Source organism: Prunus mume, linkage group LG3 (genome assembly GCF_029339155.1).
Source record: "Prunus mume cultivar Tortuosa linkage group LG3, ASM2933915v1, whole genome shotgun sequence".
Taxonomy (NCBI): Eukaryota; Viridiplantae; Streptophyta; class Magnoliopsida; order Rosales; family Rosaceae; genus Prunus; species Prunus mume.
In genome coordinates, this window is record NC_142700.1 from 13,733,807 (window position 1) to 13,840,234 (window position 106,428).

A 106,428-nucleotide genomic window follows, 5' to 3' on the forward strand; every position below is an offset into this window, starting at 1 on the left:
GCACCAATGCTATCAACAAATAAGACAACATAGTTTAGTACATTTTATTATAAGAAGATCAAATAAAACAACATAGATTGGCTATACTTTGCGGTTTGCGGTAACCGCAAGTTTTGAAAATCAAATACCGCAACCACAACCGCAAATGCAAATGCGGTTTGGTTTACCGCAATCGCGGTTTCATTGAGGTAAATAGTCGGTTGGTTTTTGTGATTTTTCAGATTTTCGGTTTAAAATGCCACCCCTAAAATTTGTAGGCATATTTTGAGTTCGAGTGAGCAAAGCTCCGTGTATTGAGGCAAGTACCCCCATATAAGCAAGGCTCTGCAATATGCGTGTGAATGCGTGTTGCTCAAACCACAAACTAAAGGCTTGGTTTGATTGCTAGTTTTATTTCTGCATCACATTCACACTTAGGCAAAGACAGCCCAACCCAAAAATTGGTTGCGATCCAATCCCTTATTACCCAATTTAGCATCTAGATGAGCCCATTATCCATGTGCAAATATATGCTTAATGAACCTTCACCTGTCCATTCTGTCCAAAAAAAAAAAAAACTCCTTTACATGTCCATAGAGGTCCATAGAGGAGAGAGGAGAGCAGACATGGGTTAGGTCATTTAGTCAAAATAATTTTTTTCTCTAAAAACAACAAAATGCAATTTATGTGGCAAAATAAATAAATAAATGTAAGTTATTAATTTGTGAAAAATTCTGGCGAGTTTCATCTATTATTATTGATTTTGAAGAAATTTAAAACTTGTAAGTTTCTAACATCAAACAAAAGACAGTTTGTGTAAACTTCTTTTTTCGACATGAAGTTTGTATGGAACTTGCGTGAATACATTGATCAAAATAGAGATGTCCTCTTGGCTCTTGTTACACTTGTTCCTCGGGGGTTTTCCACACAATTCTTAATCTTTGTATTTCTGTTTTGTTAATGTGGCATTTGGGTCCACTTGGATAGAGTGATTTCAAATCCAGAAATTTAGATGACATTATAAGATTAAATTGTTTGTTTAGACGATTACAGTTCATGGATACCAAAATTTGAATAAAAAAGAAAAGAAAAAAACGAATGAATTTCACATGGCTCATTTCACACCATCATTTCAAATATATCATATTTAGTTATTCCAAATAAAATCTAATATTTTTAGTTTTTTTTAAATAATCAAATTTAACTCATTCAAAACATTTATTTGGAATACCTCCATTCAAACTGTCAGAAAAAAATACAAGAACACAAAAACTTGGTGTGTAAAGTGTGTATTGGGTTCTCTGCGTCTCAGACAATTGTAATCGTTGCAACTAATTCTTCATGTGAAGATTGCCACTTGCTTGCCAACTACAATATCTTTGTCATTGTTATTTCAAAAAAAATTTCATTTTTATTATTTTATTTTATTTTGTTGATTAGACCATTTTCACCCAATTTATTATGACAAAATGCAAAAGGAGACAATGGCTGTTACTATTTACAATAATAGTTAATCAATGCACTATTCATTTAAATAGTAAAAAAGCAATAATTAGATGAGATCTCTTAATTATTGGATCAAATTGATTAACTATTGAATCTAATTAGTTAACTTAATCTAACAATTAAGAGATAAAATCTCATCTAAGAGCATTAGATATGACCCCCACTATAAAATGACTTATCCTGATATCATAAAAGGTAGCTCCAATCCAATGGGTTAAAAGCCAAACTTAAAATTTTTGGCTAGAAACTTATCTCCAACCCAATGTATTCCATGGGACTAAAAAGTTGCCCGAGCAATATGTGAGCCCATGTGCACCGCATGTCACCTGGTGGTGAAGTAGCTGATTTCGTTTTTTTTTCCCTCACTAGCCGTGATGTTGTGTTTTGTTTTCAAATGTGGCAGATGAATCATCAGTGAACATAAAATTTCTGATTTTTTTTTCTTTGAAACGTTGTTCACGTTTGCATTTGCAAAGTTTTTTTTTTTTAAATCTGAGTACAAAAATAATGTAAACAAGTCATAAATAAACAACAAAAAATCATGCAAACAAGTCATGAATAAAATTATATTTATGAGATTTATTTTTTTAGGTTAAATTGTTTAAAAAAACAATTTAATAATATTACGAACTCAAATTTTAAGTTAGTCATTTAATGGTTGGAGATAGCTTAACACGAGTCAAATCACATTCATGAAGCCAATCCAAAGTCCAGCACAAAATTTGTAGAAATTACAGTGTAAGCATTACCCTCTTAATATTGTGTTATAAATATTGTGTATCAATATTTGGCTATTAGTTAATTTCTTTATTTTTGCTTTTAAATGACTCTCAAGAACGACTCATTTTGAGGAACTCTATCTGTTGCCCACAAGAGTTGCTTGCCCCTGTATACCTACCTACCTCAGCCCCTTATGTGAGGTATTTTATCAAACATGTTGACCCCACACTCAAACAAATCAACATAAATTACTAGGCAAGTTCATGGTGGGTAAAAGGCAGTGAGGGCAATGGCTTTCATTGGCAGATCCGCCAGTGTTTAAGACCTGTAAATTTTACAGATATTTAGTCATATATTCATTCTTAGCACTAATGATATAGATAAACTCTACACCATTTAATTTCTATAAATAAAACATTCAAAAAATGACAAATGACCCTATTGAATTGAATTTTAATTATTAAATTACTTTGATACCCTATTGAGTGTTTTGAGTTTTTTATGAGGTTTTGGGATTGGACTTGTTTTAAGAAATCGATGGTAGTTTTGTAATTTATAAGAAGTTAAAAGCCTATTTGTTATGTTGTAAATGACTTTGAGTATGTTTCTAAAGTCCATTTCATATATGTTTTTATTTATTTATAATTTGGGCCCCTATATTTGGTATAATAGTGAATCTCCCTAAATTTTATCTATCTTCCACGAGATAAAAGAAGAACAATACAAAGGGAACACCAAAGAATCAAATAAACATATAAAAAGATAAAAGTCCCAGTTTTTTTAATGGTACCTTCTCATTATAAGAAGAAGATGGCAATGTTATAAGAAAACTACAAGAAAAAATTATACGAAAAGCAGAGAAGAAGAAGAAGAAGATGGCAATGTTAGCAAACACAGATTTAGAGAGGATAAATGCAAAGGGTCATGGAGATGAAGAAGGAGCAAACAAACCAAGGTGGTGGAAGAAAGTGTTGGATGTGGAGGAGGCCAAGAAACAGGTCATGTTTTCATTGCCAACGATTTTTACCAATCTTTTCTACAATTTGATCACTTTGGTGTCAGTCATGTTTGCTGGCCATCTCGGGAAGCTTGAGCTTGCTGGTGCAACCCTTGCCAATTCATGGGCCATTGTTACTGGCTTTGCTTTCATGGTAACTCTCTCTCTCTCTCTACGCTCTGATCCTTATATACTCAGTATGATTGCAGACCTTTGCGTTTAATTCTTTTCTTGTCTGTTCTTGTTTTAGGTTGGGTTAAGTGGAGCTATTGAGACGCTTTGTGGACAAGGGTTTGGTGCAAAGTTGTATAAAATGTTGGGGATCTATCTACAAGCCTCTTGCCTCATATCTTTCCTATTCTGTTTCATCATATCTATAATCTGGTTCTACACAGAACCTATACTTATTTTACTCCACCAAGATCCTCAAATTTCCAAGTCTGCTGCTGTTTTTATGAAATTTCTGATTCCGGGGTTATTTGCATATGGATTCCTGCAAAACGTCTTGAGATTTCTTCAGGCACAATTTGTTGTCCTGCCATTTGTCTTCTCGTTCGTCCCCCTTGTTATTCATTTCGGCATTGCTTATGGTTTGGTACATTGGACAGCTCTTGGTTACAAGGGAGCTCCACTTGCGGCTTCAATTTCGTTATGGTTATGTGCCCTTTTGTTGGCCATGTATGTCATCTGCTCAAAGAAGTTTGAGCATACATGGGAAGGCTTTTCGTTAGAATCGTTTCATTATGTCCTTACTGATTTGAAACTTGCCCTCCCCTCAGCACTAATGGTATGGTAAGTGTCAATGCTTTCATTACTTTTATAAAGTTCACAAAGCTTAATTAAGCTTGGTGGAAAACCTTTTCAGCGTCAGGTTAAAAACCATAACATAGTAAGATATAGTACTTACAGTGAAAGGACATTTAAACCCAATTATTTTCCAAATTAGCACTCTGAACTGATTGAATTCAAGGACCGGACTGTGGACGTATAACATCAATTGAGGGTTTGAACTCTTGAAGTATTAAGTCAGATACTGGCATGCTGCCCTGCAACTATAGCATAGCAGCATTATTATCTATAGGAGTATGAGATAGAACTTGCATGGTTAAACTTCACAAACTTTTTTAACCTTTCCAGTTTGGAGGAATGGGCTTTTGAGATTCTGGTATTGATGGGAGGATTGATGCCAAACTCGGAAGAAACAACTTCACTAATGGCAATGTGGTAAGCTTCAATATACTTTTTTCTTTCTTTCTCCTTTTTTATAGCTGTTATTATATTGCAGGCCGACTCAAATTGGTCTTTCTTTGAATATTATCTCCTCAGTGTGAATACGGAAGCAATTGCATACATGATTATATATGGCCTCAGTGCTGCTGCAAGGTTGGTGGTAGAACAACAATCCAGCTTTTTATATTGCTCCAAGTTTTTCGATATCTATATTCTGTTTCGCACATTGAAACAAAAGTTACTTGTTGTGGTGTAGCACAAGGGTGTCAAATGAATTGGGAGCTGGCAATCCTGACAAAGCTAAGAGGGCAATGGCTGTGACTCTTAAGCTCTCTATGCTCCTTGCTTTAGTTCTTGTTCTCGCTCTAGCGGTCGGTCACAATATCTGGGCCGGCTTCTTCAGTGACAGCCACATAATAGCAGAGCAATTTGCTTCCATGGTGCCTTTGCTTGTAATTTCAATAATTGTAGATTCTGTGCAAGGTGTTTTATCAGGTTAAGATCATCTACTTTTCTAGTAGGGGCAGTAGTTCAACTTTGCTTTTTCCCATTTGAAATTTGTTATATTTCCTAACTTCTCCATGAAAGTGATTGCTTGTCTTTCAGGTGTGGCCAGAGGATGTGGATGGCAACACTTGACTGTGTATGTAAACATTGTCACATTCTATTTGATTGGCATGACAATTTCCAGTCTTCTTGGGTTTAAGTTCAAACTACATGCCAAGGTAAGACAACACCAGTAAGTTGATTTGGTGTGTTTGTTCTGTTGTTTTTTCTTTTGTCCTTTTCAATTCACATTCGGTACATTTTTGGTGCTTGATTTTGTTACAGGGCTTGTGGATTGGTTTAATCTGTGGTCTCTCCTGTCAAGCTGCCACAGTTTTGTATATTACACAGAGTAAAAAGTGGACTGTGTTGGATTCATCTGATATTGCGGAGAGAGAAAAGCCAGTGTTGGTGTAAACAAGTAATACCACTTGGGCCAACTGTGAGACTAGTTTGTGCATTGCCTTTGTGGTGTGTTGAAGTAAAGCCGAAAGCATGTACTTTGTTAACAAATTTTTGTGCCCTTAAATTTGACTCGACTTTGAAAGCACAAATGCCCTTAAATGAAAGAACCTACCATACATGATGAATTATTTTTAACTACTTGAGTTGCATCTTGCCACAAATCACACATCTTAACATAGAAAATCACGATACTTTTTAATGGGCAGATTCTACTTGACCACACTAAATTGTTATTAGTGAATCAAAGGGTGAAGAGCCATTTTCTTGGCCAAAGGTAATAAAAAGACAAATTTTTGTTTAAAGTGACTTGAGACAGTACAATGAGGATGAAATAATCTCTTCGAGTCACTCATTTAAATAATCTTACTCCTTTCAACCATTCTCAATACAAATCTTCAATTATATCCAAGAACTATAAAATTTATCTTAAGCATCTCCAGCATAGTTGTTATACTCTGATCCTTACCCATTTTGGTGAGAATAAGCGCAAAACGCAGCTTCAATAGACTTGGTATCTGACTTTCCATATTGGAGAACTCCCTATTTGAGTTTGGTGGCTCTCTATATTTATGGCATGTTTACTAATCCGTAATTGAATTGAGAAGGAGTTGGATTGAGGAGAATTAGATTCTAAATTCCAATTGAAGTTGTTTACTCAATTATGGATTTAGGAGAGTTAGATTCCGGATTCCTATTGAAGTTGTTTACTAAACCATATGGAATTGGGGTAAGAGTGATACTAATTACTAAAATGTCCTCGTTGTTGGGTTAAAGTAGATGAAAATTTTGAAAATTTTAAAATTGTGTGAGGATATAATGGATGAAAAAGATGAATTCCTAATAGTTTAGTTCTCCAAATATTAGAATACCACCTCTCACCCAATAATTGAATTCCTCCAAAATCCAGAATTCAATTCCTAATTTTGTGTGGCTCCACTTACTTTTTAATTCCTTGATGTGAAGTAAACGCATGAATCCTCCATAGATGGAATTCAATTCCTAATTAGTAAACACACCATTAGAGAGGAGGAGAGAGAAATTGATGGTTCTTCATTCCTTCTTCTTCTCTCTCCCTAGGCCCACAACCCTCTCTCGCCTCTTACTTTTTGATATTTTAATGAATTTTTAATTTTAGTTACTCAAATATTTAAACTTTAGGAAATAATAAAATATTGTAAATTAGCCAAAATAGAGAACATTGCTGGAGGAAATAATTTTAAGTAGTTTGCTATAATAGTTTTTTTACCTATTTTAGCTAACATTTGGCTAAAATTTAGAGACTGTCCTAGAGATGGTCCTATCTTAATCCTTAAAAAAGCGGAACACTCAAGAAACCTGGATGATTGCATACACAAGGTTAAGCCTTTAAATTGTTATGTTTATAGTAAGTTATACTACGAGTTGGAACCAAAGACACTCATCTACAAGTTAATACCTTTTTCTACTGGGCTAGACCACATTGACTAAAAAAAATTTCTTAGAGCCATAAGGAAAAACATTATAATAAATAAAAAACCCAACACTTCTCTTTTAGGGAGATTTACTATTATACCTAATATAGGGGTCCAAATTAATATATATATATATATATATATATGAAATGGACTTTAGAAACACACTCAATACTCATTTACAACATAACAAATAAGCTTTTAATTTCTTATATATTACAAAATTGCCATCAATTTCTTAAAACAAGCCCAATCTCAAAACCTCATAACACTCAATAGGGCATCAAAGTAATTTAATAATCAAAATTAAATTCAAGATTAATCTTTAGCATGTGTTCAAGTTTAGTCAACTTGTTAGATTCTGAATGATGCCTGTGATTTTTATTTGAAGGTTGATACCCTGTTCATGGTTCATGTTTGAGCACACTTTTTTAGCCCACACTAAACAAAATGGGGGAATTTTTACTTCATAGAAATTGATCACTTTCTCACACCTGTTCATGGGCATGTTGTGTGCTATGTTCATGATAGTGAGACAATAACTGAACAGGGTACGGCCAGGGAAGTGTCCTTTTCATCCAAGTTCGAGTCCCCTTGGTATAAATTTGATTTATTTAGAGTAATTTAGACTAAAGAAAAAAAAAACTGATCATGTGCGATTGTTTGGATTTTAAAAAAGCTATTAAATTTTGTAGCGTATACCACCTAAGTTTGTCAAGAACTTCAACGTACGGCCACTTCACAAATGTGCTCTCAGTGGCCCTAGTGGAATTCGGTGGACTGTGGAATTGGAAGAGAGAGAGAATGGCTTGTGCTTCCGAGATGGTTGGCAAGGGTTTGTGAAGGATCATCATTTAAGATTATGCTACTCAATGAAGATGAAATGTGATCAAATGTAATAGAGTTGCAGTACGGAAGTTATGGAAAAACATTTTCAAGAAGTCGTTCTGAAAGTTCTACCATTTCTTAGGGGTGCACTAACTTCTAAGTGTTAGGCTTGAGTACAAAATTTATGAACCGTTCAAGTGAAAATGCTTCTAGCATGAAAGTGTTATAATATTTTTCTCCTTGATATCGATGATGTTCCAAATTGCAGTCAATTCCCAAGGAAGTAGCTGTAACTGAAGGTCTTCTTAGCAAGAAGAGTATGATGATTCAGGATCCAACTGGGAGATCATGGCCTGTTAAACTTAAAGAGTCCGGGGCAAATTATCTACTTGTCGTGTGGACATGTCTACAGGTTTGTTAGAATGTTGTAACGTGAACCAGATTATACCCGGGGACACCACCATTTTTGAATTTGTCAAGCCAAGTCTGGTACAAATTCATATTTTCAGAGTGGGTGGCAATTCTGTGGTACTAGCTGCACCTGATGTAAAAGACTAAAGCTAGCCGACTCCAAAGCCTCAACTTGTAATACTTTCGGGAAATGTTTTGACTGCCATATCCACATATCTATTTTAGTGCGTGTGAAATATTTTCTGATTGTTGTGCTTTAGATTTCTCTCTTGTAAATGTGATGCAGATGCACTTGGATAGTTGAGTTTATATAACTCGGTGGTTGTGTACATGTAAAGTAGAGTATTTTGTCTTTCGGTAACCATGTTCCATGTCCTTGTTCAGAGTTTTCTTCTTCTTCTATAGTTAGATTGGTAACCATGTTTCATAATCCAAAAATGGAAAAATCAAAACCATCCTTATGTTATTTGGTTCTAAACAGAGCCCGTATCATGTCACTCCATCCAGCCTCCTGCTAATTTACCACCATTGGCTCATCTTTGTTTGTCTCATTTAACACATGCACTAAAAATTATGGTTTTATTTAGAGGGTTTTGAAATACAATAAAGTAAAAGTTTGACCTGCATGGCAATCCTCATAGGGACCACCCTTCCTATGTAGTGCAAGGGGTAAAAGTTTAGGAAGGAAAGTGATCTGGAGGATCCATTTCCTTCTGGTGAAAAGTGACTGAAGGCATTTATTTATGTTTCCCAAATTTACTAAGAAAATTTATGTTTCCAACCACCTTGGTTATACGTTATAATAAGTCCATTCGACACACATGGCAGAAGCAAGCAAACAAGTAAAAGTCAGAAGAACAGCAAAACAAGACCAAAGTCTTGAAGTATCTCAACTTATGGCAGCAGAAGAGTGAAAATAAGGTAAATAGCAGCCGGTATGTTGTCTCTTCACTAAAATAAATAACCAGTAAAAATTGTTCTGATGAACTCTTTGGCAGACCCAGTTGGTACTCTTGACAAAGATTCAAATGGCTCGGCCTAGGAAGCGTTCACCAGAGAAACCATCATTTTTCAAGATCCTAATTGGTGACTTCTCTCAGCGTCTGGTAACATCCATCGATCCCCCCTTCATTTTCACTTTTCAAGATCAATACTAACAGTCATGATTGAATGCATGATTGCCTTTTGTCTTCTTTTTTTTTTTTTTTAATTTTCCTTTTTGGTTAATTTTTGCAAGATCTTGATTTTCTTTTTGGGGGAAAGTTCGAACAAATAGACATTTGCTACATGACAGTGGTTTAATTTCTGTTTTGATAACATGCTGTTGATGAATGACTTAAATTTTTGTTTTAGTTTACTTCCTTGTTTTTGTGCTCTACTGTCTGCCCATAAATTTGTAAACAAGAAAAAGGAAATGTTAATTATGAACTTTTTATTTAACCATTTTATCTGTAAGGTTTACAATGATTTGTTCCCAAGTTATACAATTTGAATTCTGTTTACCATAAATTTTTGACCTCTCATGCATAGCCTAACTATGACATTACTTGCTTGGTTTTTAACCTGAAGCTTTAAGTATATATGGTCTTTTAAGAAGCTGTTAAATTTTGTAGCGTATACCACCTAAGTTTATTAAGAACTTCAATGGGCAATCACTTCGCAAATGTGCTCTTAGAGGCCCTAGTAGACAATGGTGGGATGTGAAATTGGAAGAGAGAGAGAATAGCTTGTTCTTCCGTGATGGTTGGCAGGGTTTTGTGAAAGATCATGTTTTAGAATTTGGGGATCTTTTGGTTTTTAGTTACAATGGCAAATCAAAGTTTAAGGTCAAAATCTATGATAGAAGTGCATGCGAGAAGAATGTAGAAGTAGCCGAGAGAAGAAGTGGTAGTCCAGTTTCTTTGGTGAACAAAGGAAATCAAGCTCAAGTGAAGGATGAAATTGTTGAGCTTGACACTGAAGACTGCGAAAACAAAACGATCGATTCCAACAGAAGAAGTTGTAAGTTACTTTTCTGCATCTAAGATCTAGGGAAGATTTGTATATGCTAATTACTGTAACGTTTTGTTTACTCCTTTACTTTTTAAATTGTTTCTCATTTTTGCACTGTATAGGCAAATATCCCATTTCTGAAAAGAGGCCTATAAGTTTTTGTGTATAAGAAACATCAGCTGGATCCATCTTGTTCAAATCAGAGAATCCATGTTTCCTAGTTTGTTCGAGGAAGCAGCATTTACTATATCGTGTGGTGAGTTCTTTGCCACCCTATTTCCTACGTCAATTGTGCTTATGAAAAACTTTTCCTATTGGGATCAGAAAACAGTCAAATAGATCTTTAGAAACACCTTTTCATAACACTTAAAATTATGAATTTTAGGCTTGAATACGAACACTATGAATCGTTTTATGTATAAGTGCTTCTAGCATGTAACATGTTTTGTACTTAAATTTCTTGGTCAAGTTTCAAGCAAACTTGTCTCAATTATTACCAATCAGCTCTATGAACTTTTCTTTAACCCTCCTTGATATCCATGATGCTCTAAATGGCAGACGATTCCGAATGAACTAGCCGTAGCTGAAGGCCTTAGGAGGAGAGATGCTGTCATGCTTCAAGATCCAACTGGGAGATCATGGCTTGTTGAACTTAGAGTGGAATTCCGTAATCGTTTGGACATGGCAATAGGTTGGACAGAATGTCGTAAAGCGAACCAAATTTCACCTGGGGACTCCATCATTTTTGAGCTTGTCAAGCAAGGTGTAATGCAATTTCATATTTTCAGAGGAGCAGTGGGAGGCAATAGGTTATCTGTGATAACTGCTGCCCCTAATGTTAAAAATTAAAGCTCGTTGATGCTTTTTTCAAATGTTGAGACTGCAGAATTTGGGTAAAGGATGATCTTATTTGATTCCCCAACCACTCTTCTATTACTTTCTTTGGGTAGGTCTTTGAGACCCTGTGCCACCACAAGAAGTAATCCTTGTTAATGTGCAAAATAGAACTAGACTTTGAAAGAATCGCAGCAGCACCAAAACACAGTTTGAGATCCAATGCTACGATCAAAAGCCACTGATGGTCTATGACTCATTAACACATGCACTGAAATTAGATTTGAATGAAATCTAATTTCAGTGCATTTATTTAAGTTCAAGGTCAAAATTTTGGGAAGGAAACTGATCTGGAGGATCCATCTCCTTCTGGGAAAAGTGAGGACAACATTGGAAGAAGATAAAATGTCTTCCAAACTGACCAAAAAAATTAATGTTTCTCCAAACCAGCTTGGTTTTATGTTATAACCTCTAAGTGCGTGCCATACACATGGCAGAAGCAGAACAAGCAGCAAACAAAGGACAGAAGAAAAGCAAAACATGAGCTACACAGAGCAGCCACTCCTGAAAAGCGTGTCTGAATTTAGGTTCTCAAAACAACAGCTCACTATTTTTAAGTGCATGTTATACACATGGCAGCAGAAGGTGTTGTATGACTGAAGACCAGCATTTAAGAGGCTAAATAGCTGCAGGATTGTCTCATCGCTTAAATTAAGAACCATATTTTTTTATTTTTTTTATTTTTTTAATTTAAAATTTTCAATAAAGCTCATTGCCACAGAGGACCATCTGCCCCAGTTTGGATACTCTTGGTCTTGGTAGAGGCTCAAATGGCTAGGAAGCTAAGTAAGCCTTCACTAAAGAAACAATCATTTTTCAAGGTCCTGCTTGGCGACTTCTATCAGCATCTGGTAACATGCATCCTACCTTCTTTTCCACTTTTTCAAGATCAATTCTTACATTCATGATCAATGCATGGTTGCCCTTTTTTCTTTTTTGGTTCATTTGAATAAGATCTTAACTTTCTGTATGTGTTCAAGTTTAATCAGTAAATTACATTCAGAGTGATGCACACAAATTTCAGCTGAAAGGTTAACTACCCTGTTCATGGTTTAAGTCCACTCCCTTTCAGTTACCAAATACTTAGCATATGCAACTTGAGTTATGTGAGATTTTCTTGGTTTTAAGAAGCATATGTTCTATGATTTACAAGAAGCTGTTAAATTTTGTAGCGTTTACCACCTGTGTTTATCGAGAAGTTAGATGGGCAATCACTTCCCAAATGTGCTCTTAGAGGCCCTAATGGGAAACTGTGGACTGTGGAATTGGAAGAGAGGGAGAATGGCTTTTTCTTCCATGATGGTTGGCAGGGTTTTGTGAGGGATCATTGTTTAGAAATCGGAAATTTTTTGGTTTTCGACTATGATGGTGACTCAAAGTTTGATGTCACAATTTATGAACCAACTGGCTGTGAAAAGGATGTAGAAGCAGCCAAGAGGAGAAATGGTAATCCTGTTTCCTCTGTCAAAGATGAAATTGTTGACATTGAGACTGAAAACTACAACAAAGAAAGTAAAAGCAAAACCATCAATGCTGAAAGAACAAGTCGTAAGTTCTACTCCATCATAAATCTACTTTTGAACAGCTAGGGACCTTTGTATGTGCTGTTTAGTATTTACTCTAACGGCTCGTTTACGTGCTTTTTCTTCTTAAATCATGTCTCAATTTGGCATGTGTAGGCAAGTATGTCATGTCTGGAAAGAGACCTGCAAATGACTGTGTAGAAGAAACATCAACTGGATCCATCTTGTTCAAATCGGAGAATTCATGTTTCATAAAAATTCTGACGAAAATACTATATCCAGTGGTGAGTACTTTGTCATCCAATACTTAATCATGTTTTCGAAAGCCTTTCAATGTGGTGGTTGGTAAATGGTAAAAGAGAACACAACCTTGAGTCAAAATTATGTGACTTAAGATGAAATGTATGCAATAAGAGTGTGCAGTAGGTGAGTTGTTGAAAAACTATCATAAAGACATCATTCTTGACAGTTCCACCATTTGTTATACAAAATTATAAGTTTTAGTATAGAGTACAAAGTTTATGAACAAGTTTTTACTTTGATGTTCCAATTGCAGACAGTTCCAAAGGAACTAGCCATAGCTGAAGGTCTTGTGAGGCAGAAGAGTGTAAAGCTTCAAGATCCAGCTGGGAGATCATGGATTGTAAAACTTAGAGTCCACAGGTCACCGTATCTTCGTTTCGACATGACGAAAGGTTGGGCAAAATGTTGTAGAGCAAACCAGATTTCACAGGGGACACCATCGTTTTTGAGTTTGTGAAACCAAGTGTAATGCAAATTCATATCTTCAGAGGAGGAAGAGTGGGAGGCAGTGGGTGTTCAGTTGTACTCGTTAACCCCGGCCTGAAAACCTAAGCTATTTTTACTCTAGAGTTTCGCATTGCAATACTTTTAAAAAATGTTTGACTGCAATCCATTTTGGCTAAGTGATGATCTTCTTGTATTTTATTAGGTTAGTTTTCATTTTCCAGTCATTCTTCTACTACTCTTTAGTGCCGCCTGTGAAATATTTAACGATTGTTTTACTTGATTCAATTGAGATAGTTTTATTTATTAATTTTGGGGTTGGGGGAAATCAAACATACGACCTTGGGTGTGACAAATGTTACCAATTAACCGGGAAAGGTTTTTCGCTTAGATTTTAGGTTTTAGCTTCCAATTTTAGTAGCTCAAAACTTGAGAGTTAAACTCTGCTAGGAATGAGATTAGAAAATCGGTTAAAGAAACTTACAAAAATAGTGGTTTGAAACACCTTGCTCCTAGGAGTCTAAAATAAGGGAAACACTTGTCTTCTTACTTCCTACCAATCACATTTTGATGAAAAAAAAATTCTTTATTCATCACCAATGTAACATTTTGATTAAAAAAAATTCCTTATTCGTCACCAATGTAACAATGTAATTCTAAATCTACACTTGTCTTCCTACTTCCTCCTAATCACACTTGTTTTCCTACTTTTTCCGACTAACAAAAATTCCAAATCTAAACATATACCAATGTAATTCTCGAAATTCTCAAAATCCTCACACATCCATACTTCAATAAATCTAATTAACTCCTAAATACACTTAAAAATAATTTTTTTAGGAAACCTCAATTCAACGAGGACAAATATTAATAAAGAATTACAAATAAAAAGACGCTAAAAATAAAGATAAAAAATTGTGAGTGATATTTCCCCCCCACACCAAAAAAAAAAAAAATCATGATTGAAGGCATTTATTATGCATATATATGGAATAAAGGGAATTTATGTTTTTGAAACCTACCTAAACACGGAAAAAGTTAATGTTATCCTTTTTCAGAATACCTTGGGTTATAAGTTTATATGAGATGGCTGAACCACGACGAGAAAAACAGAGAGGCCCTAGCAAGCAAGCATCGCCTGTTCTGCTTTTTCCCTGCCGATAAAACTTGCCCACAAAAGCTAGCTACACAGAAAACCCACTCCTAAAAAGCTTTGATCTTTGAAGGTTTCGTTGAAGACTGACGACTTGGTTCAAATGGCAAGGAAACTTATGAAGCGTTCAGTAAAGAAAGAATCGTTTTTCAAGATCCTGCTTGGTGACTTCTCTAAGCATCTGGTAACATCTTTGCCTTCCTTTTTTCACTTTTCAGGATCAATTTTTTTACAGTCTTGAACGGATGCACGATTGCATGTCTTCTTTCTGTGTTTCTTTGGGTTCATACTTCAAGATTAATTGCGAATTTGAGTGAATGGTTAATATAGTTAATACCCTGTTCATGGTTTATATTTGGGTCGACTTCTTTTTAATTATATTGGTCAATCATGAATAAAATCACAATTATGTGTTTGGTTGCCAAGAAAGTGAGAGAAGTCGGAGAGAAAATTTATGGCAACTATACTAGCATACAACTCACTAGGCTGACTTATTTGACTCAAGCCTTGACCTTGAGATGATTGAGTTGCTTTTCTGTGGATTGTTTGACAAATTACAACAAAGAAATGCTTAAATGATTTGGAAGGTTTTCAAAGAATTGCTTGAATGATTTCCAAGTGTTTGATTATTTTCCTGTATTAGTATTGCGATGCTATTAAGTTTGGATTATGTTTATTAAATGATTCTTGCTTTGTTTTAAGCACATGTACCTTGGTTTTTCAAAAGGCTATTGAATTTTGCAGCGTATACCACCTGCGTTTATCAAGAACTTCAACGGAGGATCACTTCGCAAATGTTCTCTTAGGGCCCAAGTGGGAAAGTGAGGGCTGTGGAATTGGAAGAGAGAGAGAATGGCTTGTTCTTCTCTAAGGGTTGGCAGGGTTTTGTGAAGGTCATCATTTAGAAGTTGGGAATTTCCTGGTTTTCCGTTATGATGGTGAATCAAAGTTCAAAGTCACAATCTATGATAGAAGTGCCTGTGAGAAGGATGTAGAGGTAGCCGAGAGGGGGATTGGCAGTTCAGATTCCATCGAAAGTAAAGGAAATCAAGTTAGAGTAAAAGAGGAAATTATAGACCTTGAAACTGAAAACTACAACGAAGACTATGAAAACAAAACAAGTATTGCTAACAGAAGAAATTGTAAGTTATACTCTATTTTACTTCCCTACATCTAGGGAAGATTTGTATGTCTATTTTCTGTACTGTTAATTATGTTTCAATTTGGTGATGAATAGGCAATGCCATGCCTGGAAAGAAACCTACAACTGATTATGTAGAGGAAACATCAAGTGAATGCATCTCATTCAAATCGGATCATCGATGTTTTATGGAAACTATGAAGAGGCATTACCGATATTGCTTGGTGAGTACTTTGTCACCAATTCTTGAGCCATTGTGTTTTTTGAGAACCTTTCCATATTTGGTTGGATTAGAGTAAAAGATATATATATTTTTTTGGAGAAAGCATAGTAAAAGAGTTGCAGTGTGGAAGTTAATGGAAAAACATCTTCAATAAATTTTTCTTGAAGTTCTACCCCTTGTCAGGCTCTTGATTGTTTTCCCAGCTAATTTATCTTCGTAGGCTTGAACTTTTTTTGTCCTTAATTAGATATCAATTATGTTCCAAATTGCAGATGATTCCGAAGAAACTAGCCATAGCTGAAGGTCTTAATAGTGCAAGGAATGTAACGCTTAGAGATCCAAATGGGAGATTATGGCTTGTTAAACTTGTAATCCGTCCCAAGACATCTTGCAAACGTGTGGAATTCACGACAGGTTGGGGAGAATGCTGTCAAGCGAACCAGATTTCAGTTGGGGACACTATGGTTTTTGAGTTTGTCAAGCAAAGTGCAATTCAACTTCATATTTTCGCAGCAGTGAAGGGCAAGAGGTGTCCTGTGGTACTTGATGCCCCCAATGGTGAAAATTAAAGCTAGCTGACTCTCGAGTTTCACATCGCAATGTTTTTATTAAAAAAATGCTTTGACTGCAACATTTACTTTAGCATTTTGAGTAAACGATGGTTGTCTTGCATTGTATTATACGTTATGTTTCATTCCTCCACTATTTGATTTCTCTGAATTTCCTGTCTAGTTGAATTTGTACAACGGGTAAAGCTATCAGGGGCATATCTCTTTTTTTTTTTTCCTCCAATTGGCCTGGCCCATCTTTTCCAGTTTTCCAGCCCAGCCCAGCTCATAATTAAAATTTGGGCGCTTGTTCTAGCTCACCTAGAGCTGTCAAACCAACCAAGTTGGCCCCAAGATGCCATGGGCACGGCATGATTAAAATGTGCAAGGAATGGCATGGTCACGACATCGGTCAGGCTCGAGACGAGCATGACATAATACATGAGCTAGGCTGTTCGACCAGAATTTTAAATGCATTAGGCACGATACGAGCTCAGCACGAAATAGATCCAAACTAGGCACGACTCAAGCGAAAATAATCTTAGTGTTCGAGTACATGAAGGAAAAATAATAGGAGTTTCACTAAAACACCCAAAATGGGGGTTGAAATTATAAAAAATCCAAGCACTATTTAAACATATAAACACACCCAAAACCCATTATTACACACATTCAAAACCCATTTATAAACACACCCAAAAAGTTGACTTTGGGGTTGATTTTGGGTGTGTTTCTATGTTTAAATAGTTTTTATAAATACATGTCCAGGATTGGGTTTATTTATAAATTTGTAAAAATAATAATAGGATAAATTTGACCCTGAAAAAATAAAAATAAAGTTCAGCTTATAGGCCCAGCTCACTTAATGCATGATACAAAGATGGCATGAGCTCAAGTAGATTGTGGGTCATGCCGAGTCTAGGTCTTAACTAATTAGACCATTACGAGCATGATTAACGTAAATGGGCCAACACACATACATAATGAAACATGAATTGACCCAACTTAAAGGAATTGGGCCATTCATTTGACACCTTCCTTCAAATCCAACCTAGCTAGTATTTTCTTGACAGCAACTAAAAAACCTAGCTGGTATTCAAAAGTTGGTTCTCTCCAGTGTGTATTTGAAATTTTTTTCTCAAAATGGGTGCATGTCGTTTGACAATTATAGCCACAGTAACAACAACAGAGAATAGATCATTTTAAAAAAAACGAAAGCATTAAATAGTATTTGTATTATAGTTGATGGGTAAACCGGGGAAGGTGAGATGAGAAGCTAAGGATCCTATGCTGGTGATTGCATTATTGATGCTGTTTGGGGTAAGGTTACCTCAATTTGTTCTTCATTTTGGGAAAATCAATTGTGTAAAGCAATCCAAAACTAGGAAACTGCCTAGCTGCCATTTTCAATGACTTTGTAAGTTCGTATAGAGTAAGCACCAAATATACACTTAAAGCAATATTATAGGAAAACGTCTCTGGTATAAGTAAACCAATTTGAGTCATGAAGGTCAATTCCGATTGCAAACCATGTGGTGAATATTAAAACGCAATTATGAGAGGTTGCATATATCACATGTAAACTGGACAAAATTAAACAACGTGTCGTCATTACAAGTGAACTGTTCACACTCTCCTTAATTCTCAGCTCCCTTATTTCCCCAAACTGAATTCAGCCAACCTTCTAGCTTCTTCTCAGTTCTCTCTCTCTCTCTCTCTCATACTAGAAGGAAGCCTTTTCCGGTCACATGGCGAGGAAGCCAACTAAGCGTTCACCAAAACTACCATCATTTTTCAAGGTCCTACTGGGTGATGACTTCCCTTGGCAGCTGGTAACATCCTATATATGCTAGCCCTCTCTTTGACTTTAATTATTTTTTTCTTTCTTTCATGTATTAGTATTTAGTACTTTGACGTCATACAATTTGCACTCTGTGTATTGAAAATATATGGTCAGTAAAGAAGCTTATGAACTTTGCAGTTTCTACCACCTGCCTTTACGGTGCACTACAATGGACCATCTCACTGCAAATGTGCCCTTAGAGGCCCTACCGGAAAATGGTGGACAGTGGGTTTGGAAGAGAGGGAGGATGGGTTTTACTTCCATGAGGGTTGGCCGCATTTCATGACAGATCATTCCTTAAAAGTTGGATACTTTTTGGTGTTTGATCATCAAGGTGGCTCAAAGTTTGATGTTACAATCTATCATCCAATGGGCTGTGACATGAGAAGTATGGGCAACTCTGTTAGGCCTGGAAAGAGACCTGCAACTGCTGCTGCTGTGGAAGAAACATCAACTGGATCCATCGTGTTCAGATCAGAGCATCCATGCTTCATAGGAATTCTAGGCAAGAACCAGTACCGCATGGTGAGTAGTACTTTTGTCAGCCGAATTTCTATGCCAATTATGTTTTATCAACGTTATCCCCTATTTGTGATTGGAAGTTAGTAAAAGAGATCTTTGAAGGGTTCAATCGAATGAGCATTTTCTTTCCCTCTAATGATGTTCCATATTGCAGAACATCCCAAAGGAGCTAGCTGTAGCTGAAGGCCTCATTGGAAAGGAGAGAGTGATGCTTAAAGATCCAAATGGGAGATCATGGAACGTTAAGCTTAGGCTCGACGCAAAGGAGCATCATGGTGGTCGTTTGCTCATGGCACAAGGGTTGGTAGCATGTTGGCAAGCGAACAACATTTCGCTCGGGGATACAATCGTTTTCGAGCTTGTCAAGAGGGTGAAATGGAGGTTCATATTTTCAGAACTGGAGCAGGAGGAAATATGCGTTCTGTTGTGCTTGATGCCTCCAGTAGTGTCAAACATTAAACCTCTAGTTTACTTCATTGTCTAATGTTCTGTCGTGCTGGATAGCATGTATTTGGCTCCCATGATTAAAGTTGTATGCGCCTTTGTTTGGTTATGAAAGGGAAAGTCTATCAAAATTAGAATTGATTGAAAGGTTAAGATGGACACCAATCTCAGATAAATCAGCTTTCAAAGTTGAATATCAATCCCACGGACTAATGATGGTTCAAATTCAACTTGATCTCTCCATCTTGTTTGTATCATTGCTAATTTTTAATACTGGTTTTCACATTTGTTTTGGGTCTGAAAAGCTTCATTCATGAAAAGCAAGAGAGGTCTGACACAGGAAAAATTAAAACAGAAGGAAAAAAAGATTAAAGGAAAGCAAGAGAGGCCTAATGCAACCAGTGCACAAGATTTGCTGAGGCAAAATGCCCAAAAGACGTCCAAATTATATAAAACAAACAAGTACCCAAGAGTCAGTGTCTCGGAAGAATTTAGTAAGAGAGAGAGAGAGAGAGAGAGGCAGCTATGTATTTTAAAATTTCTTTCTCCAAAAGTTAGACCATAGATGAGATAATTTAACATGATGAAAGCATTCATCAGGAGATGAGTAGTCAAAGAATCCCATGCTGGTTGTGGTTGATGTTGATCTCAATTTCCTTCTCCATTTTTGAGCAAATCACTTTTACCAAGCAATGTCCGAAAAGAGAAAACGAAACTTGGCTGACACCAACACACAGCTAGCAAGCTGGCCTTCTCAATTAGTTGGTTTCCATCAAATATACGTTTAAGGCAAGAATATGGGGAAGCTTCATGGAATTTGGATATGTGAACCCTATATTGAGTATATGATGTGTTTTCATTCAAAGAGTGCACATGCATGTCAATTTAGAATCTCTGATTTCAAATGTATGGATTTGGAAGAAAGTGAAAAGTTATGAAAGGATATTGAAATTATTTGTTGGTACCAAATATATTCAATTCACCTAAATTCATAGGTGAAGTCAATAAATTGGATCGATTAATAGGTCTCTCTAGTTGATGAATTTCATTATGATTCAAATATGAGTTGATAAGTGTTGAGGCCCAAAAAGTCACGAGAAATTCAAAGATATTTAAAGTCCAATATAACATATATATAATGTTGGTCATGAGTTAATCGAAGCTGTATTTTGGGAATTAATTCATTAAATAAATATAGAAATAGTGTGCATGCCATGCCAAGCCAATAATACATTTTTTATATGTCAATCACCTACCAATTTCACATGAATCCAAGTAATGTGATTTATGGGGTTTGCACGAGAGATTGTGGTATTTAAGGTTACGGAGGTTCACAAGGTCCACAGAAGCTATTGGATAATGGAGACTTTGAGCTAGCTACTTGAGAGCGCCAAAGTCCAAACCCATTACTTGGAGTTCTCCAATGTGGGTGAGCAAATAAGATATTTTTCAAGCACTTTCTTTTACCTATAAGAAATAGTCATTTTCCAAATGCCTAACTTTGCCTGTTAGAAACAAGCATTTTCCAGCATTCCCTATTACCCGCTGGAAAGAAGCTGTTTCCAGCGCTTCCTTTTATCCATAGGAAATAATCAGTTTATAACACCTAGCTTCACTTGCTGGAAAATAGCATGCCCTAGTGCTCTTTTTTAACTATTGGAAATAGGCTGATTCCAGCACCTCCTATTACCTATTGGAAATAAAGGAAAACTCTCACCCTCTATAAATTGGCATTCATGGCTCAGGCAAATAGCACCAATTTTTCTTGAACCATCAAGCCCCCTCATTCGGTTGCTGCAAGCAACACAACAGCCATCAACCCCCTTCTTCAACCATCGGGCCTTCCTTTAGCTGCTGAAGCAAACAACAACTTCTTGCTTTGGCTCTGTAAGCATCCCAGCAACCATCAACCCCCTTCTTCAATCATCACACCTCCTTCCTAGCTGTTGTAAGCACCCAGCCATAACCTCTTCTCCTTGAAATCCACCATCTTCTCTATAAAGCCTCACCAAGCATAACTCCAAGCTTTTCTTTCCTTCCAAGCTATAAACATCAAAGCCTTCAAACCTTAAGCTTTTCCTCTCATCCTCATTCTCTTGAAACTCTTAAATCCCTATAGTCATAGCCACAAACAATAAATTCTCAACACCCAAACTCAAGCATATCAAACACCAAGCCAAGCACAAGCATTTTCATTTGCTAAACTTGTGGGTCTTTAGCTCTCACACTCCAAGCTCTCATGCCAATCTCATATAATCTCATATCAACATCAGTGAGTCATCTTCAACTCATCCAGAGCAAGCAACATCCTTACTCATTGCTAGAAGCTTCAATTTCAAGCTGTGTTCTTCCATCTTCTTCCTCTCTTTCCCATAAATCCAGAGAGAGCAAGCATCACCACTCACCTCTGGAATCTTCCATTTCTTCCCCTTTTTCTCTCTTAGCATGCCACCCAAGAGCTTGACGAAGCTTTCGTCAAGCTGCTAGAAATCTGCTAAAGCCACTCATCCTTTATCTATCTATCTATCTATCTATCTATCTATCTATCTCTCTCTCTCTCTCTCTCTCTCTCTCTCTCTCTCTCTCAAAAAGCTCCATCCCAAGTCTGAAACACCCATCCTCTCAAGCTAAGTTGAAACCATAGTCATTACCTTTTTGGTAAGAAAACGCAGACATCGCAAGCTCTTCGTCTAGCTGCCGAAAACACCCAAAATCTCAAGCCTTAATCCTTTCTTCATGCTCATTTTCTCTTAGCTCCCAAGCCACAAGCCTTTCATGTCAAGCCTAGTATTATCTTGATTCACTAAAGCAAACTCTCGTACCAAGCTTGTGCAACATCAAGGTACCATATCCAATTCTTCGTCTAGCAACCAAAAACATCAGTACAAAACACACAACCGCTGGAAGAAGAATAGAGTACTCCCCTGGGACTGGCTTCTCCCTCGAGATGCTTTGGGCATAGTTCTTGCTAACTCAGAAAAAGGGGCAACGAAGGCTTGATTCACTACTCTATAGGGGTACAAGAATCAATAAGCCTAGACGAGCCTTCTGACGGAAAAAGACCCCAACAATAAGAAACTAAAAAAGGTAAACAAACAACTAGCATAGTTAGTAGATTCGCGTATCATATTGTACGTGCGGCGTACTTATATATTTTCAAAAATATTTTTTTTTGCATACGCTTCTTAAATATACAGTAAAATACACGTTCTTTATAATTATTATATATGTCCTTATGTATTATTTCTTCATGTTTTCTTTACAAAAAGTTAAATAATACAAGTAAAATTCACTTATTTTTCGCATGTTAGTTAATACAAATACTATACATTAAAAACCTTTATTCGTATACAGTATCCTACTTTATGATCACCGGAAATTATTTGCTCTTTTTTGTTTCTTTTTCTTTTTCTGGGTATGAAGTTCACTTTCCCATGCATGTGCCCAATGAACATACTTTCCAAATCCAGCCAGAAATAAAAAAACGAATTAAAGACAAAGAAAAAGTCCAAACAGAGCTTAAGTGGGCAAAATCTAATACAGAACATTATGTTGGAAAGATGAGTGCTAAATTGCTATAAAATAAATAAATAATTACTGCAAACAAAACAGATTTTTACAGAAGGAGAATGGAATTAGAAGAACCTTAATTTAGTCGAGGCAAGTGTTGGACACTCTAACCTTAAGACAAATTACGCCCCACATTAGTGCTTATGGTTCACTAGCGTTCGCCTCCCAGGATACGACTCCCTTCCTTACGAAAGAAGCACTGCAATTCACAAGGAACTTTGAACCAAAATTATACATGAACATCTCTTTATGAAAACTCTAATCCTCTCTATATATGGAAGTATATATTTAGAGAATTAATTGAATGAATAAAACTGCAGGAAGATTGCTCTATTTATAGATGATGAAATATCCTTTCCAAAAAGGTATTCCAATTTGAAAAGTCAAACAATGTATTCATTGGTCTGAAGAGTTGTCACTCCTCAATTAAAGATGTCTTTAACCCAATAAATTTTAGGGAGTTTCACTAAAACACCCAAAATGGAAGCTGAAATTATAAAAAAATCCAACACCCAAAACACTTTATAAACATACCCAAAACCCATCATTACACACACTCAAAACCCATTTATAAACACACCCAAAAAATATACAATTGTTGATTTTGAGTTGATTTTAGGTGTATTTCTATGTTTAAATAGTGTTTGAATTTTTTTATAAATACATGTCTAGGATTGAGTTTATTTATAAATTTGTATAAATTTTATTAATTTATATTCAAATAGAAAATTAATATTAAATAATATAATATTAAATTTCTGACACATTAAACCCTCTTCCCCTTAAATCTCCCAAACCAAAGAGCTGTAGTCACCACATTTGAAAAAGCTGTTCCTGAGAGCTCCCTCAGTTGGAAACTGAAACTGAAACTGAAACTGAAACTAATCTTCATCTTCATCTTCGTAAAATTCCAGCTGATCATCCAGATGGGTAGAAATGCAAGTTCTAAGCCTTCACCAAAGATACCATCATTTTTCAAGGTTCTGGTTGGCGACTTCTCTCACTGTTTGGTAACATATTTGTTCCTGATGATGAGATATATCAAGTAGATTTTTGTGAAAATTATGTTGATCATCAGTCCAGTTTCTCTGTGTTTTTGTTGGTTTGCCAAAAAGAGTTTTGTTCTGTAAAAACAGAGTTTTCTCTGGATTTAGAGATGAAACCCTCTAGTTAAATGAAAGTAACTGACTAATTCGACTGAAAGTTACTCATCTTTTGGTTCATAACAGGATTTGTGTGTGTGTTTTTTTTTTGTAATTTCTTTCTTTCATTTCTGTTTTTCTCTCCCTGTTCTTTTTGGTTTTTAAATGGACTGCCATATCATCATGGCTTGCCTTTTCTTTTCTTTTTTTTCGCTTTCTTCCATTTCTGTTTCTTTTGTCTCTGTTCTTTTCGCTTTTTGAAAGACTGCAATATCACGGCTTGCCTTAATTTTTTCTTTCTTTCTTCCATATCTGTTTCTTTTTTCTCTCTTCTTTTTGGTTTCTTAAAACGACTGAAATATCATGGATTGGCTTTTTTGTTTCTTTGTTTCTTACATTTCCTGTTTCTTTTATCTCTGTTCCTTTTGCTTTAAAATGACTACGATATTATGGATTGTTTAACTGATTGTGGTATGGGTGAACTATTAGAAAGTTAGAACACAAAGAAACATTTGCTACTTCACCTTACCTCTGTGGCTCAATGACCAGTAGCCACAATTTACAGACTCGTCAAACTCACACATTTTATGGCTTCTGTTTTACATACAATTAGGCATCAATTTCCTACCTATCTCAATTGTGTATATCTTGTGAATGTTATGTTATTGAATTTTGTAGAGTATACCACCCGAATTTATGAACTATGTCAATGGACGATTGCCTCCAACATGTACTCGTCCTAGTGGAGAATGTTGGATAGTGGGTTTGGAACTGAGAGGGGATTGATTTGTCTTCCATAAGGGTTGGCAGGGTTTTGTGAAGGACCATTCTTTGGAAATTGCAAATTTTTTGGTTTTTTATTATGATGGCAAGTCCAAGTTTGATGTCACAATGTATGATCCAATTGGCACTGAGAAGGAATTAGAACCAGCCGAGAAGAGAAGGGGAAATTGAGCTCGAGTAGAGGAGGAGATCATTGAGCTTGAAACTGAAGAACCCGACGAAGAGAGTGAAGAAGATGCTCGTATATCGAACATAATGAAGTGTAAGTTGTTTACTATTTTACTTCTTTAAAGTTTGGGGAGTTTTGTATGACCTATATAGGTTCTTTTTTATATCATATCTTTGGAATTGTATAGGCAAGTCTGGAAAGAGGATTGCAACTGATGGTGGGAAAGAAAAATCAAATGCACATGTTGTGTTCAGATCGAAGCATCCATGCTTCATTTGAGCTATGACGAAGAACCACTATCGCCTAGTGAGTACTTTCTTCACCCAAATTTATAATCCAATTCAGTTATTGATTGGAAAAATAGTAAAAGAAATATTAGAAAACCTTTTCATGGACTAAAAAATGTCTACTTCAAGTATCTGAGCATTTTCTTTCTTTTTCATATTTTCAGAATATCCCAAAGGCGCTGGCTGTAGCTAAAGGTCTCATTAAGAAGAGTGTAAAGGTTGAAGATCCAAATGGGATATCAAGGGATGTTAAACTAAGGCTCGATGGAAAGGAACATCGCTGTGATCGTTTGTTCATGACAAAAGGGTTGTCAAATGTTTTCATGCAATCAACATTTCACTTGGGGACACACTGGTTTTTGAGCTTTTCAACGCGAAGAGCGGTGGAATGAAAATATATATTTTCAGAGGAAACACAGTAATGTTTTACTGGATGCCTCCAATGTCGAATATTAAGGCTGTAGTTGGCAATTGCAATGATCAGTAAATTTCAGGACTTATTGTGGGAAGCCACTTAGGAATTGTTCAGATTTATGTATGGTAGTTGTTGGAGAGAAACAATATCTGACTGATATGGGTGGCTTTAGATGTAAGATTTAGATGTGTGAAATGTGATTGATTAGCAGATTTCAATCGTTGCATTCCTTCCTTTGGGAAGATTAATACTAATCCATGTTTTATTATAAAATTACCTGGATGTAATGCATAAACTAAGTTTTCCCAAATGGTCTATGTTGTACAGTTTAACAATTACTTTTGCTTAACATTTATCTAGACCAAAACTGGGTTTTCCTCCTCTGGATTTTTAGATAAATCTGATTTGAGTCCATTTCTTGAGCAGTGTAATCAACAAAAAAGTGCTTGCTTGACAGGAAAGACCACAGATATACCAATCAACAAGCCTGGACCAAAACAAATCAAATGAAGTTACTAGCTAGCTGCTTTTTATGTAAATCAGGAACAAGGAGGTTGCCTTACCTTAGCATAAAGTTTCAACTTAAATCCAAGAAGACCAGAAATTGTCATACCAATCAAATAACAAGTTGCCAAATTTACATACGCAGCCAAGTGTTGCCACCCACATCCTCTAGCCACACCTGAAAAAACCCATAATCAAATTATTGGGCACCAAGAAAAAACAGAAGAAAAAAAACGAATTTGATGAAATGTGAGTGATCTCAACCTGAAAAGACACCTTGAACAGAATCAACAATTATAGAAATTGCAAGCAATGGTGTCATTGAAACAAAGTCCTCTCTCAATACTGCATAACTTGCATTGCTGTCAATGAAGAAGGCAGCCTAAATATTGTAACCAAACACAAGAGCCAGAATAATCGTGAAAGAAAGAAACACGGAGAGCTAAGAGTCACAACCATTGAATTCTTAGCTCTATCTGGATTGCCTGCTCCCAATTCATTTGACACCCTTGTGCTGCCACAATAAGTATAATTGATTTCAATGTATGAAATTAATAGAAAACTTGGAGTAGAAGAAACAGCTAGGAGCTTTTAGTCTACAAACCTGGCAGCAGCAATGAGGCCATATGTAATTTTGTAACCAATTTCTTGTGTATTTACACTGCAGATATAATTGAGCAAAAGCTGTTTTTAGTAACCAGAAAAACTAAGGAGAAATATATTAAAGCAGCTTACCACATTGCAAGTAGTGAACTTGTTTTTTGCAGAGTTTGGCATCAATCCACCTAAGAGCACTAGAATAATATACCTTCTTTTTTTTAATAGTATCGCCGCGGGCTATACCTATTTTGACATCTGGAGCCTGCCTAATCGCAACGCGGGTCCTCTATTATTTCTTTCAAAAATAGTATAGCCGCTCGGCTATATTCCATCGTCTTAATTTTTATACCATGTTAGGCCTTCAGATTTCACCGGCATAGACCTGTGCCGATGAACTTTCATCCGGAGAGGTTTTTAAGTTTTGTTTTAATTTTGAAAACATAAAATTAGTTTCTTTATTTTTGTTTTTTTGCCAACTTCTTTAATTTAATTTATGTAATTAAGTAATATCTTAGTCTTTTTGAATTACTTTAATTAGTAATTATGTTTTAATTATTATTTCTTTAGTTAATATTTAAATATGTTATTGATTTCGAAAATGACTTAATAAATAGTAAGTTACCCGTATAAAGATTTTAGCACTTTCCCGTTTAATAATGTATTATATACGTACGTACATATTTTTTAATAATACATCCGTATTTTGCAAACGTCTTAAAGACTCGGTAAAGTTCACGTTGTGTTTCACTAAAACACCCAAAATAGGGGTTAAAATTATAAAAAAAACCCAAGTACTATTTAAACATATAAACACACCCAAAACTCATCATTACACACACTCAAAACCCATTTATAAACACACCCAAAAAGTTGACTTTGAGGTTTATTTTGGGTGTGTTTCTATGTTTAAATAGTGCTTGTGTTTTTATATAAATACATGTCTAGGATTGAGTTTATTTATAAATTTGTATTTTTAAAATCAAACGTACAATACTCGTATTATATAGGCACATACGTAGTTTTCATGTTTAATACAAGTATTTTTTTTACAAAAAATTCAATAAGGCACACAAAATTCACATATTATACACATAATTCTCACATATTATTGAATAAAAATAATATATATTTAAAAAATTGTAAATAATTTATATTAAAATATAATATAGTACAACTCACTATTGTTAACCATACTTACCAAATCATCATAGTGCCTTGTTTATAAACACCTTTATAAGATTGTGGATTTTCGATGTGGGATTTTCTTACCCTAATCAGTAAATAATAGCTTTGAATTTTTATGGTTGTTTCAATTTTTTCCCTTTGATGAGAGAGCAAGAAAATATACCGGAGCAGAAGACTTTCAACTTGAAGAACTTTTTATTAAATGATCAAAAGTCCGTCACCAATAGTTTACATATCAGTGATGATAATATATATGGTCACTAATACGTTTAAATAATTATTAGATAATTAGGTTTCAAAATGCTGCACTGCATATAAACTTTTTGTGGTAATGCTAGAGGCACCAACTGATGTGGCATATGACATGGCATTCCATGTCATTTTCCACATCATCTATTTAATTACCTAAGGGTTAAATTCTTAACTTTTAAAAAATAAAATAAAAAATAAATGTTTCAACTTTGGGACCATTGTTGTCCTTGTTGCAGTCACCCAACCCACCGCCAGTACCAAGCGGCATATATTGTGGATGTAGAAACGAGGAAGATGTGTGTGTTGGATCCAAAGCCGACTATCTTTCTTGCTCGAGTTTTCATAGTTGATGAGACTCAGATCTGCTTTTTCGTACTAGTTTCATTATGTCTTTATTTTGAAGTTTATTTGGGTTGGTGAATCTGTATTATTGCTCTTTCTTCTTTGCACTCCAAAAGATATAGAGAAGATATGTCATGGCTCGAGACATCGTTAAAAAAAAATTAAGGAAAAAACTAATGTTATGGATTACATAGATGAGTATATCCATTGCATCAGATCTTCTTTCTTTTTCTTTTTTTTTTTTTTTTCATGTAAGGTTAAATCTAATGGTGTTCAAAAAACTGGAGTTTGTTTTAGCTAAATTTTTCCGCAAAAGTTGTGCGATGATGGTGACAGTACTACAAAGGAGTTATGGAGGAGCTGTAGAGCGACAATTGAGAGTGTTCTTAGGTCGTGACTCGTGGCTACGTTCAATGGATGATATATGAACATACAAAAGTTATATAAAGAGAGAGTTTTATTAGTGAAATCCTCTTAATCCAATCTTATATGATCCGAGTGTGCACCATAGAAGGTGATTTGTATTTTGTAGGTTGTAACGTGTGGCCTCCATTCTTGTACTTTCTTGTGCATATACATCAAATCTTGGTAAGATGGTCCTTTTGTTGGTTGTCAGTCCCGTTGTCCTTTCTTCTGGACCCCTATGGTCCAATGAGTTTGTGGTTACCCACCTTTGGATCTAATTTAAGGGCGAAGAAAAGACTGATTTTAAATCCGTATAAGGTTATTTCATTCAATTTTTATGACTTGTTCTTCTTCTTCACCACCTTTGATTCAATTTTTATGATTTGAAATCCTAGATTTGAATGATGGAACCCAGATTTGAAATCAAGGTGGGTGTGGGTGACCAAACTCCTTGGACCACAGGGGGGTCCAGGAGAACGAGACTGGTTTTATTGTACCTGTTGCTTGATATAGTCGAAGAATTTAATACTGCTATCTCATGAACGTAGACATATCGCCAAACCATGTTACTTCATGGATACTCTTATTTTGTTTTATTTTTCGATGAATGCATAAACTAAGTTTTCCCCAAATGGTAATTTGTTGTTTAACAATTACTTTTGCCTTACATTTATCTAGACCAAAACTGGGTTTCCTTCCTCTGGATTTTTAGATAAATCTGATCGGGGCCATTTCTTGAGCAGTGTAATCAGCAAGAGTGTGCTTGCTTGAAAGGAGAGACCGCAGGTTATACCAATCCACAAGCCCTGTACCAAAACAAAGCAAAACAAAAATCTGAATTCAGTGAACTATTTAACAAAACAAATCAAATGAAGTTAGTAGCTGCTTGGTAATGTAACACCAGGTTGCCTCACCTTGGCATATAGTTTGAACTTGAATCCAAGAAGACCAGCAATTGTCATACCAATCAAATAGAATGTTGCCAAATTTACATACACAGCCAAGTGTTGCCACCCACATCCTCTAGCCACACCTGAAAAACCCTAATCAAATTAATTTACACCAATTTATATATATATATATATATATATATATAGAGAGAGAGAGAGAGAGAGAGAGAGAGAGAGAGAGAGAGAACAAAGTTGAAATGTAAGTGATCTCTACCTGAAAAGACACCTTGAACAGAATCAACAATTATTGAAATTGCAAGCAATGGTGTCATGGAAGCAAACTCCTCTCTCAATACTGCATAACTTGCATTGTTGTCAATGAAGAAGGCAACCCAAATATTGTGACCAAACACAAGAGCCAGAATAATCGTGAAAGAAAGAAGCACGGAGAGCTTAAGAGTCGCAACCATTGCATTCTTAGCCCTATCTGGATTGCCTGCTCCCAATTCATTTGACACCCTTGTGCTGCCACAATAAGTATAATTTATTTTCAATGTATGAAATTAATAGAAAACTTGGAGTTGAAGAAACAGCTAGGAGCTTTTAGTCTACTAACCTGGCAGCAGCAATGAGGCCATATGTAATTTTGTAACCAATTTCTTGTGTATTTACACTGCAGATATATAATTGAGCAAAAGCTCTTTTTAGTAACCAGAAATAACATGTTACAGCAGAAAAACTAAGGAGAAATATATTAATTAAGGCAGCTTACCACATTGCAAGTAGTGAACTTGTTTTTGCAGAGTTTGGCATCAATCCACCTAAGAGCACTAGAATCTCAAAACCCCATTCCTCCAAACTAGAAAGCCAAAAAATAGAGAAAAAAATTGCTGGACTTAAACATTGACAATAAAGATCTGTAAAAGATAAAGTGTTCTTGTGTCACAGGGTCAGGCTGTTATGCTGTCAGACTATTCATCTCATGTATGTATGACAAGAGAACATTATTCGGGATATAAGTAATAAGAGCTTGAAGGATGTCCACTTACCATTCCATTGTTGCAGAGGGGAGGGCCAGGTTTAAGCCAGTGAGGATATAATCGAAACATTCAAACGAAAATCCTTCCCACGTACGCTCAAAAGTCTTTGTACAACTGACATTGAAGGCCAACATAAGAACAGATAACCATAGAGAAATTGAGGCTGCAAGTGGAGCTCCCAAGAACCCAAGAGCTGTCCAATGTACCAAACCATATGTGATGCCAATATGAAAAATAATCGCAATCACTGAGAAGACCATTGGCATGACATATACAGATTGTGTCTGAATAAATCTCAAGATGTTTTGCAGGAATCCATATGCAAATAATCCAGGGATCAGATGTTTCAAAAAGAGAGCTGCAGTTTTTGAAATTTGAGGATCTTGACGGAGTAAAATCAGTAAGGGCTCTGTATAGAACCAGATTATGGATATGATGGAACATAACAGGAAGGATATGATGCAAGTGGCTTGTAGATAAATCCCCAACATTCTGTACGACTTTGCACCAAAGCCTTGTCCGCAAAGTGTCTCAAGAGCTCCACTCAAACCAACCTAAACCAAAAAATAACAGACAAGAAAACAATTAAAATAAAAGGCCATCTATGATCTTATTTCACTTTATTAAAGATATCATGTTACAAACTGTCTGACAACCAAACATTTTCTTATGTGACTGGGAAATTACCACGAGCGCGAAACCAGTAACATTGGCCCATGAGTTGGCCAGGGTTGCACCAGCCAACTGAAGCTCACCAAGGTGGCCAGCAAACATGACTGAGACCAATGGGATCAAGGAAAAGAACACATTGGTGGGAATTATTGGCAATGAAAATAAGACCTGTTTTTTGGCCTCCTCAATGTCTAACAGGTTGTTCCACCACCTTCTTTCGCATCCTTCTTCTCCATGCCCACCTGCCTAACTAATGACTTAAAATTGGAATATTCGTGCAATTTTTGGATATCAAATTTCCAGAACTAAAAAGAAGAAAAAAGCAGATAGTACATCTGATCAGAAAACTTATGTTACTAAATAGAGAAGCTCAATAGGTAATCTGGTTATAGGGAAATGCATGCATCCAAGAAACCGATCAGCACACCCAGCACTCAAACCATTGTCCAAAAAATTTCAGTTTTGCCCCTCTGAGTGTATTCATGAAAATAAAACAAAAGCAGCTGATGACCAGTTTTTTACAGTATCCATACCAGAAAGAGTTATAACTGGAATTTTCTGAACTTAATTTTTAGCTAGATGTACTTAACTAGTGCCAAGTAGAATTGATTTTTGAGAAAATGCTAGCTAGAAAAGTAATACAAAAGAAAGGTTGAATTTCCCACCTTCAGCAATCATCTTCCCCGCAACCTAGAATAGATTATATAAATTGAACTTGTAAATTAAGCAGCTGAATTGTGAGGAAAAAAAAAATCAACAATAAAGAAGGTAAAAACTGTAGCCACAAGCTGGGAAGGAGAGGTCAATGGTGGTCACTGACTCAATGACAAAGATTTCGGAGAAATTATTACGTCAAATATATAGTCATGAACCACTGTATAACTAGAGTACAACAATAAAACTTTCGTTTTCTGATCTTCAAGACTCCAATCATAGACATTTTTATGGTATATTTGTTCTTTTCTTGGTCAAATTGTTTGGTACGTACTTCAATCATACGTTATATATATTTGTAATTTTATGCACTGCCTTATTCCATCCATGTGACTGTGTGTACACCAATATTCTGCTAAATTAGAATCTGGACTTTCCAGTTTCATCAACCAAAGAAAAAATAAATTGATAACTATAACATGACCAGAAAAGTGATCGAATGTGATAGGAACCAGAACATTAATGTAAAAACAATACCTGTTTTTCGGCCTCCACCAGGTCCAAGTACACTTTCTTCCATGACCTCCTCTTTCTTTTTGTTCCTTCTTCTCCATGACTACCTGCCTCCAATAAGGGTGTAGTAATATTTCTATCCTGAGTGACCTGTGTTTGCTAACATCTCCATCTCCTTTTTTTTTTTTCTTTTTTTTTTTTTCGTGTGGAATGCGATCCCTCACCTTCTTTTTCTATGGGATGCGATGTTTTTGAGCTTTGTTTTTCCTCCTCCTATACCTCCTGCTTCAGACACTATGCATATATATATATATATATATATATATTTCTTTTTGGTGTTGATAGTTTGTTTGTTAAAAACTATACGTGGTTTTAGATTTTTCTAAGACCGAAACAAAGTCCTTTTCATGGCTGATAATAAAGTGCAACATCCCCAACCTAAAGAGCAACTCTAGTCGACAATATTATTTATTTATGTGTGAACATTTGTTAGTTGTTGTCTTAAATGAGACCTATCGTGAGATTCATATCAATCACCGATTATCTATTACCTTAAATGAAACTGATCGTGAGACTCATATCAATCACCGATTAAAAACTATCCACATATACAATGATCATCATGTGATTCACAATTATCTATCATGGTTCTAGCATTTTCGTGTTTTAGATGACTACCACAATAATCTTAGATGTGCTTTGCTGCATAGGCGTATGCTTTTTCTCTTTCTCGTACAAAATCATATGAGGCTCGGTACCACTATGGTGGGGACCAGTGGCGGACGCAGCATCTTGTCTAAGTGTGGGCATAAATATTATATAATAATATAATAATATTTATTTATGTAACAATATTATATATTTATATAACTATTTATTTTATAAACACAAAATGCACGTGCCAGAGAGGACAAACTAAGTCATTTCTTGAACTGGGCCTTGATATTTTGTCAATTTTGAGGCCATGATATTTTGAATATGAGAAATTTGGGTTAAAATCTTGAAGGTTTTATTTATTTGTTGACCAAATATCTTATTTATGGTAGCCTACATGATTGAAGAAGAAATTAAGTGTAGGCAGCTGCCCACACTAGGCTCTATGTAGGTCTGTCAGTGGGGGGGACCTCACATAATTACATGAGCCAACAAATGCACACCTCATATAACCTATCTTCGAACTCTAATAAGTAAAAGATCCAATTAGAAAATGACAAGTGACTAGCTTTGAGTTTTTCTCTAAATAGGCTCTACATAGGTTTTTGTATAATATGTCGTGCTAAAATGGGTTTATTTGTAAAAACCTTTTTTTTTTTTTTTCAATACAAGTGATTGGGAGAGGGAGGTTTACATAAATATTCATTAAGTGTGAGAACTTTAAACCTTTGCCCACGTAGATGGAGGTGGCTTACTAGTAATGCATTGATGATAATATATGTTCGATAATACTTTTCAAGATGATTTCATAATTAGGTTTAAAAGCTCCATTAACTTTTTGTTTTAAGAAAAAGTGGGGTACATTTGAAACCTTGACCATACCTTATTCAGATATGGATGGCCTAGCATTTATTGAATTTTTGTAATTTATTCAGGAATTTGGTTATTCTCTGCTTCGATCGATATTATTGGCTTAATTAGCAAAAAAAAATTGTTGAGACACGTTAGATTTTTGACTTGCAATAGCATTTGTGAGTATGGTCAGGCTGAGGTTAAGGGCTGTCATGGCCGATTCGCACTTCATGTTTGGATCCCAACGGTTCTTTGCATACTCCTCGACTTCCTACCAATTCTGAAGTCAATTCCAACAATTAAGTTTTTGGAAAGATTTGTTGAACACATTTAATATGTAGGCACGTGTTTTAGCTGCTAACTGGAATGAATGAATGTGTTTGGAAGTATGCATGAGAGAATGAATCAAATGATACATGTATGTAGGAGCTCTGCGTAGCCCCACAGATTTCTGAAGTTACTTTATTTTTTTTAGGGTTTTTATCACAAGACGTCCTAAGGTTCATGAAACTACTAGTAACAATTCCTCATCTTTCTTTTTTGTTATTGTCTGGAATCATCCTTCATGTTAACCCCACACATTATTTGTGTACTTACTGCTGGATTCTATCAAAAAATATGTTAGTTTGCTTACGAAGCTCTCCGGTGAGCAGATTGACCCAAAAAAAGACATACACACAACTCAACCATGCTGAAATTTTCATTCACAAGGTCATCTACTCATTTTAGTTCAGGGTGCACTAGATTGGTAAAGCTTGAGCTTTGTGGATGTGAAGGAAGCTTTGACAAAATTAAGGCATTGTGCAGTGTTGGCAAATGTTGGAGGAATTGACTCTCTCATAAAGAATAAAATTGACAAAACTGACGAAGAAAGACCGAGATTGAATCTTCGCCCTTTTTCTCTGTTGGAACAATGGCGGGCCAGAGGCCCAAAGAAAAGATTGTTAAAAGAACATACTAAGACTTGGAGGCTGGTTCAGGCGGTACCAGATCGAGGAGCCCAATTCTTGAGCAGTACAGTGACCAAAATTATGCTCGTTTGACAAGAAATGCCAAACATTAGTCCAATCCACAAGCCCTGAAAAATCATAAGAGATTGAATTAAGCACAAACTTCAATATTGAAAAATACCAAGCTCAGCTTATAAACAACACAAATGTCTCTCTCTCACCTTGGCATGTAACTCGGTCGTGAGCCCAAGAAGGCCCGAAATAGCCATGCCAATCAAATATGTGGCCAGATTAACATAGCAGACCAACTTTTGCCACCCGCATCCTGTGGCCACACCTGAGAGAAAAAACCCCAACCCCAATCATTTCTCATGCAAATTGCAAGCACCCCATGAAAAAGAAAACAGGAAAAATGGAACCAAAGTTTTTTTATACCTAAAACAACACCTTGTAGAGGTTCAAGGATCACAGAGACCGCAACCAAAGGCGTCATGGATGCAAAGGCTTTTGCTCTTTCCGGTGTGCCGCCGAATAAGCCAGCCCAGAAGTTGTGGCCAATTGCCAGTGCTAGACCAAGAAGGAAAGCAAGAAAGCCAGACAACTTAAGAGCCACAGTCATGGCACTCTTAGCTTTCTCTGGATTGCCTGCTCCCAGTTCGTTTGAAACTCTCGTGCTGCCACAATATTATTATTTTATGTAAACAATTAATCAAAATTATATAAAAGCACTTGATCAATTGACAAAATTACTTGAAAAATAAATAGAGTGTTACTATTATTTCACCAACCTGACAGCAGCACTGAGGCCGTATGACACCATATAACCAATTAACTCCACATTGACACTATGATTAATATACATCAAAATAAATAAATAAATAAAACAAAAGAGTGTCCAAACGGGAAATAACAATTTAATTATTTGTATATAAAAATAAATAAAACTTACCATATCCCAAGTAGGGACGTGGTCTGTGTTGGATGTGGAAATGCTCCTGCCATGAAGACTAAAACCTCGAAGGTCCAGTCTTCCAAGCTGGATTGATTTATATAAATAACAAAAGATATACCAAAAGCAACCTACTTTAAATAATGAACATTTTGGAGGACACTTACCATTCCACTGCGGCACCAGGGAGGCCAAGCCTCAAAACCGCAGGGACGTGACTGAATGATGCCAGGGAGAAACCTTCCCATGTAGACTCGAATTTCTTTGAACGAAGAATGTAGACGGCGAACATAAGAAGAGATAAGCAGAGGGAAATGGAAGCTGCAAGTGGAACACCTCTGAAGCCCAGAGGAGTGAAGTGGACAAGATAATAGGTGAGGCCTATGTGGTGGCCGAGGCTGATGAAGGAGAATATAAAAGGGACGACAACAGCAGACTGGGTTTGAAGAAATCTTAAAACGTTCTGGAGGATGCCAAATGCAACCAATCCAGGAATGAACAGCTTCATAAAGACCGCTGAGAGTTTTGAGGCCTCTGCGTCTTGGTGTAACAACGAAATCAAAACTGGCTCCGAAAAGAACCAAAGTAGGGAAATAAGCAAGGAAGCTAGCAAGGATATCAGGCATGAGGCTTGCAGGTACTTCCCTAACATGCCATACTCCCTGGCACCAAAGGCTTGCCCACAAAGGGTCTCAAGCGCTCCACTTAAGCCAATCTAAACCGAGAGAGAGAGAGAAGAGAGAGAGAGAGTCAATTCTTCAATACATAATCCAATAAATTAAATTATGGTCAAATGTAAAATTACCCTTAACTAATTGGCAATGGAAAATTGCTAATATATTTATCTGGAGAAATTAATGAGTAATACTATTACCACAACAGCAAGGCCGGTGGCACTAGCCCATGACATGGCTAGGTTTGCAGCAGCTAGTTGAAGCTGACCAAGGTGGCCAGCAAACATCACGGACACCAAAGTGATGAAGTAAAACATTACATTAGTGAGAGTTGTTGGCAGTGAAAACAAGACCTGCTTCTTGGCCTCCTCCACATCCAACAACTTCATTTTCACCAGAGAAAATATAAGGTCTTTAGGAGAGAAGAAATTTTATAAAGAAGATTACAGGAAGAAGAAGAAGAAGTCTTACCCTCCAGTTGTGGCATGCGTAGGAAACTTAATTACCTTAAACATATATGGGAACTTGGGACCATTTTTTTCCCAATTTGATTTGGTAACCTGAATTTTGAAGTGCACCTTAACCAAATCTTCTATCTCCAAATACATATAAGTCTTTACCTCGCTGGTGTGGTATTTGGATTCTTAGAAAAAGACAAATATAGATGTTACAAGTATGTCTCAGCCATCAATACAAGTTCATACTAACTCTGAACCTGCACACAGAAAATCACATGTAGATCAAGAAGGCTCAGATGATGACACCTGTGTGTTTAGCTTAAATCTGTTGTTAGATGTTAGTTACTGGTTATTATTCATAGCTGGGTTTCTATCTTGTATAAAAGAAAACTACTGCAATTATTATTATTAAAGTGAATGAATTTACTTTTCTTTCTAATTTTCTGAGCTAACTTTCTCAGCATCCAAACACACAATTCCAGATTTCTCATCAATAGAGACTAATATATCATGTGTTAATTTAGTAGCCATTATATTAGAAGACGGAAGTGGCATCAATACATAATGTTCAATCCAAAGAACTCTCTCGAACACATGGAGAAATAAATTCTGAAACCCCTACATTTTAATTCATAGAGGGACAAATGAAATGTTAGAACATAAGAGGAAAATCATTTTCTGATATGTTATTCTTCTCCTTCTTGGAGGAATTTAAGCAAGACTGAATGTGTAAAACTTGGAAATAAACTCAAATGATAGCCTAGTTATTACGAGCAATTAGCCTAATCAACCGATCAGCTAAATTGCAGGTGAGTAGAATTGATACTGATCACTTTGAGGGGTTAGCCCACAGTGACTTGGATTGCTATATGGAAGTAGTCTTTTCGCAAATGTCTGTCTCTGTTGCAAGCAGAGCAGTCCTAGATTTGGCTTACTTTTTTGAGGACACTCCTATGATGGAAGTTCGTTGCATCTGGGCTTTCTTTTCACCACTGCATCCCTTCCACCTGCTAATGTGGCTGTTGCTTTACTAATCTCTTGTGGTCCTTCCACAATATTTTCATAACTTTCTCTTGGAAGTTTGTGTTTCCTTGTTCTAATAAAACCATCTTCTTATATTTCTTTTCCGTCATCTTTTCTCTCTTCGCTTCCATGAGTTGGTTTTCTTTCTGACGCTCCTTTAACTGGAATTAACTCTGCATCACCTTGAATTAATGAACAATCAACTTCTGCATGGAATTTTGCTTCTGAATTCTCCTGTAAAGTGAAATCCTTGCTATGAGTCATGTATTTTGGAGACTTCTCATCATTCAAACATGAACTTCTTTCGATGTTAGACATCTTGTGCTGTAGCCATAACATGGTTTTGCAATGGTTTAGGCATATGTTTGCGATACAAACCATTCTGACTAGGTAGGTTTTCATTTACTCCACGCGGTGACCCTGTAATTTACGGACATTATTAGGGCAATGATGATTTGAGCAAGAATGATTATGTCAGTTCATCGATTCATAAATATAAAAAATGTGGAAATACACAACTCCATGACCAAAGAAAATAAAACAGAAGAAAGAAAGGTTTTACAAAGAAAAGTAAGGATAGGAAAGGGAGACATATAGAAAGAGCTGACACATTTTGCAAGCCCTTCAGACTGTAAATCAACAACTTCTTCACCATCAGTTCTCCTTCGACTGAAATCCTCCAAATCCTCTTCTTTCCTCTGTTGCTGTTTTCAACCAGAAACCGATCCTTCCCACTTCTATTTTCTTTGCAAACAAATCTCCAAAACCATCATTTGTATCGAACACAGGAGATTCATACACATAGCTTGAGAGCCAGTTTCTGACGTCAATAGGCTCTAACAGATCAGGAACCAAGCACAAACAGATCAATAATTTCATTTCTTATTTTTTTGACATAAAATACCAAGAAAATAAATGGAAGCAGAGAATACGATTCAAAGATTCAATGCTGGCATACATTTTCTTAGTAGCCAAACAATTCAACGAAGGGGAAAATAATAACTTCAGAAATAAGTGAGACAAACCTGAAAGGAGGGAAGGTGACTCCGAAGGATCTTGAGTCTACAAGAATAAAATTGTGTCAGATTATTGTATATTTGGATTCTCAATAGAGACCGAGGGGAGAAAGAGACAGATTATTTGTGAGTGTGAGGAAAAACTATTTGCTTTTCGATTTAATGCACTTCTACTTCTTTGTTTAAGTAGATACAGGTTGTCAAACAAAGGATGTAAATCCTTCTTTTCTATAACTGGGGATTGATCTTTATTTTTTCTTTCTCATTAGTTATATCCTGCAATCACTTCTAGATCTTCAGAATAAGGGTTTACTGACTAGGTTGTTGAAATCTCTAACAAAAGGAAGATGAAAAAAATTTCTTCAGAAAAAGGAAATTAACTATAGAGAAAAGGGGAGATACAGAAATAGTACCTCGCTTAAAGGCTTCTTTTCCTGCTCATTATCTCTCAGAGAGATGTTGCAATTTGTACCTCGCTTAATATCTTTCACAGACTTGGGAAATTGAAGAATCAGTGACTGAGAAGTCGTGGCTTTGAAGGTTCTGCTTCGAATACCTCTCCATCAGCTTTTGCAGTTTGTTGAGTTTGTGTTAGTACTTGATTTTAGAAGATGGGGCACAAGTTTGTCCCGCGTTTTATTTTCATTTGAATCTCCAGCGTTCCATTCAAAGCAAAGTGAGAGTGGGAGACAGATACACACAGGAGTGAGATCGAGAGAGTTAAGTGTGGAGAAGATTATCTTGATGATTTGTAGCTTGTAGAGGTGTCTAAGGGCCGGACCAAGCTCGTGCCATGCGCAGGCTGATCCAGTCTGTTTGACCCCTCTAGACTCTAGTAACTTGTAACGTGTGTCTACGTTCTTGTTATGTTTTGTATACATCAAGTTTTGGGAATTGGTTTGGTAACATTGTTCTCTTCTTGTAAGCCTTGCACATGATTTGGTGTATTTGACGTTGCGTTCTGTGAAAAATCTTTTAGTTTGTTGACACAGTATGAGTGTGAGGCCCACAAGTACAATGATATAGTACCACATAGATTAAATAAAATATACCTTTTTTTCAAATGACGTAACACGTTACCAAACTAGTAGAGATGGAGTCCACCAATACAATGAGACTCACCTCTATTAGAGAAGTATACACAATGTGGTATATAAATGTGGTAAAAGCTAACATTTTTCTTTCTTTATTTCTTGCTTATATTGGTTGAGTTCGTAATTTCATATTCTATTATTAATCTATATCTTAACAATTTCATCAACGGCAACCCCACCCCCTCACACCATCCCATTTCAGGTTTGACATGAGATGGGAGAAGTTCCAGAACTGCAACTCATGGGTATTCAACTATGTCAACTGTACTAATCCATATTTTATTATGAAATTAACTGAATAAATGCATAAGCTAAGTTTTCCCAAATGGTCTATATGTTGCTACAGTTTAACAATTACATTTATCTAGACCAAAACTGGGCTTCCTTCCTCTGTATGTTCAGATGAATCTGATTGAGTCCATTTCTTGAGCAGTGTAATCAGCAAGAGTGTGCTTGCTTGAAAGGAGAGACCGCAGATTATACCAATCCACAAGCCCTGTACCAAAATAAAGCGCAACAAAAATCTGAATTCATTGAACTATTTAACAAAACAAATCAAACGAAGTTATAGGGCTGCCTTACCTTGGCATATAGTTTGAACGTAAATCCAAGAAGACCAGCAATTGTCATACCAATCAAATAAAAAGTTGCCAAATTTACATACACAGCCAAGTGTTGCCACCCACATCCTCTAGCCACACCTGAAAAAACCCATAATCAAATTATTCACCAAGAAAAAAAAAAGAACAAAGTTGATGAAATGTGAGTGATCTCAACCTGAAAAGACTCCTTGAACAGAATCAACAATTATAGAAATTGCAAGCAATGGTGTCATTGAAGCAAAGTCCTCTCTCAATACTGCATAACTTGCATTGCTGTCAATGAAGAAGCCAGCCCAAACATTGTGACCAAACGCAAGGGCCAGAATAATCACGAAAGAAAGAAGCACAGAGAGCTTAAGAGTCACAACCATTGCATTCTTAGCTCTGCCTGGATTGCCTGCTCCTAATTCATTTGACACTCTTGTGCTGCCACAATATGCATGTTTTGTTTCAATGTATGAAACTAATATAGAAAGCATATAATGAAGAACTTGAAGGAATTCGAACTTGCTGGGAGTTTTCGATCTACTAACCTGGCTGCAGCACTGAGGCCATATGTAACCATGTAACCAATTTCTTGTGTATTCACACTGCAGGTATAGTTGAACAAATGCTGCTTGAGTAAGGCAGAATGAACATGTTTTAGAAGATGACTAATTCTAAGGAGAAATATATCGAAGCTTACCAGATTGCAAGTAGTGAAGTGGTTTTTGCTGAGTTTGGCATCAGTCCTCCCATGAACACAAGAATCTCAAAAGCCCATTCCTCCAAACTAGAAACACAAATAAATAACTAAAATGATGGCGTCATGAACATTAAATATAAAAATAGAGGATAGATGTTCAGATGTCACAAAGTGTGCTTTATGTTGCCATACTATTAATCCGATATATATATATATCGATCATGTAGAAGTTTGTCTCAATGTACATGTGTATTTAGCTACAGATAGATAATATGTTAGATATTTGGCAAGAGAACGTTACTTGAGATGAAAATAAATTTATTTTAAGGATTGTACGCTTACCATTCCATTGTTGCAGAGGGGAGGGCAAGTTTTAAGCCAGTGAGGATATGATTGAACGATTCTATCGAAAATCCTTCCCATGTACGCTCAAAACTCTTTGTATAATTAACATTGAAGGCCATCATAAGAACAGATATCCATAGAGAAATTGAGGCTGCAAGTGGAGCTCCCTTGAAACCAAGAGCCGTCCAATGTACCAAAACATAAGTAATGCCAATATGAATAACAAAGGCAATCCCTGAGAAGACCATTGGCATGACATATACAGATTGTGTCTGATGAAATCTCAAGATGTTTTGGAGGAATCCATATGCAAATAGTCCGGGGAACAGAAATTTCAAAAAAACAGCAGCACATCTTGAAATTTGAGGATCTTGATGGAGTAAAATTAGTATGGGCTCTGTATAGAACCAGATTATAGATATAATGAAACAGAAGAGGAAAGATACGATGCAAGAAGCTTGTAGATAAATCCCCAACATTCTGTACGACTTTGCACCAAAGCCTTGCCCACAAAGTGTCTCAAGAGCTCCACTTAACCCAACCTAAACAGATAAAAGATAGACAAGAGATACAATAGTGTTATTTGATTTTATGTCACGTCATCAAAAGATACAATATTACAAACTGTTTGACAAGAGAACATTTTCCAATATGACTAAGAAATTACCACGAACGCAAAACCGGTAACGTTGGCCCATGAATTGGCCAGAGTTGCACCAGCCAACTGAAGCTCACCAAGGTGGCCAGCAAACATGACTGAGACCAATGGGATCAAGGAGAAGAACACATTGGTGAGAATTGTTGGCAGTGAAAAGTAGACCTGTACTTTGGCCTCCTCAACGTCTAACAGTTTGTTCCACCACCTTCTTTTTGATCCTTCTTCTCCAAGCCCATCTGCCTAGCTACAATGTGGGTGCATTAGTAATGTCTTAAAAATTCATTTTTTGTGCAAATTTTGTTCTTAATATTCAATCAAAAGATAGGCCTAATAGAATTGATTTGCAAGAAAATGGTAGAAAAGAAAAATTAACAATAAACAAAGTAACACCAAAGAAAGGTCGAATCTCTCACCTTCACCGATCATTTTCTCCGCAACCTAGAAGACGAATAATAGAGATTGTAAAAAATGAACTTATAAATTTTGACCCAAAAAAAAAAAACTTATAAATAAAGACAAATCAACAATAAACTAAGAAGATAAAAATAGTACCAATTTGTTTTTAAATAAAAACTCAATGACAAAGTGGTCCGAGGAATTCATATGGCGGATGATAAACATATATAGTGTGAGCCATTGCACTATCATAATTAAATTAAGTAGAGTACAACCAACAAGAAGAGACTTTTGTTTTCTGATCAAGAATTCAATCATGGACACTTTTTGGGTATCTATTTCTTCTATTGGTGAAATATTTAGGTATGTACTTCAATCATAAACTTTCGAGTTCGAATCCCCTCTCTACATATGAATTTAGTCCACTACTTTATCCATACTGTTTGGTAAAGTTCCTAACTCAAAAATAAAATAAAAATACATGAAATGTTTTTAGGATTATGAATAGATTAGATCCTACCCTAATTTACCCAAAAGAAAAAAAAAACAACTCAAAACCATACATGATATGTTTGTGTGCAATTTATACACTGCATTATTCCATGCATGTGATTGTGTGTGCGCACTAATATGCTAAAACAAATAATTTTGGATTTCCCAGTTTCATCAACCAGAAAAAGAAAAAGAAAAATTACTGGGAAACGATCGAAAATATATACAATACCTGTTTTTTTTCCTCGTCCACGTCCAGGTACAGTTTCTTCCATGACCGCCTGTTTCTTTGTTTTCCTTCTTCTCCATGACTATCTGCCTCTAATAAGGCTGTAGTAATATATCTATCTGAACTTTCGGAATCTGCTAACATCTCCATCTTCCTTCTCTTCTTTCTTTTCAGGTTTTTAGAGCGGAATCTTGAATAATACGAATGAAAAGTTAAAACAATGTCGTGTACATAGACACAATATCAACAATAAGATCAGCAAGATCCTTGTTGGAAATAGAAGATCAGCAAGATCCTGCTTCTATATAAAAACACAAATGTTTTCTATGCATTTTATTTTAGAAAAATTAGGTATTAGACATAATTATCCTTACTAATTAGTTTTGAGACAAACAGTATTTCTGTTTTGGTTTTAATACCTAGGAATTGAATTTTGTTTTGGATTTGGCCAAAGAGGAGGCCCAGATTCATTGGCCCACCTTACATTAATTACTAAAAACACAATTATACCTTTTTTTGTTTAAAAGCCTGACCCAAATTCGTTGGTTTCCCTTTTTGTTGATCAGATCTCTCCCTCTCTCTCTCTATGCAGCAAAGATGACCACGTCGCCATGATCTATGATCATCAATCCAAGATCAAGAGACCGATCTGCGATGAAATTCTAAAGCTGCTTGACTCACGGCTCATTCCTTCCGCCTTCACCGGCCGAAGTCAACCAACCTAGTTTGCAATAATTTCTCAGTTTGACTGAGTTTACTAATCAATTTACTTGTGAATTAGTTGGTTTTGAGGATTCTGAGGATGATCAGTCGTCTTTGTGATTGATATGGATCCTTAAAACGTTTCGTTGGCATTGTTTGAATTGGATCTCTTGGCGGACACATGATTTACAGGAAACACAGAAACGATTTTGGTTTGAATGCACGTGAAGGAGGGGAGCTCTTAGATAGGATACTTGCAATGTATTTCTTCTGGTGCCTATTTAATTTGAATGCACGTGTCTTGAACTTGTTATGTTTTGGTTGTTCTTGATGGACTGGGATATAGGAGAGTCATGGGAAAAATGGTTGGTAATTCAACAGCAACTGGTGCCCTATCATATTTTAAGGATATTCTTATTCCTTTCTTCAGGGGTGGGAAATACACGGAGGATGATGCAAGGACTGTCATGATACAAATATTAAATGTTGTTGCGTTTTGCCACCTTCAAGGCGTTTTGCCATCTTAAACCTGAGGTAGGATATATGTCCTCTGGAGTTGTAACTTGCATTGATCATTTCATAACTGCATTTTTTTTTCAAGCATTTAGTTGTTGTTTGTAACTTGCATTCATTTCACATTCATGTATACTCATCTAAGTGTATCTTGTTCAGAATTTTCTGTTTTCGTCAAAGGATGAGGATTCACAGTTGAAGGCTATATAGACTTTGGCTTGTCAGATTTTGTCAAACCAGGTTGGTCGTCAAAGGTATGTTGTCATTCATCACTTTAACACTTTTGATCCCTATAATTTGCATGCATTTGATGTCTACTTGATTTTTTGTCTGTAATTTTACCAATAATTTCATTTGAATTTTGTTCATTTTGTAAATACGAGTCTTTGAATATTAGGATTCAGATCAATTTGTCATGGGCGAGTGCTTGGAAATTGAATGTCAAATTGTGTTTTTTGTTCAATTTTATGAACGAATCCAAAATATGGAGCTGGTACACACAGTATGTTTCAAAGGGTCTCTAATATTGAAATTCTTATCAAGTTTTGGTTTAGCTTTTTGGTGCATGGGTTTGAAGTTTTTGATTTGGAAATGGTATTGCAAAACTATATTGTACAGGTCCTGCATTATAGTTTTGCACAAACTACATTGCAGTTTTCATTTAATTACACTTGGATTTTGCTCTTTCCTTGGCCTTCAACCTCACCAATTTAAAGAGTAGATGCTACCCATATGAGGAATTGGGTGGGCAAGAGAGCAAGGAAACTCAAAATTGGACTTTTGGAAACTGCATTGCAGTTCCAGAAACAAAGTATTTTACCAACATGTCTTGAATAAAAATGTAACACCCTGACTCCAAATTTATTTCTAATTTTAATTAAATTAAGAGAATTATGAATTTACCCTTGGGTTAAGGGTAATTTTGGTCATTTTCTTATCCGAAAGAATTTCGGGACCACGAGTGGTTTGATTGCGTAGGTAGTACTGAGATGAAACCGTAGACATGCGGTACGCTTGAATCGGAGTTGTAATGAAGATTTGGCGATCAAAATAAGTTCAGTGGCGCTACTGTAATTATTTCAAAGTAAGTTTGAGTAAAAATCAGATTTTCAGTTTTTACCCTTCACTTTCTCTCTCTTCCTCCTGCGTTTCTTCCCTCTACGTGCTCTGATTTCCCGTACAAACCGAACAGAAACCACCGTGCCGCCGCCGCCACAGTCCACCTCACTCGAGACGGTCCCATTCGAACCACCACCTTCTCCTCTCTCTTCCCCCGGCCAAAGACTCCTGGAACCCTCGATATTCGCAGAAAATGCGAAACGTCGCCGGATTTGACAGAACTTCCAGCCGCTCGAATTCTCTCCTCCGACCACCATTCCGACGGGTGAGGTGAGGTTTCTCATCCATTTTTCGAGTTCTAGCTGTCTGTTGCATACGTTTTGATCAATTTGTAGTCTAGGAACCGATTTGAAAAGCTAGGTTTTGGCCAATTTTCAATTTGAAATTCCGGCCAGTTCCCGTATGAATTGGACCTTGTGGTAGTTGAAGAAGATGCTTCATTTGTCGAGTAGTATCTAGGATTGGAAGGGTGACTTGTGATTTGGAGATTTTCCATTGCCGTAAATTTCTCTACACACCCATGCGCTGCCGGCGCGTGTGGCGGCGCTTGGGCAAGGGTAGTGGAGCTGCATTTTATCCTGATGAGATCCTTAGGTTGTCACGAGTGCGTAGGATTTTACGGATCTTAATTTGGATGTCGTTTGAATATCGAACGGATTTCGCATATTGTGCGTTATCCAGGTTCGATAGGTTCTAACGTTGGATCGTTTCCAAATTGAAGTATGTTGATCTAGGTACTCTTAGAAACCTATAGCAATTCGCGGATCGTGAATCGGAGCCCCGGATGTTCCAATTCAATAATTCGAAGTTTGGGGATTAGCGATAACCGTACGATTGGAAGCGATTCCCAAACCTGTCGGACCTTAGGATATTCCATTGGACGTACACGACCGGGAACTTGGGGATTTAAGTATTCTCTTTTGTGAATTTCCGTTTTGAAGTGCGTTATATTAATCAAGAGTTCATATCTCGAAATAGGTACTTCGGTCGATCATTCACAGCAGGCAGGACCTCTCGGGGCCGGGCAGCTCGGGATTATTTGTGAGTGGACTTTGTTTTCTATCATTCGCATGATTTTATTGATAAAAGATTTGTGCATATATTTTTAAATGGTAAATGTGATTTAATAAGTATTTGGTTGATGGATTTGGATATTCTTATACGTATTGGCAATATATTTTGAGTATGGATATATGTGAGTATGATGAATATGTTTATATGGATTTTGGGATGTCTATCTATATTGTCTATGTATAGAGTATGAGGAGTTATTGTGGTGAGATTGTGGAAAGATATGAGTTTGAGGGATGGTTATGAGATGTATGAGTATGTTAGGTGAGTACCATTCCCTAGTTACTAAGTTTCCCACACACGTCGTTGGCAGTGCCGGTGGGGTGGGAAGGCCATGAGATTGTGGGTCTCACACATGTCGTTGGCGATGCGTGTGTGAGACACTTCCTATACGTGTCGTTGGCAATGTGCGGCGTATGGGAAGAGTATGTATATTGCTTAGTATTATCACACACGTCGTTGGCGTGCGGTGGGGTGATGATGTCTGCGCGTACGACTTGTTATGAGATTTGTGAGCTACACGTGTCGTTGGCAGTGCCGGCATGTGAGCTATGGAGTTCCATCCCCCGGTTAGACTACTCATCCCTAGACGCGAGTTAGTGCTCGAAAATCCTGCGTACCAGCCAAACAATCCCCCGATTGGATTGTTTCCCCGGTACATTAGTATGGAGAGAAGTATATGTTATATTATAGTTATAGTTATGTATATATATATATATATATGTATATGGGTTGATGAGAGTTGCATATCTTTGGGAGTGGAGTTGTGGTTTTGAGATTTGGAGATTTATTGGACTTTGGGATTATGTGTTTTGAGTATTTGAGTTATGAATTGTGAAACTGTATGCTAGAGCATTATTTTTACACAGTAGGGTTATTATGTTGTTTTAAATGCAAACTTTATTTTTGTCCACTCACATATTTCTGTTTTGCGCCCCCCAGGCAGTAGTTGCTCTTGGAAGCGTTCGAGCAGGTTGCGAGCTCAAAACATTTCATCCGTAGATAGGACTTGTGTAAATTCCTTCTACTCAACTGTTTGTTGTAAACAAATTCTGTTAGATGCTCTGTTATCGCCCATGTTAGGTTGTTACTTGAGGCCGGAGGCCACTTTACTTTGGATTGTTGTATGTTGAAAGCATGTTGGCTGTTGGGATTTATATTATGTAAATTATGCAGGTTGAATGTTGTTGGGTTTGAGCATTTTACAGGGGAGACTCTGCCAAAATTTTGGTAGGATGTCTCGGGTTTTAGTAAGTGGGCGGCATCAGTGTCATGTCGGCACCAAGACAAGGTCCGCTTGGTTTGGAGAAATTCGGTCTTGTTAAAAATAAATAAAGTTTTGTTTTTTTAACTCTAGAGCTGAGCATTTTTGCCCAAACTCAGCATTGCAGTTTCCATTTTTGTATTGCCGTTTCCATTTTTGTATTGTAGTTTCCATTTTTGTATTGTAGTTTCCGTTTATGCATTGCAGTTTCCACTTCTACATTGCAATTTCCGTTTCTGCATCGTAGTTTCCATTTTAGTACTTTCATCTTGGTTCCTCCATTTTGCTTCAATAAAATTAATTTTTGTTTTTGTAGCTGTTTTCGTTTTTGTTTTATGTTTTTGACATTAGATGACTCCTACTTGCGTCGAGCAGGTACAGCCACTTGTTAGCTCGACGTCCAAGCCCATTGGAGTAGAGACACTCGCCTAATCCCTGACGACTTAGCCCGGTTTTTGTACTTGTTACGTTCCATAATCAATAAATACTACTGCCTTTAATAAAAAAAATAAAAAATAAAAACATAATTGATATCTACATTGTATTTTTGTTGCAGTTTCTGTTTTTATTTGCAGTTTTTGTGTGAATAAGTGTTGAAATGATTTTTTTTTTTTTAAACCCATTGATTGTTTATATAAATATTGTATAACTAAATAAATATTACAAAATCAAGTTTGGTGTAGTAGTTTGTGAGTGAGCTTTCCTCCCTTGAGGGTCAAGGTTTGAGTCCCTTAAATGACACAAAACCTTTTTTTTTTTAAAGGTTCGAGTCCCTTATACTAATTAAATTAAATTGTATTCCTATCTTCTAAATTAGTAAACTATATTATCTTTTAAAACTAAAGCTCCCTTTTATTTTTTTGTAAGGTTTTCTATACGGATTCCTTTCTATACGTACCGCTTTTACTCAATAAGATATTCTAGCCTACAGTTATTTATTTATTGTGACACTAATATCATCAATCAAGGATAATTAGCCACACGTATATACTGCCATCATAAATTAACAAATTATATCTTTATATGGGACTCGTTTCAAAGGGCTGGTTGCTGAAACTCCAAGAGTGCAACCAGAAGCTGCGCCTTCTGCACCCCATCACCAACCGCCAATTGAGAGAGAGAGAGAGAGAGAGAGAGATTCTTACTATCTTGAAATTTTGAGAGAAATTCTTGTTTGATAGTATCTTAGATCGAGAAATAAATGGAGAAATTGGAGGAATCTTTTCCATTGACAAGGAGGGTCTCATTAAAGCAAGAATATATATTTTCCAATTTTCAGTATTAGTAAAGTTTGCATGCTTGTAGTAAAAGTTATTCTGCTTATGAATGGTCGACGTCGTTATTGTTTGACTGGAAAGTCAATAGGCAAGCAAGTCAGATAATAAATAAGGTAATCAGTTGCAAGGAGTATTAGGACCGTATCAATATCTCAAACTCCATATCTACACCAATATATTCCAAGTATCTGTGCACCTTTTTTTTTTCTTCTTTTTTTTTCTGTCTGACAAAGTTCAAGCACACGTCTTGGTAATCGACTAACCTTTGGTTTAACGATAGTAGTCACTCTCTCTCTCTCAAATAAAAATAAAAATTATACGTATATAGTGTCATTCACATGGTTTGAGGAGATGAGTTCTATTCAGGTGGATACAATGACAATGTATTTGTGATTAGTTTGATACCTAATTTAGTTCACCCCGTTTTGTACACCATTATAACAAACTGGCTCAGCGACCATGCTAATTTTCCTGAGATCCCGCCTTGAAGGCTAGTTAATTTCTTTATTGCCTATAATTGCAATTGGCAGTTTTTCCTTTGCGATTTCATCTTTATTGCCAACATATATAGATCTGTCCTTGAGAAATTACTCATTTTGATATTTGATGAATGATGACTAAAAAGTGGAGTGTATACATAGTATTCTAATATTCTATGTATTATTCATGGCACTTTTTAGCCATCATTTATTTATCAAATATTCACTCCAGCCAATAAGGGGGAAAAGTTCTTCCTCGGCTTCATACTTCCATAGCTTTCAGAAAAGCTTTCACAACCTGCGCATCATGGTGTGATGATAGATTTGCTTTCTTCATAAAGCTTCCATAGCTTTAAGTTCGGGAACATCCCATTTCAGGTTTGCATCTTCCTACAAAATAAAGTTGCTTTCTTCTTTCTTTTCCTATCTTCTGCATCCCGCTGGTGGCTTGGGGGTGTTTTGTTTGTTTTCTTTTTTCACAATTTTGAATGTTTTCTTCATGGAGATGAAAACATAAGTTGTCTCTTCATTCTGTGCTAGCTAGACGACACCATAGTGCATATGTAGATGCCAAAATTTCATGTGAATTGAAAAAAGCCTCTCTCTCTCTCTGGTTTCTCTCTCCCCCTACATCATTTGAGAGACGTTCTTTGCCTTTCACAATATGGGAGAAGCTCACCAGCTGCAACTCAGCATCATGGGTACGTATGACACTTATTCATTTACTTACTGGCTTTTATTTTACTTTCTTATTTAGATAATTGAACTAGAGGTCTATTCTGTGCATGCTTGGATATGAAATCAGCTGTGAAAGCTAGGCTATAGCACGAGTAAATCATTGACTATAAAATTTGGTTATAGAAAAAAGCTCCATTTGGATTAAGGGATTCCAAATTCATGAAGTTAGACAATATTATAAGGTAAAATTGTTTGTTAAGACCATTACAATTCAAATATGCGAAGATTTTAGATGTGAAAGGAAGGAAGAAAATAGATGAATTTCAAATAATTCATTGCATAAAGTTTCAAATGTGCTACATCTAGTTATTGCAAATTCATTCAATCCAATTTGGTTCTATTTTCGTAGCACATTTAGCCTTATTCTCAAATCCAAATCATTTTTTCCAAATCCCTCCATCCAAATAAAGCCTTAAAGAATATGGTTGCTTGGTTGCTTGGCTTCTGATCATCTTCTGTGTCACCGAACTTATCAATGGATGGTAGGCCCAAGGGAAAATTCCCATGACAGAATTATATGGGATAGAGCTGGTAAACCTTTTCTTGATAAATATAAGAAATAATCATTTGGATTTATTCAATATGTATACATGATCAATCTCATGAGTTGCAACAAACAGTACTGATCCTCGCATTTCTGTTCTTATCAGTTCATCATCAGGATGCAAATGGAGCAAACTCCAGAAGCATTCGCAACACATCGGTGCTTCCTCAGGGCAAAAGTTTCAACTGGTGGCTTAGAATGACCCTTTATACATGCCTAGTGCTCTCTGGCCAGTCAGTTGCAACACTCTTGGGAAGATTGTACTTCGACAAAGGCGGCCATAGCAATTGGCTGCAAGCCCTTATGAACCTTGCTGGCTTCCCCCTCCTTCTTCCCTACTACTGCATCCCAGCACTTAGGAAAAGAAATAATCCAACCACAAACAGTGTTCAATCGGAGCCTGCGCCGTCTACCTTAACCCTTGCATCAGTCTATGTCTCTCTTGGCCTCCTAGTAGCGTTTGGTTGCTTCTTGTATTCTGTAGGGCTATCATACCTTCCTGTGTCCACATATTCCCTCATCTGCGCATCCCAGTTGGCCTTCAATGCACTTTTCTCCTTCTTCCTCAACTCACAGAAGTTCACTCCTTACATTTTCAACGCTCTCTTCCTGCTCACCATCTCCTCCGTCCTCCTAGTGTTTCAAGGCGACTCTGACTCAGGCGCAGCAGGAGTAACCTCCAAAGGAAAGTATGTAATTGGTTTCCTATGCACCGTTGCAGCATCAGCCTCGTATGGATTGACGCTTTCCCTAACACAGCTTGCATTCAGGAAGGTTATAAGAAAGGAAACATTTACAGCGGTCATGGACATGATAGTCTATCAGTCACTGATTGCAAGCTGCGCCATCTTCATAGGGCTTTTCGCTAGTGGAGAGTGGAAGGGTTTGAAGAAAGAGATGGGGGAGTTTAAATCCGGGAAGGTATCTTATATCATGAACCTAACATGGTCAGCTATAGTATGGCAGCTGTTTGCTATTGGCGGAGTAGGGTTAATTTTTGAGGCATCTTCCCTCTTCTCCAATGTCGTCAGTGCTTTAGGTTTGCCTGTGGTTCCGGTTCTAGCTGTTATCTTCTTCCATGACAAAATGGACCGAATTAAGATAGTGGCCATGGTTTTGGCCATTTGGGGCTTTGTTTCATATCTTTATCAGCACTACCTCGACGATCGAAAGGCCAAGACTGCTGAGAATGAAAATGCCAATGGTGAGGTTTCTACAATTCTCCCACCTTGAAACAAGCTTCTTTACAGCGCTCAAGCACTAACCGGTTACCGATTATATATACATTGTTCTTTCCAAGTGCCTGAAACATGTTTAGAATTTTAAGGCTCACATCATAGGTAAGTCAGATTTCTATACCTGCGTAACAGGTTTTCTGGTTTTTTTCTTTCTCAATTTTTGTTTTATGTTCTGGTTAAAAGAGCAAAAGCATTTCATTGGAATTTCTACAAGTAGTGGAGTTGTAGAAAGTTTTGTACAATGGAGGAGCGTCAACGGCTATATTATAAGTAACTCCAGTGAAAGATCCTTTTTATTGACCAACTGACTCATACATTAATTGGTAACTGTGTAAGCTTAAATTTTGAGACGGTGATTCTAAATTTCTAAACTCACAAATAAGTACTGCCCGATTCCCCCAAATGTTTGACGAAATGCTTCAATGTAGCATAGATATAACAATATTTTTGAATTCTACCCCTTAATCCCTCATCACTAGAACAACAAAAGTTTGGAGGCGGTAGATCTTATAAATAATTTCATTTTGGGAGGCAAAAATGGCTCCTAACCCCTAAACCCCTTCTGCCACCACTAGGGATGGCAACACACCGATTCGGGGCCGAGTATAGCAATACCATACCTATATAATGTATGATTTAGTTGGCCATACTCATATATTAGTAATTAGAATTTAATGTATCGTTGTATCACATTGTATCGGCGTATCTATATACCAGTACCAGTGCAAAGTTGAAATCATTCATCCCAAATTCCTAAAGATATTTGATTTTCATGTAGTCGATTGACAAAACTTTGGATGTTGATTTACTAAATTTGGGTGATAGATGACTACACTGTATACTTTTTTCTTGAATTCTCTTATTATACATTAGAATTCATGATTTTTAGAATAATTAATGGTATAGTTAGGGAAAGAAGAAAAGAAAAAAACTCTTTCCGCTCTCCCTGTTTTTCTTATCATCTCCCCGGTTAAAAAAAGGGCAAAGGAAAGAAGAAAGAAAAACAAAGACGCTTTCCTTGTCCAACCCTCTCTCTCTATCCTTGTTTGCTCCCTTTCTCTCTGTATGTTTTGCGTTTTTCAAGATTTCATCTATTTTAACCACCATCATTTCTATCGATTGTCTTGTTGGGTTTCATCTTTTTGGGTGACACCAGCCGGGGAAATTTCTACAAGAAGTGGTGTGGTTCTTGCACAAAAGTATAATTGATAACAGCAGTTATTGTCAGTTTTATTGTGCAAGGATACAATTCGTTGGGTGGCAGTTGCTTTAGTCAAGAAGTGAAAAATATTTTCGAATGAACTTCTCATGATTGTTGTTTCTGAAGACTGCCCTTAATGGGTTTATTATCACCACTGCGTTTGGGTTCGTTTTGTTGACATAGACAATTGTTCCATCTCGTTGTGTTGTTGCGCAGTTTTTGGTCTGTCACAGTTTTACTGTCGATTGGTTTTGTTGTGTTCTTTTTTTGGTGGCATTTATGCAGGAAGTGGTGTGGCTGTTGTATACAAGTATGATCGGTCTTGGAGCAGTTATTGATGGTTTGTTTGTGCAGAGATACAATCGTTGGTTTACATGTTTTATAACACTGATCTTTCCTCTTCTTTTCCTTTTTCTCTTTCTTCCTCTTTCTCTTTTCTCTTCTCTCCTTCTTCCCTCTCCTCCTTTTCTCTTCTTTTCTTCTTCCTATTTCTCCTGTCCCTTTTCTCTCTTTCTTTCTCTCTTTTTCTTTTTCCTTTCTCTTTTTCTTTTTCCTTCTCTTTTTTTTTCTCTCCTCTCCTTTTCATTTTTCTTTGTTTGTTTCATTTTTCTTTTTCTCCTTCTTGAGCAAAGAGGAAGTTTCATTTTTCTTTTTCTTTTGTTTTTCCTCCTTGTTTGCTAGGGCATAACCATGAATTTTTCAACAAGTGGGCTACATTCATTAGCTAAAAATCTAATGATCATTGTTTTTGTACTTACAATTTCTATATTTTTTTTTTTGTAGAATTAAAAGTATACATTAAATCATGTAAACCACATTAGTTCATAGTTCAATTGACTAATTTTCAATATTTAAAAAATAAAAAGGATACAAGTGGATATTGAGGGAGGGAAAATCAAACCTTAGACAATGGTAAATGGTCTTAACTATTTGAGCTACAAACTCCTTTAATTTTGAATTAGCTTTAACTTAAAACAAATACATATTAATTTGCAACCAAAATTATCAAAATGAAAATATGTTCAACAACAAAATTGAAAGTGTACATATTTTAGTATGTATTTTTATTGTTGCCATGCAACTAAATTCATAAAGAATTGGATTTTTTTTTTTTTTACTTTAATAGGTTAATAGATATTGTGCTATATTTGAAACAAGGCAAATATATAGGTTTAATATTTTTTTTTACCCAAAAATCTCATTGGGCTACATCCCACTGTAGCCCTTGTGGTTGTTCTACCCATGCTTGTTTGTTTCTCTCTACTTCTCTTTTTTCTCTCTTTCATCCGGTGGCTGTCGCAAATCCTGAATTTCGTTGCTGAATTTTGCAATTGTGTTCGAGTTGTTGGACTTCACGGCCACGTCATTTTTAGATCCATGTTGACGTTTGCAATGCTTTGTTAGTTTCAAGTTTCTGGTGTTGCCAATGTTTTGTTGATGTGTAGATTGCATTGATGTATAGGCTTCCTATTCTTTCTTCTTCTTTTTTATTGTTTCTCTTTGAGTTGTTCAGGCGCAAGTCTTTTATTTAAAGATCACGCATTTGTTCATGTCTCTCATGCTAGGTTTTGGATAGTATTGTTGTTTGAGTGTTATATCTATACACTTTTATGGTGTTTATTATTTTTTAATAAAGCATCTATTTCTAGAAAGAAAGAAAAAAACATTTCTTAGGTGAAATTTTAGAGAAATGATAAAATGGTATTCAAGTGCGGCCATTTTGAAGGAAGTTGAGGTTCCACCCCAAAACCAATTGGCAATGGGGGGAGTAGTCCAACTCCTTATAAGCCCATGCTAGGTTTCTCAACTTTTCAATGTGGGACTTTTTATCTTCACATTCTCACACGCCCCCGCACGTGTGGCGAATTTTCAAGCCTAACACGTGGACAATACATTTTGGGTGACGTAGAGCATGTGTGGCCGTTGGGCTTTCACATGTGAGCTAATCCGCTCTAATACCATAAAGGAAGTTGAGATTCTACCCCAAAACCAATTAGCAATGGGGGGGAGTAGCTCAACTCCTTATAAACCTAGGCTAGATCCCTTAACATTTCAATGTGGAACAAACACTCTCAACATACCCCAACAGGTGTTATAATGTGAGTGAACAACATGATTAGCACGTGGTAGTACTAGTCTATAATTACTCGAAATTTTATCCCAAAACCTAACATTTACCCTTTTTTTCTTTTTTTTTGGGACAGACATTTACCGCTGTTGTTCCCTCTTTGATCGGCACACCTTGTTGCGCCTTTACAAGTTTCCCCAAACCATCAGACTTCCTGAGTCAACAACCGTCAAAATATTTCACTCGTCTTCTTCGCAAAGCACAAACACAGCCCTGGCCCTAGCCATGGCTATCAACATCACAGACTACGAATTCAATTGCAACACCCACGACCTCTACAGAGTAGATTTCTTCGATGACAATATCGAAACCCTAGTCACGCATACTCCGTCCAAGGTGAGGTCTTGGATCCAGAAAATCAAATACATACACCGTTTTCCGGCTCCACGAACTCATCGTCGGCCTCGACGTTGAGTGGCGCCCATCCTTCACCCAAGGCGTCACCAACCCTGTAGCAACCCTGCAACTATGCGTCGGCCACAATTGCCTCATTTTTCAGCTCTGCTACTGCGATCGGATCCCCAAGTGCCTTTTCGACTTTCTTGCGAATCCGAACTTTACCTTTGTGGGCATCGGGGTAGGGCAAGATGTTCGAAAGCTGGTCGGATGATTATGGCCTGGAGGTAGTGAATTCTGTGGATCTTAGGGTTTTGGAGGCGAGGCACTACGGGCGAGACCGGCCCCGGAGCATGAGCCTGAAGGACATGGCATCGGAGGTTCTAGGGCAGGAATTTCAGAAGCCGAAGAGTATTACTTTGAGTCACTGGGACAAGCCATACCTCTCCCCTGCACAAGTCAAGTATGCTTGTGTTGATGCCTTTGTTTCTTTCGAAATTGGCAGGGTCTTGATCGCAGCAGAGGACTAAATAAAACATGTGGGCTGCACAGTTTTTTATTTTCTCTGTCTTGTCCTTTTTGGTAAGGATGATGAACAATTGATAAATAATTTAGTTTTGCTTGCTTAATGCATATGTGTGTGTCGTGCTAACTTCCTATATAAGTATGTAAATGTTCTTTTGAATTTTTAATTTTTCTTTGATGTCAAAATCTTATACCTCTGTTCTTATATGGTTGGTTCCCATGTTTGGGAATTTTTGAGTGGTACATGTGTAGCTTTGAGTCAAAGTCGTATCCTAGTTAGTTTTTTTATATTTTCCGTATCCCCGTGTACGTGTGTCCATGCAACATAGGCTTTGACACTATGGTTTTTGTGTGTTCTTTTGAAATATTTTTATGTGAAACTCTTAGGTCTCTCTTATGTTTCTGAAATTTGGGGAGCCTTTCAATTTTTTGGAAATTTGTATTAGCAAGGTTTTAATCCAGGTTTAAAAGGTTAAGACCATTATTTGGCTCGTTTTGCCAAACAATGGCTGTTCCCAGTGAAGAGTGGAAGGGTTTAAAGAAAGAGATAATTGAACCATAGGTCTTTTCTGTGCATGCTTGGACATGAAATTACTTGGCTTCTTATCATCTTAGCCTAAGGGTAAAATCACATGGCAGAGTTTTTTGTGCAAATATTTTTGTATCTGGGATAGAGCTGGTTAACATTTTCTTGATAAACATAAGTAATATAAGCATTCATTTGTTCAATATGTAGAGATGATCAGTCTCATATAAGTTGCAATCAACATAACTGATCCTTGCATTATTACCATTCTTATCAGTTCATATCAGGAAGCAAATGGAGCAAACTCCCAAGGCCTTCCCAGTCTCTGTCTCTCTTGTCCTCCTAGTAGCATTTGGTTGCTTCCTATATTTTCTCTCTCTAGGACTATCTTACCTTCATGTGTCCACATGTTCCCTCATCTGCGCATTCCAGTTGGCCTTCAATGTGCTTTTCTCCTTCTTCCTCAACTCACAGAAGTTCACTCCTTACATTTTCAACGCTCTCGTCCTGCTCACCATCTCCTCTGTCCTCCTTGTGTTTCAAGGCGACTCCGACTCTGTAGACGCAGCTGGAGTAGCCTTCAACTGGTTTTGTATGCACCGTTGCGGCCTCAGCGTTGTATAGATTGACTCTTTCCCTAACATAGCTTGCATTCAGAAAGGTTATAAGAAAGGAAACGTTTACAGCAGTCATGGACGTGATAGTCTGTCAGTCATTGGTTGCAAGCTTTGCTATCTTGGTAGGACTTTTGGTCAGTGGAAGAGTGGAAGGGTTTAAAGAAATAGATGGGGAGTTTTAATCAAGGTTTCTTACATCATGAACCTCACATAGTCAGCCTATATAATGTGGCAGCTGTTTGCTATTTGCGGAGTAGGGTTGATTTTTGAGGCATCTTCCCTCTTCTCCAATGTCGTAGGTACTTTAGGTTTGCCTGTGGTTCCAGTTCTACCTGTGATCTTCTTCCATGACAAAATGGACCGAATTAAGGTAGTGGCCATGGTTCTGGCCATTTGAGGCTTTGTTTCAGATCTTTATCAGCACTACCTAGACAATCATATGTCCAATACTGCTGAGAATGAGAATGCCATATGCGAACGCTAAAGCACTAACCAGTTAGCGATTTTATACTCTCTGGTTTTATGGTTTTCATTTTTTTTTCTCTGTTTTTTTCTGGTTAATAGAGGACAGCCATTTCTTTGGAAATAACATGGGAAATGATTTCCCATCAAATTCGTTTCGAGAACCAAACAGAGCCTTAATTTCTACAATGTAGAGTTGTAGACCTAGACGGCTATAGAATAAGTAACTCGAGTGAAAGACCCTTCCTCTCTTTTAGAATGAGTTGCTACGACAACATATTATGTTGGAATGAATTGATATAAGGGAATAAAAAAAGAATGGTAGATTAAAAAAAATCGTGCTATATATTAAAGGAAATTGTGTTTTTATTGACCAATTAACTCATAAATTAAGGGTAATGATTTCCTTACTCCAATTTTATCCACTTACACTTTTTTTTGTAGTTATAAAATGGATTGTAAGTAGATAAAATTGGAGTGGGGAGAAATCACCACTCTAAATTAATTTGGTACCTGTATAAGTCATCTTGGAGACGGTAATTCTAAATTTCTAAATTAACAAGTATCAATTTTAACATTTTTTTAATACAATCGAACTACAAAGTAGAAGGGGTTCCATCAGTTTGCAAGTCATTCCTTTACACTAAACTAGACCTCTTTGAACTTATTGTTTCTGTCACAATAGTTCAAATCCTCAACCAAAAAAAAAAAAAAATCATCACAAGTAATCAATTTTATGTCAAAATGCTCAATGCACCCTCTTTTCATGGATAGTGTGAAACAATAAAAATTTTGAGGGATAGATTATGAATAAGAGGACTTCCACCATGGTGCCATGACAAAGGGCAAGTAAGGGCAGATACTATTCATATGAATAGTGACTACCCTATCTTTTTTACTTTGCTTTTCACCTATTGTCATGGTAAGTAAAACAAACACTATTTCATATGAGATATAATGAGAGAAATTTGTTTAGAGTTTTGGTGTGGGAAGTGAAGAACATGGCTAGGTATTTATAATAATAAAAAATCTGAATTTTTTGTTTTTTTTTAAAAAAAATTGGGTATTTAAATTAGTACAAATTTATAAATTCCTAGACATGTATTTATAAAAAAACTCAAGTACTATTTAAACATTTAAATTTTTTTGGGTATTTAAATTAGTCATCTAATGCCTCTGATGCCCACTTCTTTGGCCTTCACCACTGGAGTTGGGTTTTGGGAACTGAGGGGCCTTCTGCCTGTACTGGCCTGCACGGGTGCTAGTGGTCTAATAGTGCCACTTTGGAGAGGGCATAGCCCATTGTCCCTTGCTCCACAACTAGACATGCCAGCATGATAGCTAATAAATGGCGGGAGATTCAGATGAAAATAAAACGCGGGACAAACTTGTGCGCCATCGCCTAAACACAAGTACCAACACAAAAGCAACATAATTTCAACAAACTTTGTTTCTTAATTTTTTTTTCTTTCTGGGTTCGCAGATTAAGGCCTCTTCCCACTTGTTTCCATCGTTTCTGGTTTGTATTGATCTTTCTCAGGTGTCTGAAAGATAAAAATTTTATCCTCTTTCATTTTTTATTTAGCCATGGAAGGGCCTCCAGATCTGAAAAACTGGCTCCCAAGATACCAGTATGAATCACCTGAACTGAATTCCAAGTCGTTCTCGATGATTTCAGCATCGATGAAGTCGAAAGAGAAGAAAAAGAAGAAAATTCAGTTGGGTTCTGGGGAAATGGAAATAAAGATGGAGCTTTTGTCCATGAGAAGCAAATCTCAAATGGGGTTGTGGAATCTGGCAGCTCTTCTGGAAATGAACATGAAAACCAATGTTTAAGTAAGGTAGCCTTGCTTCTTGTCCTTTTTTCTTTCATGGGTTCTATTTCATATGGAACACAATCAAAAGATTTCATAGTTTCTAGATATAATTTATGGTTCTGAATTGGATTTTAAGATTGTAAATTAAAAGTAGCAATAAAGAAATATGGTACTAAGGGATAAACCAATGTCCCACATTTAAGCATTTAACACAATTTTCTTGCTGCAGATTCCAGGTTCTTCGGAATCAACTTCGTTCACTTCAGGTTTGTATCACTCATATCCATAGTTTTTTTTCCCGCCCAATTTATTGAATTGTTTGGCTACTGAGAAAATGGATAATATAAGTAATGCAGTCTTTGAATAATGTTCATTGGCAATCAAACAGCAGATATGGCATTTAATGTTAACAATTAAAAAAAAAACAAAGTAATTGATCTGTTTGTGTTTCCTCATCTGTTAGAGCCCACTGACATCAGAAACTGGTTCTCAAGCTATGTGTATGAATCTCCTTCATTGGATACAACTGATGATTTTGGAGACTCTGTTGGCAAAGAAAGTAAACATGAGAAGGATGGCTTTTTGGTTGGAAACAGAAACGGGGAAAAAGAAAGGGAATTAGGGGATTTTAGTATAAACAGAAGTGATAGCGAGGAGGTTGTTGGTGAAACGGTACAGTCAGATGGGCTTGCAAATTGCAACATCTCTTTGAGAGATAATGAGCAGGAAAGGCAGCCTTTAAGTGAGGTACTATTTCTGTATCTCTCCTTTTCCCTATAGAGATTTCAACAACCTAGTCAGTAAATCCTTATTCTCAAGATCTAGAAGTGATTGCAGGATATAACTAATGAGAAAGAAAAAATAAAGATCAATCACCAATTATAGAAAACAAGGATTTACACTCCTTTACCAACCTGAATCTACTAAAACAAAGAACTAGAAGTGCATTACAATGAAAAGCGAATAGTTTTCCTCACACTCACAAATAATCTGTCTCTCCCCTTGTTCTCTATCAAGAACCCAAATATACGTGATAGTCTCACACAATTTTCTTCTTGTAGACTCCAGGTCCTTTGGAGTCACCTTCGCTCCTTTCAGGTTTGTCTCACTTATTTCTGAAGTTATTGTTTTTTCCCTTCGTTGAATTGTTGGGCTACTGAGAAAATGTATGTAAGCATTGAATCTTTGAACTGTATTCTCTGCTTCCATTTGTTTTCTTGGCAATAAAATGTAAGATGTGGTTTTTTATGTGAAGAATATAAGAAAATGAAGTTATTGATCTGTTTGTGCTTCCTAATCTGTTAGAGCCTATTGACATCAGAAACTGGTTCTCAAGCTATGTGTACGAATCTCCTTTGTTTGAGACAAATGATGGTTTTGGAGATTTTGTTTGCAAAGAAAATAGAAGTGGGAAGGATCGGTTTCTGGTTGAAAACAGAAACAGAGGAAAAGAAGAGGTTTTGGAGGATTTCAGTAAAAACAGAACGGATGGTGAAGAGGTTGTTGAGTTGCAGTCTGAAGGGCTTGCAAAATGTGTCAGTCCTGGGAGAGATAATAAGCAAGAAACAAAACCTGTAAGTGAGGTACTCTTCCTTTATCTCCCCTTTTCCCTATAATTTCCCACTTTTCTTTGTTAAACCTTTTCTTTCTTTTGTTTTGTTTTCTTTGGTTATGATAGTTGTGTATTTCCACATTATTGATATTGATGAATCAATAACTGACATAATAATTCTTGCTCAAGTCATCATTACCCTAATAATGTCTGTAAATTACAGGGTCAACCCAGTCGAGAAGATGAAAACCTACCTAGTCAGAATGATTTGTATCTCAACCATATGCCTAAATCATTGGAAAACTATCTTATGGGTTCAGCACAAGATGTCGAAATAGGTTCTCAATCCAAGCTAGAGCATATAGGAACCAAAATAAAGCCATTGAACATTCGAAAGAAGTTCATGCTGCAAGTAATGAGAAGTCTCCACAATACATGACTCATAACAAGGATTTCACTTTACAGGACAATTCAGAAGCAAAATCCCATGCAGAAGTTGATTGTTTATTAATTCAAGGTGATGCAGATTTAATTCCAGTCAATGGAGCGTCAAAAAGAAAACCAACTCATGGAAGTGAAGACAGAAACGATAATGGAAACGAAATATCAGAAGATGGTTTTATTAGAACAAGGAAAGACAAACTTCCAAGAGAAAGTTATGAAAATATTATGGAAGGACGACAAGAGATCAGTAAAGTGACAGCTCCATTAGCAGGTGGAAGGGATGCAGTAGTGAAAAGAAAGCCCTTAGCAGATGCAACAAATTTTCATCATTCTCCTGCGATGGAGATCACTGGAAAATGGAAGTGTCCTCAGAAAAGTAAGCCAATTATAGGACCCTCTTTGAAGCAGCTTCGACTAGAAAAATGGGTTCGTAAGTTGTGAAAGCTTAAAATTAGAGTATCTTGGATGTTTAGAGTCCAGTAGAAAGTAAAATGGGGTCCTAACTGAGACAGGCAGTTGTGAAACGACTATTCTAGTGGCACAAGCTTTGAAATTTGGAAAATCACCGATGTTGAAGAGAGAACAGCCAAAGCAAACCTTAAGTTCACTGCTTGCTCTTGCAACCGAGATAGACAATTGCTAAAAGACTACTACCAAATAGCAATTTAAGTCACTGGGCTAACCCTTCAAATTAAGCATAAGCAGATACTTTCTGTGGTGGCAAGGTTTCTCAGAGTGATATTGCTCATAATAACTAGGCTATCATTTGAGTTTATTTCCAAGCTTTGCACATTTTGCCTTGTGTAAATTCCTCCAAGAAGGAGAAGAATAACAAATCAGATAATGATTTTCCTCTCATGTTCTTGATTCTTCCCTATACTAATTAGAATTTTAAATCAGGGGTTTCAGAATTTATTTCTCCATGTGTTTGAGAGTTACTTTTTCTTGAACATTATGTATCGGATGCGGATCCTCTGTTTGTGTATTGTATGTTTGGATCTGATTAGGTTTTAATTGTAGCTTGCCACTTCACTCTTCTACTGATATAATGGCTAATAAATTGACATGTCCTATATTAGTCATTTTTCTTAAGAAACCAAATGCCATTCTGCCATTCAGGTTACTAAATCAAATTGGGAAAAAACCGGTCCCAACTTCGGAACTTCCTATATATGTGTAAGGCAATTAAGTTGCCTATGTATGCCACAACTGCTGCTTCTTTTTCTTCTTCTTCTGCCTCTCTGTAATCTTCTTAACCAAAGTCTAAGAACCATGAATTTTTTGGACGTGGGCGAGGCTAAGAAGCAGGTCTTGTTTTCATTGCCAACAACTCTTACCAATGTGATGTTTAACTTCATCATTTTGGTGGCTGTGATGTTTTCTGGCCACCTTGGTCAGCTTCAACTAGCTGCTGCAAACCTAGCCATTTCATGGGCTAATGCCACTGGCCTTGCTGTTGTGGTAATAATATTACTACTCATAATTAATTTCTCCAGTTATATGTGTGTGTGTGTGTGTGTGTGTGTGTGTTTCAATAATAGTAAGAATATAATTTATGTTTATGTTTATGTTATAATGTGCTCACTCACTCATTTCTTTTGCATTTTCGTTTGCATTGCGAATTAGTTTAATGGTAATTTTACACTTGACCATAATTTAATTTCTTGGATTATGTATTGAAGAATTGATAATACAATATAACACAATTGCTAGTTACTTATTTTATTTTAACTTATTTGTTCTTTCGTTTTTGGTTTAGAGTGGCTTAAGTGGAGCTCTTGAGACCCTTTGTGGGCAAGCCTTTGGTGCAAAGCAGTATGGCATGTTAGGCCAGTACCTGCAAGCCTCATGCCTAATATCCTTGCTAGCTTCCTTGCTTATTTCCTCACTTTGGTTCTTTTCGGAGCCAGTTTTGTTTCGTTGCTACACCAAGACCCAGAGGCCTCAAAACTCTTGGCGGTCTTTGTGAAGTTGTTCATTCCTGGGTTGGTTGCGATTGGAATCCTCCAAAACGTTCAGAGATTTCTTCAAACTCAGTCTGCTGTTGTCGTCCCTTTCATATTCTCCTTCATCAGCCTTGCCCTTCACATAGGCCTCACCTATTCTCTTGTCCACTTCACTCCTCTGGGCTTCAGAGCTGTTCCACTTGCAGCATCCATCTCCCTCTGCTTCTCTCTTCTTATGTTCGCCGTCTACGTTCTTCGTTCAAAGAAATTTGAGTCTACATGGGAAGGTTTCTCCTTGGCATCACTCAGTCATGTCCCTGCTGTTTTGAGGCTTGGCCTCCCTGGTGCAGCAGTGGAATGGTATAAATTTTTCTTTTTTAATACTGTTGGAGTTTAGAGTGTATTGCTCTGATACTGTTGTTGTGTTGTGTGTGAAGGGGTTTAGGAAAAATAGGACACATATGAAACAAAGTGAGTTTATTAGATGGGAGGAGAATAGTACATAGTTTAGTGTAGCTAATTGGCCTCCTAGTGGTGTAGCTATTGACCGTGGCGGAACCAAGTTAAAGGCTAATCTGGTATGTAGCCCATGGATGCTTTTGGGTGGAAAAAAAATCATACCTATATTTGACTTGTTTTAAATATAGCTCAGTATGTATTAATTTATTAAAGTTCAAAAAATACCAATTTGCTCTATGAATTTAGTTGCATGAAAGTAATAAAAATACATAGTAAAATAGGTATACTTTCAATTTCGTTGTTGAACACATTTTTATTTTGATAATATCAGTTTTCTTGTTGCATTTAATGTGTATTTGTTTTATGTTAAAATTTATTGGAAATTAGTTAATGGAAGCTATGAATTAGTGTGGTTTATATGATTTAATATATACTTTTATTTCTAGAAAGGCTATAAAACTGTAAGTACAAAAGAAAAAAAAAATTAATTAGATTACCCTAAACACTTTAGCTAGCTCACGTGTTGAAAAATTCCTCATTCCGCTCTTTTGGCTACCTATCTTCTAAATTTATGACTCCCACCCATCAACCAGGTTGATGGGTCAGCTCTTGGCTCCCTTAGTAGCTTAGGTAGGGAGTTCTCTTGGCTAGACCACACCCCATTAGGTTGGGTAGCTCTTTTTGTAGCTCCACTTTGTTTGAATCTTGCCGCCATTCACCAGCCACCGACTTGGGCTTGCAATATTTATTTATGTGATGCCGAGCATCTTCTTCCAAGTTAATACTCATGATTTTGTTTTCAACTCCAAACTGACATTCCTCTATCCTTTAGATCTTGATTTATCTAGAATTGTTTAGATCCTTTCATCACAAATGAGCATTAGTACTTTCAACAAATACAAAGAGGATCCTCTGTGGATCCCTAACTAAGCTTTGGAGCCACACTATTTGGAAAATTACAAAACCAGATACAAAGGTTATGAAGTTGATGATCAAGATTTGAATTACTTGAAAAATCTGCCAACAGCGTATCGATAACAAGCGAAAACAAGCGCCGAGGGGATGTTGATCACCCTCTAACAAATTGATTAAAATTTGAGAATCCCCTTCCACGCATAAGCAAGATCATCCTAGCCTTTTAGCCCAAATAAGTCCATTCTTCAGGTTTTTTTCAGGTATATCTTTAGAACTTGTTGCACTGATCAATTTTGTATCTTTTTGCTACGTATAAATCTATCTATCCAGCTTAGAAGAGTGGACCTCTGAGATTCTAGTGTTCATGGAAGGAGCATTTCCACATCCAACACAGAGCACATCCCTACTTGGGATGTGTAAGTAAGTTTTATAAATATTTTCTTTGTTTTATTTATTTTGATGTAAATTATAGTGTCAATGTGGAGTTAATTGCTTATATGGTGTCATACGGCGTCAGTGCTGCTGTCAGGTCTGTGAAATAACAACCCTCTATTTATCCTTCAAATTAATTGAATTTTTCAATCAATTATGTGTTCAAAATAATTACATTTGTTTACATAAATATAACATTGTGGCAGCGCGAGAGTTTCAAACGAACTGGGAGCAGGCAATCCAGAGAAAGCCAAGAGGGCCATGACTGTGGCTCTTAAGCTCTCTGGCTTTGTTGCTTTCGTTCTTGGTCTGGCACTGGAAATTGGCCACAATTTCTGGGCTGGCTTATTCAGTGGCAACCCAGAAATAGTAAAAGAATTTGCATCCATGACACCTTTCGTTGCGGTTTCGGTGATCGTTGAACCTCTACAAGGTGTTGTTCTAGGTAAAAAAGAACACAAATCGACATTTTCCATTAAACTCTGGTTACATTTTTCCTGTTTTCATTTTCTTGAGCATGCATGAGAAATGATTTTTGGGGTTGGGGGTTCTTCCTTTCAGGTGTGGTCACAGGATGCGGGTGGCAAAAGTTGGCCTGCTGTTTTAAATCTGGCCACATATCTGGTTGGCGTGGCTATTTCCGGCCTTCATGGGTTCAAGACCAAGCTACATGCTAAAGTGAGACATTGTTAGCTAAGTTGATTTGTTCTGTTTTATTTCGTTGGTGTTGCATTATTTGATGTTTGTTCTTAACTTCATTATATTATGGTTTCAGGGGTTGTGGATTGGACTAATTTGTGGCATCACTTGTCAAACCAGCATAATTTTGCTCAACGTATTGCTCAAGAATTGGGGCCCTCGATCCGATATTACCTGATCTGATACCCAATAGACAATCTTTTCTGTTCCAACAAATAAGAAAAACAGATCTTTGTTAAGGTTTTGCTTAGACTTGAGTCCATAAATCAGATCTCTATTTCGGTACAAGAAGAAGGAGCTCCATCGACGTGCTTCGCATGCATGCATGGTGCGTGTGCACGTTTGAAGAGAGAGACAAAATAAAATGAGAACTGCTATACATTGTGGCTACTCAAAATCTACAGGGCAGTCCACACACAACATCAATCTCAAAAAGGCCCCTAATTCAAACCGGCCCAACCCTCAGTACAACAAAGTGCACAAAACAAACAATGAAAAAACGGGTAACATAAATTCTAGCTCACCACCACGACAGCCTGCATCAAAACATTGCTTTACAATGTTAGACATTTCACCTAGGATGGAAAAAGTACTAAAGAAAGGGCAAAAAAGAAATGCGAATTCCGGAACTGATGCATTAGAAAAGAAAGGATTGTGAAGAAACAACACAGGACTAATGCCAGCTTGAACAACACTATTTTCTTGAAACTCAAAGCTGTAGTCTGTACATTAAATGAAAAATGATAAATTTGAATTCTAGTATGTCAAACAACTAGCACTGATTCCATTTTCACAAAGTCAAAAGGCTTCTTCCAAAAATCGAATTGATTTTCCCTTGGTTTGGCTAACATTTATTCCTATGAAAGAACCCCGGATTTTGTAAATACCTCATTGCGTTAACTTCACAAAACAGGGCAGCTTTTGTTTTTTTTTTTTTTCCAATGTCATGACGTTTGTCCATTTCGCTTTTTGACTTTGTTAAACACATTAAAATCAATGAAACGGAGAAAACTAACAAGAGCCAGAAATTAGAGAATCTAGTGGTACACACCAAGATTTTTAAAAGTCTCCGCCGTTGGTAGTGCAGGCAATGACATCTCTGCAAAACAATAGTAGTAGCCATGAGGTCATGGACTTCACATAAAATGGTAAATATTCTATAAATATAATCTCTGTAGTATCTGTCATATAGTAGATATTATTAAGAAAAATGGCAACAACAGTTATGCTTTGACCAATCAGTTACCAGGTGCACAAAGGGACACCGATGAAATTGAGGAAGACGAAGGCCACGGTGCTGCAATGTTGTCGCTCAAATCACATATAAAGCTGATGCCTGTTACATTGTCAAAAATCACATCTGAAGGCAAGCTTTTAAGTAGACACCCTGCATTTGAGCAAAACCAAAGTTATCAATTTAATAAGAATAATGATTACCAACTTCGCATGCAAGGGAATTCCTTTCATTTCTGTCAAGTACAAACAAGAGAACATGAAAACCAACCCCACACTCTAGAACACCTGGGATATGTACATTTAGGATGCAATACGTTAAACCACCTGAGCTAACGCCCATTTAAGTAAGTCACACTATTAGCATTGTAACCAACATTATTATAAAGCATCCACAACGCAGTCCAAAGAAAATTTCCCAGAATACATTTTCAGTCACACATGAAGCACACAATGCTTTTAAGCATCAGGTATTCTTATATTTCTTCGAAAATAACTACTGGAACGAATAAAGCTATACAGAATGCTACAGAAGATTGGATATCAAATCATGGGAATGAATATAATGAATACATAAAGGAAACAGGAAAAAAAAATTGAACATATCCTACCTTGTTGACCATATGCTGCTTCAGTGCCCACAGGGATCCAGAAGAAAAAAAAATAGATCAGATACAGTAAGGAAAAGAGGCAGAAAATTTGAATGACATAGCAGGATCAGTACCTTGAATGCTGAAGTCTTTCAAGTCAACATCACAAAGCTCATAAACATTTTCCATTACCCCGCCTTTCCTCAACATGGACCCAAACACTGTAGCACAGATTATAGCTTGTTTATTTGTAATCAACATTTGCTTTTGTATTCCAGAGATGTAAGTGTTTAATGAGCTACAGCAGGAAGGACTAGGGGCAGCAACATTGCGACATGCTTGAACTACTTCTGAAGGCTGCTTAAAATCCAAAGGACAAACTGCACAAGTGAGAATCATTTTCATGAGAAGAGATGTACACTACAAGACAAGTCCAAAAATACACCACTTAAAGATGTAATCATCAAGTTGTACAAACCAAATAAAATGTGAATAGTTCACGTACTAGTTAAGCAAGCCAAATCTCAAACTTAAAAACTCCAGAGCAAAAGTGGGTAAACAAACGCAAAGGTTTATCATTTTTCTGTTCACAAAGCCAGCGCATCTTAATTTCTTGTTGCTCAGGAATTGACGTGGATTTTTGTGTTCAACAGTTTCCAGTTCCTGGGTTACAGTTAACAATTATAATACAAATGCTGGAATATTTACCAAAATTACAATACCGGAAAAAATATATATATTTGATGCAGCACTAATTCGTTAGAGCACATGATTTGGTAATTAGTGAATCAAGGTTGTGAAACTGTTGTTCAAAACACAACCAAAATCTAGAATTTTCATACAAGTATGGCATGATATTCAGCGCATATATCTCTTGAGATATTTTCCATCACCGAACATTAATCACTGTAAAAGTATACATATACATTAGGTTAAATAATTATTAGTGAAAAAGAACAAATGATTAAGTTACCCTATAAGATGGCTATGAAAATTAACATAACTCAAACACTTCATACTATAAAGAACTAAACAACAATGGTAATACTAGAGATGGGAATCCTTCATGGCCCATGAAAGGTTAGACATAAAATTAATAGTATGGTTCATAAAAGAAAAGAAAGTACCAAATACTGATTTTTTTTAAGTTTCCTTTTTCTTCAACCATCGACTCAAACAAATTGTCTTTTCTTTTTCTTTCTTGGCTCTTAAAATTTCAGATTTCAATAAATGGAGGAACCTTCTTACTGCATGCATTGCTCTTTTGTATTCCTCATTTATTCATTTCCGACCAATAGGCAAGACAAAAAACTTAACATGAAATTAGATGCTCAAACCGCAGTTCCTAAAGTTTAAAATAAATTGGTCGTGTACATAACTTAATAGTGTACCTTTGTTAACTTTGCAGGCAGATAATATTCGAAATGCAGTATTCGCAGCATCTGACGAGAGTTTCCTCGAAAGATATGTAAAAACCACTCCTTTACAATCACTTAGAGTATCAGTGTAGTTAAGCCCACCCACTAAATTTTTGTTCTCATTCATCATCAATTGTTTTCCTGAGATTTGACGTGCAGCATCCATGATTGCAAGCTGGCAGATTGGTCTGCAGCACTCTTTAAGAGGATCAACAGTTGTGCAGGCCTCCAGTAATCCACTTGTATTTACTATTTTATCAAAGGCACTAATGTCCTTCACTGGACAGGACCCACCTGTAAGATTTGATGAATTTATGGAGCAAAGTGTAGCTATTGTACTGTTTGCACCCCTGCTGGCTAAGATACTGATGATATCTGTAAAACAATCATTTGCGACTGAATTTTGCAAAACCAACTTATCGGGCTTGAAGCTGTCGAGACCCGGGAAGATACGGATCAAACTACTAAACTGTGGGCAACATATTACATTTCCTACAAGTGCTGCTAGGGGTTGAGAACAATCAGATGCGGTTTTTTCCATTACACTTGATATAGTAGAGAAATTTACAGGACATTTCCCAGTTAAAACAGGCTCATATCTTGTCGGAAAAGTTGGGTACATTGGTGCCAAAGGTTCATCTGCAGGATTTGGGTAATGTGGAATAACAGCTGGTGATATTTCTATGGGATCAAAAAACCCAGTAGTAGGTGGATTAGCCAGGCCTAGCTCTGCCATTGAAGAAACATGACTTCGGTTAAATACTGTCTGCACTGCCACGACATCTTGAAAACTGGATAACCAGATAAAGAATAACAACTGACAGCACAAATAACCTGCAGCCACATATAAGCCTGTCTTCAGAAGTTATGGCAAGGAATATAACTACAGAACCCATATATTGCAAGTTTAGATATGTTTAAAGAAAAAAGGTACCAAAAGAATCAACTCAAGGGATACCTAATTGATACCCATCCTGCAGTCATAACAGCACAACACTAGGGAACGGGACCTTGATGTATCACCACATATTAAGTACTATGAATTCACAATACCCATCTTTTTGCCTCTTCCTACTATAGAAATATGCAAGCTAGCTATAATAAATACAAACTTACACTTATGATGAACAACAGTCTGAAAACAGTCCATAACTCCCAAAGCCCTCGGGTACCATTGAGATTTACATAAGTAAATGGTACTTTAGTTGGTGATAGGCCCAAAAATTGCTCGTGCCAATGTAGCAATACCTATGAAACCATCAAGATCAGCAAATACACAAGGAGAAGTCATTAACTCATATCGAGTGCAGATAAAAAGATATAAATGTACTACCAATATAATTTTGTTTTTTTTGGATGAATAATTTTCTTAGAATATATATACATAATCCACCTGTTACAGAATTCATAATCACAAACCCAAATAGATACAAACTTGCACTCGCAAATAGGCCTAATACTGGTTGGTGTGTCTAGTAGTGTGACCATGTTCTTCCATTCTTCAGAAACCAAAGAACTCAAGCATACCACCATACATTTTCATTTCTCTGACAAGAAGCCAATGATAAACCGCAAAAATCGAAAATTTTTATATATATATATATATATATAATTTTTATAAATAAAAAAAAATTAAAAAAGGAAGCTAGAAAACTGAAAATCCAGAGAGAACGGAAGCTAAAAGAACTCATGACAGCTCACAACACCAATTGAAAATTTAATCTTTTACCCTCCTTTTGGGAATCAAGAAAGGAAGGAAAAGTAAAGGAACCAAATCCATTAACAAATCTGAAATTTCACATTTGTTTTAATCTTAGAAAAATGAAAAGAAAAGGAGAACTTTAACTACCAATAACAAGTTGCACCTTTTTACCTGTATTTTCCCACACTTTCTCAGCCACCAAACAGCAGATAATTACAGATATACAAGCAAATAACGGAAAAAAAAAATACCCAAAAGAAACAGAAAAGTACCTGAAGATGTTGACGCCATTGAACATAGTTTTCAGTAAGAAATTGAACGGTTTTCGAGGTTCGCGAACCTGAACCCGATCAAGCCAGCATGGTTTTCAGGTCGATGGAATCGGGTCAATTTGGATACCCGAAATCTGAGCTGAGCTGAAATGGTGAACTGATCACTCGGACTGTGTTTTCAGTAACTGCTTTTGAGGTTGGATGTAGTGGACGACAGCGGTCTCTACCTTTTGCCTTTTTTGACTTCTACGGTTCTGCCCATTTGACCCGGGTCTCGGGTCTCGGGTCTCGGGTCTCGGGTCTCGGGTCTCGGGCCCATCAAGCTGTGCAGTTCAAGGCCCAGGACGTGGTCAAGGCCTATCCGGGTCGCCCGACAATCAAATCGGTGTATTTATGGACCAACCATCGAAACGGTGCGTTTTGTGATGCATAGCCTGCGAGGGTTTGGGGGGTTTATATCTTTCTACAGCATCTCTCTCTCTCTCTCTCTCCCTGTCTCAAATTATCAAAATTCCATTTCTTCACTGAGAAATGCGTTGATTTCGATCAATGGATCATGAAGCGATTTAATTTTGATTTGGGTTTGGCTTCAATGAATTGATTCTTACAAGTTCCAGCAACAGCTCTATTCTTATCTCTCTTCCAGGTTTTTTCTGTTTCTCTTCCGACATTTTCACTAATTTTTTATATTAGAAAATAGTGTATGTGCATACAAAAAGGGGTACGCATATTTCCTTATGTTTTTGCGGTTTTCGTGTTTGGGTTTCTTCTGTGTCGTTGAACTGCAATTCAATTTTTGTTTGTCTGCTCTTGTTTGGTGCTGGGAAAATGGAAAGACCCAAGTTAATTTCTTTACCCAAAGTTAGGAATTTGTTTCCAATCCATCAATTTATAAGAGCAGCTTCTGAGATGAGATTCAAATGCTGTTATATTTTACCGCATCCAGATTCAGGGTTCTGAACTTAGATAGTCAAGTTCCCAAAGTTTATATGTGTACTTGTGCTTCTCTATACAGATGCATATATCTTTTCTTTTTTATGTTATAATGCTTTGTTTGGTCTATGGGCAAATGGGTTTATTGGTTGTGAAGTGAGCAACTAATTATCCTCCCTCAAATGAGTGGAATTCATTAGATGTTCTTTTAGCAGAATTGGGGACTAATTACCCTCACTTTCTTGCATCTCTTTTTCTATCAGATCAAGATTTGGGGTTTTGAATTAGTAAAGTTTCCAAATTTGGTGTGTGTGCGTGTGTGTGTGTCACTGTGTATGTATATTGAACTTAATTGAGTTGAGGAATTGCTGTAGGTCTATCATGGATGCTTAAGAGGTTTATTTATGATTTTAGGATATTCTGTACGGGTGGTGTGGCACAGTAGATTACTTCCTTGGCAAAAATACCGCGGCGGCTATGCAGAATCTTCACCGTGTTATATCCCGTCTTTCCTCAACTTCACTTGGCACAAGCACGAGCGCTGCAAAGTTTCTGAGAGAGAAAAGTAAACCCACTTTGGGAAACAATGATGTGCTTTCATTGAAGAATGGTATCGAAGCTTCTCAATTTATCACCTCCCGTTTTTTTTCTTTCAAATCTGGAGGTGATGGTGAAAATAATGGCAAAGATGAGTGGGACAAACCCCAGGGTGGAACAATTAGCAATAATGCATCCGGTGATTTGGGTTGGGATTCTTTATCCACATGGTCGACTGGATTGACCAAGGAGCATTTTGATGGAGAGGTGGTTGGCAGACAGAAAAGTGGAGACGACACATCTCAATCTTCAGTCATCTCTGATCTGCAAGAGATTGAGGATAGAATAAAGGAACTGGAGGCAGAGAACCGGAAAAGTAAGCGGTTTGTGGATGGATGGGGAGAGAGATTAAAAGAGGTAAGTGCGCTTTTGAAGCAAGTGCGTGAGCCGGGTGCAAGGGGGTCTTATCTCAAGGACTCAGAGAAGGCCGAGATGTATCGGTTGCACAAGGAAAATCCTGAGGTTTACACTGTTGAGCGGCTGGCCAAGGATTATAGAATTATGAGGCAGAGAGTGCATGCCATTCTTTGGCTCAAGGAGCTGGAGGAAGAAGAGGAAAAAAAGCTTGGTCGTCCTTTAGATAATTCTGTTGAGCTCCTGCTTGACACCTGTCCTGAGTAAGATATCAATTTGGAAGCATTACTTTTTTGACAGTGAAGGTTTCTTGATGTGTTAATTGTAGTTGCAATTATCTTTATTAGTGATTTCACTTCTGCTTTATGCATTGGCTAGCGGTGCATAGCTGATTTAATAGCCCCCTTGTATTTCTCATAGTGCTTGAATATTTTCCTCTTTTCAGATTTTTCAATTCTCATGACCGTGAATTCCATGTCGCTTCCCTTCCTTACAAACCTGACTTCAAGGTTATGCCAGAGGGTTGGGATGGTAGCACCAGAGATCTGGACGAAGTCCACTATGAGATCTCCATGAAAGAAGATGAAATGCTTTATCAAGAATTTGTCCAGAGGATGAACTTCAACAAAAAGAAAGTAAGTTCCACAAGCCTCACATTTCCATGAGAAAGAGAGAGAGTCCAACATTGGAAATATAATAAAAAATTTAGCTAGTACTGTATTACAAAGTATTACTGCTATATTTGGCGAGTCTTAAGTGACAGATTACGTAAGTCTTAACTGGTGATGTTGGTTGACAATTAGGTAACTGAAGTTAAGTGCCATGTCCAGTGGGGTGTTTACAGCTTTTGATTGTTTACCGTATGGGTTTGCCTGTGGTTCCACTTTCTGGTTATTGGAGTTGAATTTAGTGGGATATTGGTTGAGTCTGTGATGTGGCTTGACAGATAGGGTGATTGAAGTTTAAATGCCATGTGCGATTGGGTGTTTGCAGCTTTTGATTGTTTGTGCTGTGGATTTGTCTATTATTCCACTTTCTGGTTCTTAGGAGATGAATTTAGTGGGATATTGGTTATCAAGTGAGTACGTGGTGGTATTTTGCCAAACAGAAAAGAATGGCCACTGGTAAGGTAAAGGAACAGGGGAATTTTTGGACACTCAGGTTCTATTGACTCGCCAAATGAAAGAGGCTTTGCTGCTTGTCTTTGCTCCACTTTCTTTGCCATTAAAGACTGGTGTTGATAACCAAGGTTTTGCATAGGGTGATTCGAGGCTTTTTTTTTTTTTTCTCTGTCTACGTTCTGCCCACTGAGCTGCAGATCGACTCTGCAGTTTTATAATGAATACCTCCATATTTTGTGTTCACGCTTTCTTTGGCCCTTTTACTGATGGTTTCACTTGTGTGTAGATGAAGGGGGAGGTTTTCTGCCACAAGCATAGTCGTCGTCGTACTTCGGATGGGTGGAATTTTACAGTGGAGAAACTGGGACCCAGAGGAAAGCGTGGAGGTGGTGGTGGCTGGAAGTTTGTAAGCCAGCCAGATGGTTCCAGCCGACCACTGAATGAAATGGAGAAAATGTACGTGAAGCGAGAAACACCCCGCCGCAGACGCAAGATCCTTCCCTGATGATGAAATCTTTTGTTATCGAGTTAGATGTTACTTATAAGAATATTTGTAGTAGTTGCAAATTTTGTGTGTTCTGCTCCATATGCATTTCTACCATTGTTAATCATAGACCTTTTTCGCAGATTTTTGGCATTGTATCTTTTGCTTAGGTTTATGGTTCAGCAGCTGATGGCCTTCACCAACCTATTTCCTTCCCAATACAACCGATTCACTAATAATAATCACGGAACGGTATCTTTAGATGCCTTCATATCTTCTGTTTTTTCTATTCTCTTTCAAGAAGCGTCTAAGAGTATCTCCAATCGATATGTCAAAGTGCCACATAGACATGAAATGACAAAAATTAAAGGTTAAAGTTGCTCCAATTGAATAGTCAAATTTTATATAGATTTGAAGGCTCGAAGAGAGATGTCAAAATAGGAATACTAGCAACCTTCTCCTTTAGACCTTCTTCCTTTTTCTCATGACATGTGTCATTTTCCTTACACTTAAAACAATGTCATTAATACATTATATAAATTAATTTTTGCTTTCCAAGTTTACCCTTATTAAATGCATTCAATTTATCCCAAAAAATATTTACAACATTTTTACCATCTTATTACCTTTTTTTTAAGCATCAGCTTTTTTAAAAGAAAATGTCAACTTTTTCAAAAAAGGAAACGTCTATTTTTTTTTTCTAACACAAAAGAAATGTCAAATTTCTATTTTATAGAGGAAAAAAAAAAAGTCCTTCACATCCATAAGCACCCCAATGGTACAGAGTTTACAGACAAACAAATTTTTTTTTTCAAAGGAAATTGCTTGATTGCATTTTTTATACTACTAAATAAAATAAATATCCCCCAAATCTGAGTAGAAACAAAAGAACACATTTTAATATTAGCAATGGTTACAAAACACCAAATCTTTATACAATATTATAGTTTGATGGGGAAAAAAATTTCCAGAGTCTAGTAGTATAAACAAAAGATGATTAATCTTCCCAAACTTCACATCTTTTCAGCACAATAATACTTCAAAAATGAAAAAACCATACCTTTGGCCTTAGACTTGGAGTGAGGGAAGCTGAACAAGACTATTGGCAAAGAACAAAGTTGGTTGAATTGAAATTTTATTAACACAGTCAAATTAGTTCATGGGCAGAGATGCAGAAAAAGAGTGCATTTTGTGGTTGAGAGTTGGAAAGTCATGGAGAATTCTTTTGAGCGATAAAGCAAGGAGAAGACGCTTTAGCTTCTACCAAGGGCAAATATGGAAATATAATTATTGTTTTTTTTTTTGGATAATTAATGACATTGTTTTAAGTGTAAGGAGACGACACATATCATGAAGAAAAAAAAAATATCCAAAGGAGAATGTTAGAGAGAAGGTTGCTAACATATCAAAAAACTTAATGTCAAATATTATTTTAAATTTTTTTTTAATCATGAACCCTACTATCATTTACTATGTTTTAACAATTTTTGCATCATATGGGCCTTATTTATTTTTTAAATATAATAAAATAATATGATATTTGGGATTTCGGGTGGAGTTAAATTTTTTCTAAAGTGTCAAATTGTAACATAAGCCATCAAATTCAAATTTAATATTTTGCATTACACATCTCCCTTGGAGATACTCTAACTAATGACATTACTTTTAACTCTTATTGATAGCCAAGTTTACTGTGGTTGTGTTAACCTAGAAATAACTTGATTTTTCTAGACTCTCTGTCATCACCTCTCTTTCCTCTCTTTTGTTTTTTTATTTTTTATTTTTTAATCATGAGTCCGTCACATGTAAAACACTTGTAGCCCAGTATCATGTTAGTAGCCGTTGGTTGATCTAAAGTTCAAAAGTTATTCCTATATCCCATATGTTAACTATTCGAATCATCATTCTCCAGTTCTTACAAAAGTAAATATTATTTTATTAAATAAAATTATTTTTCTTTTTTAGACAAATAATAGAATTTATACAAGATACTTTTATTATGGGGCCAATACATCCACAACAAAACTACACCCCACATGAGGTTAATAACAATTAAGTATCGAACTTATCACAAATTTATATATCATTATCATTATCCATGTAAGTCGAACTAAGACCTATTACAGTCAAGTGGAAGAATACACCACTAGACCAAAAATTAGTTGGTTACAAAAAAAAACACATTATTTGACTCGGATATCTTTTCTCATGCTTAATGAAATTCCAAATTTATTCTATATACAAATAATAAAAAAATATACAAGCAACTATAGTTTGCCGCGCTCAGCTTGTTATATATCAATTTTTACAATTAATTATCAATTAAAGATTCTTTAGTATTACCTTCGTTGAGTTTAACCTGCACAAATCACCCAATTAGTTACCACCATTCCCGCCATGAAAGTGATAACCATTGAAGGGAAAAAAAAAAGTGACATTGGGATAAATCAGATCAGATAGCATAGATGATATATCTTTATGAGGAAAAAAAAAAAAGGTTGGACTTTTTCTTCTTTTTTATTTATTATTTTCCTGCCTTTCTTCTGTACATGCGTACACTGCAGAGAGAGAGAAGCACCAACAGGCACCGAAAAAACAGAAAAAAGCAACATGGTCATTTTGTAGAGCAACCATGAACAACAATAGTAATCAAAGCTCCGACAGAGAAGAAAATCACTCAAAGAAAGAAAATCCTATCTCAACCCTCGATTCAAGATTCAACCAAACCCTCAGAAATGTTCAAGGGTACCAATCCAGTTCCCTGCGTATATATGATTTTTGTTCGTTTCTCATTTCTTATTGATATTTGCTTGTGATTTTCCTCAGATTTGAAAACCCATTCAGGAAAAGTTTATATCTTTCTAATCAACTATTAAACTGTCACTAATTAGAATGCCGTTTCTCACTCGTTAATGGCTCCAGTTCATTGCATTGAGGATTTGACTTGGTCCTAACACGTAAAGTATAGCTTTTGATTTTTCAAATTGTAAGAGTTGGTTGAGAAAAGGATTATGGGAAGTTTTTTGGTTTCGATATATTAGATCAGAATCAGTGAGAAAAGTAGTGTGATTTGGGAGATCTCTGTTCGTAAATTGGATAAATTCATTCATGCTCTGTTCTTTTTGGTTGGTGGGAAAATGTGGCAACACAGAAGCAATCAGACCATTTTAATTTAGGGTGAATATGTGATTCATAGTTCTGATCTGTTGCTTCTGCTTAGTTTACTCGGCCACAGATTTTGTAAGATTGACCTCAAATTGATGTCACATACCGGAAAATTGGTGGGTATTACATTCTGACTTTTACTGGATTTATTTTCTTGACCCAAGCATGTGCTAAGGTGTCTTAGATTCCTAGTGTAAAATAGTTTGGTTCATTATATGTAATAATCATATGGTGAAAATTCTGGTATATTATTGCCATTAATATTATCCAAATCTAGCAAATATAATTGCATTTGGTATTAAAATTCCCTTGTTGTGCTTATCAAATTATAAGAACATTGCATTAGATTTTCTAAGCCTTCTAAGTTCTAAAAACATGACTCCTTTCCATTGTTTCATTATATAATTTTCTATCTAATATCTCTAGTGTCTGGAAACCTAGCAGTTTGTGATGAAAGCTAAATGTTGTTCTAAACAAATCAAACGTATTGTTTGTAATATTAGTTCAATATCTTATTATTTATGTTGTGATTATATTTTTCTGATATCTAGGTTGCTCAAAGGTCGTAGTATGCCTGGTAAAGTATTACTAACCAGGAGATCAAACATGCTAGATCATTCAAAATTACAAGAACCCTCTCTCAATTATGGAAGGAGCTTCTCATTCAATGATGCTGATACAAGTGATCACATAGCCAAGGCGTTAGAGGTTTATTTTGATATCCTTTTTGTCTAATAAATTTGAAAAGAACATACCATTTGCCATAGTTGATTGGCTGAAAATTCTACTGATACTTTTACTTCTAAAATAGGAAGAAGTTGAAAGCCTAAGCAATCCCAACAATAATGCAAATTCAAATAAGTTTAAATCATCAACTTCGAATGTTGAGAATCTTTCCAAAGGAGCTCAAAAATCCGTCATGGGAGCTAGAGCTACGGATTCTACAAGAGTTATGAAGTTCACAAAGGTTCTTTCAGGGACAACAGTCATATTAGGTATAAGGACTCTCTCTTTAAACTTCCCCCCTTTCCCCTGCTTTTCTTCTCTCCCACCACTCTATTCATGAAGGTTATATAAAGGTAAAATGTTTTTTTTTTCTCAGTATGTTCTGATGGTGCTTGGATGATTTGTTAGAATCTGTTAATATACTCTTATTTCATTCCATCCATACAAACCCTATAGCCATACACTACAACTCCACATGAGTTCGTGTTTTTCCCCTCCAAAAGGATAGTGCTTCTCAGAAACCATAAAAATGCATGGCCAAGCTTCCGTGAACATTTTGTGCCAAAGCTTTAAAGAAGCAGAGCAATGGAGAAAAAAGGGTCAATATTTTCAGCCTCCCCTTTGCACATAATACACCCATGATTAGATAGACTAACTTTAGGCCTCTTTTGAACCACAAGTTTTTACTCTACCACGAGCAGTAATCTAAAGAATATTTTTACACAGTACTTTTGCCCCTCCAAATCATATGATAGGGGTTGAAAAGGGGCAGAGATGACTCATCAATCAACCTATGTAAAATAACACCTAAAATGCCCAAGGACTGAAGAGTCCAATTCTATCTGGTGTTAAAACTGCAAATTTCTATAGAGATTGAAACTCCAGCTTTATGGAAAGAAGGAGACATAAGACTTATTGGCAATTGATACATTATGAGAGTTGGGTAGTCTATAAAGACATGGAAAATTTGCACACAGGAGACTCCCTGCTATGCACGGGACCTCCCAAAACCTAATCCGTCCCCAGTCCCCAGTACTACACGGAGATAAGGAGAGAACGAAATGATACCCTGGCATATTGTTTGTTGCGTTTTAGCTTCACAATGTTGTACAGTCCTATCATCATGATTATTGGGCATCCTTATGATGTTAAATCTAAATTTCACACTTGTTATTGTTACTGGTATGCAGAAGCATTTCATTCAGGCAGCTTAGGCCACTATTTTGATTAATTTGTTACCTCTACAACAATTTCCTTTTAGCACTAATTGAGCTGTGGATATATATTTTTGTTTCCTTCTTTTTCGAATTTAGTCTTTAATTGTTTATGTAGAGAAGTTGCATGAGTTGGCTTGGAGTGGGGTACCACCATATATGCGGCCAGATGTATGGAGGCTTCTTTTGGTAAGCTCGCTGCTTCTGTAATAATGACATAGAAGCTGCAAGGTCCTCCCTGTGGCCCACTTTCTTTATTTACCTTGTCTTTTCCTTTTGTATTCTATATTTCTCTTCATTGCAAGTTTAAAACGTTTGATGCATGCAGTTGGGTTATAGGTGTCTAGTTCATTCAGTGGTGTCCAATGTTCAGCCCATGCTTTGAACTTGAAGTTTTATGCATGTGTTACTTCGTTATATCACTTTTCGTTTTAACTTTTTTCTTTCTTGTGAATTTTTTTTTTCTATAATTGGAGTGGAAGTTCTGAAGCATGTATTTGAAGATAGCATTATGTCTTAGAAAAGGGGTTCACTTTATTTGCCTTTTTGTTAACCTTGATTGCCTTTATCTAGTAAACATTGTGGCTTTTTTGAATTTAAAATATGAACTGACAACAGGGATATGCACCATCTAATTCAGATAGAAGGGAGGGAGTTCTAAGAAGGAAACGCCTTGAGTATCTTGACTGTGCTTCTCAGTACTATGACATTCCGGATACTGAGCGGTCAGAAGATGAGATAAATATGCTTCGCCAGGTGTTTTAAATGTTAAAAAAGCTCCCATCTTTCTTAGTTCTAATATGTGGCTCCTGGTTTTTACAATTACCTTTGTTGTCCTTGTTAGATTGCTGTTGATTGCCCAAGAACTGTGCCAGATGTATCTTTCTTTCAGCAAGAGCAAGTCCAAAAATCCCTGGAGCGCATCCTTTACACATGGTTAATACTACATTTGCCCATATATCCTTGGTCATTGCTGGATTTTTTGTAACATCAAATGTGTTCATACAAGGAAAAGAGAAATGATTGCATGAAGTGTTATTGATTGTGCTAAGTTGCATCTATTGGGTCTGCTGATTCCTAAAAACAAAAGTGTAAAATCTGCAACTGATTTAAAGGTGTATGATTTTTTAATCTAGGAATTCCAGTCCATTTATCTTTGTTATAGGGTTCATCTAACGGGCTTTGGTTCATTACACATGTTGATTATCTTGAAATGACAGCATGGAACAGTGATACGATTTTATTTTTTTTCTACATTTTGTCCTGTTTAGAGATTTAGAGGTTCACTATTACTAATCAGACGTGAATGAGAATTTCTGTCTTTGCCCTATTGGTTTTCCCAAAGTAGGTCTAGCTCTGAACTGTCTGAGATAGTATGTCAAGTTGATAGTGACTTGTTTGAGTTAATATGTACATATTTTCTACACTATCTTTCGGTAGGTTTAATGTTCTTGACATTGTGCATTTAGAGGGCTGGCATGGGGCATGATTCTCATATTGTAATTGTCACTTAACTATACATGTTTGCTACATTTCCGCTGCTATTTAGTCATTTTAATCAGGATGTTTAAAGGGCCTAGGTTTATTTCATGGGGTTTTCATGGTAGGTCTCTATGTAGATGTGGACCAAGCAGGGAGAAATAGTGAGTAGTGACAAAAGCTCTTCTATACACATAATTTGCCTCAGTTATGTGACGCTTCCTTTTTCTTCCCTCTTCCTCTAATTGAGAAATTTAGCCTATCAGATGCAGATAACAATTCCTGGTACCTTGATAGCGTGAATTGTTTCTTTTATATTTTCTGAGCAGTTTTTGGAGTCCAACAGTTTAGCTTCAAAAAAAAAAAAAAACTGGTCTAGATGTGGAGTTTGCTTTCAAGATGCCATCATTTTATTCTATTTCTTTTTCTTTAATTATCTAATTTTTTAATTTTTATGATTATTAGTTTTGTCTTTTCAAGTTACTTCTCATGTATTTCAGGGCCATTCGACATCCTGCAAGTGGATATGTTCAGGGAATAAATGATCTTGTTACTCCCTTTCTAGTTGTTTTCTTGTCCGAATACTTAGATGGGAGTGTGGATAATTGGTCGATCTCCGATTTGTCTCCTGATAAAATATCTAATATAGAGGCTGATTGCTATTGGTGCCTATCAAATTTATTAGAAGGTATGCAAGACCATTACACTTTTGCTCAGCCAGGAATCCAGAGGCTTGTGTTTAAGCTAAAGGAAGTGGTCAGGCGGATTGATGGTAACTCCCCTTTTTTGCTTTTATTTTCTGCTTCTTGCACGCTTTTACTGGATCAAGTGAATCAACCGATGCTTCTACGCTTGTATATGTACTTATAAGCTTCATTTTGGTTAATTTTGCTAGACCTATTTTGAATAGGCTGTCTCTTCTATTATGCATGGGGGTAGCTGAGATGTGGGATGGAGTGAAGTTTTGGGCGGCGTTATGGGCTTCGGTTACTCCTGTTTTTAAGGATTTGGCTGTCTTTTCTATTATGCGAGATTTGTTAGCGGTTGTGAAGTGATATGTTGCTATTTTCTCTTTTCCTGGGTGGCCTCCTTGTTTGTTCTTGTCCTTCTTTCCTTTGTTTGTTTTGGTCTTGATATTGCTGTTTTATTTTGTTTTGCTCTTGTGGATCCACTTGCTTGTTTCTTTGTTTATCTCTTTTGAATTTATAAAGTTTCTATTCAATAAATAAATAAATAGGGAAGTCTATTTTTGCTCGGGCGTAATTTTCATTATGGAAATCTCTTTGCTTTTCTGTATGTATATTTGGACTTATACACAGCCACCAAGAGATACAAATGGCATGGCTTCACATATGGCTTTGGCCGGGCTAAAGAATGGAATGTTGTAAGCATGTAGAATCAGATCAAATGAAGTTTATATTTGTAGTGTTAATTCAGAAACACTATAATAAAAGAAAAGAAATATGCTTCATATATTTTCCCCAAAAAGAAAATGCTTCACATATTATAATGAAAAATCAAATAGGTTGTTCGTTATATTGGGCGCACTGGGGCATTTTCAGTTTCTCTGAATCTCGTGATGCAATAAAATGTTGTTGCACATCATATTATAGTGAGAGTTTGTTATAAGTGAATTCTGGCGAGAGCAGTTTTTGGGGAGTTGGTTTTGTTGAAGGAAAGACCAACTTTTGCTCTTATACTCCTCAGACTTCCATTTAATATCTTCAGACACTGGCAATACCTCATGCTCTAGGATGCATGAAACACGTCAAAGTTCTGCTATCATCTTTGATGTACGTACTCATTTTTTTTTCCTTTACTGCACTAGAACCTGTATCCAGACACGTGGAGGAGCAAGGGCTGGAATTTCTTCAATTTGCTTTCCGGTGGTTCAACTGTCTTTTAATACGCGAGGTTTGCTTCTACAGATCTCTTCTCTGTATTTGCTGTCGTTTCCTCTTTGTAAAATATATTTGTGCGCAGTGCATAAAGTTGACCAACTGTAATCTTGAGGTTTACTTGAATTGTGGTAGAATAATTCTAAACAGATTTGGCCTGGACCTGTGCTTTTATCATTAATTGCAAAGCTAATGGAAATTCTTTCTTTTTGCTGCTTAGATTCCTTTCCATCTCATTTCTCGTCTGTGGGATACCTATCTTGCCGAAGGAGATGCATTGCCAGATTTCCTTGTGTATATATTTGCCAGTTTTCTTTTAACGGTAAGATAGAAACTGTTACCACTGCAAACATATAGTTTCCTTGGTTTCGTTACATATTTGGATGCATTAGCTGTGAGCATGTGATAAGGAAGCGTGTACTTTTATTTATTTGTCCATTATCAAGTTCGCTGTCCAATTGGTAAATTATGGGGGGGGTCTACAGGCTATCCTTTTTGACAGCTTTGGTTATGGAAAAAATCTCATCGTTTATGATAATTTTGACTCTTTATATAAGGTTTTAATGACCTTTTGAATTGCATTCATTGCATGCAACACGTTCATCATTGAAATGCACTGTAGATTACTTTCCATTTAACAGAAATGGTGGACATAAATGCATTCTTGCTCACCAATCAAGTATCACTATGTATCATTAGCTTTTTTGCTATATTTCCTGGCCCATGTTTACCATTTCTCCAGGGTTTTTCTGTACTTGTATACCTTATGGGATGGTAACTACTTTTGGGTGGTGGTTCTATTGAGATCCCTTTTTGGTCCACTAATTGTTTTACTTTGTTTTTATTCTCTCAACTCCAAATTTTACCCTTGAATAAAACTACAACACTTTTCCTTTTTGAATAAATTGTAGATTCATGTAGAATGACTTTTGTTCCTTTGTTACTTTTCTTTTGCTCGAGTCAATTTGACAGCCGATAATCTGAAAGGCTATTTTCTGTGTTATTTGGCTATATATTCCTTTATGTTCTTGCTGTAAAGCCATGGTCTGCTTAAACTGCTCTAGATTTTTCGTTCATAACAGAATGGATGCCAATAACTTGAAATCCACTATGATTCGATATGCAGTGGTCAGATGAGCTTCTGAAGCTTGATTTCCAAGAGTTGGTTATGTTTCTTCAACACCTTCCCACTAATAACTGGACTCACCAAGAGCTGGAGATGGTGCTTTCAAGAGCTTTCATGTGGCACAGTATGTTCAAAAGCTCTCCTAGACATTTGGCCAGCTAAAAAGGGAATTTGTAATATTCATTATCTACCGTCGTCTCTGAATTTTGTTTTTCTTTTTTCTATTTATAATTTTCCGTTTTGTTGTTCTTGATGTCGTTTACTACAATTTTTTTTCTCATATGGCGGAGGCCCCTGGCTCCTTGCCCATATTATATGTATCAGGTGTCTCTAATATTTGTATTTGCAAGCATTTCTTTGTAGATTTGCCTTTGAGCAATGGAGGAAAAGGGAAAAACAGACTTTGTATTGATTTGTTCTTACTTCATGGAACTGAGCTAACGGAACCCGTAATCAAAGACATTTCTCGTAATTGTTATTAATGTGACCACAAAGTCCGGGTACAATTTCTTTTGCCACCCATCTGAAGGTGCTGCCATGGAAGCTGATGGCTTAGCAAGTTTTCTTATGTTTGAAATACTCAAAATTGTAAATAAAACAATTTAAAAGTACGTGGGTGGCATGAGTAGTTCATTGGGTGACAAGTCCGTTTCTCTTTCTTAAAAAGAAGAGAAAATGATGGCATAGAGGCCCAATCGAACATAGAGTGCTCTTAAGTCCCAGGTTTTAGTGGTTGAGCTGGAAAAAACCAACCCCTTAATCACCTTTCTTGTTTCGGTCATTTACTTTGTGTTGTACACCGTTTTAAGGTTAGGGGATGCTAAATTAAACAAAAACCATTGCTTAGTACAACACACATATATATATTGAAATATAATTTTCTTTAGGGTGACAACCAAACTAATTTTTTACTTGATACGAAATCCCTAATTTTAATTATATACTCCATCATTTTACATTTTATATTAACTATCTACTCATTATCAATCCTATCAAAAAATCAAACGAAATGTACTTTATTAAAAATACTCATTAAGAAATTTTGAACGGTACAAAATTTAGAGTTTAGGTACGAGAATAAGAGATGTTGAAAGGGTAGCAATGATAGTGAGAAAAGGAAAGAAGGAAATTACAAAGAAAGAAAGGGGCACTTTAAAATTTGGTTAAGAAAAGTATGATTGTATTAATAAGACAATAGCCTCAAAGAAGATTGAGGGGGAAAGAGAGAGAGAGAGAGGGGGGGGGGGGATGGGGTGTGGAGGTGGGGACTCTATTTTCAAAGGAAAGTTTAAAGAGAGTTATTATTCACACTCTAAAAAAGTTATCATGGGCACTCATCCTTATATAAATATATGATAAAAATTGCAAATTGAGGAGTGCAAGATGTCTTTTTTACAAGTTATAATAACAATTCCCAATTTACAATACAAGTAGACAACATAGAATTAGAATTATCAATAAAGGACATACTAGTGTAGTGGGTTGGAGTAATTACTCTCTCTGGAAAAAGTTTTGAGTTCGAGTCCTGACATTCATATAGTGTATGTGAATTTAGTATGCTATCGTCTCTCTTAATAAATAAAAAAATTAAATAAATAAATAAAGGAGTATCATCCGCAATGCAAATTAAGGAAAGAATTGGCAAAATATATCGTTTCTATACATCAGTATTTGTATACACATCCATTCTTTATATAAGAACTGACAAAATAATGGAGTTTTATTGCCTGCCAATCTTATCTATTGCGTTGCTTTTTGTGTTTATTTTTTCTTATTCAAATAAAATCTTTAATTTAGGAGTTGAGTTTATCTATGCCGCCACCACCACAATAACCGTGACAAATAAGGAAATCAAAATTTCTAATCCGCATCACCTTTGAACCTTTGACAGCCCACACCACACATGACACACCACAATAAATTCCCAATAAAACCGTTAGGTCGGTAGGATGACGCCACGTGTGAACCTTCAATATGGCAGAAAATCAACGACAGCCAATTCATGAAACGTACGTAGCTATATCATATTTGACACGCATAAAGGCTCCTGCAACGGTAAGAAAAACAAGGCCTTATGGGCAAATCTTTATAACTCAGGCCCCTTACCAGCTTTTGTTTCCATCTTCTCTCTCTCCCTTCCCAACTTTCTTTCTCTGCGGAGATCTTTTTCTTTCTTTGGTGCTGTGCTTGTGCATCTAAATCTCTATCCCTTTTCACTTTCACTGCTTATATATATACATATAGGGCAACAGAAACAGTGAAGCTGATCATCTTGTTTTCTGATTTGTTTGTTTTCATTTTTCTCTCATGGAGTTTGGGAGATTTGCTTGGCTTGTGTTGCTGGTTTGCTTTGGGTTGTGTTTCTCTTCCACACAAGCATACAGATTCTATGTTGGTGGGAGAGATGGGTGGGTCTTGAACCCCTCTGAGAACTACATCCAGTGGTCTGGGAGGAACAGGTTCCAGGTCAATAACACTCTATGTAAGATGCTCAAATCTCTCTCTCTCTCTCTCTCTCTCTCTCTCTCTCTCTCTCTCTAATATTTTATAGGTTCTTTGTTGTCGATCATTTTCTGAGTCTGATCCTCTTTAGATGTCTTTTTTTTTTCGTATTGTGCGTAGTCTAAAATTACATTTGAACTCTCAAACTGAAAACAACATAAGCACGATATCAGAACAGAAAATGACACTTTGTGTTAGTGCGCAAATTTCTCGCTTTTTCCTGATATCGAGCTTATGTCTAAAACGAAGACATAGTAGGACAAAAAATTTAAAACATAAATTAGAGATCCTATATTTCTGCTTAATTTTTTGGACTAGTTTGGTAATTTCTTGGAAACTTCTAATTGCTTGTTTGAATGCTTGTGACACATACAGATTTCAAGTACAAGAAAGGAACAGACTCAGTGCTTGTGGTGAACAAGGATGACTACTTCAAGTGCAACACCAAGAACCCAATTCAAAAGCTAGATGGTGGTGACTCAGAGTTCACCCTTGATAGGTCTGGGCCATTCTACTTCATCAGTGGGCAAAATGGTAATTGTGACAAGGGCCAGAAACTCTCCATAGTTGTCTTGGCTGTTAGGCACCACAACAAACCAAACCCTCCTACTGTTGCTCCCACAACTCCCCCTAGCACCAGCCCTACCTCCCCATCCCCCAAATCTCCATCTCCTCAGTACCCACATCACCCTCCTGGGACCTCACCATCACCAGCACCAGTGGCTAACCCTCCAGCCACCTCCCCATCACCAGTGGGCTATCCTCCTGCCACCTCCCCATCACCAGGGGGCTACCCTCCTGCCACCTCCCCATCAACAGTGGGCTACCCTCCTGCCACCTCCCCATCACCAGTGGGCTACCCTCCTGCCACCTCCCCATCACCAGTGGGCTACCCTCCGGCCACCTCACCATCCCCATCTACATCATCTCCAGGGCTAGCGCCAGTTCCATCTTCATCCCCGACTCTTACTCCATCTCTTTCTCCCCCCTCACCGCCCCCCGAGGGGTCCACACCGGCCCCTTCCTCAGAGTCTGCGGGCCCCACACTGGCTCCTTCCTCAGGGTCTGCGGGCCCCACACCGCCGGGAACCGTTGCTTCGCCGCCGCCCGGGACAGCGGACTCGACGGCTCCGGGACCGGCGGGAAGTGGAGCGTCGCATAGTGTAACGGCTCCTTCGAGCGTGTTGGTGGCTTCCGCCGTTGTTTTTATCAGTGTGGCTCTGATGAGCAGCTTTGTGCAGGGTGGTGCTGTTTGAAATAATAATGGAATAAATTGTGGGGTGTTTTTTTTAAAAAATTTATAATGATTTTATTAGGATTTCTTAGTTTTTTTTTAATTATCTTATTTTAGATTTTATTACATACCTTAGAACTTGAGAGGAATTTGTTACGGGTTTATTTTTATTTATTTATTCTAGTTCAATAAAATCGTAATAATAAATTGTTATCTGAGATATAATTTTGTGTTTTTATTTATTTATGAAATTTTGATCATTTCTTTTTCCACATTATCTTTTAATATATTTCTATCAGTCACTCCTTGATTGATTTGCTTGGTTAATTTAAGTTTGAAAAGGACAGGAGGGGGATCGTGCGCCACATTATTAGTTAGAAAAGATCGTTTGGTATAAATTGTTGGAAAAAAAATACATTAAATTGTAGGAGAGCATTGGGAGAAAAAATCGTATTCGCGTAATATATGTGAGTTTAGTAGGTATTTTGCGTTTGATAATTTTAAATTAGAGCAAGTGGATAGAATTATAACTGAAAAGTATTTTGCAGTTTAACTGTCTAAAAGTCATTCAAACTTTGGGTCGTCGAGTAGTTCAATAGATTTTTCGCATCACATGCATAAATAGTGGTCAAGATTGAAGAATTTACGTGATGGAAAATGGATCACATTTTTGCGCACTACATTGGCTGTTTACGTAGCCAGGTTATGATTTTGGTCCTAGTAGTTTGGCGAAACTTTAATTTTTTATTCCTATAATTTCAATTGTCACGATTCGAGGCTTTCAAGAAGTCCAATTTTACACGTGAAAATTCATCCAAACTATGATGGGAGCAAAATTATAATTTGGCATAAGTTTACTGCACTAATTTTCATAATCACGTATTACGTAAATTGTCACATCGTGTGATTAATTAGTACGTGTAGAAATGTAGATTGTAGTGTGAAAACCCTTTTTGGGCTCTTGGCGTTTTTCTGAATCTAACAGGCACTGCATGACTTGTCGCGTCTTCTTGACGTGTGCTTCTTCTGTGCTTCAATGGCCACGGTAGAATTTACATGACCAGTTAAAAATAGCTAGTTTTTATCTTTTTTCATAGGGTTGGGGTGAAAATTTTGGTAGGCAATGCTGTAGGCATGAGTTTCTGATCAGAAGGTTGAAATGCATGTGTCTTCTCGCTATTGGGAAGGTTAAATTGTGAATTAAAATTGTAAAATTGGGAATTAAAAAGAGTTTTACTATTTATAGTATTAGCCTATTTTTTATATTTTTATATAAGTGATATTCTATTTTAATCTAATCTAAACTACGATCAGTGATCTCAAATTTAAGTATGTGTGTGTGCGAAAAAATCCCCTGTGACTCCCTTCCTAACTTTAGATAATAAAAATAAAACAAATCTTTATATATTTGCATTTATGTGTTCAAGTTTGACTGAGGAGGCAGATGGAGAAAAAACTTTGGGGCACTGAATACAATTACACACATATCTTTCAATTCCAATCAGATGGGTGGGTTTAATTGCAAGACCCCTCCTCAGACAAGCAAAATAGACCCAGGGACTTCTCTGTTCTCTTAGCAGGGGGACTTTTTTTATTGGCCACGTGGCTGGCTGTGGATGTCTTGAGACTCCAGAACCTCAAGCATTGACTGGAAGCTTCGCTCAAAATTGACATGCCTTATACTTTTCCTTCTCGTATTGTCGTTATCTTTTTTTAATTTGACACCCCTTCTTCCACGACAAGGCACTAGTGAATTGTTGCAAATTTTTGTATGATAGTGTTATAAACTGGAGGGAGATTCAAACTCGGGTGCAAAGTAGGGAACACATTTACTCTATCTAACTTGATTAAACTCATGTCTATACGTCTTCTTTAAATATATAATTAAGAAATATAAACATTCTAGATTATCTTTTTGCTATAAAAAAAACATGCATTATCCTAACTAGCAAGGCTTTCATTTTCATGGCAATAGTGGTAAAATTTGTGATGGTGAGATCAAAGCGTGATTCATTTGCTTTTGCAATGTGTCGGCAAGAACTGAGAAGATATGTGGTACGTGTTTTATTAAATGCTTTTTTCCAAGAGATCATCAAAGAGGTAGGCAACATGTCCATAGTCTATATACAGAGGTGGCAACCAATGACATCCTTGTCAATGCACGACACGTGGGAGGCTCAGATAAAGTGATCAAATGAGTGATAGGAAACGCAGCACTTCAACAATATTAATTAAAGCTTCAAATAATTATATATAAGAAAATATGTGTTTGATAGAGTTTAATTTGTCTCTTTGTTGAATGGTGTAACACGAGTCCTTAAGTTGTCAACCAATATATATGTCTAGTCAAAGAAAATAAGTTGTCATTAGACAAATATTAAGGGCAAACAGCAATCATCTTTGTAACCACAAATTAACACTTTGAGTTAGATGATTTTATATTAACAATCAATTTGCAAAACCCCAGTTTGATATATATCGTTAGCACATTCATAACAGCTTAAACTTAAAAGAGGTCTTATGTTCGATCCACAAATCCCCACTTCTTTGTTGGGTGAGGTTCCGTCTATATGTTCGTTTCGAGCAAGGTAACTCATTGCCAAATATAAACCTAAATCTTAAACACTGAATAATATTAGCCAATTTGGTTTTCTTTCTTTTGTTACCCCATGATCGTCTGTATTGTCAAATCAAAGTTCGGCTCCAAGCAAGTCCAAGATCTTGTGGTCGACATATTATGAACACCTTGACCTAATGATGTTAGGACGAAACTTGATGTGTTTCATTAGCTTATACCTTAAGGCAACTCGGATTGAACACGGAAAATGTCAAAATAATATCTATTAAGTTATGAGCTTTTAAGAGAAATTTTAAATGAAAGCCTTGGCCTAAAAGAAACTACGAAAAGTAAACAAGCCTAACACACACACAGTACATGTGGACACACCGACTCTGATCTTGACCCTACCTTATCTTGCCCTGCCTACAAACTCTCTTGTAATTGGTCTTTTTAGGTTTTGTTTACATATGTGAAGCCTAGCTCATCCATGTAATACTGTTTTCTTTTTTGCCTTTTCTTTTTATATGAAAATCCATCTAATTGCTAAGCCCTTCAAGCTGTTGCATATGAGCTTCCTTGGTCCCATATCTGATCCTTCCATTTTCTTTCTGGAGGAATCTTTTTTTAATGGTTGGAATTCTATTTGGATTTCAACTCTTTCTCCTCTATAAATTTCGGAATGCATTGTCAATTTGACATCAAAAGCTTGTCCTTTGCTCCTCATTTACATCACTATTGTCCCAAATAGCCTCAAAAATGGAAGAAGTTAAGCTGAGAGTTATAAGGGAAATTAATTACTAAAATAAGCAATACACACCGGATGGAATGATGCAGTGTAGCCAAAAAATCATACATAATGAAAAGAGCTCGAGGCAGTCCACGGTGCTTTCAGGGTACAAAAATTGTTGAAACTATCATCAAAAGAACCACCATCTCCTTTGTCGCGTCTTCTGCAACAATTATAGGCGTCAAACACAAAAGAGTTACAGCATTGTTTGATATAAGGTGAAACCTCAATTGTTAAGAAACAAGATTTCACAGAGAAGAGGCTAAAACAGCATGATAATTTTCACAACACCAACAATGCGTTGAAAATGAAAAATGTGGTCCTAAGGTTCAGCACCCTTGAACTAAGGTGTTTACAAAAGCTTTTTTTTTATTTTTATAGAAAGCACTTTCTTGAATTTTTATAGAAACCAAAGTATGGTTCAAACAATATCTTAGAACTTTCATTATACAGTACAATACAAATTGTAAAGCGTACCACTAGAGTAATTAATCGAGGCAAAATAGCTGTTCGCCAGTATTTAAACAGACTCTCAATTTGGAGCTCTCGATTGGACACTCAACCATAAAGAGAAGCCTAAATCAAGCTTTGGAATCCACTGAAACCGCTGTCCGAATAACACGAATATTGGACGTACAGGCCTTTCTAAAACGTAGTTTACAATTTCAATACTACATGTCTAGTCAAATGTAACCCTTTTATTAAAATTCAAAGTCCAAGTTTATGTTTATTTTCAGAGTCGGATTTTAGGGTATGTGGAGTGGGATGGGAAATTTAAGACACAAGTACAAGAGAAGGCAGCCTTATATACATAGACCAAATATCTTAACAGTGATGAGCAAATACTGCAGTAGCAAGAAGTTGAGCACTATGAGAAATGACAAATAGGAAAAACGTAAATATTTTTAGATAGGGTATAGGACTAGGATTATTTTTCCTTTTTTGGTCAATAGGATTCATCAAATAACCATGATTAGAAAATTAGATTCGGGATAAATTAATGCTCAACAAGAGTTAATAAAAAGGGGGAAAAGTGGTAAAACCTTCTGATTCTGATCTTGTGATGGTAATATAATGGGCTGAGAGAGGATCCCACTGTCAATGTTCTGCATGTATGGACGTACCTTCTCCTCCAACATCTCATTCAACTGAGCATCAAAATGGATAAATAATGTCATTGCACTTACAAATAAAAATATAAAAATATGTTCATAGCTAAAATAACTACAGTAGTAGATGGCAATCGTAATCTGAAAAGTCAATCTCCATGGAAATTACAGGCAGTATATGGGATGGCAAGTTCATTCTTTTGATGAGAAGGAAAGCAAGTGAACACAACAGTTTTTGGGTTGATAGAAAACAAAATGGGAAGGAAGTAAGTTTCCAAATGTAAGAACGATATCTGCACGTCAGTTTTTGGGAACTACAAGCTGGAATAAGGAATAAGTTACTTGTATGACCCAAATATTGTTTTTGCATGCCTCATACAAAATTTTGGCCTTCTTATGGGGAACTCTGTCCAATTAACTCACCATCTTCATGGTGTCCAAATAGCATTAGTCTATCAGATTGCTATATAGATAAATTCTTTTTGCTTCATTTCCTATGGATTTCTTAAGTTCATTAAGGAAGAAAAAGGGGAAACAAGTTCATTTTCATAGCTACATAAACTTGTAAGTACTAACCCTTTGTTGGCGCCATCTGTTCTCCCACTGTGAATCCAAAATTTTATCAGCAATTTCTCTTTGAGCATTTAGAAGAACAGTCATTTCATAGAACTTTTCAGGATTTTTGAGATCCTCCTTGCTCCAAGAAGATGCATTCAATGGAAGGTCCAGTTCCTGCCAATGCTCTACAGTGAGTTCGTAATTATCCAAAATAAGTGTGAACATCTTCCTTATCTTTCTCTCTGATACATACAAAGAATAAAAACTAGTCTATTGATTGAAGATAGATTACGTACACCCCAATTTTGTGGCCTTGGTGGGGGATCAAGTTTCATGACTTCTGCTTCAAGTGCTTTCTTGGCTTTATAGTAAGGGATATTTTTTACAATAACAGGATCTTCCCTGGCTCGAGCAGGATCTATGGAGATCAAGGCCTATCAATAATAAGCAAATTCATATTAAAGATCTTTCTCTAGAAACATATTTCAGGAAATTGCAGAAACTATGAGCTCTTAATATGTATAAGAGCTTAATCATCAACATATGAATCCAGCTTTCAAACAATGGAAAAAGTATGAAGCAGAGAGTGATGAGATATTGCCTTAGTAAGAAGATATTATACAAGAGACTAATCATTTTCATACGGAATTAAGAGCTGAAGCTTAAATTAAGAGAAAAAATCTTCTTAAGAAAAAGAAAAAAAAAAAAAAAAAGGAAAGAGGAGTTCATAAAAAGAGCCCAAAGGCCAATAGAAGAGACCGAAACTTGTTTTCTCATAAATCTTTAAGATATGAAGTTTTCTTTCCAACAAACTTTTCAATTGGACCATGATAACATTTTCAGCACTTGAGCAGTGTCTTTGTTTCCAAACAATAAAGAATACAGAAAAACCAAGCTTGTTAACGGAATGTTTCATAATAACTGATTATTATGCGCAAATTTTCTTACTTCCTGCAAGTTCTCCCAGCCAGGTTTCCGCTTGGCCACCGCATCACGAAGTTGATCATACCGCATAGACTCCTAATCCAAGAAGAATCAAAAAACAAGGGAACAGATGAATAGATAACTATAGTAAGGCACTAATGCAATCTTCCTTTAATGAACTATTGTAAAATATAATAAATGTCAATGTGAAATGGGATATTGAGATCAGGTAATAAGGATATGTAGGTTTTTTTTTAAGAAGAAAAAAAAACATATTTTTCACCAAACTAAGGTAAAGCTCACATTTTTCTTATGTTGTTATAGTATCTTCAAATTATAGCATGGAAATATTGCCATCACAATATGATAACAACATAAAAATAAGGTGGTGTATACTATTTGAAATACAGTATTTATTTTTAATAGAATTCTGTTTTGCATTTGAGAAGGTGTTCCGAATTGAAAAACAGTATTTATGAATTGTCAACCTTGTATTGCCACCAAATTTTCTTCTTGACATCATCATCAAAGTCAAATCCACCCGCAACTTGAGGCAAGGTAAACAGCCAAAATGCAGCGATGCTGGGATCTTTCATGCTGTGAACTATATGCTGAACCAGTTAACAAGATTGTTAATAGGAAATCAGATAAGAACAAGATATCAAAACTGATATCTAACATTAGTTCTATTCATTGTATATATATGCATTAAAAGGCAAATTAAGCTCCCAAGTTCGAATCCCCCTTTCCCGATTGATAAAAGAACACCAATTAAAATACATATACATGATCAAAACAAAATGTGTGGTCTAGAAAGAAGACAAACAATATTAATGGGAAGATTACAAGCACATCTGTCTTTGATTAAAATCACTTCCCCAATTTGTGATGATATCTATTTTCTTAATATTTCTAAGAGTCTTTAGCAGCTATATTATCATGCTTGATGATATGGCTCTAAGTCCTTGATACTGCCTTGACTGGGACCATTATTCTTAACATTTTTTTGCCCGTTCAAAGATCCAATACGAGAGTGACTATCTTCATCCACAAAGAATCCTTTCTAGTAATGCTACCCTACAACAGTCACCAAATTTGACTCTTTTAACAGATTAAATCTTTAACCCAGTTACGCTGGTCAAAGCAATGTTTACCACTGCAGCCAGAGAGCCTATAGTTAAAAAAGGTTTCACTCTATTAACTGTAGTCAGAGTCATCAAGACAGAATTAAGGAAAATGAGGATAGAGAATTTCAATGCCGAGAATAGATAAATTCATATCGTGTTCATCATTGGACCCTGTTGTGGTGGGTTGCAGAAGGGAAAAGGCCCAATTTCTTTTAAGAACATGAGGAAGAAGTCTTAGTCTTTCAGAGAGAGCTAGGGGAGTAATGGGGGTAAATTGCTTCATGGCATCCTAATTTTAGATAGGAGCTTGTTATAAAATACTCTCGCTAGTAATTATACTTATCAAAACAACAAAATTCAGATGGCACAGGACAAGAATTGGTACTGGCCTCATAGGGGTAGTCCATCTTCCTCAAAACATTGTAGGCTTTCCACGGAGGCTCCATGATCTGCAAGGAAAAATAAAAAGACATGAGCTTATAAGGATGGAAGCATTATAAAGAATGAATTGGTGAAATAAGAGAACATGATAATATAATACCACAAATTCTTTCAAGTCAACTGTAAAAACAAAAAATAATTTATTAATATTTTATAGAAACTCTGAAATACATATGAGGATGATATGTCCTTTAATTTAACGAGAAGAAAGCAAAGGAGTCAATCAACCTTCAACCAAACAGGATCATAATGGAAGACCCAAAAAAAGTGGAAACTGTTCAAACTCTTTAAAAATGGAAGCAGAGAAACTAAAAAGGCAGTTTTATATCCAGCATTTCGCTCAAAAAATTTACATGATTCTAACTAATATCAATAATCATAAACTTGAAGGCAGTCCAGTTTACAACTATACATGATCATGATCCAACTTGGGAGAAATTTGTTCAACCAAGTCAGAATCACACTCAATATATGGATAGAAGTTGTTTTCAACACATGGGTATTGTATGAGTAATATAAACGACAGATTTAAAGGTGTGAAGGGCCGCCCTCCTGTTGATTACTCATCTTTGTTTATAAAAGTAACATAGCTAGTAGCATTTTGACATAATCAGCTGCCAAAAACAGTATATACATATTTCATAAATATAGCATGTTTTTCATCCATAACCAGTTAAATGGATATGAACTCAAGTATCAGCTGTCGTATAAAAATTCCTTTTGAATGTTTAACACAAGTTTGCTCGAAATAACACGCTTCCCTTATGTAACATATTAAATCGAACTCCAAATATTCTAACAGTAAATCATTTAATGTACAAAGAACTGTGAAAGTAATTGGAAACAATCAATAGCTGAGTTCTAGACTTAGGAAACAAGAGATGAATTCACATCCTATTGTTGAATCATGCATCTCACCAAAAGTGAAGATCAAGTTGGAGCATTCAGAATTTTAGATTAATGCAATATTAAAGCAACATAATTTTCAAGCACTAGAAAAATCCCAAAATGGCTCACATCATCTGCAGAGATTCTGACTTGTAATTTGTCCTTGCATTCATGACAGCCCATCACACCCTGCAATACAATAAACTATCATGTCAAGTATGATGCTGCAAAATGCAGAAAATGACTGGAGGGAAGTAGGAAAATATGCAGAAATAAGCGTATACTACTGTCGCTTTTATTTTATTTTTTTAAAGACATCGGTAATTTTTAGGTCGGGTTCCCAACTTCTGGATCGCATAAGAAGAGTTGCATGGTTAAGGGTGTTCCACAATTACAACAGAAGAAGAGAGAAAAGTCTCATAGTGGCTCTCTCTCTCTCTCTCTCTCTCTCCGCCTCTCATACCACTCTTAACATAGGAGGACATTTATGAGCGCAGATCTTCAGTTTGTGAGATGGTAACCCTCATAGTTGGGATAAAAATTACCGATTTTGAGTTTGAAATAGTAGGAAAATGCATGTAACTAAGTCAACTGTACTTCGGACCAAAAGGTTTACCGTGCCATCACAGGTCGGGCAGTCTTTAGATGGTAATGGCGCATTAAGATTTATGGAGGATGGAAGGTGAACCAACTCAGCCCGATTATCAGCAATGGCATCTGCAATACATTCAGCCGTTGCCTTCTCTCCACTGATGAGGATTCATATGAAAAATAAACATGATAAAATATCATATTGGTATGGTTGGATAAAGGATTCATTGCATTGGTGAGGCTGATGATGATAATATTAATAGCCATAACATACCAAAACATACTGCACCATAAATGTCTGAAACTGTAGTAACAAGGAGAAACAGTGCAGAATAACTATATTTAGCTTCAGAAACCACATTGCAACACATTTCTTTCTAAAATGCTAGTAACCTCCACTTCTAGTCAAATAAAAGAGTCCTTTTCAATAAATTCTGGAAATCTAAACTTCCAGCAATCAAATGAATTCCCATTTTTTAGAATGAAAGCCATAGTTTGGTTTGAAGGAATATACTATGAGGCCCATAAGAAGCTCTTGATGGTGTAGTCATATTTTCTTATCAAAGTTCACAGTCTCAATGCAGATTTTGGCAGGAAACATTATTGCCCATTTGTGGGACTTGCTACACATGCTATTCAAACATTATACCAGAACTTAGAATTTTTCAATCATATATTTGGGTAGTTAAGACTTCAATAAGTTCGTATAATACTAATAGAATTTGAATCCTGTATCCTTAACTTTTTGCATGAACAACTATCAGTTTTATCTTCACATGTTGTTTTGGGTAAATTGATATATTATATTTTCATGTGCTCCCAACTAAAGCAAACACCACAGTATATTAAAATACCCAATCAATCAAACCCCTACAGTGATTACAATACAGGATTGCATACACACCTGAGAACTTAAAGATGCCAATTATGACAGTACATTACTAGAAGAATTCTCATATAGGCAGATTTAATTAGCCATCTGTCTACGCAAAAGTGAAAAATTCCCAGAAAAATAAGTGATAAACTGTTCAAGATACAGCAGATACTTAAAAATCAAAGCCCTACATACTTGGCAAATCTCCCTCCTTTTTTTCTTTAAAATCTTTTCACTTTGTAATAAATAAAAGCATCTTGTAGCTCATAGAGTTACCATGTTTTTCATATTTAGGAATTAAAATCTAGTTGGAGAGAAGTCTACCTTTTCAAGGTGTAATTTTTCACTTGGTAGTGCACCCTCCCTGATCCTCTACACATGGTACACCGCAATGCCTGCCAACCGTTGCAGGTTCCACAGTTCCTGCACTTCAAGACTGCAATTAAGAAATCATCCAATTCCTATAAACTATGAACCTAGTAATATCATCAAGTTCACCATGGAAAACATTCACAACTAAGATTCTTTTAAACCTAATTTGGCAGCTTAGAGATCAACCAGGAATACTACCATGGTTTTGAAAAATTACACAAAATGCTATTCATTTTTGCGTACAAATTACTTCTGAATGAATAGAGTGGAAAGTACAGCGTCATCTTTATACATTATGCAAATACTAATTTTCTTTTACTAGAGAGTTTAGCATGTTATTTTGTTAGATGATCAATCTACAGACGCACATATATATATATATATATATATTTACATGTATATACTGCAAAACCATAAACTATTACAGTGTTCGATGCTACAATATCAAACGGAGCATATGAACATAATGAAAGATAAGGACCGCCTTGAAAATTGAAGGGATAATGAAAAATACCTCTGACATATCACCTTCTTTCCCAGCTCTAATGCTATGTCATAAGTCCCTAGGGTAGCAACTGCCTGAAATCAACCCATGAACAAAACCAAAAGAGAATAAAGCACTTAGAATATGCAAGTTCCCAAGAGTAGTAGCACCTCATAACCTACTTCACTGAACTACAAATATAATTCAGCAGGCCAATATAATTATATATTCACCAATTTATACTACATTCATTGCCACAAAAATCCACACAAACCCCAATAATCAATGAACAAAAACCATCGACCCGATTAACCAAATGACACAAACCACACAAAACTTCAGTCAACTTCTCAGAATTGCATGCCAAAATCCATTCTTTAACCCAAAACTCAGAAAACACCACTAACCCATTTACAGATACCTAGTAACACATGGCACTGAATGAAAATTTCCAGTAATAAGTTAAAAGAGCAACAGACAGATAAATTCCCACATGATAAAAGTTCGTGTTTTACAAAAACTCACAAAGATTGACATGTAAGAGAGCTTGGAAACCAACTCGGGCACCCCAAACCCGCGTGGAGCAGAGCCAGCAATGTCAATGGCAAGAGTGAAAGGAGAGAGAACAAGCTTAACAGGGAACTCGAAAATGTCAATGAGCTGTTGTCCATATCGAGCTGTGAAGATCTTGTATTGAAAATCAGCAAATTTCTTCAGGTTCTTCAGTAGACGGTCCCTTCCTGTTGACATGGTGGGAAGAGCGAGAGACAGAAAGAGATATTGCTCTTGTAATTGCAGAGGTGGTTTTTTGGTTGGATAATGTACGAAAAAAAGAGTGGGATGTTATCCTGGATATGTATAATCAGATGCACAGCAATATTACTCCATGACCAAACACCACACTATCATTTTTTTGGGGGTGGGATGTTTGAAAATATCACACTTATGATATGTAAATTTAACTTTTTAATAAATTTATAGGTTAGGAACCAAAATCTAAAAAGCCTTTCAATGTTAAGGAATAATAATCTTTACACATAGTCTCTCAAAAAAAAAAAATTATTTACATATATATGTTATATTTAGGCATATCTAAAAGGAGTGACAATTTTTGACATGAGAAACTCAAAAATCAATTTAAAATTGTATTCTTAGATAATAATTTGTGTATCGAATCAATATACCTAATATACGGAATCGAGTCCAATTTTCTTGTTATTAAATTCCATGTGCCCTTGATTTCTCCATAGTTTTGTGACATGTGACACACAACTTAATAGGAGTTTAACTTTGTTAACTCTCTTTTTGTCACATCCAGGGACCAACTTCGCCATAGACGATATTATGCGCTTTGGGCCCTCTCTGCCCTCACGATTTTGTTTCTGGAGCTCATGAGCAACTTCCCAGTGGGTCACCCATCCTGGATTGCTAGCCCCAACTCGCTTAACTCAAGTTCCCATGACTCAAGCCGGTGAGCTCCCAAATCGCCGTGCTAGATGGATGCGGGTATGCACATATAAGGCACATCAACCCTCTCCGCTGGTCGATGTGGGATCTTACAATTCACCCCTTAAGGTCCGACGTCCTCGTTGGCACACTCACACCACACCGCAGAGTGGACTCGATATCAAATTGTCACATTCGGGACGGCCGTAGTACGATATTGTCCGCTTTGGGCCCCCTTTTGCCCTCACGGTTTTGTTTCTAGGAGCTCACGAGCAACTTCCTAGTGGGTCACCCATCTTGGGATTGCTCTAGCCCCAACTCGCTTAACTTCGGAGTTCCCATGACTCGAAGCCGGTGAGCTCCCAAAAGGCATCGTGCTAGATGGATGCGGGTGTGCACATATAAGGCACATCAACCCCTCTCCGTTGGTCGATGTGGGATCTTACACTTTTAGTCATTTTTTTTAATTAAAAAAGTTAAAATATATTAGTACACAAGTTTGCACGCCTTTTCATCTTCGGTCCTTACATATTCACCTACATCTTCTCCCCTGTGCAAAACTCAACCCCTGCATCTATTTCACTCGTTGGCCCCTGGTTTGTCGGGTAAGCTAGGCTCTGCTTCATAATATATTTTTTTCTCCTTTTTGGTTGTTGGTGTTGGAGCCATCGCACAAGAAGCTTTTAAACAATTAATTTGCAACAATCATAATTCATTTAGTTTCCATATTATTTTTTTCCAAAAAAAGAGATGGAAAAAGGTTGATTCGCTAGTTTAATTTTATGACAGAGATGACCATGATTTGTGTCCCATTGCTTGACATGTATTAAAACCGAGTATAGGCGTGCGGCTATACTATTTATAAATATTAATTTGCTAGTTTCAACATCCAAAGCTGATATCGAAGAGAGAGAAATTTCATAGTAAATCAATTAGAGAGTTCAATTTATTTATTTATTTATTTTGTGTGGGAATGTTTACCTTTGATCAATCTCGTTCTCTTGAGTAATATTAAATTCTGTTACTGCACACATTATTTGTTCGTAGAGAATTGTATGCTGAGTTGGAGTGCTCTTGATAATTGCTTCACTTTTCAAACAACACTTTACATGAAAAATACTATCACCTCTCTTACTGCTATACCCATAAATCTTTGTTTGAAATTGTTGTTCTAGTTGGCAAAGAGATCACAAAATCACCATCCTTCATTTTTGTTACAATAAGTAAGAAATAAACTTAGCCTCTCACATTCATTCATAGTTAGCAAATATACGGAATGGGAAAAACTACGAATAAAATAAGTACATGTTTTATTCGGCCAAATTTTGGTACATTACAACTTAAAAGTAAGTGTATTAAACATGAAAAATACATACATGCCTGTATAATATGAGTATTGTACGTCTACTTTTTTTTTTCTTTTTTTAAACATGAACTTTACCGAGTCTTTAAGACGTCCGCAGAACACGGATGTATTATTGAGAAATACGTATGTATGTGTATAATACATTATTAAACTTGAAAGTAATAAAATCTTTATACGAGTAATAACTATAGAAAAGTAAAACATCAGAAGGGAACAATAAAGACTCGAGTAATGGCCTACTAGTAATAGATAATACTTTAAACAACTCTTATCGATAAATGAAAATTGGGGAAAAAAAAGATCACACTATATATATTAATAGTATAGCAGAGCGGCTATACTATTTCTTTTAAAATTTTAAAAAATAGAGTATAGTCGCGCGGCTTTGGATTTGACTTTCATTAATAATAATTATATTAATCAAAGACTTGGGCTTTAGGGCTCTCGGACTCTGGAGAAATTTAATTAAGACACCCAAACGAAAATGAGTAATTATTTTTTCGACGTCCATTGAATTTTGTTAGGGTTATTTTCCGTCAAAAGGCTCATCCGGGTTTGTTGATTCTTGGACTGCCATAACGTGGTGAATCAAGCTTTTGCTGCCCCTTTTTCTGAGTTAGCGAGAACTAGGCCCAAAGTATCCCGAGGGAGAAGCAAGTCCCAGTAGAGTACTTTGTTCTTCTTCCAACGACTGCATGTTCTGTGCGGATATTTTCAGCAGCTTGACGAAGAGTTGAAGATGACTTGTTGATGTTGATATGAGATTATATGAGCTTGGCATGAGAGGTTGGAGTGTGGGAGCTAAAGACCCACAAGTTTAGCAAATGAGAATGCTTGTGCTTAGGTTGGGGTTTGATATGCTTGAGTTTGGGTGTTGAGAATTTATTGTTTGAATCTATGGCTATGATGGTTTGATTGTTTGGCTGTGATGGTTATTGGGATACTTATAGCAGTCAAATGAATGGGGTTTCAAAGAGCATGGCTAAAGAAAGAAAAGCATAAGACTTTGAAGGGTATGGTGTTTTTGACAATGATTCTAGAGAAATTTATGAGTTCTAGAGGTGGGAGAATAAAAGAAAAGGTTGAGGCTTGGAAGCTATGATGTTTATAGCTTGGAAGGAAGGAAAAGCTTGGAGTTATGCTTAGTGAGGCTTTATGGAGAAGATGATGGATTTCAAGGGTAAGAAAGTAGAAGACATGGTTGTGATGGCTGAGGAATGGCTGGGATGGTTACTGGAATGCTTGCAGCATTGAATGGAGGAAGGAAAGTAGTCCGTGGTTCTTTGAAGGGGTTGATAGTCTTTGGGATGCTTGCAGCAGCCGAGTGAGGGAGTGTTGGCTGAAGAAAAATTGGTGCCCCTTGCTTGAACCATGAATGCCAATTTATAGAGGGTAAGGGTTTTCCTTTATTTCCAATAGGATAAAGGGAGGTGTTATAATCAGCCTATTTCCAGTGGTTAAAAGGAAGCACTAGGGCATACTATTTTCCAACATGTGAAGCTAGGCACCATAAACTGATTATTTCCTATAGGTAAAAGGAAGCGTTGTAGACTGCTTGTTTCCAATGGGTAATAGGAAGCGCTGAAAAAGGCTTGTTTCCAACGGGTAAAGCTAGGTATTTGGAAAATGACTATTTCCTATGGGTAAAAAGAAGTGCTTGAAAAATATCTTATTTGGTCACCCACATTGGAGAACTCTAAGTAATGGGCTTGGACTTTGGTGTTCCCAAGTAGCTACCCCAAAGTCTCCATTATCCAAGAGCTTCCGTAGGCCTTGTGGACCTCCATAACCTTCCACACCACAATCTCTCATACAAGCCTCGTAAACCACATGACTTGGGTTCATGTGAGCTTGATAAGTGATTAGCATAGGAAAAATGTATTATCAGTTTGGCATGGCATGTGCACTATTTCTATATTTATTTAATGAATTAAATCAAAAAATACTGCTTAGATTAACGCATGACCAACATCATATGTTATATTGGGCTTTAAATGTATTCGGGCTTCCGTGACTTTTTGGGCCTCAACATTAGCCCCCTTGATTATTGGGACTATGAAGTGGTAGCAAGATGGGCCAAATAATCAATTTCAGCCAAAAATAATTGGCAGTGACATGGCATGGCTAGTTCTTCAATATGCATGAAATATCCATGCTTGCTTGCTTGAGCAACTCAAGAATAACCAGTTAAGAGTCTTCGAAATCATAGTCAGGTATTTCTCAGGAAGGTTGGAGGGGTCGTTGTGGTCCCGCTTAAAACCCAATCTTCTTAGACACCAAGGGTGTCGCCCTGAAGAACTTTCCTAGACACTGTAATATCAGAGTTTACTTAGTGGGATTACCAAAAGTTGGCCAATTTTACGGCATGACATAGGAAATAAGGCTTGGTTGAATTTTAACCCAAAATAAGTTAGCTTGCATGATTGATGTGCTTGAGTGACTAGTGATGCTTGATATGGCATGGTGGTGGTTTGCAAGAGTTGCATTAGTTTCGTATGCTTGATATTGGCTTCCATGCTTGGTTTTGACGTGTATATTTGGTATTGGCATGTATGCTTGATGTTGGCATGTATTCTTGGTATTGGCTTAGATGCTTGGCATTAGCGTGTACGCTTAGCATTGGCTTGCATACTTGGTATTGGCTTGTATGCTTGGATGCTTGGTATTGGCTAAGGTGACATGGTTTAATATAGGCTTTTGGGTTTTTTTAACCATGCTGGATGTGCTTGGGTGTTTGGGGTTTGGCATTTATGTAAGGGTTTTTTTGTTCCAGCAGACTACAAATGGCCTGGGCTGCTGTAAAGAGCAAGTGGGTGGAGTTGAATCAAGATATAGTTTGGTTTGGCACGAGGGCTTTGGTAGATTAGAAGATGAAAAAATATAAAGGAAGATGCTTAAGGCTTTGAGCATGATAATGTTTGTGGTAGCTTGAAAGCGGTATAAGTGTTGGCAAATAAGCATTGCAATATGGAGGCCTTAAGTCACTTGGACTAGATCTTAGTTTTGGAGTCCTGCGCTGCCTTCCAGTACTCATATATGGGGCTCCTCTTTCAAATTTGGTGGCATAATGGTTGACTCTTCCGGCAGCATGATTATAGCAATTGTGTTATACAGTGCGGCTATACTATTTTAAAAAAATTAAGCAAATTGAGTATCGCCGCACGGCCATACTATTTTTAAAATGCTTTGTAAAAAATATGTGTAGCGGCTATACTATTTTGGAAAAATAAATTTTAATAACCCGGGTATAGCCGCTCGGCTATATTATATCACAGGCAGCGCTAGGGACCACGTGTCGAAAAAGTAAAGCCAACCGACTATACTGTTTTTTAAAACAAGTATAGCCGCACGGCTATACGATTTTTACAAAAAATGTAAAACCAAGTATAGCCGCACGGCTATACGATTTTAAAAATTAAAAACGGAGTATAGCCGATCGGCTATACGATTTTTTATTTTGTAGTAATTAGCTTTCTTGTCATTAAAGAGCGAATATATACTCCTAGTTTCGTATGTATATATCTTGCTATAAAGCTTCCTTAAATATAGTTGCTTCTCTTGCCTTTTGTTAGTGAGAAAAGTATTCGTTACTTTGGATATCCCTTCACCTACTATTCGTTACTTTGGCGATGCTGATCCTCCTTGCAAATATTAATTATGCAAGTGATTTGATTTTATCCTTCTTTTTTTTTTAAAGAATAATCTACACACATATAGCCACTAGCTAAGATATAATTCATTAGATTCTATATTATTTTACAATAAAAGTTACACTTAGTTTTTTTTTTTCTATATTATTCGCAGCAATGGTCCCTCAACTATACCCGTAATTGCATTTGGGTCACTGAACTCAATTATTAGTTGCAGAGGTCACTCAATTTGTTGTTGTGTTGCACCATTGGTCCTTCCATCAAACTCTGTTAAATTTTCTATGAAAAGTAAGGGTAAGTTTGGAAATTCATCCATAACCCTCCTTCTCCTCCACAACCCTCCCTCTCCTCCAGAGCTTTCTTGAGTTTTAATAACAATTTCAAGCTTGAAATTTGAGCTTTCGAGCTTAGATTTTTCAATCTTAAATCGTAAAATAAAAATCCCAACCTGTTTCAAATTTGTAATGGAAAAAACAAAAGAAACCCAAAGAGAACCTTTCACTGTCTCTCTCTCTCTCTCTCTCTCTCTCTCTCTC

General features: G+C 36.5%; 15 protein-coding genes, 1 long non-coding RNA gene and 4 pseudogenes across 24 annotated transcripts; 13 read left to right on the forward strand and 7 right to left on the reverse strand.

Annotated features, from left to right (window-relative positions):
* Positions 1 to 2,959: 2,959 nt before the first annotated feature.
* Positions 2,960 to 5,580, forward strand: LOC103326181 (protein DETOXIFICATION 18). The gene is made up of 7 exons (XM_089047690.1): positions 2,960 to 3,356; positions 3,453 to 3,994; positions 4,340 to 4,426; positions 4,529 to 4,585; positions 4,689 to 4,927; positions 5,039 to 5,157; positions 5,264 to 5,580. Exons 1-7 carry the CDS (start codon positions 3,081 to 3,083, stop codon positions 5,393 to 5,395), a joined length of 1,452 nt encoding a protein of 483 aa, XP_088903816.1. The 5' UTR covers positions 2,960 to 3,080; the 3' UTR covers positions 5,396 to 5,580.
* Positions 5,581 to 8,909: 3,329 nt separating this feature from the next.
* Positions 8,910 to 13,490, forward strand: LOC103326182 (B3 domain-containing protein REM5-like). The gene is given in 10 exon segments (XM_089048709.1): positions 8,910 to 9,054; positions 9,132 to 9,239; positions 9,747 to 10,134; positions 10,248 to 10,288; positions 10,684 to 10,890; positions 11,721 to 11,870; positions 12,192 to 12,567; positions 12,699 to 12,826; positions 13,099 to 13,267; positions 13,270 to 13,490. Coding segments are annotated over 9 exon segments (1,665 nt in total). The 5' UTR covers positions 8,910 to 9,054; positions 9,132 to 9,161; the 3' UTR covers positions 13,398 to 13,490.
* An 829-nt stretch (positions 13,491 to 14,319) lies between these two features.
* Positions 14,320 to 16,520, forward strand: LOC103326184 (B3 domain-containing protein Os01g0723500-like; annotated as a pseudogene). Its single transcript, XR_016125342.1, has 4 exons — positions 14,320 to 14,626; positions 15,187 to 15,584; positions 15,680 to 15,807; positions 16,079 to 16,520. The product of XR_016125342.1 is annotated as a B3 domain-containing protein Os01g0723500-like (transcript).
* Positions 16,521 to 17,942: 1,422 nt separating this feature from the next.
* On the forward strand, positions 17,943 to 19,316 carry LOC103326185 (B3 domain-containing protein REM5-like). Its single transcript, XM_008228382.2, has 3 exons — positions 17,943 to 18,186; positions 18,336 to 18,722; positions 18,874 to 19,316. The coding sequence occupies exons 1-3, from the start codon at positions 18,103 to 18,105 to the stop codon at positions 19,201 to 19,203; spliced, it is 801 nt and encodes a 266-aa protein (XP_008226604.2). The 5' UTR covers positions 17,943 to 18,102; the 3' UTR covers positions 19,204 to 19,316.
* Positions 19,317 to 24,883: 5,567 nt separating this feature from the next.
* On the forward strand, positions 24,884 to 25,747 carry LOC103326186 (uncharacterized). The gene is made up of 3 exons (XR_513677.2): positions 24,884 to 24,920; positions 25,015 to 25,133; positions 25,279 to 25,747. It is a non-coding gene; the product is annotated as an uncharacterized LOC103326186 (long non-coding RNA).
* Positions 25,748 to 25,884: 137 nt separating this feature from the next.
* On the reverse strand, positions 25,885 to 26,824 carry LOC148918800 (protein DETOXIFICATION 18-like). Of its 2 annotated transcripts, XM_089049451.1 has the most exons (6): positions 26,769 to 26,824; positions 26,638 to 26,694; positions 26,490 to 26,547; positions 26,298 to 26,395; positions 26,093 to 26,211; positions 25,885 to 26,016 (listed from the first exon to the last, which is right to left on the reverse strand). In XM_089049451.1, exons 2-6 carry the CDS (start codon positions 26,657 to 26,659, stop codon positions 26,008 to 26,010), a joined length of 306 nt encoding a protein of 101 aa, XP_088905577.1. In that variant the 5' UTR covers positions 26,660 to 26,694; positions 26,769 to 26,824; the 3' UTR covers positions 25,885 to 26,007. The 2 variants fall into 2 exon arrangements, with proteins under 2 accessions (XP_088905577.1, XP_088905576.1); XM_089049450.1 differs by having other exon boundaries at positions 25,932 to 26,211.
* Positions 26,825 to 29,368: 2,544 nt separating this feature from the next.
* Positions 29,369 to 32,235, reverse strand: LOC103326187 (protein DETOXIFICATION 18-like). Its single transcript, XM_089047661.1, has 8 exons — positions 32,085 to 32,235; positions 31,435 to 31,661; positions 30,757 to 31,301; positions 30,480 to 30,566; positions 30,324 to 30,380; positions 29,982 to 30,232; positions 29,732 to 29,850; positions 29,369 to 29,623 (listed from the first exon to the last, which is right to left on the reverse strand). Exons 1-8 carry the CDS (start codon positions 32,095 to 32,097, stop codon positions 29,492 to 29,494), a joined length of 1,431 nt encoding a protein of 476 aa, XP_088903787.1. The 5' UTR covers positions 32,098 to 32,235; the 3' UTR covers positions 29,369 to 29,491.
* Positions 32,236 to 34,954: 2,719 nt separating this feature from the next.
* Positions 34,955 to 37,101, reverse strand: LOC103326318 (protein DETOXIFICATION 19-like). Of its 2 annotated transcripts, XM_089048855.1 has the most exons (7): positions 36,866 to 37,101; positions 36,159 to 36,706; positions 35,992 to 36,078; positions 35,831 to 35,887; positions 35,478 to 35,716; positions 35,264 to 35,379; positions 34,955 to 35,170 (listed from the first exon to the last, which is right to left on the reverse strand). In XM_089048855.1, exons 1-7 carry the CDS (start codon positions 37,052 to 37,054, stop codon positions 35,069 to 35,071), a joined length of 1,338 nt encoding a protein of 445 aa, XP_088904981.1. In that variant the 5' UTR covers positions 37,055 to 37,101; the 3' UTR covers positions 34,955 to 35,068. The 2 variants fall into 2 exon arrangements, with proteins under 2 accessions (XP_088904981.1, XP_088904982.1); XM_089048856.1 differs by lacking the exons at positions 35,831 to 35,887; positions 35,992 to 36,078.
* Positions 37,102 to 37,781: 680 nt separating this feature from the next.
* Positions 37,782 to 39,973, reverse strand: LOC148918801 (uncharacterized). Its single transcript, XM_089048710.1, is given in 3 exon segments — positions 37,782 to 38,545; positions 38,804 to 39,208; positions 39,576 to 39,973. Coding segments are annotated over 2 exon segments (693 nt in total). The 5' UTR covers positions 39,026 to 39,208; positions 39,576 to 39,973; the 3' UTR covers positions 37,782 to 38,074.
* Positions 39,974 to 40,497: 524 nt separating this feature from the next.
* On the reverse strand, positions 40,498 to 43,982 carry LOC103326188 (protein DETOXIFICATION 18-like). The gene is made up of 8 exons (XM_089048711.1): positions 43,667 to 43,982; positions 42,556 to 42,786; positions 41,886 to 42,430; positions 41,544 to 41,630; positions 41,392 to 41,448; positions 41,034 to 41,284; positions 40,839 to 40,957; positions 40,498 to 40,752 (listed from the first exon to the last, which is right to left on the reverse strand). The coding sequence occupies exons 1-8, from the start codon at positions 43,811 to 43,813 to the stop codon at positions 40,621 to 40,623; spliced, it is 1,569 nt and encodes a 522-aa protein (XP_088904837.1). The 5' UTR covers positions 43,814 to 43,982; the 3' UTR covers positions 40,498 to 40,620.
* A 6,429-nt stretch (positions 43,983 to 50,411) lies between these two features.
* LOC103326319 (putative purine permease 10) lies at positions 50,412 to 52,821 on the forward strand. Its single transcript, XM_089048609.1, has 2 exons — positions 50,412 to 50,789; positions 51,477 to 52,821. Exons 1-2 carry the CDS (start codon positions 50,753 to 50,755, stop codon positions 52,601 to 52,603), a joined length of 1,164 nt encoding a protein of 387 aa, XP_088904735.1. The 5' UTR covers positions 50,412 to 50,752; the 3' UTR covers positions 52,604 to 52,821.
* Positions 52,822 to 55,993: 3,172 nt separating this feature from the next.
* On the forward strand, positions 55,994 to 56,906 carry LOC103326189 (3'-5' exonuclease-like; annotated as a pseudogene).
* A 696-nt stretch (positions 56,907 to 57,602) lies between these two features.
* LOC103326321 (putative purine permease 10 pseudogene) lies at positions 57,603 to 58,691 on the forward strand (annotated as a pseudogene).
* A 1,099-nt stretch (positions 58,692 to 59,790) lies between these two features.
* LOC107880681 (ATP-dependent caseinolytic protease/crotonase family protein) lies at positions 59,791 to 63,072 on the forward strand. The gene is given in 8 exon segments (XM_089047729.1): positions 59,791 to 60,066; positions 60,069 to 60,244; positions 60,450 to 60,486; positions 60,684 to 60,967; positions 61,282 to 61,318; positions 61,526 to 61,803; positions 61,996 to 62,160; positions 62,163 to 63,072. Coding segments are annotated over 8 exon segments (1,548 nt in total). The 5' UTR covers positions 59,791 to 59,990; the 3' UTR covers positions 62,658 to 63,072.
* A 416-nt stretch (positions 63,073 to 63,488) lies between these two features.
* Positions 63,489 to 66,845, forward strand: LOC103326322 (protein DETOXIFICATION 18-like; annotated as a pseudogene).
* A 38-nt stretch (positions 66,846 to 66,883) lies between these two features.
* LOC103326190 (putative GPI-anchored protein At1g61900) lies at positions 66,884 to 72,116 on the reverse strand. Of its 3 annotated transcripts, none has more exons than XM_008228388.2 (8): positions 71,883 to 72,116; positions 71,025 to 71,156; positions 69,882 to 70,742; positions 68,625 to 68,870; positions 68,512 to 68,526; positions 67,914 to 68,054; positions 67,719 to 67,766; positions 66,884 to 67,203 (listed from the first exon to the last, which is right to left on the reverse strand). In XM_008228388.2, the coding sequence occupies exons 2-8, from the start codon at positions 71,056 to 71,058 to the stop codon at positions 67,130 to 67,132; spliced, it is 1,419 nt and encodes a 472-aa protein (XP_008226610.2). In that variant the 5' UTR covers positions 71,059 to 71,156; positions 71,883 to 72,116; the 3' UTR covers positions 66,884 to 67,129. The 3 variants fall into 3 exon arrangements, with proteins under 3 accessions (XP_008226610.2, XP_008226609.2, XP_016648770.2); XM_008228387.3 differs by having other exon boundaries at positions 68,512 to 68,529; XM_016793284.2 differs by lacking the exon at positions 68,512 to 68,526.
* A 193-nt stretch (positions 72,117 to 72,309) lies between these two features.
* Positions 72,310 to 75,513, forward strand: GCD1 (ribosomal protein L20). 2 transcript variants are annotated; one of them, XM_008228389.3, is made up of 4 exons: positions 72,310 to 72,528; positions 73,230 to 74,029; positions 74,212 to 74,401; positions 75,174 to 75,513. In XM_008228389.3, exons 2-4 carry the CDS (start codon positions 73,293 to 73,295, stop codon positions 75,390 to 75,392), a joined length of 1,146 nt encoding a protein of 381 aa, XP_008226611.2. In that variant the 5' UTR covers positions 72,310 to 72,528; positions 73,230 to 73,292; the 3' UTR covers positions 75,393 to 75,513. The 2 variants fall into 2 exon arrangements, with proteins under 2 accessions (XP_008226611.2, XP_016648769.2); XM_016793283.2 differs by having other exon boundaries at positions 72,358 to 72,528; positions 73,190 to 74,029.
* A 2,386-nt stretch (positions 75,514 to 77,899) lies between these two features.
* On the forward strand, positions 77,900 to 85,389 carry LOC103326192 (uncharacterized). Of its 2 annotated transcripts, none has more exons than XM_089048105.1 (10): positions 77,900 to 78,116; positions 79,088 to 79,244; positions 79,348 to 79,531; positions 80,595 to 80,665; positions 81,095 to 81,232; positions 81,321 to 81,412; positions 82,456 to 82,727; positions 83,784 to 83,869; positions 84,074 to 84,175; positions 84,936 to 85,389. In XM_089048105.1, the coding sequence occupies exons 1-10, from the start codon at positions 78,004 to 78,006 to the stop codon at positions 84,948 to 84,950; spliced, it is 1,230 nt and encodes a 409-aa protein (XP_088904231.1). In that variant the 5' UTR covers positions 77,900 to 78,003; the 3' UTR covers positions 84,951 to 85,389. The 2 variants fall into 2 exon arrangements, with proteins under 2 accessions (XP_088904231.1, XP_008226612.2); XM_008228390.3 differs by having other exon boundaries at positions 77,904 to 78,116; positions 84,980 to 85,389.
* Positions 85,390 to 86,988: 1,599 nt separating this feature from the next.
* Positions 86,989 to 88,940, forward strand: LOC103326193 (uncharacterized). The gene is made up of 2 exons (XM_008228391.3): positions 86,989 to 87,461; positions 87,857 to 88,940. Exons 1-2 carry the CDS (start codon positions 87,287 to 87,289, stop codon positions 88,735 to 88,737), a joined length of 1,056 nt encoding a protein of 351 aa, XP_008226613.2. The 5' UTR covers positions 86,989 to 87,286; the 3' UTR covers positions 88,738 to 88,940.
* Positions 88,941 to 91,917: 2,977 nt separating this feature from the next.
* EMB2737 (embryo defective 2737) lies at positions 91,918 to 100,252 on the reverse strand. Of its 2 annotated transcripts, none has more exons than XM_008228393.3 (12): positions 99,956 to 100,252; positions 99,461 to 99,525; positions 98,899 to 98,997; positions 97,726 to 97,858; positions 97,239 to 97,298; positions 96,170 to 96,229; positions 95,142 to 95,264; positions 94,678 to 94,749; positions 94,026 to 94,163; positions 93,748 to 93,903; positions 93,106 to 93,210; positions 91,918 to 92,222 (listed from the first exon to the last, which is right to left on the reverse strand). In XM_008228393.3, the coding sequence occupies exons 1-12, from the start codon at positions 100,178 to 100,180 to the stop codon at positions 92,193 to 92,195; spliced, it is 1,266 nt and encodes a 421-aa protein (XP_008226615.1). In that variant the 5' UTR covers positions 100,181 to 100,252; the 3' UTR covers positions 91,918 to 92,192. The 2 variants fall into 2 exon arrangements, with proteins under 2 accessions (XP_008226615.1, XP_008226614.1); XM_008228392.2 differs by having other exon boundaries at positions 91,918 to 92,225; positions 99,956 to 100,251.
* Positions 100,253 to 106,428: the final 6,176 nt, after the last annotated feature.

Excerpts from the sequence above, each read along its gene's own strand:
- LOC103326318 (XM_089048855.1), bottom strand. The coding sequence starts at position 37,054 with ATGAAGTTGTTGGATGTGGAGGAGGCCAAGAAGCAGGTCTTGTTTTCA. Across the intron at positions 35,380-35,477 it reads TCTACAAGGTGTTGTTTTAG|GTGTGGCCACAGGATGCGGG; the intron begins GTATAAAAAAAC and ends TTTTTCTCTCAG. Across the intron at positions 35,171-35,263 it reads CGACCGAGTTACATGCCAAG|GGCTTGTGGATTGGACTAAT; the intron begins GTGAGAGAGAGA and ends ATGATTTTTCAG.
- GCD1 (XM_008228389.3), top strand. The coding sequence starts at position 73,293 with ATGCAGAATCTTCACCGTGTTATATCCCGTCTTTCCTCAACTTCACTT. Across the intron at positions 74,030-74,211 it reads CTGCTTGACACCTGTCCTGA|ATTTTTCAATTCTCATGACC; the intron begins GTAAGATATCAA and ends TCCTCTTTTCAG. Across the intron at positions 74,402-75,173 it reads TGAACTTCAACAAAAAGAAA|ATGAAGGGGGAGGTTTTCTG; the intron begins GTAAGTTCCACA and ends ACTTGTGTGTAG.
- LOC103326185 (XM_008228382.2), top strand. The coding sequence starts at position 18,103 with ATGGCGAGGAAGCCAACTAAGCGTTCACCAAAACTACCATCATTTTTC. Across the intron at positions 18,187-18,335 it reads ATGACTTCCCTTGGCAGCTG|TTTCTACCACCTGCCTTTAC; the intron begins GTAACATCCTAT and ends TGAACTTTGCAG. Across the intron at positions 18,723-18,873 it reads GCAAGAACCAGTACCGCATG|AACATCCCAAAGGAGCTAGC; the intron begins GTGAGTAGTACT and ends TCCATATTGCAG.
- LOC103326192 (XM_008228390.3), top strand. The coding sequence starts at position 78,004 with ATGAACAACAATAGTAATCAAAGCTCCGACAGAGAAGAAAATCACTCA. Across the intron at positions 78,117-79,087 it reads ACCCTCAGAAATGTTCAAGG|GTTGCTCAAAGGTCGTAGTA; the intron begins GTACCAATCCAG and ends TCTGATATCTAG. Across the intron at positions 84,176-84,979 it reads TTGCCAGTTTTCTTTTAACG|TGGTCAGATGAGCTTCTGAA; the intron begins GTAAGATAGAAA and ends TTCGATATGCAG.
- LOC103326193 (XM_008228391.3), top strand. The coding sequence starts at position 87,287 with ATGGAGTTTGGGAGATTTGCTTGGCTTGTGTTGCTGGTTTGCTTTGGG. Across the intron at positions 87,462-87,856 it reads CCAGGTCAATAACACTCTAT|ATTTCAAGTACAAGAAAGGA; the intron begins GTAAGATGCTCA and ends TGACACATACAG.
- LOC103326181 (XM_089047690.1), top strand. The coding sequence starts at position 3,081 with ATGGCAATGTTAGCAAACACAGATTTAGAGAGGATAAATGCAAAGGGT. Across the intron at positions 4,427-4,528 it reads ACTTCACTAATGGCAATGTG|TGTGAATACGGAAGCAATTG; the intron begins GTAAGCTTCAAT and ends TTATCTCCTCAG. Across the intron at positions 4,586-4,688 it reads GGCCTCAGTGCTGCTGCAAG|CACAAGGGTGTCAAATGAAT; the intron begins GTTGGTGGTAGA and ends GTTGTGGTGTAG.
- LOC103326187 (XM_089047661.1), bottom strand. Across the intron at positions 31,302-31,434 it reads TTACTGGTTTCGCGCTCGTG|GTTGGTTTGAGTGGAGCTCT; the intron begins GTAATTTCCCAG and ends TTTTTGGTTTAG. Across the intron at positions 30,567-30,756 it reads CCCTCTGCAACAATGGAATG|TTTGGAGGAATGGGGTTTTG; the intron begins GTAAGTGGACAT and ends TTGGCTTTCTAG.
- LOC103326188 (XM_089048711.1), bottom strand. The coding sequence starts at position 43,813 with ATGGAGATGTTAGCAGATTCCGAAAGTTCAGATAGATATATTACTACA. Across the intron at positions 42,787-43,666 it reads TGGACGAGGAAAAAAAACAG|GCAGATGGGCTTGGAGAAGA; the intron begins GTATTGTATATA and ends CATTGTAGCTAG. Across the intron at positions 40,958-41,033 it reads TGTTCAAGGAGTCTTTTCAG|GTGTGGCTAGAGGATGTGGG; the intron begins GTTGAGATCACT and ends GGGTTTTTTCAG.
- EMB2737 (XM_008228392.2), bottom strand. The coding sequence starts at position 100,180 with ATGTCAACAGGAAGGGACCGTCTACTGAAGAACCTGAAGAAATTTGCT. Across the intron at positions 96,230-97,238 it reads TCAGAATCTCTGCAGATGAT|ATCATGGAGCCTCCGTGGAA; the intron begins GTGAGCCATTTT and ends TTTTCCTTGCAG. Across the intron at positions 94,164-94,677 it reads GCTGGGAGAACTTGCAGGAA|GCCTTGATCTCCATAGATCC; the intron begins GTAAGAAAATTT and ends TATTATTGATAG.
- LOC103326319 (XM_089048609.1), top strand. The coding sequence starts at position 50,753 with ATGGGAGAAGCTCACCAGCTGCAACTCAGCATCATGG. Across the intron at positions 50,790-51,476 it reads GCTGCAACTCAGCATCATGG|TTCATCATCAGGATGCAAAT; the intron begins GTACGTATGACA and ends TGTTCTTATCAG.
- LOC103326190 (XM_008228387.3), bottom strand. The coding sequence starts at position 71,058 with ATGGACTGTTTTCAGACTGTTGTTCATCATAAGT. Across the intron at positions 70,743-71,024 it reads GACTGTTGTTCATCATAAGT|GTTATTTGTGCTGTCAGTTG; the intron begins GTAAGTTTGTAT and ends ATGTGGCTGCAG. Across the intron at positions 67,204-67,718 it reads GGAGACTTTTAAAAATCTTG|GCTGTCGTGGTGGTGAGCTA; the intron begins GTGTGTACCACT and ends GTTTTGATGCAG.
- LOC148918800 (XM_089049450.1), bottom strand. The coding sequence starts at position 26,659 with ATGGCCTCATTGCTGCTGCCAG. Across the intron at positions 26,396-26,489 it reads ATAGAGCTAAGAATTCAATG|CAATGCAAGTTATGCAGTAT; the intron begins GTTGTGACTCTT and ends CTTCATTGACAG. Across the intron at positions 26,212-26,297 it reads TGTTCAAGGTGTCTTTTCAG|GTGTGGCTAGAGGATGTGGG; the intron begins GTTGAGATCACT and ends GGGTTTTTTCAG.